Source organism: Dendrobates tinctorius, unplaced genomic scaffold, assembly GCF_039654945.1.
Source record: "Dendrobates tinctorius isolate UK_male_01 unplaced genomic scaffold, ASM3965494v1 ptg000064l, whole genome shotgun sequence".
In the NCBI taxonomy this organism is placed as follows: Eukaryota; Metazoa; Chordata; class Amphibia; order Anura; family Dendrobatidae; genus Dendrobates; species Dendrobates tinctorius.
This window is the reverse complement of record NW_027361732.1, coordinates 53,136,730-53,280,908: the sequence shown is the minus strand read 5'-3', so window position 1 is coordinate 53,280,908 and position 144,179 is coordinate 53,136,730. Positions and strand designations below refer to the sequence as shown.

Sequence of the window (144,179 nt, the reverse complement as noted above, 5' to 3'; positions counted from 1 at the left end):
GTTCTGGTTCTGCTGCTGCAGAACCTCTTGCTGCTCTGCAGCCTTGTGGCTCTGCTCGTGCTCCGCTCTCTTGCAACTCTGCCTGCTCTGTACTCCTTAGGCTCTGCCTTTGCTCCATACTCTTGCGGTTTTGCTTGGTTCTGGTTCTGCTGCTGCAGAACTTCTTGCTGCTCTGCTACTCTTTTTTGCAGTCATGCGGCTCTGCTCTTGCTCCACTCTCTTGTGACTCTGCCTGCTGTGTACTCTTTAGGCTCTGCTAGTGCTCTGTATTGTGGGTCTGCTTGGTTCTGGTTCTGTTGCTGCAGAACCTCTCGCTGCTCTACAACTCTTCTCCACAGCCTTGCAGTTCTCCTCCTTTGTGAACAGGTCTAAACCTGTTCCGTCATACTTCACTCAGTCCTATCAGTACCCGTACCTGCTCCTCCTGTGTGAACAGGTCCAAATCTGTTCCGTCATACTCCACTCTTTCCTGTCAGCACCTGTACCTGCTCATCCTGTGTGAATAGGTCCAAACCTGTTTTGTCATACTCCACTCTTTCCTGTTTGCACCAGCACTAGCACTTGTGGTGTGAACAGGTCTCTACCTGTTCCTTCTTACACACCTACCTGCCTTGTGCCTCAGCTGTGCCTGTTTGCCCTGTGTCTCAGCCATACTTGCTTGCCCTGTGTCTCAGCTGTGCCTACCTGTTCTGTGTCTCAGCCGTGCCTGCTTGCCCTGTGTCTCAGTCATGCCTGCCTTCCCTGTGTCTCAGCTGTGCCAGCCTGACCTGTGTCTCAGCCATGACAGCCTGAACTGTGTCTCAGCCGTGACAGCCTGCCCTGTGTCTCAGCTGTGCCAGCCTTCCCTGTGTCTCAGCTGTGCCAGCCTGCCCTGTGTCTCAGCCAAGCCAGCCTGCCCTGCGTCTCAGCCGTGCCTGCCCTGTGTCTCAGCTGTGCCCACCTGCCAGTGTCTCTGCCGTGCCACCATCTCCCCAAGTGGGACCAGCACCCACATCCAGACACCACCCTGGAGTGGCACCTGGCAGCTGTCAGCCGCACAAGCCTGACCTCACCATCAGAGGCTCCAGTGAAAACCAAGGCAGCTGTCCTAGTCACGCCCCTTCCAGGGTAGTCTGGTTTATGGAACCATGGGGCCACAACCCCCTGGCTCACGCCCTCCAGTCAGGGCGTGAGCACAACACTGTCCAACTTCAATTCAATTGTACACCTTTGAGATGAGCTACAGCAAAGATTGAAAGCCAAGCCTTCTTGTCCACCATCAGTGTCTGACCTCACAAATAACTTTCTAAATGAGTGGGCAAAATTCCCATAGATCCTCAGAAGAATGGAAGCTGTTATAGGTGTACAGCACCACTCGGGGATCTATTCTAACTGGCATTGTCCCTGTGAATGGTGCATCATTACAGGAAAAGTGTGAACATTGATGTATTCTTAAGGTACATATATTATTAATAGATTAATAAGTTGATTTTTTTTGTATCATTCAAGAAGTTACACGTACTTTCATTGCTTGATACTTTCCAATATTAAAAACTGAGTAAACACCTGATTCGTTCAAACAGGTAGTTCAAAAGCCACTATTAACTAGTGATGTAAAGATGAGCCCAAGTACAAAATTTGGACTGAGGCTCCCACCAGCATGTTGATTATATCTATGGGCCCTTTAAATAATGTCCTCTATCCTTGCCTCTATCCTGTATAAATGTCCCTAATCCTGTAATGTCCCCATACTATAACAATGTCGTCCATCCAGACATCTATTTTGTATTAATGTCCCCTGTACTGTAATAATGTCACTATTATGGCGCCTTCCTCTAGTAATATCCCATATCCTGCATTAATGTCCACCATCTTGGCTCCTATCTTGTATTATTGTCCCCCATCATGTAGTAACGTCCCTTGTCCTGTAATAATGGCTCCTATACTGCAATAATGTTACCTGTCCAGGACTTAATTTTTTAGTAATGTATCTGTCCTTTAATAATGGCTTCCATTCTGTCCCCTTCTTGTAGTGTGGTCCCTGTTCTGTATTAATTTCCTCCATGCTGGGCCCCATGCAGATATAATGTCCCCATTGCTGTAATAATGCCCCTAAACCTGGCCGCAATATTTCAGGGAATTTCTGTACTTGGCCTGAATATTACACGTGTGCACTATGCAATCTGGACACAGCTAAATACTTCTGGGACATAGTTCACCGGAGCATGCGCACCAATACTTTTCGACTTTGCCCGCAGTCGGGCAAAGCATACTGCATGTGCGCGAGTCCAGATTACAATGCACACGAGCGTAATATGGAGGCCAAGTACGGAAATTCCCTGAAATATTGCGGATGCGGCCAAGGAGGGTTGGAGGAAAGGACCCAAAGCACCGCCCATCAGACCGCACCCAAGTCATTTAAATGCCGCGTCAAAATGAGGTGACAGATTCCCTTTAATCATAAGAGAGGAGCCACTTATGCGAATATGTATAATTATTGAAACCCGATAAGCTCTTTCTGCCTTCAATATCCTGACCTAATTTTAGGGGACATAATTGACTACTAGTTTATAGTGACAATAGTCAAAATCCCTCCTGATTAGTTATACATCTCCAACATAGATTCACCTATTGGAATCAGTGGGTCACTTCACAAATCATTTGTGACCCAATATACATCCACAGTGGATGTATGTATTATTTTAGATATTGTAATTTTTAGATATTGGAATAAAGGTTAAATTTTAGTTACGCATTATCTTTTCTCTTTTTCTACTTTGTAATCTCTATGAGGTCACCCCTGGTTACTGACGCTGCGTTCCCTGCAGCTCATTCACCAGTGGTTCTCAGCCTGGATGGTCGCATCTTGGCACCGTTCAGGTTGAAAACTAAATATCCCCCAGACATGGATTACTGCGTGGGTGTCACGGCCACGTGCGGCTGGACACAGCGCCTCCAGCAGGGCGAATTTAGATGACACGCGTGACCATGGATGCACCGCCTCCAGTTGGGCGAATTAAAATAATAAAACATGCAGCTGGATACGCCGCTTCCAACAGGCGAATTTTGGAAATACACGTATGTCTGGAAACCTCGCCTCCAGTAAGGCGAATTTAAATTAAAGGGAAAACCTAGGTAACAATAACAATGGTGGCCCTGCGATAGGGAACGGGGAAGTGGAGATCTCCTGCACTCCCCTGAGTCAGTGTCTCTACACTCCTAACGTTCCCTAGGCCGGTTTCGCACCTGGCGCCGCTCAGGATACCTTTAAACCCTAGCTCGCCCTCCACCTACCCCTTTCTACTGTAATGGCCGGTGCGGAAGCTAATTCCACTACTGCACTAAAACACACATAAGGAAAAGAGACAAAACAGGGAAACACCACTTAGCTTTGCTCTGTTGCTTACGCTCCCAGCAACAGAGCCCACCACCTGCGTGAATCTTTTCCTCCGACCGGATCCAACACCATAGTGCAGCCTTGGAGCAAACAGAGTCCACCACCTGCATGCAGCTGTCCAGAAACAGAGTTCAGCATATGAGTCCAGCTTTCCAGCAAAAGAGTCCAGAATCTTGAGTCCAGCTTTCCAGCAATCGAGTCCAGCATCATGAGTGCAGCTCTACACCATAGCTGCCACTCCACCAAGTCATGCAAGAACTCCTTGCTGACACCATAGCTGCAACTCCACCAAGCCATGCCAGCCCTCCTCGCAGACACCATAGCTGCCACTCCAGGACTCTCACTGAGCTGCCCGGGACTCTCCTTCAGCTCCATCCTTCACCCAGGGTTGCTTGTAACTGAGGACTATCACCAAACGTGATTACCACACTTGACACTCTTTTATAGAGCAATCACACCTGTTTTATAATTACATGCACAAAGTAACCCAGTGCAATGATGCTCACCACCACCGGGGGGCAAATTTGAACAAAAGACACAACAGTGCAATAATCCTAAATTGCTACCGGGGGGAAACTAGAACTGAAACACACAGCCAAAGGAAAAAAAGGTTACTTGTGCATTTTCTCTGTCATATCCAACCTGGATCATGACAGTGGGACAGAATGAGACACGTATGGTATATTGTTGTTTTTTTATTTTCATTTTATTACAGGAGAACAAGGGCTTCAGTGGAATTAGGCGAGGTTGTAAGTGTGGTTTAATTAAGATTATTAAAGGAGTCTGTCAGTTTTTTAATTAAAGAAATTTATTGTTGGTGTGTGTTTTTATACAATGTAACTATGGGGTTAGTAATGGGGGCATATTATTTCGGGGCTTTATGTCACCAGATAATACAAAGGTGACATCAACCCCACAAATATGAACCCCACTTGCAACCACTACTGGGCAAGTGGAAAGAGCCAGGCAAAGCTCCAGAATTGACGCATCTTATAGATGTGCCATTTCTGGGCAGCTGCGGGCTGCTATTTTTAGGCTGGGGGGTCAATATCCATGGCCCCTTACCAGCCTGAGAATACCATCCCCCAGCTGTGAGCTTTAGCAAGGCTGATTGTCAAAATTGTGGGGGACCCCACGCATTTTTATTAAATTATTTATTTAGATAATTTAAAAAACACAGCGTGGGGACCCCTCTATTCTTGATAACCAACCTTGCTGAAACTGACAGCTGAGGATTGCAGCCCCCAGCTGTGAGTCTTGCCTGGCTGGTTAAAGAGAATACAGGGGAACCCATGCCATTTTTTTCATTTATTTATTTATAGAGCAGGTAGTGGCTGATGAATACTCTCATTCGCCGCTCTTGCTGTTTCTTATTGAAAAAAAATTTTGCATCACTTTATTCTGAGAGCTATAACTTTTTAATTTTTTGCTGATGGAGTTGTATGGTGGCTTGCTTTTGCAGGAAAAGATTAAGTTTTCAGCGGTACCATGTTTATTTATATCCATCTTTTTGATCGCATGTTATTCCACTTTTTGTTCGGCAGTATGATGATAAAGCATTGTTTTTTTCCTTTTTTATGGTGTTCACTAAAGGTGTTAACTAGTGGGACAGCTTTATAAGTCGGGTAGTTGCGGACGGGCCAATACCAAATATGTGTACTTTTATTGTTTAGATATTTTTTTCATTCAAATATTTATTTAGAGGTAGAATATATATTTTTTATTATTATTTTTCTTTTTTTTTTAAATATTTTTACAATTATTTAAAAAAATGTTTTTTACTATTTTCCAACTTTTCTTACTTTGTCCCACTATGGGACAATAACTTTTTGCAGGTTGATCACTTCTATAGTATGCAGATGATGCAGCATCTGCATGCCATAGAAGCATTCAGCGCTGCACTGACCGAGAGACTTGCTGATCATGCACAAGTTTCCTAGCTCTGGTGACTCGGATGTCATCATGATGACATGGGGTCACCATGGCAACGATCGGGACCCTGCATCACGCCGCAGGGTCTCTGATCCAAATCAGAGGGGCTGTCAGCCCTCTGCCGGCTTCCGGAATGCTGCAATCTTGTTTGATCTCAGTATTTCGGGGGTTAAAGTGTCGGATGTGGTCTGTGACCACTCCTGCACGTAGTGCCGGGTGTCAGCTGTTAGAATCAGCTGACACCTGGCGGCGATCGCCTCCGCACCCCCCGTGATTGCAGGAAATTGCGATGATGTAATGATCATTACGTCCGATGTCAGAAAGGGGTTAAGGTTACTGCAGTTCTCACAGTAAACTTTGTGTGAGCCGACCTGTGAACTGCGGTAACCTTACTGATGTCATCCCTGGTAAGGGATCATGGATATTGACCTGTCAGCCTAAGGCTATGTGCACACGCTGCGGTTTTTGCTGCGGATCCGCTGCGGTTTTGGCCACTGCGGATCTGCAGCAGTTCTGCAGACAGTGTACAGTAGCATGTTATCCTATGGGACTAACAATTTGCTGTGCACATGCTGCGGATTTTTAACTGCAGAAAAGCTGCGGTTTTGAATCCGCAGAAAGAAATGACATGTCACTTCTTTTCTGCGGATTCTGCTGTGGTTTACCATCTCCTCCATTGTAGAGGTGATAAACCGCAGGGGAAAACCGCAGGCCAATCCGCAGGTCATTTTACCTGCGGTTCCGCAGATACAAATCCGCAAACCAATCCGCAGCGTGTGCACATAGCCTAAGAATAGCAGCCAACGCAGCGCAGAAAATGCACATCTATTAGATGTGCCAATTCTAGCGCTTTGCCCAGCTCTTCCCACTTGCCCAGTAGTGGAGGCAAGTGGGGTTCTTATTTGTGGGGTTGTTGTCATCTTTGTATTGCCTGCTGAAATTTCTGACAGTGCAGAGGTCACTGCCATTCATTTGCCGTCTGGGGGGAACGCAGCCTCAGTGACCGGCAGTAACCTCAATTACATCATCGCTAGTCAGAGGCTACACTCACAACAGCTCATTCCCCAGTGTCAGCTGACATCAGTGACTGGAGGTAAACTTTATACCTCAGACTACAGCTGTACTGAGGGAACCGCAGCTGTCTGACCGGTTGTGATGATTTTACTGCCGATCAGAAGCGATGTTTGCTGTGCCGTCATTTACATGACAGCGTGGCAAACACAATGTTCGGGCCCCTTATTCAAGTGAATGGGGTCAGGGTTTGGGTACTGTTCTGGTACCCAAACCAGAACTTTTTGTAACTGTTCGGATGACCCCGCTGGACCTGAACATCCAGGTATCCGCCCATCTCTAGTCTCATCAAAAAATGAATATACAGATAGAGTAGATGTAAAATATTCTGCTATATAATACATGGTTCTAGTAGTACAGGGTGGACCATCTATATGGATCCACCTAAACAAAAATCGATATGGGGTGATAACAACTTTCTGTTTGTGGCACATTAGTATATGGGAGGAGGAAACTTTTCAAGGTGGGTGGTGACCATGGCGGCCATTTTGAAGTTGGCCATTTTGGATCCAACTTTATTTTTTCCAATGGGAAGAGGGTCATGTGACACATCAAACTTATTGAGAATTTCACAAGAAAAACAATGGTGTGCTTGGTTTTAACATAACTTTATTCTTTCATGAGTTATTTACAAGTTTATGACCACTTATAAAATGTGTTCAAAGTGCTGCCCATTTTGTTGGATTGTCAATGCAACCCTCTTCTCCCAGTCTTGACACACTGATAGCAACACCGCAGAAGAAATGCTAGCACGGGCTTCCAGTATATCCGTTGTTTCAGATGCTGCACATCTCATATCTTCACAGCATAGACAATTGCCTTCAGATGACCCCAAAGATAAAAGTCTAGGGAGTCAGATCGAGAGACCTTGGTGGCCATTCAACTGGCCCAAAATGACCAATCCACTTTATCACCAACCATTCCCATTTTATTTAGTTGTATCCATGTAGGTGAATCAATATAGATGTCCCACCCTGTATTATCTACTCAGTCAAGGTAAGTAAGTATATGCATATGTAACTGTTTATATCCTACATGAATATAGTCAGCACAGTAAATGTAACAAACATAAAGACAATATCCAAAACATAAACAATAGTTACCTGAATAATTAACTAAATGACCGTGCCCCAACTTACGTTTAGCAATTTGCTTTCTCAAGGGGCGCGTATATAATCTATACACACGTTTTCTTTCTTCAGTGCCCTATTATTTTATACATTTGAAAATATTTCCAATTTGGTGTTTAATATTTGGTTCAAATAATAAATGATTTCTAGGATAGGATTTAATTGAGGATTTAATATGTAATGCTTTACTTTAAGAAACATTTGATGTATTTAGCTTTTGTAGCCTTAGAATTATTGCGGTCATTGCAAGTAGAACAAAACTACTATTTGTAGCAATTTAATATTTTATGTTGCTGTAATGACAGGCTTAGCATTCATTAAAGCATCATCTGAAGAAAGAAAGAACTTTAGCAGGTGTGAATTTACATTTCGCTTTTCAGTTACATTATCTAGAAATGCCATTAGCTTTTCATATATATATATATCTATCAGTATATTGAGTTATGAGAGAGATATAGTAGAGCCAACCACAAATGCCAATGCATTGTAAAGACTTTCTTAGCTAACACTCTCCTTGATTTTACATGTATGTACTAATTTTTCCCTACAAAATGTGTACATTTACAGTGCAGAATGTTAGAGCCAACAGACCCCCACCAATCACGTACTTACAGAATTTCTAATTGACGTGTGTGATTTTATGTAAAACCTTAGTAAAGACCAAATTTATTTTTAGTTTTGACACTAATGATATTTCAGTGGCCTAGACTTTTTACGACACAGCTATTTAAGAGTGGATGACTCCCTCTGCGATGTCATTAGGGCCTATAGGGTTGTCTGTGTAGTGTGATAAAAAAGATAAGACACAACGATTTATTATTCTAACTAAAGTTTCAATAGGAAAAAATATTAATTGAAATCCGTGCAAGAACTTGAATTACAACATTTCTCCATTATTTGTTTTAAAATTTGTAGAAATTTGGGAACACTTGGCATTGATGCCAGAACACAAACATTAAAATGTATACACTTGATGCCCATCTGATAGCAGCTTTATACAATTTTTTTGCATAAAGGGATTCTGTTAGGCCAAACTGACAGTATAAACTAAGTACATAGCCACATAGCTTTGAAGTGGACATAGCCTTTATAGCACACTTAGTGCTTCAACTGCTTTCTCCCTTTTCACAGAAACTGAAGATTAACCTAATATGCTAATAAGGATGCTCAGTGTAACTTTGGTGTGGCCAAGAGGTTAAATGCTTGTTACACCCTCTGATTTTACATGTTGCCATCTCCCTCACTGATGTTTGGCAGTGCTGGTTTGCCTGAAGCATGTACTTGAGTGGTCAATCACCAGTGAGGAAGGCAAAGGTATGCAAAACCAATTGGTGCAATGGTGCACTGGGCATTTAGACCTTATCAAGGGTACGCCAAGTACTCAAATTAACATATTTGATTAAAGTTTAGTTTCTGCAAAATAGAGGCAACAATTAGAACAATAAGAGGTCAAAGTGTTTTTGCCAGAAACACCTTAATAAGTCACAATATTTTTGTGCAACTCGGAGGATGCACAAAAATATTGTGATTTCTGGCGTTTTCATAGCAGTTTTGGCTAGCTACTCCAATATGGATGGAGTATGGGTGGGATGAAGTATGACTACAGTCACCTGTCAACTGACAGTGGCGCATGCCAGTTAACAGATGTGCCCAATTCATTTAGTGGCATGCGCCTCTTAAAAATTAGACATACTCCAGAGAGCCCATTCATTAATACTGGTGTGCACAATGAATCGGCCCAGTAGATGCAATTTTTATGGGGGGCTATATCCCCTACAAGGCAATAAGCTTAGTTCATACTGTAGGTTTGGGCCAACAGACTCCATGTAAGGAACAAAATAAACATGTAACTCTAAATGTTGGAAAAGGTTAGTTTTACTTACTCTGTCATTGAGGGAAAATAATAAAAACGGGGTAATAAATTGAGACTATTGTCTGATAAACCAGAAATGGCAGAGCATTCTGAATAAGAATTGAGTAGATATGATGAGAAGTTTTAGGGAAAAAAATAAAAAACATATTATCAAATTAAATGTAACAGGACATTGCTCTGTGCAAATCTACAAAGCTTAAGTGCACTTTTCCACATCTAATGTTACTTAGCTGTTGGCCTAAGGCTAAAATCATTTAGCTCCGAACTTGTCATGTAACATAAAAAAGATAACTTGAATGATTGCATGAGCAGAGAGCAATTTGATGTATCTAACGTTAATTCTTTGGTGTGCTAAAATGTCTATTACATGATTGTTATTTCTGACGTGTAAGCTTGACTTGTCAAGATATTATTCCTCTGAATTAGTATCCCAGGCTGTTTCACTGAACCTGGATTAATTCTATTTTAAAGTTGTTGGAAAATATAAACATGTAAAACAAATCTGTAATTTTAAGAACTAAATTTTCTATTGTTCATGGCATATATTGAAAAAAAAAATTGTATGTGTGCCTCATACTAGGCCAGGACTGTATTTGTCATATGATAGCTTCCATTAAAGCTGTAGCCTATCCCACTTATCTTTCTCCCAGGTATTCATCAAACTGAAGAAAGCTCTATCTATCCCAAAATATATGTTATATACTGTATATATAGATAACATCTTCAATTACAGAAAAGTTTGAATGCTGGAGAAAAATATCTTATTCACCACAGAAAATAGAACATAGATCAGAAAGGGAAAGTTGGATATTTTTCCATTTCATTAGAAAAAAATTATCTCATTTACAAATTGATGGCAACAACACACTCCAAAACAGTTGGACAGGGCTATGTCTACCATTGTGAGGCATCCCTCAATCTTTTTTATCTGTAAACATCTGCCCATTCTCTGTCTGATGTAATATTCTAGCTGTCAAACAGGCCTGGGTCTTCTTTGCCAGATATTTTATTTTATAATGCAACATTTTTTTTTCTACAAGTATTAGTGCATAGTCAGGCAGTTTATCCCCCAAACTCTTCTTATGTGAAGCCAGGCTGTTGTGATGGGTGCAGTATGTGGTCTCTTATTATCTTGCCGAAATATGTAAAGTCTTCCCTAAAATTGACAATGTCAGGATGGGAGCAAATTTACTAGTCATTTAGAAATAACACAGGTCTGCAAAAAAAATTTTTTCAAGAGCTGTTTTGGTTATTCCACGTAATCTTTATGTTTTTGAGTGCGCTGAATCCGAAAATGACATCCGTTTTGTCATAGGACATCACGTTTTCTGACAATTTAAGTAACTATGTTAAATAAGACAATACCTCAAAATAAATGAAAATAGACTCATAAAATAATTTTTTATTACAAATGTTTCATGAAAATCATTTTTTTAACTGCAATGAGCTCACTAACACACACTAAAATCGATTCTTCTTCCCTGTGAGGCTTCTCTTGGTATATTTACGCTTGTGAGTAGCATCTGTAATGTCTCTAAGAAGCGTCCAACAGTAGTCTGCCATCATTGTAATGCTCCATCTTCCCTGGTATCTTCTTTCCATCTCTTTAATGTCCTGGTAGAATCGTTCACCTTGCTCTTCACTCACAGCTCCCAAATTTTCAGGAAAGTTGTCAAGGTGGGAATGGAGGAAATGCACTTTCAAACTCATCAGGCAACCTAAAGCTTGAAATGCTTTCAGCATTTGTCCGACGATTTTTTTGTAGTCAGGGTCTTTGTTATTGCCTAAAAATTTCTCTACGACCTCTTTAAATGCAATCCACCCTTCTTTTTGAGGATGCGTCATGGTATTGATAAACTCTTGATCAGCTGTAAGCCTTCTAATGTCTGGTCCGACGAACACACCTTCCTTCAATTTTGCCTCCGAGAGGCCTGGAAACTTGGTGACCAAGTATTTGAAGCATTCTCCATCTTTTGGAAGTGATTTTATGAATTGTTTCATCAATCCCAATTTGATGTGGCGAGGTGGTAGAAGAACTTTATGGGGAGGAACCAAAGTTTCTCAGAGGACATTTTTTCCACCAACTGTGAGCACCCTCGGCTGCCAATTCTTCTTGGTCCAGTGATTTTGTCGGTCTCGATTGTCCCATAGACAGAGAAAACAAGGGTATTTGGTATACCCAGCTTGTTGCCCGAGCAGCATGCACAAGACTTTCAAATCCCCACACACTTGCCAACCGTGGTCTTCATATTTAGGTTTACGAAGAACCAATTCCAAGTTCTCGTAGGTTTCCTTGAGGTGTACGGAATGACCTACAGGGATGGAAGCATAAATACCGCCGTTGTAGAGTAAAACTGCTTTGAGACTTCTTTTTGAAGAATCTATAAAAAGACGCCATTGCGCTGAATCATATTGGATTTTGAATTGACCCATGAAACCTTCGACATCGATGCAAGAAACCAACTTATCTTCCTGGGCAAAGTAAGGAACGAACTCATCTTCACGATGTCTGAACCATGAAAAAGACACTCCTGGCAACAATAAATTCTTGCTTTTGAGCCTTGATCCGAGTAACTCAGCTGCATCTTTGGGAAGATTCAAGTCTCTTACCAAATCATTCATCTCCTCCTGGGAAAACAATTTTGGTCTTGTATCATCTTCAAAGTCAGAACTTGATTCACACCTGGTTCAGGTATGACTCCACCTGCATCGGAGCTAGTTATCTCTTCCAAGGTAGCAGGGGCCTTGGGTACTGGTATATCTGTGCCATGGGGGATGGGACGAATTGCTGAGTGAAAATTGGGGTATGACATGGAATGCTTCCATTTTGAATTATACCCTTTCATATCGCATGAACAAAAGTAACAATTGTCACTATGGTTCTTTTCCTCTCGCCATACCATAGGAATCCCATAACGGAAAGCTTTTTTCTTACCCTTGAACCAATTTCGGAGGTCCTCAACACACCGTTTGCACACTTTATGAGGCGCCCAAGCTTTATCTTGATCTCCAAGCTTTATTCTGAAATATGTGAAGTATACTTTTTTCACAAAGTCTGTAATATTCAGCTGTTGCTTCAACACTGTATATTCACCACAAATGTAACAGAAACTGTCAGGTGAATTAATACACTTCGGCTGAGCCATAATGCTAATTTTGGGAAACATGGTTGAATATGACGAGCTAACACAAACTGAGATTAAGAAGTGTGAACAGGCGAGAACCAAGATAAAACAATTGAAACAAGCCCGGGCATGTCAGAGCCCGCTCGTTCAGCTTGCAACATGTTGATGCTGGTTTCATTAGCTCACTCTGCAAGTTCTTTTCTTTCAAAGTTATATTTTTTTGGCAATGTATATCTTCAATGCATTGATGTGCATTAATTAATAGTAATTTTGACTTTCAAAACCCTAAGATAAAAAAAAAACAAAAATTGAGAAAAATTTACTAAATTTGAAGAGAATTTTGCATTTTGTGGCAAATCCTGACGTCCAGGATTTTTTTCAATATTTTTTTTGTTTTCCACACACCAAAATACATGGAAATTAGATGAAAATAATCAAACAGCTTTTTAGTTGCAGACCTGTGTAATCTACTGCTGATAACTCAGTGATTTTATCAAAACTACAGCAAGCACCCAGTAAGTAAAGTAAATGTTAAAACTAGCCTCGCAATATGATTCTCCAGGTCAGTACAAGTATGCAGATATCAAGCATTTATACATTAGTTTTTGTTTTTTCTTCGTTAAAGAAGTTGTCCACTACTAACACAACCCCTTCTCATACTCCACGCTTGGCCCCAATAAAATGAAAATGCCTATACTTATCTCCCGTGCCGATGCCGTTCCCGTGGTGTCAGACTTGCTCTCCCCAGGGTTCCCGTGTGGTTGTTGTGACATGTGATGCCCAGCATCCAATCAGCGCTGACATCACTGTCTCTGCCTTGAGACAAATTGAACATGAAGCGGAAGCCCGGGCTGCAGCTCATCTCTGACTTCCTCTTCATGGTCAATTTGTTTGAAGGGGGGGACAGTGACTCCAGCGCTGATTGGTCATCAGATACCAAGTGTCATACAGCACCATATGAGCCCCGGGGAAAGCGAGTGCCAACAGTATAGGAACGGTGCCACCACAGGAGGTGAGCACAGGCATTTTTATTTTATCGGGGCCAAACGGGGGGGTATGAGAAGGTGTTGTCCTAGTAGTGGACAAGCCCTTTAAGTGGTGAAAAAAATGTAGCTGTTTCTCTTAACAAATCAGGCTCTACGTCTGGCAATATTTAATTTTGCTGCATACTCATCTCTGCTGCAGCGCTGAGTCAACTCTGCTATATCACTGTGCTAGCTCTGCAATATTGAAATCAGCTGCATACTTATCTTTGCTACACTGGTTAGTCAGCTCTGACATCGATGTGCCAGTTCTGCGATACATGACTTTGCTGCCTACTTAAATCTGCTATAATGCTGAGTCAACTCTGCTATATCGTTTTGCCAGCTCTGCAACATTGGTCTCAGCTAAATTCTCAGCTCTGCTACATCGATGAGTCAACTCTTCTAAATCATTATGCCAACTCTGCAATATTGGACATTATTATTATTATTTATTATTACAGCACTATTTGTTCCATGGCGCTTTACATGTGAGAAAGGGTAAACATAATAAAAATGAGTACAATAATCTTAAACAATAGAAGTCACGACTGGTACAGGAGGAGAGAGAACCCTGCCCACATTGCAACATACTCAGCTCTATTACATCAATAAGACAGCTTTGCAAAATCACTGGCCAGCTCTGCCTCTGAATCTCCTGTGCAATTCAGCTCTGCTAGTCCAGGAACGCAATGCTGAGTTAGCTCTGCTACTTTGTTAGACCTGGTTTGCTCCTGAACCTTCTGTTTTTCACTTAGAAGTATTACACTGGTTTCGTATTGCCGAGTCTACCCTGATCCCTTGTGGATTCTAACTCTTCTATATTACTGAGATAGCTATGCAAAATTTTACTGGACTACATACTCAGCCCTGCTACATCCCTTAGTCAACTCTGCTATATCACTTTGCGAGCTCTGCAATCAGTGGCGTAACTACAAAGTTATGGGCCCTGGTGCGAATTTTCAAATGGGGGCCCCACATGCCAAAATACACGCACATCTCCGCTCCGTCCACCTCGTACACACGTGGCTCAGCACACCTCGTACACACGCGGCTTGGCGCGGCTCGGCTCGGCACACCTCGTACACACGCGGCTCGGCTCGGCACACCTCGTACACACGCGGCTCGGCTTGGCACACCTCGTACACACGTGGCTCCACTCCGTACACCTCTTGCACACACGGCTCCACTCCATACACCTTTTGCACACACGGCTCCGCTCCGCACACCTCGTACACACACGGCTCAGCTCCGTACACCTCGTACACACATGACTCCGCTCCGTACACCTCTTGCACACACGGCTCCACTCCGCACACCTCATACACACACGACTCCGCTCCGCACACCTTGTACACACACGGCTCGGCTCCGTACACCTCGTTCACACACGGCTCCGCTCCGTACACCTCGTACACACACGGCTCCACTCCGTACACCTCATACACACACGGCTCCGCTCTGTCCAAAATTGTACACACACAGCTCTGCTACATCCACACTGTAAACCCCTCCTGACCCCACATATAAACTTACCCTGCCCTCATCCAGCACCATGACAACCATCACAGCAAAGTCATGCATACACCGAGGGCTGTGCGCACAGGACCTGTGATGAGGTCACAGCAGGGGAGGAGGCAGGAGTCACATGATTAGGGGCTTCGGACACAGGCCCATTCATGTGACCCCTTACTCCTCCCCTCCTGTGACCTCATCACAGGCCCTGTGCACACATTAACCCCTTACCTACAATTGACGTAATATTCCGTCCATGTGACCATGGACCTAATTACCATGGACGGAATATTACGTCATCGCGATGAGCGGCGCCCACGTGGTGAGCGCCGCTGATCGCGGCCGAGTGTCAGCTAATTATCATAGCTGACACCCGGCACAATGTGTCAGGGGCAGTCACGGACCGCCCCCGACACGTTAACCCCTTGCACACCGCGATCAAACGCGATCGCGGTGTACCGGGGGTTAAAGGGAAGCATCGGCAGGGAGGGGGCTCCCTCCGTGCTTCCCTGAGCCCCCCACGGCAGCGCAATGTGCAGCGCTGCTGCGGGGGGCTCTTTCCCTACAGGCCCCCGGATCCAAGATGGCGACGGGGGCCTGCAGGGAGCTGACTTCCTCACTGCCTGCAAAGCGCAGGCATGAGGAAGTCTGCAGCAGTGCCTGTGACAGATCGCTGATCTGTCACAGTGATCTGTGATGTGACAGATCAGCGATCTGTCACAGGACAGTGATGTCCCACCTGGGACAAGGTAATAAAGTAAAAAAAAAAAAAAAAAAAAAAGTGTTAAAAATAATTAAAAAAAAATCGCTAAATAAATCAGTAAAAAAAAAAAAAATATTCCCCAATAAATCCATTTTTTCAAAATAAAAAAACCAAAAACAATAAAAGTACACATATTTGGTATCGCCGCGTCCGTAATGACCTGCCCTATAAAACTGTCCCATTAGTTAACCCCTTTAGCGAACCCCTTAAAAAATAAAAATAAAAAACGAAGCAAAAAATAATGATTTATTATCATACCACCGAACAAAAAGTGCAATAACGCGCGATCAAAAAGACGCATATAAATATGCATGGTACCGCTGAAAACGTCATCTTGTCCCGCAAAAAACGATCCACCATACAGCATCATCCGCAAAAAAATAAAAAAGTTATAGCTCGCAGAATAAAGCGATACAAAAATAATTATTTTTTATATAAAATAGTTTTCATTGCAAAAAACCGACAAAACATAAAAAAACGACCTAAATGAGGTATCGCTGTAACCGTACTGACCCGAAGAATAAAAACGCGTTATCAATTTTACCGCACGCGGAACGGTGTAAACGCACCCCCCAAAAGAAATTCATGAAACGCTGGTTTTTGTTCATTCTGCGTCCCAAAAATCGGAATAAAAAGCGATCAAAAAATGTCACGTGCCCGAAAATGGTACCAATAAAAACGCCAACTCGTCCCGCAAAAAATAAGACCTCACATGACTCGGTGGGTCAAAATACGGAAAAATTATAGCTCACAATATGTGGTGATGCAAAAACTATTTTTACAATAAAAAGCGTCTTTTAGCGTGCGACAGCCGCCAAACATAAAAACCACCATAAATCGTAAATCAAACCCCCCGTTATCACCCCCTTAGTTAGGGAAAAATAATAAAACTAAAAGAAAATGTATTTATTTCCATTTTCCCGCTAGGGTTAGGGTTAGGGTTAGGGTAGGGTTAGGGCTAGGGTTAGGGTTAGGGCTAGGGCTAGGGTTAGGGTTAGGGCTAGGGCTAGGGTTAGGGCTAGGGCTAGGGCTCAGATTAGGGTTAGGGGTGTGTTGAGGTTCGGGTTGGAGTTATAATTGGGGGTTTCCACTGTTTGGGCACATCAGGTGCTCTCCAAAGGCAACATGGCGTCTGATCTCAATTCCAGCCAATTCTGCGTTGAAAAAGTCAAATGGTGCTCCTTCCCTTCCAAGCTCTGCCATGTGCCCAAACAGTGTTTTACCCCCACATGTAGGGTATCAGCCTACTCAGGACAAATTACAAAACAACTTTTGGGGTCCAATTTCTCCTGTTACCCTTAGGAAAATAAAAAATTGGGGGCAAAAATATAATTTTGCGGAAAAAAATGTTTTTTTTATTTTCACGCCCAGGCGTTATAAACTTCTGTGAAGCACTTGGGGGTTCAAAGTGCTCTCCACACATCTAGATAAGCTCGGTGGGGGGTCTAGTTTCCAAAATGGCGTCACTTGTGGGGAGTTTCAATAGTTTAGGTACATTAGGGGCTCTCCAAACGCATATGACACCCGCATACCAATCCATCAAAGTCTGCATTCCAAAACGTCACTACTTCCCTTCCGAGCCCCGACGTGTGCCCATACAGTAGTTTTCTCCCACATATGAGGTATCAGCGTACTCAGGACAAATTGGACAACAACTTTTGGGGTCCAATTTCTCCTGTTACCCTTGGGAAAATAAAAAAAATGGGGACTAAAAGATGATGTTTGTTGAAAAAATACGATATTTTTATTTTCACGCCCGGTCGTTATAAACTTCTGTGAAGCACTGGGGGGTTCAAAGTGCTCACCACACATCTAGATAAGTTCATTAGGGGGTCTAGTTTCCAAAATGGGGTCACTTGTGGGGGGTTTCCACTATTTAGGTACATCAGGGGCTCTCCAAACGCAACATGACACCCGCAGACCATTCCATCAAAGTCTGCATTCCAAAACGTCACTACTTCCCTTCCGAGCCCCGACGTGTGCCCATACAGTAGTTTTCTCCCACATATCCTGTTACCCTTGGGAAAATAAAAAAATGGGGACTAAAAGATCATGTTTGTGGAAAAAATACAATTTTTTTATTTTCACGCCCGGACGTTATAAACTTCAGTGAAGCACTGGGGGGTTCAAAGTGCTCACCACACATCTAGATAAGTTCCTTGGGGGGTCTAGTTTCCAAAATGGTGTCATTTGTGGGGGGTTTCTACTGTTTTGGTACATCAGGGGCTTTCCTAACGCGACATGGTGTCCGATCTCAATTCCAGCCAAAAACGTCAAATGGCGCTGCTTCCCTTCCGAGCTCTGCCATACGCCCAAATAGTGGTTTACCCCCACATGTGGGGTATCAGCGTACTCAGGATAAATTGCACAATATCTTTTAGGGTCCTGTTACTTTTGGAAAAATAAGAATTGAGGGTGAAAAGATCATTTTTGTGGAAAAAATATGATTTTTTAATTGTACTGCTGTACGTTATAAACTTCTGTGAAGCCCTTGGGGGTTCAAAGTTCTCACCACACATCTAGATAAGTTCCTTGGGGGGTCTAGATTCCAAAATGGTGTCATTTGTGGGGGGTTTCCACTGTTTTGGTACGTCAGGGGTTTTCCAATCGCGACATGGTGTCCGATCTCAATTCTAGCCAAAAACGTCAAATGGCGCTGCTTCCCTTCCGAGCTCTGCTATGCGCCCAAATAGTCATTTACACCCACATATGGGGTATCAGCGTACTCAGGACAAATTGCACAATAACTTTTAGGGTCCTGTTACCCTTGGAAAAATAAAAATTGGGGGTGAAAAGATCATTTTTGTGGAAAAAATATGATTTTTTAATTGTACCGCTGTACGTTATAAACTTCTGTGAAGCCCTTGTGGGTTCAAAGTTCTCACCACATATCTAGATAAGTTCCTTGGGGGGTCTAGTTTCCAAAATGGGGTCACTTGGGGGGGTTTCCACTGTTTAGGTACATCAGGGGCTCGCCAAACGTGACATGGCGTCCGATCTGAATTCCAGCCAATTTTGCATTGAAAAAGTCAAACGGCGCTCCTTCCATTCTGAGCTCTGCCATGCGCCAAAACAGTGGTTCCCCCCCACATATCAGGTATCAGCGTACTCAGGACAAATTGCACAATAAGTCTTGCAGTCCAATTTCTCCTGTTACCCTTGGTAAAATAAAGAAAATTGAACCTGAAGTATTTTTTTTGTGAAAAAAAGTTAAATGTTCATTTTTTTTTTAATATTCAAAAAATTCCTGTGACGCCCCTAAAGGGTTAATAAACTTCTTGAATGTGGTTTTAAGCACCTTAAGGGGTGCAGTTTTTAGAATGGTGTCACTTTTGGGTATTTTCTATCATATAGACCCCTCAAAGTGGCTTCAAATGTGAAGTGGTCCCTAAAAATAAAATGGTGTTGCAAAAATGAGAAATCGCTGGTCAATTTTTAACCCTTATAACTTCCTAACAAAAAAAAATTTTGGTTCCAAAACTGTGCTGATGTAAAGTAAACATGTGGGAAATGTTATGTATTAAGTTTTTTGTGTGCCGTATCGCTGTGATTTAAGGGCATAAAAATTCAAAGTTGGAAAATTGCGAAATTTTCACAATTTTCGCCAAATTTCCGTTTTTTTCACAAATAAACGCAAGTTATTTGAATGCAATTTTACCACTAACATGAAGTACAATATGTCACGAGAAAACAATGTCAGAATCACCGGGATCCATAGAAGCGTTCCAGAGTTATGACCTCATAAAGGTACAGTGGTCAGAATTGTAAAAATTGGCCCGGTAGTTAACGTGCAAACCACCCTTAGTAGTGAAGGGGTTAAAGAAAAGCATTGTGACGTCATTGCAGGCTGTGGGGGGCTGCGGTGGGTCTCTGCGGGAGGAAAAGGATGGGGTGCATGGGGGGGCATGGCGGCTCAGTGCAGTGCGGAGAAAAGACTCCCGGGTGGGATGCGGGGGTCAAAAACAGGACTGTCCCGTGAGAATTGGGATGGTTGGGACATATGGCTCTGACCTGCTGGGCCTCTGACTCCCCCTGGGCCCGGTCGCAGTAGCATCTGCTGCAACCGTGGTAGTTATGCCCCTGTCTGCAATAGTGAACTTCTGTAACATATTCAGTTCTGCTAAATCGCTGACCAGCTCTGCCTCTGAATATCCTTTGCAACTCAGCTCTGTAACCCCTGTAACTCAGAGAGAGAACTCTGCTACTTTGTTGGACCTACTTTGCTCCTAATGCCTGTTTTGTACTTAGCGCTATTGCACTGGTCTCTTATTGCTGAATCTACCCTGATCCCTTGTGGACTCTAAGTCTGCCATGCCAGTGGCTGCCCTGTCACGATTGGCCCACCTGGCTGCACCAACACCTTCTGTCTGAGATGCATAAGTGTAACGCCGCTGGGTTTGTACTTTGTTTCCCCGGCGTTACTCTGCATGTCTCTGCATTAACCCTTTGCTCCTCTCCCCCTAACTAGCCGGGATACTGTTGTCTGTTATCGTTATGGATGCTGCTCAGTTCCCTGCCCCTCTGCGTAGCCCTACATGCGTGTGTGGCTCCGCTGCTCTGCATGACCACCCGCTGGTGCGGTCCCTGGCTGATGCTGTGGAAAGCTATCCTTGGGTTTATAAGTCCTCTGCATTGTGTATGGCTTACCACGTGTGTTAAGGCTTGCAGCTCTCACCAGGTGTCCTTTGCAATGCTGATTAGTGTCTGGCTGTGCTTAGGGGCGCACAGCCACACCTCCCCTGCTTTTATGAGGAATGGGTGTGTGCTACAATTGCTGTTCCAGTCTATCGCTGTGAGGCAGATGCTATATAAAAGTTCCCTGCCTTGTGGGGCATTGCCAGAGCTTTGCATTGAGTTCCTGAACGTAGCCATGTGAGTTTGTGTGTTTAGCTCCTGCTCTGATTCTGATCAGTTCTGGGGGAGCTGTTGCTCTTTGTCCCTGTGTGAACTGTGTCTTGTATCTTCGCCTGCTCTGGGGGCAGAAATACCCAGATCGCCTTTCCTGGAGGCTGCATATCCAGGCCTGTCCATGTTGTGTCTTGTTTCCTGAATCCTTGATCCTGGATCTGTTCCTGCACCTTACCCTGTCTGAATTGTGTCTTGTTTCTCCGCCTGCTCTGGGGGGCAAAAATACCCAGATCGCCCTTCCTGGGGGCTGCATATCCAGGCCCGTCTATGTTGTGTCTTGTTTCCTGAATCCTGGACCTGCTCCTTTACCTGACCCTGTCTGAACTGTGTCCTCTGTGTGATGTTCCTGAGGTCTTTCCATGTCTTGAACCCTGTGCCCAGTGACTATGACTCTTTGCTACCTGACTTGCTGTGATTTAACCTGGGTTCATCTTGGAAGTAGGAGTCCGGGGTATCCGCTGAGTTTCTGCTACTCTGTAGTCAGCTGGTTATTCGGTGCGACTCCTTGCTGTTCCAATCCAACCCGGCAGGGTTTGCACCAGACCGCTTGGGTTCCTTTCTAGGTCACAGCCAGATGTCCAGAGCCTGATGACCGTGGCCTCTCGTCCGGAGTCTGATGGCCACGGCCTGATGTCCGGTGTCTGATGACCTCCTCCAGATGTGCTGTGCCTGATGTCCTCCGCCAGATGTCCAGATCCTATGCTTTCCTGCCCAATGTCAAGAGCCTGCGGATCGCTGCCAGTGGTCCGGAGCCTGATGACTGCGGCCTGATGTCCGGAGTCCGTGTTCCTGATGTCCAGTCCGTGTTCCTGATGTCCAGTCCGTGTTCCTGATGCCCTGCCTGTGTGCCGATGTTCCGCCAATGCCCTGAGGCACACCCAGTGATGATGTCCTTCTGGGATCGGTGTCTGATGTTCTCCTGCTGAGCCTGTGCTATGCCTGAGGCCTGAGAGAGAGGCCATACTAGTATGCCCGTGCCAGAGGTTCCTGGACTGCATCAACCCGAGATGACTCCTGCCATCATCTGACGTCTGTCCTGGGTGTATGTCTGATGTTCTCCTGCTGAGCCAGTGCTATGCCTGAGGCCTGAGAGATAGGCCATCCTGATATGCCCGTGCCAGATGACCCTGGACTGCATCAACCCGTGATGTCCTCTGCCATCGTCTGAAGTCTGTCTGAGGTTGGTGTCTGATGTTCTCCTGCTGAGCCTGTGCTACGCCTGAGGCCTGAGAGAGGCCGCCCTAGTATGCCCGTGCCAGACAACTGTGGACTGCATCAACCCGTGATGTCCTCCTGCCTTCGTCCGTTATCCTGAGACGTGTACCCTTCCCTGATGTGCGGAATCGGAAGCCTGGCATAATTAGGTTTCGTGTTTGTACTTTGTTCTTGTTCAAGTAAACTTTATGTCTATACCTGAAGTTGTGCATTGTCATGTCGTTCTGCTACCTCGTCCACATGCTCAGCTGCCACAGACCCCGGTCGCTACTCTTCCCTAGTCTGGGTAGGCCCGGGTCCCCCCTGTGGTCCAGTGGGACCACATTCCGTCCCCACCTGGGGCACTCGCCCCACGCCGGCGTGGTCGATCGACGTGGAGGCGCCGGCTGGGCCCCGTCCGTGGTCGCAGTCCGCGACAATAAGAGGCTGTTGCTCTCCTAAAGGGCTGGAGGATCCACCTCTCCAGATGAGACACATAACCTTGCGTCAACCTACTGAAAATGCATCTTATTTTTGGAAATTTGACATTATGATTGATCATTGATCACACTATATCATGTCTTTATAAAATGATACCTTAACTAAGGTAAGGCCTCATTACTATTCAAAGTGCATGTCTATATAGATCAAGTTTTCTGGCTGCACTGCTAATTGGGAATAAATACTCATCAGCCCATAAGAAATTGTGCTAGAAAATTACATCTTGTAATCTGTGTTCATTAAAGGACAAAATATCCTGGGTAACAATTCCACTCTTATTAAGGCATGCCCTTTAATTTAAGAACATTTCCTTGTTTTTTTGGACTTGGGGCTATAAAAATTCATCTGCTCAGTTACAGACCATTTAATTTTGGATGCATCATTGCCAGTTGGTTACTGTAATTAGCATTCCCTGTGTTGTGTCAGATTCCCTTAAGCTATGCTAACTAAGGCTGCTCTTCTTGTATGAAAACAGAGGCAGAATGTGCAAATGAGACAGGCCACCCATTTCACAGACATAAGTTGGACCTAAAGCTTTTTTGGCATGGAGCAGGTTGTAAACCCACCCGCAGACCTTATTTACTGTGTATTTATGACAAGAGCAGATAACATATGTGAGCAGCTCCGAAGCATCAGATTCCTCTTCACTCTCTTATAAACCGACAATTTTATCATCCCGTCCTCATTTCCATGCATGAATAATGTCATAAATTAAAGTTAGACCACATTTTACTTGTACATGTGTACATCTGCTAATTTCTTTGACAGTAAACCTACGGAAGACTGGTAATAAAATTAATTTAGCATGTGTCTGGACTTCTGCCTTCAGGTAAAAATTAAGAATGTAATTAAAACATGTTGGCATAGATTAATGAAAACCTTCTTCATGAGCTACCACTAAAATATAAAACACATCGGCATCCTCCATGATTTTCCTTCTGCACAGATTACTGGAGGAAAGGGCAATGCTATGACTACCAAGTAAAGACAGGGGTGGGATTATTGGCTGAAAGGGGAGAGAGTTAGGGTATGTTTCCACGGTCAGTAAACATTGCTGGTTGGACGCTGCGTACATCCACAGCGTCCAACCTGCGGCAGCCAGATGTTACAGCATAGTGGATGGGATTTCAAGAAATCCCATGCACACTATGCGTGCACCGACACCCGCAGATCACCCATGGAGACAGACATGTGGTGCGTCTTTCCAGACTGCAGCATGTCAATTTATCTTGCAGAGACGCGAGTCTCCGCAAGATAAATTTCACCTGTCCAAAGTATTGGACGTGATGATTCCGCACAGTTCAATGAAAACAAGCAGAATCACCTGCGTTCAAAAGCCTGCTGCATTTTGGATGCAGCAAACTGCCGATTACGGACCGTGGGGAAATAGCCATAGGCTACGTGCGCACATTGAGTATTTGCTTGCAGAAATTTCTGCAAGGTTTCTGCATTTCTTGGCAGGAAAAACGCTGCTGAAAAAAATGTGAGTTTTTGTATGGGTTTTTGCACAGCAGTAAATGCTTTTTTGAGCTAAATAAAGAGAATTTTAAAGTTTTGTGATGTAATTCTTGGTTCAACACCACCTTTTTCATGCTGATGCAGTTGCATCAGGGAAATGGAATTAGGGCTTGGTGTCAGCAGCTGTAATAGACACCTAGCTCTGGGCCGCTAAGTAAACACAAACACACACACACAAACACACACATTGTCACCAGCCTATGTAGGAGAATGTACGAATATACATAGACTCTCACCAGACAGCAACTGTTAATTTTAAAGAAAAAAAATGAAAAAAAAAAATTACTGTGGGCTCCCGTGTAATTTTAATAACATGCAAAGGGAAAGCCGACGGCAGAGGTTAATATTCTGGGAAGGAGCAAATAGCCTTAAAGGTTCCCAGGCTATTAGTGTCAGCTCACAGCTGTTTGCTTAGACTTTACTGGCTAGTTTACAGGGTAACCTGTTGTGAATTCGCTTTCTGGCCTACCTCTGGTTACTGCTGAAGGTGGTGGAGCTGGTCAGGTTGGCGGAGGGGTTGCGAGTTCTCTTTCTGGGCTCCCTCTGGTGGTTACTGGAGGTAATGGAGCTGATCTGATTAACAGAGGCTTGCCACCTGATAATGAGGACGACGATTGGAGATCTGGGTGTGACATCGGCGGCTATGCCCGCCGATGCCCCTTCTGTAGCAGCGCGCACCGCAGCATTTCCCTACCTGCGCGCTCCCGTCCGGGCTCGCGCCCGTCGTCCACTCTCCCTCACGGCGACTCCTGGCTCCCGCTCTCTGTCGCGCGCACGCCTCCTCCCGTCCTCTCTCTCCAGCGGTGGGCGGCGCTGAGGGGCTGGCCTGGGGCACGCACTTCCGGGGGTTGGTATATTTCAGGCGTCCTCGCTGTTAGGAGGACGCCTGATGATTGTGTAGCAATCTGGCCCCTACAGTTCTCCTGTAGCTAGTCCAATCTCTGCCTTATCCTTCCTGCCTTCCTCTGTGTCGTTCTCCTCGCTCTCCCCAGTCTGTCCAGGCTCTCCTTTCCTTTCTTTCCTTGTGGTCGTTCCCTGTCACCAGTTCGCCCTGATCCTTCCTCTGCCATTCCGTATTGTGTGCTTCCCTGAGCCACCTGTCCCTGCTAGTATATCTGTCCGCTGCCTCCCCAGGCCTTTTGTTCGTGGAGCCGTCCCTCTTGGTTCCGGCTGTCGCGCCTCCGTCCTCTGTGGTCCTGCCCCAAACGGTCCCTGTATAGGGGTCGGTCTTCACCTGGCGTGCTCGGCCCAGGGGCTCCGGATCCGCGATCCAGAGGGTCCACTCTCTGACATAGTTCTCGATAGCATTACAGTATCATCAGGCCATGGACCCCGCCGGTGCCGCGGCGGCCACTCAAAAGGAACTGCTTTTCCTAAGAGAAAATCAGACCCGTATCATGTCATTCATGAAGTCCATGGACACCCGGCTCTCCGCCTTGCAAACCGCTGATCCAGCGCATGCACCTCTCTTAGTCAGTCTCCAGCAGGAGCTTGCACAGCAGCGCGATGCGCAATCTCACATTTTGGGGTATATGGCGTCCGTGGATGATCGGCTGCTTTCTTTGCAGTCCTCTGCGGCCGTTTCTAACCAAGCCCGGGACGCTGTCTCTTTCCCTCCTCCCCGTCTTGGTAAGCCGCCTAGGTACTGTGGGGACCCAAAATTGTGTAGGGGATTTTTAAACCAGTGCAGATTGCACTTTGATCTTCTGCCCCAACAATACCCCACGGACCGTGCTAAGGTGGCCTTTATAATCTCCCATCTAGAGGGGGAGGCGCTGGCTTGGGTGAATCCGTTGTGGGAGAGGGATGACCCGGTGGTGACTAACATCCAGAGTTTTTTGGAAACATTCCGTAAGGTTTTTGATGAACCCGGACGCCTTGCTTCCTCTACAGAGGCCCTTTTTAACCTCTGCCAGGGGTCCCTTACTGTAGGGCAATACGCCATCCGTTTCCGGACCTTGTCCTCGGAGCTGGGGTGGAATAACGAAGCCCTGGTTGGTGCTTTTTGGAGAGGCCTGTCTAGTAAAATCAAAGACGAGTTGGCCGGGCGTGACCTTCCTACCACCCTGGAAGATCTCATCTCCCTGGCTACCCGTATTGACCTGCGTTTTCAGGAACGCGCTAGAGAGTCAGCCAGGGAGAAGAGGTCCTTTAGATTATACCAAGCTCCCATTCCGCGCACCGTTGCCCTTCCTAGTGACACTGTCCCCGAGCCTATGCAGGTGGATCGCATCAAGCTGTCCGAACAACGGCGTAAGGAGAGGATGACTAAGGGACTCTGTCTATATTGTGGAGGGGCCAATCACTTCGTACGCACTTGTCCTGAGAGACCGGGAAACGCATCCGCCTAGGCCAGGTAGGAGAGGGCCCCCTAGGTGATCTGCCCCCCTCTCTCCCACTTACTCTTTCAGCTCTGCTTATTACGGGTCGGGGGCGTGGCTCTGTGGAGGCGTATGTGGACTCGGGCGCAGCAGGCAACTTCATCCGCCAGGAGGAGGTTGACAAACTCCAGATTCCCGTGGTCGTCTTAAGTAACCCTCGAGCAATCACCTCCGTCGATGGCAAACCTCTTCCTGGGCTCATCACCACGGTTACCATTGAAGTAGAGCTACAAATTGGCGCACTTCATTCTGAGAAGATTGCCTTCTACGTCCTGCCTCAATTATCCCATGCCATTCTCTTAGGACTTCCTTGGCTTAGGCGGCATGAGCCAGTCATCGACTGGCGCTCCGGAGAGATCCTACGCTGGGGGCACACCTGCCATGCTAGCTGTTTACGTACCCTGGTTCGTTCCCATCCTCAGCTTAGGCCAACAGACCTCCCCGGCCTTCCTGCTCCATACCACGCCTACGCTGATGTTTTCTGCAAGAAGGAGGCGGATTCCCTGCCCCCGCACCGGTCCTATGACTGCCCCATCGACCTGATTCCTGGAGCGGTTCCTCCCAGAGGTAGAACTTACCCTCTTTCTCCTGCCGAAACCTCTGCCATGACGGAATATATCCAAGAAAATCTGTCCAAGGGGTTTATCCGGAAGTCCTCCTCTCCTGCTGGCGCGGGTTTCTTCTTCGTCCGGAAGAAAGACGGATCACTGCGGCCTTGCATTGATTACCGGGGTCTAAACAATATCACCGTTAAAAATCGTTACCCCCTTCCGTTGATTCCTGAGCTCTTTGACCGTCTGAGAGGAGCCCGGATCTTCACGAAGTTAGATCTGCGGGGAGCTTACAATTTGGTCCGGATCCGTGCAGGGGATGAGTGGAAAACGGCCTTCAATACCCGTGACGGGCATTATGAATACCTAGTTATGCCCTTCGGCCTCTGTAACGCTCCCGCTGTGTTTCAAGAATTCATCAACGAGGTATTCCGGGATCTACTCTATTCCTGTGTGGTCATCTATCTTGACGACATTCTCGTTTTCTCGCCCGACCTGTCCTCCCATCGCAAAAGCGTACGCTTGGTCTTGCACCGCCTTCGAGAGAACCAACTCTACGCCAAGATTGAGAAATGCCTTTTTGAGCAGTCGTCACTGCCCTTCTTGGGATATGTCGTCACCGATTCCGGCCTCAAGATGGATCCCGAAAAACTCAGTGCGGTACTCAAGTGGCCCCGTCCAGTGGGGATTAAGGCCATCCAGCGGTTTCTTGGGTTCGCAAATTATTACCGTCAGTTTGTGCCTCATTTTTCTACGGTTACCAAACCCATCACGGCCTTGACCCGCAAGGGAATGAAGCCCAACAGTTGGTCCCCTGAAGCTGAAAACGCTTTCCTAGCCCTGAAACGTTCCTTTGCGTCAGCACCCATTTTGCATCGGCCTGTGACCAGCAGGCCCTTCGTCCTGGAAGTGGATGCCTCCTCCACTGGAGCTGGAGCGGTCCTGTCCCAGCAGGCTTCATCCGGACGGTTGGTTCCTTGCGGCTTCTTTTCTAAAGTCTTCTCACCTGCGGAGTGCAACTACTCCATTGGAGACCGAGAATTACTGGCCATTAAGATGGCCTTGGCTGAATGGCGGTATTTACTCGAGGGGGCTGTACATCCCTTTACCATCCTCACTGACCACAAGAACCTGGCTTACCTGCAGTCTGCCCAAAGACTCAATGCCCGGCAAGCCAGGTGGGCCCTGTATTTCTCCCGCTATGACTTCCAACTTCACTTTCGACCTGGTAATAGGAACATCAAGGCCGATGCCCTTTCCAGGTCATTACAGTCATCGGAGAGGGATGAAGTCCCATCCCATATTATTGAGCCTACTAAAATGATCACCGTGGCCCCTGTGAATTTTGCTATTCCTCCACCCGGTAAGACTTTCGTCCCTCAAAACAGACGTACAGAGGTGTTGGGCTGGGGGCATTCCTCCAAAATTGCAGGACACGTTGGGACTAAAAAGACTCTCTTGCTGCTGTCTCGGTATTACTGGTGGCCCACGCTTCGCCAGGATGTGATGGACTATGTTGCCTCGTGCACAACCTGTGCCCAGAACAAGGTGGCTAGGACTTTGCCCGCCGGTCTTCTTCATCCATTGCCAGTTCCTGAGGTCCCCTGGCAGCAGATCGCCATGGATTATGTAACTGATTTACCCCGCTCAGCCGGATGTACCACCATCTTAGTCGTAGCAGATCGTTTTTCCAAAATGGCCCACTTCATTCCCTTACCGGGACTTCCATCCGCCCCGAAGTTGGCCGAGATCTTCATCCACCAGGTCTTCAGGCTGCATGGTCTTCCTCAGCGGATTCTGTCGGATCGGGGGGTCCAGTTCACCTCCCGCTTCTGGAGGGCTCTCTGCCGGCTTATGGGTACATCTCTCGACTTCTCCTCCGCATACCATCCTCAGACCAACGGGCAAGTGGAGCGAATTAATCAGGTGTTAACCACCTACCTACGTCATTTCGCCAACGCCCATCAGGACAATTGGGTCGCGCTCTTACCTTGGGCTGAATTCTCGCACAACAATCATCCTAGCGAATCTACCACCAAGTCACCTTTTTTTGTGGTAACCGGTCAAAACCCAGGTATTCCGTTACCTTTCTCCACGTCTACAGGAGTACCCGCAGCCGATTCTCTTGCTAAAGAATTCTTGCAGATTTGGAGAGAGACCAGGGACGCGCTCAAGGGTGCCAACAACCGAATCAAGAAGCATGCAGACAAAAGACGGAAGGACGTGCCTCCGTACCATCCAGGTGACAAAGTCTGGCTTTCAACTCGACATATCCGTCTGAGAGTTCCCTCTTATAAGCTGAGCCCTCGGTACATTGGGCCGTTTGAAGTGATTGGACGCATTAATGAAGTGGCTTACAAACTGAAGTTGCCTGCTTCGCTCCGGGTTCCCAACGCTTTCCATGTCTCGCTCTTGAAACACGTAGTTCTGAATCGGTTCCAACCAGTTTCCATCGTCCCTCCTTCACCTGTTATCTCGGACAACGTCTTCGAGGTCAAGGACATCTTGGCAATGAAAAGAGTCCGGGGTAAGACCCTTTTTCTTATCGATTGGGTGGGTTTTGGTCCCGAGGAACGGTCCTGGGAGCCCCGGGAGAATGTCAATGCTCCCCGGATTCTGAAAAAGTTTTTTGCCAATCTCAGTAAGGGAGGACGTAAGGAGAGGGGTACTGTGACATCGGCGGCTATGCCCGCCGATGCCCCTTCTGTAGCAGCGTGCACCGCAGCATTTCCCTACCTGCGCGCTCCCGTCCGGGCTCGCGCCCGTCGTCCACTCTCCCTCACGGCGACTCCTGGCTCCCGCTCTCTGTCGCGCGCACGCCTCCTCCCGTCCTCTCTCTCCAGCGGTGGGCGGTGCTGAGGGGCTGGCCTGGGGCACGCACTTCCGGGGGTTGGTATATTTCAGGCGTCCTCGCTGTTAGGAGGACGCCTGATGATTGTGTAGCAATCTGGCCCCTACAGTTCTCCTGTAGCTAGTCCAATCTCTGCCTTATCCTTCCTGCCTTCCTCTGTGTCGTTCTCCTCGCTCTCCCCAGTCTGTCCAGGCTCTCCTTTCCTTTCTTTCCTTGTGGTCGTTCCCTGTCTCCAGTTCGCCCTGATCCTTCCTCTGCCATTCCGTATTGTGTGCTTCCCTGAGCCACCTGTCCCTGCTAGTATATCTGTCCGCTGCCTCCCCAGGCCTTTTGTTCGTGGAGCCGTCCCTCTTGGTTCCGGCTGTCGCGCCTCCGTCCTCTGTGGTCCTGCCCCAAACGGTCCCTGTATAGGGGTCGGTCTTCACCTGGCATGCTCGGCCCAGGGGCTCCGGATCCGCGATCCAGAGGGTCCACTCTCTGACATAGTTCTCGATAGCATTACACTGGGGTTTCAGACTGGAATTAAGACAGCTGACTCCTTCTATCCCTGCTGGTGATTTTTTCCTGCCTCCTGAGGTCTTAGTTTCCAGCTCAGTCCCTGCATGCTCAGCTAAGTGTTCTTTTGCTATTCTGTTCATATTTCATCTGGCTTTGTCTATTTCAGTTTTTTGTGGGTCAGCCAGCTCCGGCTGGGGCTGTGCTGAATCACCATCCATATGTTACTGCTTGTGCCAGTTTGTTTTTGTCCCTTATTAGATTGGCCTCTTTTTGCTCTGCTTTCAGAATATACCAGAGTGCTGATATAGTGGGCAAAGTCGTGCGACTTCAGTATTTTTGCATCAGACGTGTTGGACCTTTTTGCAACGTTTTTTGCGTGATTGCAGACAGTGTCTTTCCTTTCCTGTCCTGTCTAGTCAGTGTGGGCCCCATTGTTTGCTCAGTCTATTTTCCTACCTGCGTTGGTGTTTTCATGTTGTCTCACCAACAATATGTTTGGGGGCTATCTATTCCTTTCGGGTCTGGGGCAGTTTAGATTTCCCCTTTCTTGCTTTAGGCTTAGTTAGCTCTCCAGCTGTGCCGAGGCATCTAGGATTATCGTAGTCACGCTCCACGGCTACTGCTAGTTGTGTGGATAGGATCAGGGGTCTGCAATCTGCTTAGTTACCAACCTCTCTGGTTTTCTGTGGCTTAGCTTGGGCTTGCTCTCCTCCTTGGTGACCCAATCATAAAGTAACCCCAAAAACAATTGACATAGGGTCCCCCGATAAAATCAAACCAGCAAAGGCTAGGCAGACAACTGCTGTCTGATATTATTAGCTTAGTAACAGGAGCATACGAAAGGGTTACAGTAGAGCCAGGGCTACTGCCCGTAGGGACTTGCTTTATCCGAGGCGTGATAATACTGGGAGATCTGCTAAGTCAGGTGGATCTGCCCCAATACGTTTCATCTCTACCTTCAATCATGAATGGGAACACATGAGGAGCATTTTGGCCAAACACTGGGCAATTCTTGGCTCGGAGCCATCTCTGGGCCAGGTTATCGGTGATCGTCCTCTGATGACTTCAAGAAGATGTAGAAACTTGAGGGATTTTTTGGTCAAGAGCCATTACATCGCGACGACAACGAACCCCTTTGGATCTACTGGTCCAACTCGGGGGTGTTTTCCCTGCGGCCACTGTGTTGCCTGCCCGAATGTCCTTCGCTGCTCCTCCTTTCAGTCCTCCGATGGTGAAAAAGATTTTCACATCAAACAACACATTTCCTGCAGTAGTACTAATGTCATATACTACGCGACATGTGGGTGCCCACTGATATATGTGGGCCTCACATCAAGAGAATTACGTGTGAGAGTTCGTGAGCATGTTAGGGACATTCGGGCGGCCAAGACAGTGGTCGATCCTACTACCCTTAAGACCATCCCACGTCACTTCAGATCCTCCCATGATTGTGACCCGGGGTCCTTCATGGTAAGAGGTATTGAATGTGTACACTTGGGAATCCGAGCTGGAAATTACAAAAAGGCGTTGGCCCAGAGAGAGGCTAAGTGGATCGTCGCTCTGGATACTATGACCCCCAAAGGACTTAACGAATCTCTGAGTTTCTCCTCATTTTTATAGCTTCTGCTGTCTCCGCTGCACTCACCATTGTTTTATTTTTTTAGGCCCTATCAACGTTCGGTTTGTATGATTTTAACTTTTTGTCTTTTTATATATTTTTTTTAGTTTCCCTGTGTTTTCTGTGTTGGCTACATGTGGACTCACTGGTACCATTGTGTGGTGTGGACCCCTCTATTCTGGATGTCCGTACCCACGCCTGCGTTTATTATCTGTTGGATCTGGAAAGAATATCTACCTTCATCATCGTTTCACGGCATATTGATATTATGGAGAATGCGGACACTCCATCGTGTTCGGGTCACTCGTCTATTACTATATAAAAAGAAGAGAAAAAAAGAGGGAAGAAAGGGAGAAGGAAAGGAAGGAAAAGGAAGGGGAAAAAAGGAAAAAAAGGAGAAAAAAGAGAAAAGGAAAAGGGAAAAAAAAGAAAAGAAAAAGGAAAGAGAAGGAAAAAAAAAAAAAAATTCTCTGGACTGTTGCATCAATCTTATTGTGTGCCTTTACAATCCTTACTGGTGCTCTGGATTTTTGGTAGCACACACTATCATATAATGTGTTTATATTGTTTGCCCCAATTATGATTGATGTCACTATCTTTACTGTATTTCCTCCATGGTCTGTTTTCGTGACCTTGGTTTATTATTTATTTTTTTTTTATTTTTTTTTTTTTTTAATTTTCCTCTCCTGATTCTTTATGCTGTGACCTTAGTGCGCATACCTGCGCTCACCCGTTGCTCCGATATGGGTTTGGGCGTCTGCCCGCCTCAGGTTATACACGGGGTTAAATTCCCTCTGTTTTCCCTGACGCGTGACGCCTGCCCCATTTCCTGGAGGACTGAGGTGTTGCACTGAGTATGCGCCGCTATTATGGTCTGATTACATCTTTATCATTCATTGAGCTCTGACACTTTTTGTCAACGCAATACACTGCGCAGGCGTCTAGGGTAACGATGCTATCTAGTTTTTATATGAGTGCGGTTTTGTCCCGCCATTTTTTTTTTTTTTGTGACCATACTATTGATCACTTCCTGGTTTGAGTGAGCTGCACTGCGCATGCTCTGTCCGCTGCCTTTGGTTGGTAGACCTGCCCCATGTGACCGCTTTCAAGTGGGAGGTCTTTCTGCATAAAAACATGGTGGTTCACCTCAGTCAACACTCCCTTGATAAAGCGCCTGTGGCGGGCGCGAAACGTACGTCGGGTGTCGTTGCATGGGCCTTCACCTCCTCTGCTCCCCGGTAAGCAGCCTGCCTTTACTTGTTTCCACACTTCGGTCATTTGGACCGCTGGGCGGGTCGTCTCCCGGGTTCTCTCTGGCACAATTGCGCAGTTTTGATATGCTGATACATATGTTATTTACTATTTAAGAATCCTTTCACATGTCATTGATTCATTTATGTTCAGTGTCCATTGGACTTGCACATTGACCCCTCTGGATGGTTTTTTTTTTTTTTTTGGCGCTCTAGACATGTACAACTATGTACAATACACATTTAATTGAGTATGCCATATTTGACTATCTTTTACCATTAGACATATGTCTGTTATGTGCAATGCCCATGGGCTGACTGAACGTTGTGCCATGTAGATTTTGAGCACTGGTATCATTTTATTTACCCTGTCCTTGTCTGTCCTGATTGTTGCATCATTGGGGCTTATCCCCCCTATTTTAGTCAACTTGTATACTTGTCAGCACTTGATGTGAGTACTAATAAAATTTATACTTTTGCATATATTTTGTATCCGTTACTCCGTTTTCTCCTTTTTAAGATTAGCATATGGAGTGGTAATCCATGCACAAGGCGTTTTTGGACCATGGTCACCGCCTTGTCTCGTTCTCTGATACTGGGCATTATCATATAAATATTCCACCTGTTCATCGAGAGGATAATCCATAATGTCCCACGATTATCCTAATTACTATGAGAGCAGTCACATCAGTGATGTGACTGCTCTCAAAGATAGCTGGCGATACACTGCAGCAGAGGTGTCATAAGGGAGATCACCGAAGCTGATGAACTTTGGTGAACTCTCACGGCAGCTCAGTAATACACTGCGGGAGCAATTACCTCCTGTCAGTGTACCGCTGGTTGCCGGATAGAGAGGTCACATCTCACGATGTGACTGTTCTACACGTGAGATTGCCATAGGGCACTCTGGATTACATGGACTACTGCGGATAGGTGAGTATACAGTAATTTGGTTTATTATTTTACATTATTTCTAGGTGTCGGGGATTTGGTGTTAGATGAGTATAATGAGTTTTTATTTTTATGTGAATATGCATGTGCTTATTTTACTTTTTTTATTCAACTGTGAACACAGGCGCCGGCAGATGAGATTACGTTTCCCATCAGTGGCCCCTGCTGTCACTGTTATCAGTGACAGCAGACGCAGCCCGATGGGAGCAGTAGTCTCATCAGCCCACGCTGCTGACCTGCGTTAAGCTTTTTAACGCCTGTCACCGCTGTGAGTCACAGTCACAGCTGCTGGATCAAGCTGACATCTGACAGCATGACCCACAGTGCTCTGACCGACAGTCTTACCGGCAGTTGCGTTACCGCCGATAAGAATCACCTCACCGGTGTTTCCCACACTGTCACACAGATGACAGTGTGGCATAGACCATAGGAAGCTGGTAAAACGCAAAACAAAAACTCAGCAAATCCGCAAACATTTTTATACCTGCGTTTTTGCTGCGGATTTGTTTGACTAAATTGAAGTCAATGGGTGAAAAACGCTGCAGAAATGCACAAAGAATTGACATGCTGCAGAAAAAAACACACTGCAAATACTTAAGGAAATTTAGTGATCATGTGCACAACACTTCAGGATTGTCATTGAATTAGCTTGCATAAGGATTCCATAGAGTTTTTGGCCCATTTCCGAGAGGGAAAAAAAAGCCGCAAAAGCGCACTGTGTGCACATAGCCTTACAGTATGAGTCTCTAAGTACCTGTACATCAGAGCTGTGGCTAGCAGTATGTTTCTCAACTCCCCTATACACGTGAGAATTCATGTGCTCTCTGTTTGGAGAGGGGTGAAAGACTCTGCAGAACTACAGAAGGTTGTCTCCCAGAGAACAAAATGTTGGATGTTCTACAACCCTTATCTCCCCACCATCATCAGTCACGCATAAGTCTGGAGAACCCCTATACACATCACATCTTTGGCCAGTCCCATTGAAATTGGCAGGCTCAGGTGACTTTAATTTAATGTGTAAAAGACCCTGTTGTGACTACTGGAGAGAAAGAGGTAAAAAAACAGTGAGTGGAATCCACAGGCCAATCAATATCCAACGTAAGAGAAATCAGAAAATGCTGCTTCCTTTCTCACTAATTAGACACTATTTTCTTTCCTCCTGTCTCACAGTGATGGGTTGTTTGCGACCAATCTAAGACAAAGAGCCGTCTCCCTGGTGGGAATGATGGGAGCTGGCACCCCTAGTGACAGCCAATAAATTCTCTGAATGGCTCTCTTTGGATGTAAAAAGAAAGCAGCCGAAACCCCGACTACCCAATCCAAACCCAGCCCATCAATTTAATTGGCTGGCTGCAAATAAAATATGTGGGGTTTTTGTCTTGGGTGGGCAGAGCTTGAACTGCATTAATTTTATCTTAAAGGTATGTTCACCTACGGTGAACACATATTTCACAGGGATCCAGTTAGGATCCCAAAGAGCCGGCTCTTTTTGGTGAGCAGAGAAAAGTGATCCAGATCACCAAAAAGAGCCTGACTGGACATCACTACAGTCTACTGGACTTATTATTTACTCTGAAGAAACAGCACAAACCAGCAGAGTGAGGTGTTAGGTTACACCTCCTATTATAGTCAATGGAGAGGGAAGGGGGAAGACAAGAGATTAAGAAAACAGGCAGAGGTATAAGCAGAAAGATGGTGCTGAGTTTTCAATCCAGTCTTTTACCTCACTACAGTGCTGGCTTCACATATACACAGTTCAGTACTGCTCAATAATCTGCTGTCCTCTTCTCTGTATGTTAAGGAATGAAGAGCAGGAATCCCTCTCCGTACGCAGTGCTGTGTATGGGAAACATTGTAGCAGATAGTCTCCTTGTCAGGAGCCCCGCACTGCACTTGCTCACTGAGCCAGTGCAGGTGTCCTGAGTACAAAAACAGTGCTCAAAGATACCTGTGGAGCAGAGCAGCAGCGGTGACTATGCATGCTTCAGAGTATCAGGACCTGAAGCACATGACTGCTGGGGGCGTGGCCTAAGCTCCACAGGGCTAGGAGCTGCAGGGAAACTCCTAGAAAGGTAACTACAGGACAATGTTACCAAGGGGCATACACAGAGACAGAAACCAGATGAAGCCAGGGTCAAAGCACAAGATAGCAACACAGTACCAAAGGGTTAGACAGAATGGATAGTCAGGACGTAGCAATAGATCAGAAAACCAGAATGGGCAATAGACGGTACAATAGGGACAAACTGTAACGGAGTAACGATAGCCAAGCCAGGAGGTCAGAACCGGAGAAGACAATAGTACCAAAGTGAGAGACGGAATACAGAGTGAGGGAACAGACCGGGTTATACACGGGAAGCAAACAAGCAATGCAGAAGACACGCACACCAGGGGTCAGACACACCAGAACAACAGTATAGCTGACAGAGAACCCTGGTAAAGAGTGAGTATAAATACCCCTCCCAGATCCAGAAAGAGGTCTCGAACACTTAACCCTGTGAGTGCGGGGCAAGAACCCTGTTCAAACCATGACAGTACCCCCCTCTTAACGGGGGGGCCACTGGACCCCCAGGCTTGTCTGGATATCTGGCATGGAAAGCCCGCACCAGATGATCGGCAAGGACCGAACTGACCGGAACCCATGACCGATCCTCCAGAGAGTACCCCTTCCAGTGTATCAGAGTCAACAATGCGCCCTACTTCATACTCCAGCTGCCCCTCTACCAGCACTGACACAGCATTTGATGAGGGATCCTCTCTCACCGTCCCCACAGGCTTTAACAGGGACCTGTGGAAGACAACAGAAATTTTAAAGGAGATGGGCAGCTGCAGTCGGTAGGCTACTGGGTTAACAACCTCCACAACTTTGTATGGGCCAATAAACTTGGGGCCCAGCTTTATAGATGGTATCTTAAGCTTGATATTGCAGGTGGATAGCCACACCTTCTCCCCTACTGCAAATGCTGAACCTGGCCCCCTCCTCCTGTCAGTAAACCGCTTATAGTTTTCCTGGGCCTTGGAAATATTCCTCTGAACCTCCATCCAAAGAATTCTAAGACGTTGTGTCGCACCCTCAGCTCCAGGACAACCTGAATCCATGCGGGAAAACTCTCCAAAATGTGGGTTAAACCCATAGTTGATCTGAAAGGGAGACGTCCCAGTAGATTGACTCACACGACCGTTGAATGCAAACTCTGCCATGGACAATACCTCACACCAATCCTCCTGCCTGGAAGAGGCCAAGCATCTCAGAATCTGCTCCAGCGATTGGTTCGTACACTCCATCTGTCCATTAGACTCTGGGTGGTAGGCAGAGGAGAAGGACAACGAAATCCCCAGCTTTTTGCAAAAACAGCCCCCCGAGGAAGCCCACGTGAAACGTGCGTCGGGGCTGCTCTCCTTAGTGCCGCGTTCACCTGCAGATACACATGGGTATGATTTTGACTCCTTTCATTATAGTGTTATTATTTTGGATAGATATTTATCTATCTACACTGAATCTTTCTATTTGGAGTGTGTTAGCTCTGTTTTCTCATAGTGAGGGCCTGTATACTATGTAATGAATGGCTCTCTTCGAGATTCTTTGCTTTACTTCATATCACCCATTCTGTTATATACAGGGTGTTAGTAGCGGTTACCATATATGAGCCCTGCATGAGCATTTTGTTTTTTGTCTGTATTTTGTACATTTTGTCTAAAGAGTCTGTTACAATAAAGTGACTTTTTTACCTTACTTGCGGGTTACATCTCCGTGTTCTTTGTAGGATTTATATTGTAGTGGAGGTTCCGTGGTTATTTATATATCCTCAATGAAGGTTTATTTGCCTATATGTGTAATGGGTGTGTATCAGTGGTTTATATTTTCATGGATAGTTAGGACATAGCAATAGATCAGAAAACCAGAACGGGCAATAGACGGTACAATAGGGACAAACTGTAACGGAGTAACGATAGCCAAGCCAGGAGGTCAGAACTGGAGAAGACAATAGTACCAAAGCGAGAGACGGAGTACAGAGTGAGGGAACAGACCGGGTCATACACGGGAAGCAAACAAGCAACACAGAGTACATGCACACCAGTGGTCAGACACACCAGAACAACAGTATAGCTGACAGAGAACCCTGGTAAAGAGTGAGTATAAATACCCCTCCCAGGTCAGAACTGGAGAAGACAATAGTACCAAAGCGAGAGACGGAGTACAGAGTGAGGGAACAGACCGGGTCATACACGGGAAGCAAACAAGCAACACAGAGTACATGCACACCAGTGGTCAGACACACCAGAACAACAGTATAGCTGACAGAGAACCCTGGTAAAGAGTGAGTATAAATACCCCTCCCAGGTCAGAACTGGAGAAGACAATAGTACCAAAGCGAGAGATGGAGTACAGAGTGAGGGAACAGACCGGGTCATACACGGGAAGCAAACAAGCAACACAGAGTACATGCACACCAGTGGTCAGACACACCAGAACAACAGTATAGCTGACAGAGAACCCTGGTAAAGAGTGAGTATAAATACCCCTCCCAGGTCAGAACTGGAGAAGACAATAGTACCAAAGCGAGAGACGGAGTACAGAGTGAGGGAACAGACCGGGTCATACACGGGAAGCAAACAAGCAACACAGAGTACATGCACACCAGTGGTCAGACACACCAGAACAACAGTATAGCTGACAGAGAACCCTGGTAAAGAGTGAGTATAAATACCCCTCCCAGATCCAGAAAGAGGCCACGAACACTTAACCCTGTGAGTGCAGGGCAAGAACCCTGTTCAATCCATGACACTCCTCTCACTAAGTGAGATACAAATGCAAATGAGAGAAAGAGCATTCAAAGAATAAGTGAGATATGTCGCATAATGGCCAAATATACACACAGGACAGCTTAATCTGAAAAGTTACTTGAAAATATGGTTTTAATTTACTGTGCATAAAAGTTACTTGCCTCTCCAGCCAAACGTGTATGACACAGGGAGATTCGGGCAACCAAACAACACTGAAAGATCCAGTTATGTATGGTTCTTCTGTTTTTGATGCTGTGATAATGTAGCAAGGGCACGGGGGGGGGGTAGTGGTGGCTGGGTCATTTAAAGATACAGTGCATAGGCACAGTCTACTGAGCACACTATCAGCGAGCACACCCGATCCCTTGCATATAATCAGACGGATCCAGCACAGTTCTTTCTCCACAGATTACCTTCTCTGTTCTGGTCACAGCAGTCCAGGCAAATAATACTCCAGAAAGGCAGCTGACCTCCAACAGGGAGAATAACTTTTACTAAACAGGGATGGAGTAGAATAATAGAAGAATACAGCACTAGATTCCTGACCTTTCCCTGACATGCTCAGCAGCGGCACCCACATCAGCTGTATCAGCCACAGATAGACAGTAGTCCACACGCCGGGATTACCCCTTGTGAGGCAGTGACCGGTGTCATATGTGAGGGTCGCTATGTGTCCCCCAGGATGTGCTCTGAAATGTATTAGATCCGCTGGAGTGCCTTGTGATCACAGCAATGGACCTGTGACTCGCAGGGCAGAATAAAAGTAAGTTTGAACCTGGTCAAGCTATTTGGACCAAGGAGTTTGTTTAGGAAAACCTGGTATGGGCTTTTATTTTTGAAACAGACTGCAGGAAGGTAGTGGTGTCCGGTCCGTTTCCTCCAGCCCAGGTCATATGAGTGGCCTATGGCCACAGGTTGGAAAAGGAAAAAAAAAAACCTGCTGGGAGTGTTGTTTTAGTCAGTGTTGCTCTGGTGAGAAAACAGAGCAGGTGATCTGCAGAGCGACGTGAGTTAACACAGGGCCAGTGGAGCCAAAGGTACTGGCAACCCTCACTGCATACCCGGCAATACGTTGCTCACGGCAACTGCCCTGGACTGGCGTTTTGTTTACCCGGCAGCGATCCGGAAGATACAGCGTGCTGTGCACTGAGTGAGTTTTTGTTGGACATTAAAAACCTTTTTGTTTTGGTCTTGCTTGGGTCACTGCCTCATAACTGCACAGCGTGGACACCGCTCTTTACAGCCTTCAGAAGCGGGACCCTTCCAGAGTCCTAGGGCCCGTGTTGTGATCTTCAGTCCTTTGATCCTTGGGACCCCAATTGAGTCCCTGGAGACAGGGGTAACAGACCACTCACGTCCGGGGGTCTGGCAGTGCCCCGTCTGATAAGCATGTCTTCCCTGGCCAGAGTTCCAGGCAGTTCTGAGGAAGCAGCAGCTTCCTCTCTCTTTGTGGCTGCAGGTCCAGCCCCCTTTAAACTATTGCTATCCCTGCCTCTACCAGGTGTATTACATACATGGCAGACACTGCACATTAGAAAGGAACACCATAACAACATATATACATTAGTACAAAACCATTGACATTGCTTAAAGTGCATGGGGGGTCATACGGAAGGAGGAGAGGGCACAACTGAGTGGACCTGCCACCTCCTTACAATAGTTCACTCAGTATTTTTTGTGAATGGGATTGTTATAAGTCCTTTTTACACAGCACATACCAAGCCATATATTTTCAGGATGGTACATTTATTTTAAGTCACATCCATATGAACAATCACTGATATCTGTAAGCTGTTTTTTTCTCCACCATAAAGTAACTTAGCTGGAAAAAACAATCCTAGTGTCATGACTATGTTGTCAGGTGACCCAAGACCAGGAGCTCCTTCTCTGTCCCTAACGCTAGGGGCACCCTAGCACGCCCTGTTCCCCGAGTTAGTTTGGAAAGTGAAGATGCCGGGGCCAAGTGTCTTGCCTTATCTCCTGAATCCGCCCTTCGTATGTACCCTCCCCCTACCCAGGGAAGAGGGTAGTAGCAGTGCACCATAGTACTCCAACCAGACAAACAAGGTAACACGAACAAGGGAAATGGAAAATACCAGTCAAACAAATATACACTCACATACAACAGTGGTATGCATTGGGGAGTGAAGGATGGAGTTAAACCAAAAAAGGAGAAGAAAGGGAATTATCACACTCACAAAAAATCAAGCAACTGTCACAGATAAATCCATCAATGTACTACTCAAATAACCACCAACACCTATCCTCCTAGCCATGCAGCATAAGCTAGTTCTGACGATGTGTGTCAGTCAGGACCCAGATTATACAGGGGATAGGAGTGGCTAACCGTGCTCAGCTGAGAGCCCTAGCTCCCAGAGCTCTCAACATGCCAGATTAACCTCTGCACTGCCAAAAGAAATTTACACTGTTTAATATGAAGCTGAAGTGCTTCTATTCAGCGCAGGAGTAGGAGCAATCAGATGCTGCAGTCTTCTGGCTCCTCTTTGTCGCGGTAAAGTCATGTCACCTAGGAACCTTTGCATAAAATGTCAAATATAAAGCCAATGCTAGGCTGTGTTCACATGATTCAATTGTGTTGCAGATTTTTGCCTTGATTCTCTAAAATCACAGTAAATACGTGTCTGTACATCCTATTTTAGCTGAAGCTCACGTACCATTTACTGTAAAGTTGGCAGAGAAATCCATCAGCTCCCCTATAGTTTCTCTGCAGAGCAGCGCTCCTAAAGCGGTTTATTTTCGCTGCATCAAATTCGCAGCGTCTAACAGTTCCAGAAAAGTGGATGTGATTTATAGAAATCTCCTGACCACTGTGCTTTTATTTAACTCCAAGTAAACTGACCAGCAGAGGGTGTTTCACATCTGCAACATACAAGTTCTGTTGTGGGTGCAGTGAGTATTGTCACGGACGTGGTTTGTGGAACCACTGTGCCACGGACCGTGGAGAGCCTGGTGGAGCGTACCTAAGCGAACACCACACTGTTCACTACTAGAGCCTCTGATGGTGAGGTTAGACTTGGCTCCCGATGAACGCCAGGTGCCACTCCAGGACAGACCAACGGTTGCGCAGCAGCTAGACCCAGAAGGACAGACTGGATGGAACAGCAGGTAGAGTTTGTATCAGAGTGCAGCTGATCAAGTTCATATCTGAGTGCAACAGACAGAGTTTGTGTCAGAGTGCAGAAGGCAGGATTTGCATTTGACTGCAGCAAGCAGGATTTGTACTCAGGCTAGGATCACATTGCGTTAGGGCATCCTTTTAACGGATCCGTTAAACGGATGCGCTAACACTGATGTAATTTTTGACATCTTTAGTGACCTAGCGCTAACAGTATGCGTTAATGCATGGTAGCGCTAAGGTACCATGCGTTAGCCCATACAGTTTTATGCACAGCGGACGGGTCCGTCCGCTGTGCGTTACTGCCAAAGCACCCAAAAACGCTGCATACAGCGTTCGAGGGTGCATCATGAATCAACGCATACTTGCTAACGCATGCCGATTTTGGCATGCGTTGGGATGCGCTACATTCATTGCAGGCAATGGCGGCGTTAATGGGTCCGTCACATAGCATTAGTGCCGCTATGTTATGGATCTGTCAGCGCATTGCTCCCTAACGCAATGTGAACCCAGCCTTAGCGTGCAGCTGGCAGGATTTGCATCTGAGTGCAGCATGCAGGATTTGCTTCTGAGTGCAGGAAGCAGGATTTGCACTGGTATGCGACCTTACGCAACAGACTGTAAGCAAGAAGGTTGCTCAGTGTTGAGGAAGCGATATATACATAATGTTCCACAGCCATTGGCTGGGGAGTAAGGAGCAAGTGCATGAGCTGGCCCTTTAAGAGGACGGGAGCGCACAAGCGCGCCCTAAGGACATGGCTAGAGGATCGGCCCAAAGCATGCAGAGTGTTACGGTGAAGAGGAAAAATAAAGATGCACCTGAAAGTGGACCCTCTGGGTCACGACTCCAGAGCCCCCGAAGGGAGTGTTAGGGACAGACCTCCAGGGGATAGAGCCGCAACTGCCGGAACCAAAGGGACGACTGAGGCAATAGACAGAAAGCACAGACGTGGACGATAAGCAGAGCACCGGGCAAGGCAGGGGCCCAGTGGCGTACAGGACCGGAGGACCAGGGGAGCTCAGGACTGGAGGCTGAAAAGGCAGAGAAGCACAACAATGAACAAGGAGTAAGACGGCAGACAACCGAGACGGAGAGGGGCGAGCAGGAAGCAGCACAAAGGGGGGAGACTGGGAGGGCAGAGTACAAGAGAGGCAGACTGAGAACAAGCAGGCAGCGGACTAGGGAGAACCAAGACACTAACACAGCACAGACAAAGAATGAGAGGGGGCCTGAGAATACAGTGAGCACTGCAGCAGACAGCGTCACCGCATGAGATAATCAGGCGTCTTACCAGAGCAGACGCCGGCCATATGTAGCGGTGGGAGCCACCATATTGGGGGCGGGGCTAGCGCATCACATTACCCAGGAGGGAGCCGGAGGCCGGGCGCAGGGGCGCGCTGAGAAGCAGGAGCGCGCCGGGCAGAGCACGCCGAGGGGTAAGCAGGAGCCAGTGCCGTGACAGTACCCCCCTCTTTGTGCCCCCTCCTCCTAATGTTGGAGAGGAACCGTCTCATGATGCAGGGAGCATCAATATTCTCCTGGGGTTCCCATGATCTCTCCTCGGGACCAAAGCCCTTCCAATCAACCAAAAACAGAGTTCTTCCTCTAACAGTCTTCCTAGCCAAAATATCCCGCACCTCAAAGGTGTTATCCGAGTTACATGGTTGGGAGGTTTGAGAAGGTGCAGAATGAAAGTGGTTAAACACGGCTGGTTTAAGGAGAGACACATGGAAGGTGTTGGGAATCTTTAGTGAGGCGGGTAATCTCAACTTGTAGGCCACATTGTTGATCTGGCTTAAGACCTCGAAGGGACCAATGTAACGTGGACCTAACTTGTAGAAGGGGATTTTCAACCTGATATATCGGGAGGCTAACCAAACCTTATCCCCAGGGCGATACGGGGAAACGTCTAGCCGTCTCTTGTCGGCATACAGTTTCATTCTGAGGCTGGCACTTTCAAGAGCCACTTTGGTCTCCCTCCAAATCTGAGAGAAGTCCACGGACAAGGAATCCGCTACCGGCACACCCGAGGTGGGGGACACAGGAAGAGGAATGCCGGGGTGTTGACCAAAAACCACAAAAAAGGGAGATTTGGAGGAGGCTTCACTTGGGTGATTGTTGTAGGCGAATTCCACCCAAGGAAGGAGAGAGACCCAGTCGTCTTGATGAGCATTGGAAAAATGCCGAAGGTATGACGTTAAGGCTTGGTTGACTCGTTCGACTTGACCATTCGACTGAGGGTGATAGGCTGAGGAGAAATCCAGTGTTATCTTCAGTAATCCGCAGAGAGCTTGCCAAAAACGGGCGGTAAACTGGACTCCTCGATCCGAGACAATATGTTGAGGAAAACCATGAAGACGAAAAATGTGAAGCAAAAAGATCTTCGCCAACTCGGGAGCGGTAGGTAACCCAGGCAGAGCAATGAAGTGCGCCATTTTGGAAAATCGATCCACGACCACCAATATCACAGTACATCGAGACGAAGGAGGCAAGTCAGTGACGAAATCCATGGCAATATGAGTCCATGGGTTTGCAGGTACTGGTAACGGCTGCAGGAGTCGCGCAGGAGCATGCCGGGGAACTTTGTTCCGGGCGCAAGAAGGACAGGAGACAGTGAAGTCTTGAACATCCTTGTGAAGCGAGGGCCATCAGTAATGGTGGGAGACAAGCGAGAGAGTCTTGTTAATTCCGGCATGTCCAGAGAATCTTGAAGAGTGACTCCAGCGTAGAACTTTTAGTCTATCTCCACTCCGAACAAAGGTCTTACCAGATGGTGGAGAGACCAGGCTTACTGGAGCCACGGTAAGGATCTTGGCAGGGTCAATGAGATGGTTTGGACCCTCCTCCTTTTCAACGGACAGGAAGGACTGTGAAAGAGCATCCGCCTTGATGTTCTTCTCCCTGGGTCGGAAGAGGAGTTCAAAGTCAAATCTTTCAAAAAACAGTGACCATCTGGCCTGTCGAGGGTTGAGCCTCTGGGCGGACTGAAGATAGGCCAAATTCTTATGATCCGTAAAAATGATGAATGGATGGAGAGCACCCTCGAGAAGATGGCGCCACTCCTCAAGGGCCAATTTTATGGCCAAGAGTTCTCTATCTCCAACGGCACAGTTACGTTCGGGAGCGGAGAAGGCCTTAGAAAAGATTTCTGCAGGTAAGAGTGCGGCCCGAGGAGGATTTTTGCAGGAGAACTGCTCCAGCTCCCACCGAGGATGCGTCCACCTCGAGGATAAATGGCCTGCTGGCATCCAGGCGATGAAGTACCGGAGACTTGGCGAATTCTTGCTTCAGGTCCGCGAAGGCAGCCTCTGCTTCAGAGGGCCAACGATTGGGATCGGCCCCTTTGCGGACAAGAGCTGAGATGGGTTTTGACAAAGAAGAGAAATGAGGGATAAATTGCCTATAATAATTGGCAAAACCCAAAAATCGCTGAATTGCCTTGACTCCAGAGGGACGTGGCCAATTGAGAACTGCCGAGACCTTCTCAAGATCCATTTCTAGTCCTGAGTTCGAAACGATGAAACCAAGAAAAGGCAATGAAGTTTGCTCAAAGAGGCATTTCTCCAACTTGGCAAAGAGATGGTTCTCTCTGAGACGTAGAAGGACTTGGCGGACGTCTCGGCGATGTGTGGCCAGATCAGGAGAGAAGACCAAGATGTCGTCGAGGTAGACTACGACACAGGAGTAGAGATCTCGAAAGACATCATTAACAAGTTCTTGGAATACTGCAGGTGCGTTGCAAAGCCCAAAGGGCATAACCAAATACTCATAGTGTCCATCACGCTTGTTAAACGCAGTCTTCCACTCGTCCCCGGAGCGTATGCGAACCAGATTATAGGCCCCTCGGAGATCAAGCTTGGTGAACACACGCGCCCCCTTCAAGCGATCAAAAAGTTCAGAGATGAGTAGTAGTGGATATTTATTCTTCACCGTGATACGATTCAAGCCACGATAATCGATGCACGGGCGCAGGGACCCATCCTTCTTTTTTACAAAAAAAAAGCCTGCCCCTGCAGGGGTCGAAGATTTCCGAATTAAGCCCCTGGCCAAGTTGTCCTGGATGTATTCAGACATGGCTTGGGTCTTTGCCGGAGAGAGAGGATAAATCCTACGACGAGGCGGAATGGAACCAGGAACGAGCTCGATGGGGCAGTCGTAGGGACGGTGCGGAGAAAGAGTCTCAGCCTCTTCCTTATCAAAAACATCCAAAAAATCATGGTACACCACTGGCAATCCATGGGGGACAAGGGTAGGACGGGGGACACCTACGGGACACACCGACAGCAGACACCGAGCCCGACAAGATTCCCCCCAGCGCAAAACGTTACCATTATGCCAATCTAAGGTGGGCTCGTGGAGCCGCAGCCTGGGAAGACCTAGCAGGGTAGGGTGAGAAATGCCTGCTAGGACATAAAACGTAATCCTCTCCTTGTGCAGCACCCCTACCTGTAACTCCACCTCATGAGTAACTAAAGTAACTGTCTCAAGCAGGGGTCAACCATCTACGGAGGCGAGAACTTGCGGTTTTTGCAAGGCCCACACGGGAACAGAAAACTTATTAACCTCCTCTAGTCTAATAAAATTCCCGGCAGCACCCGAGTCCACATAGGCCACCAGAGAAGCCCGCTTCCCACCAACATGCAAGAGGACAAAGTGAGTGGGAGAGAGGTATCATATACACCTAGGGAGGCCTCTCTTACCTGGCCTAGGCGGAGAAGTTTTCCGGACGTTCCGGACAAGCTCGAATAAGATGGGCACCGCTACCGCAGTAGAAACACTGACCATGGAGGCTCCTCTCCCTACGACGCTGGTCAGAGCTTTAGGCGATCCACCTGCATAGGTTCGGGTGTCGGAGGTGAAGGGAGACTCCTAGGTCGAGGACTGGGTGGCCTGCGGACAGAAGAAAATGGACGAGAGACCCTTCTCTCCCTAGCACGCTCTAGAAAGCGGAGGTCAATTCGTGTAGCTAACGAGATTAAATCCTTGAGAGCTGTTGGGGTGTCACGACCAGCGAGCTCATCCTTTATACGACTTGAGAGACCTCGCCAGAAGGCGCCCACCAGGGCCTCATTATTCAAACCTAAGTCTGAGGAAAGAGTCCTAAACTGAATAGCATACTGGCCCACAGTTAAAGAACCTTGACATAGGTTAAATAAAGTCTCAGTGGTGGAGGCTAAACGGCCCGGTTCGTCGAAAACTCGACGAAACGTGTCCAGAAAAATGGAAAGCTGAGTAACTACTGGGTCATCACGTTCCCAGAGCGGATTGACCCAAGCCAAAGTGTCCTCCTCAAGATGAGAAATGATGAAGGCCACTTTGGCTCAGTCAGTGGGGTACTGCTGGGGCAGCAATTCAAAATGGAGACGGCACTGATTTTAAAAAACCCCGGCACAACTTGGCGTCTCCGCTATATCGGGGTGGTTTGGCCAACCGCGGAGGAGGATGGGAACCAGCGGCTGGGGGAGTGGATGCGGCCGAGTGCAAGGCGAGCAAGCGACCGTCCACCGAAGCCATGTAGCTGAGAATATGCGACTGGGTGTCTCGCTGCTGCGCCAATTCCTGTTGCAAGCCCACCAACTGGGCGGCGTTTCCAGGGTCAGAGGACTGGAGGGCGGACAGACGTGAGTCCATGGTTTTCATGAATCAAGAAAAACACATCCAGCCCATAAACGGCAGCGCTTTCCAGGACTCACATCCAAAGATGATATTCCATATTTTTTTTATTTCATAGGTTAAAAAAGAGATACAACGCGTTTCGGATACAGTGTATATCCTTCATCAGGTAAAATAAAAACACAGTACAAATCCTAATAGTATAAAATTCAGTTACACTTATATATAGTAGCAACCTTTTATCCCAGTCTCAGAAACGTGATTTAGGGTGTGGACCAAGTTCAGAAACACAGTTCAGGAACACACCCACTGATTGATCCAACCTTGACAACATCAGTGGGTTGCTGAAATAAAAAAAATATGGAATATCATCTTTGGATGTGAGTCCTGGGAAGCGCTGCCGTTTATGGGCTGGATGTGTTTTTCTTGATTTACTCATCCTGTGTGAGCCTGAACCTGGCTCTTTCACTTGGATCCACCCGAGGCAAGCTGCAAGCCCTGTCTTCTGACAAGTATCCCAAAAGGAAGGATTTTTGAGGATACATAATCCAAAGCTATATTAGTCTTCTATCAGGTGAGTGCATAAAATTGTGCACCCTTTAAAGACTACAATATTGTGTTTACGCACTTAGGGCGCCGCGAATTGTCTGTTCTTCTCTCCCAAACAGGGATTTTTTTGCACATGGTTTTCATGAAGGACATCATGCGCGTCTGATTCTCCCGAAGGAAAACTAACTCCTTCTGAGCGGCCGTGGCTCCAGCGGGGGTCCATGGCCTGATTATGCTGTTACGGTGAAGAGGAAAAATAAAGATGCACCTGAAAGTGGACCCTCTGGGTCACGACTCCAGAGCCCCCGAAGGCGAGTGCCCAGGTGAGGACCACCCCCTATACAGGGAGTGTTAGGGACAGACCTCCAGGGGATAGAGCTGCAACTGCCGGAACCAAAGGGACGGCTGAGGCAATAGACAGAAAGCACAGACGCGGACGATAAGCGGAGCAGCGGGCAAGGCAGGGGCCCAGTGGGGTACAGGACCGGAGGACCAGGGGAGCACAGGACTGGAGGCTGAAAAGGCAGAGAAGCACAACAATGAACAAGGAGTAAGACGGCAGACAACCGAGACGGAGAGGGGCGAGCAGGAAGCAGCACAAAGGGGAAAAGCCCTAGGGAGACTGGGAGGGCAGAGTACAGGAGAGGCAGACTGAGAACAAGCAGGCAGCGGACTAGGGAGAACCAAGACACTAACACAGCACAGACAGAGAACGAGAGGGGGCCTGAGGATACAGTGAGCACCGCAGCAGACAGCGTCACTGCATGAGATAATCAGGCGTCTTACCAGAGCAGACGCCGGCCATATGTAGCGGTGGGCGCCGCCATATTGGGGGCGGGGCTAGCGCGTCACATTACCCAGGAGGCTGCACGCTGTGTGCTCACACACGACGTCGAGGGAGCCGGAGGGCGGGGGCGCGCTGAGAAGCAGGAGCACGCCGGGCAGAGCGTGCCGAGGGGTAAGCAGGAGCAGGAGCCAGTGCCGTGACACAGAGCATGGGTAAGGGAAGAACTGTGTGCAGCATAGGTGAGTGAAGAGACACGCCGGAGACCCTGCCTGTCAGAGCAGGACTTCGGCGTGGTGCTAACAAGTAGTATGTACACATTTTCCTGATAGACATGCATTAGATGCAGAAAATCGACAGGTAAAAAACACACACATTTTTAGTGCTTTTACACTGTGGAAACATATAAAAAATATGCAATACACACATGACTGTGGCAATAAAGTTTTCTTAAAGACAAATACCACAAAGTATCAAAAACAAAGCAGCTTTATAGAGAACCTGTCACCAGGTTTGACCGATATGAGACATACCATCACCTTTCTGGCCTGATTCACAGCATTCTATAATGCTATATATCTGCCCCCAACTCAACCTGAAATAAGAAAAATACCTTTAATTAAACTCACCTGTGGGGTGGTCTGGTCCGAGAGGTGTCGCTCTTCTTGGTCCGGCACCTCCCATCTTCTAATGATCGCCGTCCTCCTTCTTGCTTTATGTGGATGACTCGTCCCTACGTCATCCACACAAGCACCCCGGCATCACGGTCCTGGGCAGGCATACTTCTCTGCCCTGCTGAGGACAGAGCAAAGAACTGTAAGGAGGTGGCGGGGAACCTCATGTGCCTACTCTCCCCTGGACACTGTTCACACAATTACATGCGGCACCTCATTGTTAATGTGAAATGTAATGTTTATGTACTGTCATGTCATGTGTCTGTCAGGTACTGTGTATAGGCATAGGGTTAGGATAGGATCTTAGATAGTATAGGACCATTGGGGGTATTAGAATAGAGGGGGGGCACATTAGAGATAGAGAATAGAATAGATAGAAGTGTTAGTTAGCATAGGGGTTTAGCAGTTGAGAGGAGTTACAGGGCAGGGAGTGCAGAGCCAGGGATATAGTCAGGACATTTCCTGATCAGACAGCAGAGCCTGGGCAGGCTTGCCCAGGGCGAGGTGTAAGCAGCAGATGAAGCGAACAGCCGGCTGTGGGGATAAAGCTGTTATGGCAGTAAGGGGCCCCAGGTGGAGAATAGTGCAACTGGGCACCAGCTCAACAGGGTCATCCTCAAGAAGGATCCGGGGTCTATGACCGGTTTCTTGAACACTGGTCACTGTGACCAGTGTTCAAGAACTTTTTTGTTCGAAACGCTTATGGTTCATTCCATACATCACCCCCTATTTTATATTTGCAATGTTGTCTGAGACGTCCTAATTGATGTTGCATCATTTTAAAAAGAATTTTTCCAAATAAAGCTGAATGAAAGATTTTTATCAACACCCTGGTGTGTGAGCTGGATCCATTTTCATACTTTTCAAGTTGTTAAGTGGTGTGCAGCAGCAGGATTCCTGTGCTTTCATCCTGGACTAGAACTACGCCTCAGGGGTGAGCTGATTTTCCATTTATTTACTTTTGTGGTACCTCATATCTGCCAAATCCGGTGACAGGCAGATATGACAAACCAATAAGACACAATAACCTCAAAAATGCAGGTCGGCCATGTTCACACATTCAGTATTTGGTGATTTTTTTTTTACCTCAGTATTTGTAAGCCAAAACCAGGAGTGGGTGATAAATGCAGAAGTGGTGACGTGTTTCTATTATACTTTTCCTCCTATTATTGCACTCCTGGTTTTGGCTTACAGATACTGAGGTGAAAAAAACTCAGCAAATACTCATTGTGGCAAGTGGAAATGCATTTTAAAAAATGAATAAAAAAATGCAAGTACCGTAATCTAATTTACTTAATAGGGGCAGAAATTGTGCAGCATCAAAAATTCCCCAAAGCCTAATGGGGCCATGTTGCAGTTCCCTGCTCTGCGGGGGGATAAAAGGCAAAGGGGCCGATGCATCAAAGTGTTTATGACAGAAAACTTTGAATAGTCTCAAAATGTTTTCACGCCACTTTCAATCTGCTCCACCACAATAAGTGCAGCTGGGAAAGAGTCGGGGCAGAGCGAGTCATGGAAAACGGCGTTTCTTACATCGTAAGGCTATGTGCACACGCTGCGGCTTGATCTGCGGGTTTTTCCGCGCAGATTTGGTGAAATCTGCAGGACAAAATGCCTGTGGTTTATCTGCGGATTAGCCCTGCGGTTTCACACCTCATAAGGATAAGGTGTGAAACCGCTGCGGATTCAGCACAAACAACTGACATGCTGCGGATTATAATCCGCGGCAAAATCCGCAGCATCTGCACAGCGGTTTTTGTTTTGCATAGGCTAACATGGTACTGTACACCGCTGCGGAAACCGCTGCGGGTCCGCAGGGCCAAATCCGCTGCGGATCCGCAGCAGAATCCGCAACGTGTGCACATAGCCTTAATGTTACTTCAGCCCCCGACTGCACGGAGGTGCACGCCACAGATAAGATGCGCTAAATTCATTAAAGGGAACCTGTCACCAGGAAAAACACTATTAACCTGCAGATGCGGGGATAATAATTCCAGACTCCGTTATGGGGCGGTGAGGGTTCAGTCACTGCGCTGAGAATACAGAGCATCACCGCGGCAGCGTCGGCTACGTGCCGGCGCCGGACGGTTAGTAATGCCATTTATTTCAGGTAACAGTTCCTTCACGACCTTTGACGCCACACAGGCGTCATGAAAAGTCGTGCCAAAATGACCCATGACGCCTGTGTGGCGTCATGACTTTAAAGCCCCTCTACGGGTTGGGTGACTGGGGTCACTGAAAGGTCACCCAACCCGCAGATGCAGGGGGCTTTGTTATTCACCACAGGGGGCGTGGCTTCGCCCCCACGTGGCTACAATCGCTCTGATTGGCTAATAAAAGTGAAACAGCCAATCAGAGCGATAGTAATATTTCATCAATGAAAATTGATGAAATATTACAATCCAGCCATGGCCGATGCTGAAATAGCATCGGACATGGCTGGAGACACTAAGTTAGCCCCCCCCGCCGACTGACGGCGCCGATCGGGCGCCGCCACCGACTGACGGCGCCAATCGGCCACAGCTGTCACAATCTGCCCCCTTCACTCCGCTCCCCCCAACTTCCGATCCACCCCCGATACTCACTAACCCCCCCTGGCCGTCCCGGTGTCCCGCTGTCCGGCCGTTCCGGTCTATGGGCGCCGCCATCTTGGAAAATGGCGGGCGCATGCGCAGTGCGCCCGCCGGCATTTCCCGGAGGCAGATTCATTTTTTTTATTTTGATCACTGTGATAAACTCTCACAATGATCAAAATAAAAAAAAAGTAAATCACCGCCCCCCTTATCACCCCCCATAGGGACAAATAATAAAATATTTTTATTTTTCAATTAGGATTAGAAATAGGGTTAGGGTTAGGGCAAGGGCTACGGTTAGGGTTGGGATTAGGGTTAGGTTTGTGATTAGGGTTAGAGTTAGTATTAGGGTTAGGGGTGTGTTGGGGTTATGTTTAGGGTTGAGATTAGGGTTAGGGTTGTGTTGGGGTTAGGGTTGGAGATAGAATTGAGGGGTTTCCACTGTTTAGGCACATCAGGTGCTCTCCAAACACGACATGGCGCCACCATTTATTCCAGCCAATTTTGCGTTCAAAAAGTCGAACAGTGCTGCCTCCATTCCGAGCCCCGACGTGTGCCCAAACAGTGGTTTACCCCCACATATGGGGTATCAGCGTACTCAGGAAAAACTGCACAAGAACTTTGGGGGTCTAATTTCTCCTGTTACCCTTGGGAAAATTAAAAATTGGGGGCTAAAAAAATAATTTTTGTGGAGAAATTTTTTATTTTCACGGCTCTGCGTTATACACTTCTGTGAAGTACTTGGGGGTTCAACGTCCTCACCACACATCTAGATTAGTTCCTTGGGTGGTCTAGTTTCCAAAATGGGGTCACTTGTTGGGGGTTTCTACTGTTTAGGTACATCAGGGGCTCTGCAAACGTAACATGACGCCCGCAGACCATTCCATCAAGTCGACATTTCAAATCGTCACTATTTCCCTTCCGAGCCCCAACGTGTGCCCAAACAGTGGTCCCCCCCACATATGTGGTACCAGCGTACTCAGGACAAACTGGACAACAACTTTTGGGGTCCAATTTATCTTATTACACTTGTGAAAATAAAAAATAGTGGGCTAAAAATCATTTTTTGAGGGAAAAAAAATATTTTTTATTTTCACGGTTCTGCGTTATACACTTCTGTGAAGCAATTAGGGGTTCAACGTGCTCACCACACATCTAGATAAGCTCCTTAGGGGGTCTAGTTTCCAAAATGGTGTCATTTGTGGGGGAGCTCCAATGTTTAGGCACACAGAGGCTCTCCAAACGCGACATGGTGTCCGCTAACGATTGGAGCTAATTTTCCACTCAAAAAGTCAAATGGCGCTCCTTCCCTTCCGGGCCCTGCCGAGCGCCCAAACAGTGGTTTATGACCACATATGAGGTATCGGTGTACTCAGGAGAAATTATCCAACAAATTTTAGGATCCATTTTATCCTGTTGCCCATGTGAAAATGAAAATCTGAGGCTAAAAGAACATTTTTGTGACTAAAAGTACTTTTTTTTTTTTTTACGGATCAATTTGTGAAGCACCTGGGGGTTCAAATTGCTCATTATGCATCTAGATAAGTTCCTTGGAGGGTCTAGTTTCCAAAATGGGGTCACTTGTGGGGGAGTTCCAATGTTTAGGCACACAGTGGCTCTCCAAACGCAACATGGCAAACGCTAAATATTCCAGCATATTTTCCATTCAAAAAGTCAAATGGCGCTCCTTCCCTTCTGAGCCCTGCCGTGCGCCCAAACAGTGGTTTATGACCACATATGAGGTATCGGTGTACTCAGGAGAAATTGCCCAACAAATTTTATGATCCATTTTATCCTGTTGCCCATGTGAAAATGAAAAAAATGATGCTAAAAGAATATTTTTGCTGGAAAAAATAAAACGTCCATTTCCTGTGAAGCACCTGAAGGGTTAATAATCTTCTAGAATGTAGTTTTGAGTAGCTTGAGGGGTGCAGTTTTTAGAATGGTGTAACTTTTGGGTATTTTCTGCCATATAGACCTCTCAAAGTGACTTCAAATGTGAGGTGGTCCCTAAAAAAAATGGTTTTGTAAATTTTGTTGTAAAAATGAGAAATCGTTGGTCAACTTTTAACCCCCTTATAACTCCCTAACAAAAAAAAAGTTGTTTCCTAAATTGTGCTGATGTAAAGTAGATATGTGGGAAATGTTATTTAGTAACTATTTTGTGTCACATAACTGTCTGGCTTAACAGAATAAAAATTCAAAATTTGAAAATTGCGAAATTTTCAAAATTTTCGCCAAATTTCCGTTTTTTTCACAAATAAACGCAAAAAATTACCTAAATTTACCACTAACATGAAGCCCAATATGTCACGAAGAAACAATCTCAGAATCGCTAGGATGCGTTCCTGAGTTATTACCTCATAAAGGGACACTGGTCAGAATTGCAATAAATGGCCAGGTCATTAAGGTCAAAACAGGCATCTTATGCCTGAAGCCCCTCATTACGCTGGAGTGTGAAGTCTTCTCTAGCCAGAATGCCCCTTTTGTTTTGATACAAATAACAGTTACTAGTGTATATGTGCAAACTCTGGAATGTACCACAATGATGGGAGTAATAACAGACATGACAAAACAGAGGTGCAGGCAGAGAGCTGCCGGCTCCCACACAGAACAGCCGACGGTGCAGCCGGTGACACTGTACACAGCTCCTCACACCTCCCATCTGCAGGCAGCGAGGACGAAGCCCGCGGAGAAGGCAGCAGGGCGCCAAGCAGCGCGCGTTCTCCGGCCTGCATAATTGTGGCCTCCGCTGCCACCCGTAGCAGCGCTTTGTGTAGGGAAGAGAAAGTGACCTGGAGTGAGGAGGAGCGGGCACTGAGGAGGATGGCACACAACGTAACGCTGGCACTAACTCTGCCCATTACCTGTCACATCTGCCTGGGCAAGGTAAGGACACCGAGCCGTCACTGACTTCTGCCCCAATACAGAGCAGTGTCCATGTCTGTGCACAGTGACTGCAGAATGGAGTGCTGCTTCTGACAACCAGACGCCTGGCTCTGCTTATTCCCAGAGCTGTCAGGTTTTGCACGTAGCAGTGTGCAGTACTGTAGGGTGAGCGAGTGACCAGTTCCCCAGAGCCATGATGAGCCCTCAGTGTATGTGGTCGTCTGCTCCTGCTGCCGGTGTCACACTTCACATTCACAATTTTGTTCATGTGTATTTTTGAAATTTTGAAATTCCGCAGTGGATCTGACATGAGCGAGCACAAGCCCCCCCCCCCCCCCAAGAGCGTGCCCCCTCCTAAGGCCGGGTTCACACTTGCGTTTGGCTGGTCTGCGTAGGGCTGCGGACTTCTTCCTCTTAAGCTCCGCCTACTTCCGCATGCATCCTGCGTACCTATCTTTAACATTGGGTACACAGGGACATGCGTTGGATGCGTCCACATGCGTCGTTTTGATGTGCCCGCCGGACGCAACATGTTACATTTTTGTGCGGTCGGCAGGCACGTCAAAACGACGTATCCACACACGATGCATGTCCCTGCGTACCCAAGGTTAAAGATAGGTACGCAGGACGCATGTGGAAGAAGGCGGAGCTTAAGAGGAAGAAGTCCGCAGACCAGCCAAACGCAAGTGTGAACCCAGCCTAAGAGCGTGTGCAGGCCCCCCTAAGAATAGGCACTGGCATGATGGATGCCGAGCCCCTGTAAGAAAACCATGTGTTAGTGTTCTGGTTGCCCTCTGAGTAGGAAAACTCAGTCTACTGTTTGTCCCCACACAGTTAAACAGACGGAGGCCGAAAAACCTCGATTAGTCGCATATTGTGACATTACAGTTTATATCAAGACATACAGTCATGGCCAAAAGTTTAGAGAATGACACAAATATTATATTTTCACATGATCTGCTGGCCTCTGGTTTTTATGTGTGTTTGTCAGATTTTTTTATCACATACAGAAATATAATTGCAATCATATTATGAGGAACAAAAGGTTATATTGACAGAATGAGTTAATGCAGCAAGTCAATATTTGCAGTGTTGACCCTTCTTCTTCAGGACCTCAGCAATCCTCCCTGGCATGCTCTCAATCAACTTCTGGATCAAATCCTGACTGATAGCAGTCCATTCTTGCAAAATCAATGCTTTTATTTTGTCTGAATTTGAAGGTTTTTGTTTGTCCACCCGTCTCTTGGTGATTGACCACAAGTTCTCAATGGGATTAAGATCTGGGGAGTTTCCAGGCCATGGTCCCAAAATCTCTATGTTTTGTTCCCTGAGCCATTTAGTTATCACCTTTGCTTTATGGCAAGGTGCTCCATTATGTTGAAAAAGGCATTGTTGATCGCCAAACTGCTCTTGGACGATTGGGAGAAGTTGCTCTTGGAGGACATTCTGGTACCATTCTTTATTCATGGCTGTGTTTTTAGGCAAGACTGAGAGAGAGCCCATTCCCTTGGCTGAGAAGCCACCCCACACATGAATGGTTTCAGGATGCTTGACAGTTGGCATGAGACAAGACTGGTTGTAGCGCTCACCTGGTCTTCTCCGAATAAGCCGTTTTCCAGATGTCCCAAACAATCGAAAAGGGGATTCATCAGAGAAAATCACTTTACCCCAGTCCTCAGCAGTCCACTCCCTGTACCTCTTGCAGAATATCAGTCTGTCCATGATGTTTTTTCTGGAGAGAAGTGGCTTCTTTGCTGCCCTCCTTGAGACCAGGCCTTGCTCCAAGAGTCTCCGCCTCACAGTGCGTGCAGATGCACTCACACCTGCGTGCTGCCATTCCTGAGCAAGCTCTGCACTGCTGGTAGCCCGATCCCGCAGCTGAAACACTTTTAAGAGACGGTCCTGGCGCTTGCTGGTCTTTCTTGGGCGCCCTGGAGCCTTTTTGGCAACAAGGGAACCTCTCCCCTTGAAGTTCTTGATGATGCGATAGATTGTTGACTGAGGTGCAATCTTTCTAGCTGCGATACTCTTCCCTGTTAGGCCATTTTTGTGCAGTGCAATGATGACTGCACGTGTTTCTTTAGAGATAACCATGGTTAACAGAAGAGAAACAATGATGCCAAGCACCAGCCTCCTTTTAAAGTGTCCAGTGGTGTCAATCTTACTTAATCATGACAGATTGATCTCCAGCCCTGTCCTCATCAACACCCACACCTGTGTTAATGGAGCAATCACTGAAACGATGTTAGCTGGTCCTTTTAAGGCAGGGCTGCAATGATGTTGAAATGTGTTTTGGGGGATAAAGTTAATTATCGGTCGTCCATGACAGCACCACCTGAGAGAGGGGATCCGCCCTTCAGGAACAGGAAACCTACAGATACAAAAGGGCGGCACCTCTCCCATGCATCAGTTGGTTTCCTGTTCCTAGAGGAAGGGACTTCCTTCAGATCATCCATCATGGAGTCGCCGAGGGATTCCCAGGCCGGCTGACCGACCCAGGTAGCGAGGGGGTATCCTACCTCGGTCAAGCTCGGGTCCCTGGAAGCACCACGGTGGGGCCGGGCAGGTCGCCACGACAGTGGTAAGAGCAGGTGGAGCAAGGTTCCGGTGGACAGCCGCCTCCATAATGCCGGCACCAGGAGGTATGTATGTCCCGGGCCCCTCCTGGTGCGCTCTCCCTGTGGTCCGGTCTCTCAGGCTTCTTCTCCGGGCCGGCGGTGGCGCCCGGTCGGCGGGCGCGGGCTGGCACGCGTGGGGGCTGTGGCCATGCCTGAGCCGGTGGCGCCGTGCCTGCTCCCTCTGCGCGCTCCCCGCAGGCCTTAGACGGGCGGCGGAAGTGACGCGGCGGAGGGGGCAGGGGCCGGGGACGCCGAAACCGGAAGTTGGGTGACGGCTGGCTTCCTGCGTGCGCCGCGTGTGCGCGACGGTACTGGGCGGTGCCCGGGGCGGGGGATGGCCGGAGCATGCGGGGGGGAGGTCGCGGGGGGGTCCCGGGTGGGAGGTGCCGCGCCAGAACCCTGCTGACCCGGACAATGAGGCCTTAAAAGGCAGGAGGTGACGCTGCTGGGGTGGTTCTGAAGGCCCAGCGATGGATACGACAGAAGCCCCCATAGAGCAGCTGGACGAGGTGCAGGAGCACCCACAGAAACAGGCCACAGTGAAACCGCATGCGAGTGGCCAGCAGAAGAAGTTCCTCCAGGCTAAAGGACCCTCCTGCCTCCCTCCGTGATCCGGTACCTGCCTCATCTGCATGGGTAAGAGATCTCCGTGAATGTACCCTGATGTAGTATTCCCTTATGTTTCTTTCACAGGGGAAGAAAGCTACGGGAAAACAGAAGCACAGGGAATGTGCTCTCTGTAGTTGCCCCTTGGCGGACGACCACCCTAAAAAGTTGTGTCAGCCATGCGTGAGACAAACGGTAGGGGTGGAAGGGGACGTTGGCCCAGGGGTAGATTGACAGGCCCTTACACTCTCCCCCGTCCATACAGGTAGCGGAAGAAACGCCGGACTTCACCACAAGCCTGAGGGACATAATCAGGACAGAGATAAAGGCCCTATCTAAAAAGGATTCTTCTAGGGGAAGAGAATTTAGTTTCTCAGGTTCGGAGTCCTCGACCGCCCTAAAGATCGATGACTCTTCAGATTCCCCGGCCTCCACTTTGTCTTCTTCGGAGGAAGACTCGAGTCGATTCTGCTTCCCCTTAGACCAGATGGATAAGCTAGTTAAAGCAATAAGGTCCACCATGGGGGTAGCAGAGACAAAACCGGAACTTGCAGCTCAGGACGTGATGTTCGGAGGTCTAGATCCCAGGAAGCGGAAGGCCTTCCCATTAAATGATAAGGTCCAGAGCCTAATAGATAGGGAATGGAAGAGACCTGAAAAAAGGGGCTCCTTACCTCCTGCCTTCAAGCGGAGGTACCCGTTTGACGACCCAGTGGTAAACAGATGGGATAAGGCCCCTAAGCTGGACGCGGCAGTAGCCAAAGCCTCCAAAAAATCCTCCATACTCTTCGACGACATGGCCTCCTTAAAAGACCCGCTAGATAAGAAAGCGGACTCTTTTTTTGAAGGGAACATGGGAGATGTCAGCAGGTGCTCTAAGACCAGCGATAGCTGCCACATGCACGGCCAGATCCATGATGGTCTGGCTAGACCAATTGGATTCCCAACTAAAGGACTGAGTCTTAAGAGCATCTATCCGGAAAACGCTGCCAATCATCCAAAGTGCGGCAGCTTTTTTGGCTGATGCTTCAGCGGACTCTGCGAGGATGGCAGCTAGAACTGCGAGTTTATCTAACGCAGCTCGAAGGGCCCTTTGGTTAAAATGCTGGCCGGGGGATATCCAGGCCAGATCACGACTCTGCTCCATTCCATGTGAGGGTGAATATCTGTTTGGCCCAGTCTTGGATGAACTCTTAGAGAAAGCCGGGGATGATAAAAAGAAGTTCCCCAGTCTACCGAATCCTTCTTACAGACGTCCCTTTACCAGGAAAGACTATTTCCGTAGAAGGCCGTCCAGAGATCAGGGCAGATGGGATGACAAAAGAAGGAGAGGTACAGGTTTCATGTTCAGAGGAGGGGGGCGTCAAGAAGGTCCAGCACGTGACACTAAAAAACCGCCCCAATGACTAGTTGCTCCGGTAGGGGGGAGACTAGCTGCCTTCTACCCAGCCTGGTCCATGATTTCCAATAACAAATGGATACTGGGGGTGATAGCTGCGGGTCTACACCTAGAATTCGCCCGGGTTCCCCAAAATCGATTTAAGGTCACCCCGCTCTGGTCTTCCACACCAGAACAAGCTTCCCTGGAGTCCGAGGTGCATGATCTCTGCCGCAAGAGGGTCCTAACGGTGGTCCCAGAGGGAGAAACGGGGAAAGGGTTTTACTCCCCCCTGTTCCTGGTCCGTAAACCAGGCGGATCCTTTAGGACTATAATAAATCTTAAATCCCTCAACGAATTCCTGGTCATACGCCCGTTTAAGATGGAGACAATTAAATCAACAATAAAATTGCTGTTTCAAAACTGTTTTATGGTGGTGTTAGATTTAAAGGACGCTTACTACCATATTCCCATTCATGCAGCTCATCAGCGGTTTCTCAGAGTGGCGGTTCAGCTGGATGGGTCAGTCCAACATTTCCAATATGCGGCCCTCCCCTTTGGGGTGGCAGTCGCTCCCCGTGTGTTTACCAAAGTAGTAGCGGAAGTTATGGCCCATCTACGTGAATCAGACATTCTTGTGATCCCCTACTTAGATGACTTCCTGATCGTAGGGAAAACAGCAAAACATTGTTTGGAACAGCTACAAAGGGCAATGTCTGCCCTAGAGGGGTTAGGATGGCTGCTTAACATTAAAAAAAAGTCTCAGTTACAGCCGGTGAGAGTCCAACAATTCTTGGGCCTGATCCTAGATTCTGAGAAACAGGAATGCCGTCTGCCCCCGGAGAAGCTTGTTCGCCTACACTATCAGGTCCTGAACGCTTGCAATAACCCCACCATGTCCCTTAGGAAAGCCATGTCCCTTCTGGGTTCCCTCTCGTCCTGTATCCCGGCAGTCCAGTGGGCACAGTTTCATACAAGAAAACTGCAGGGCGAGGTCTTAAGGCATCAAAGAATCCTCGAGGGTTACTTAGAGGGCCAGCTAACCTTGTTCCGAAACACAAGGGAGTCCCTAGAGTGGTGGCTAGACAAGGATAATTTATCCAAAGGGGTCCCCTGGGAGTATGACATATCCTGCATAATCACCACGGATGCTAGCCCTACCGGTTGGGGGGCTCATATGGGGGAGATCCTAGTCCAGGGCCCATGGGAGCATCATCAGATAGAAATGTCATCTAACCTGAAAGAGTTGACAGCAGTAGAGCAGGCAGCTAAGGAGCTACTTGTGTATCTACAGGGCCATCATGTGCGAGTGTTCTCCTACAATCAGGTCACCGTGGCTTATATCAACCACAAACCCCTGATGAATGTGGCAGAACGATTGTTCCGGCTAGCTGAGCAGCATTTTCAATCTTTTTAACAGCTCTACATATAAAAGAGAAGGAAAATATCACAGCAGATTTCCTAAGCCGCAATCCACTAAAACAAGGAGAATGGTCCCTAAACACCTCCATCTTCGACCTGATTATACAAAAGTGGGGACAACCAGAGGTAGACCTCTTCGCTACCAGGGAAAACAGAAAATTAAAACAATTTTGCTCCCTAAATCCCAGAGAGAACCCCTTGGCGGTAGATGCCTTTCTGATAAAGTGGGACTTCGGGCTATCGTACACCTTCCCTCCCCTATCGCTACTCCCCCTGGTGATGAAGAAAATCAGGAGAGACAGAGCAAGGGTGATAGTTATCGCTCCATTTTGGCCCAGGAGGGCTTGATTTTCTTGCCTCAGGACCATGTCAGTGTCCTTGGATCTTCTATCCCAGGGCCCAGTGTTCCATCCTCAGGTGGCTGGCCTACATCTGACGGTGTGGAGTTTGAACGGACACTGCTGAGAGAAAAAGGCTTCTCCCCAGACCTAATTAACACCCTACTTAAAAGTAGAAAAGTCATCACTACCAAAATCTATGTCAGAATTTGGAAAAAATTCCTGCAGAACTCTGGAGTGGTCGCTGGCGGTTTGGCATCTGTAAACCAAATCTTAGAGTTTCTTCAGAAAGGTCTGGATATGGGGCTCTCCACTAGTACCCTTAAAGTACAAGTATCAGCCTTGGGGGCCCTCTTTAGCTGCAACATCGCGGGTAATTACTGGATCAGGAGATTCATTAAGGCAGCAGGTAGATCCAGGCCAATAGCGAAAGATAGATTCATGCCGTGGGACTTGAACCTAGTCCTCACGGCTATGACAGAAGCCCCATTCGAACCTATCTCATCAGCTTCCATAAAGAACCTGTCCCTCAAAGTAGCCTTCCTGGTAGCTCTAATCTCAGCTCGTAGGGTAAGCGACATCCAGGCATTATCTAGACGTCCTCCTTATTTACAGTTCAAGGACGATAGGGTAATACTCAGACCTGATCCGGCATATTTACCTAAGGTAGTTTCCAGCTTTCATAGGACACAGGAGATAGTCCTTCCATCTTTTCTCCCTAATCCAGCTAATGAGAAGGAAAAGAAGCTTCACACCTTGGATGTTAGGAAATGCCTCATAGAATATCTGGCAGTTACCGATCCCTGGAAAAAAGATAATGCCCTGTTTGTCTCCCATCAAGGCCCTAGGAAAGGTTGTAGAGCGTCAAAAAATACACTAGCCAGGTGGATTAGAGAAGCGATCTCAATAGCATACACCTCAAAGGGCAGGTCGCCACCCCGGAAGCTGAGGGCGCATTCCACCAGAGCCATGGCGACCTCGTGGGCCGAGAGATCAGAAGTTTCCATTGACCAGATATGTAAGGCGGCTACTTGGTCCTCTCCGAGCACCTTTTTTAGTCATTATAGGCTAGACTTGGGTGCTTCCACAGACCTCTCCTTTGGTATAAGGGTGCTGCAGGCTGTAGTCCCTCCCTAAATAGGTTTACTCTCTGTAATTCTCTCAGGTGGTGCTGTCATGGACGACCGATAAAGTCTTAGTTACTCACCGGTTAACGGTGTTTTTCGGAGTCCATGACAGCACCCGTATATTCCCTCCCTTTAGTTTAATTTGGGTGTGCACTTCTTCCTCTTGTATGTACACTGGTAAGGAATAGTTGTGTAAAAGTATTGTATATAAATTATGCTATTAACCATTGTGGTCCTCTTGTGCTCTGTAATCCAACTGATGCGTGGGAGAGGTGCCGCCCTTTTGTATCTGTAGGTTTCCTGTTCCTGAAGGGCGGATCCCCTCTCTCAGGTGGTGCTGTCATGGACTCCGAAAAACACTGTTAACCGGTGAGTAACTAAGACTTTTTCTAGGCAAATATTGACTTTGCAAGTAATTGCTGTTAAACTGATCACTCTTTATAACATTCTGGAGTATATGCAAATTGCCATTAGAAAAAATGAAGCAGTAGACTTTGTAAAAATTAATATTTGTGTCATTGTCTAAACTTTTGGCCATGACTGTACTGTGGGAAAAGTGCCCCGATGCAGTGTGGACCTAGCCCAGCACATCTAATGAGGAAGATGCTGCTGTATAACAACACACACCAGCACAACACTCTTTTTGGCCTAGGCCAGGTTAAAGTGGTTGTCTTTCAGGCAGGTGCAGACTGTATTCTCTCCTCCAAGAGCATCTGGTCAATCATGCAAATCAAACTATAATCGGAGTGAGTTTTGCATGATTGATCTGATTCAGATGATGGAGAAAACAATTTCTCCATTTTGTCAGTCCATGGAAATCAGATTGCACTTGGACTGCTCTCGGATAACATCTAACAGTTTCCACAGACTCATTACTTTGCGTGGACAAGTAAGGTCCGAATATCTGATTAGACTTGGGCATACTGCAATTTCCCCCCCTCCCCGGATCGCCTCTGAGGAAAAAATTGGACATGTGCACAGACCCATAGGATACCATTGGTCCTAAAATACGGCTATGTTCACGGGCGCTTAGGTTTGGTGATAACTTTTTGGTGGTGGTCCGACTTATGGGACGTGTACCAATCGTCAGAACAGTACTTTTATCTCCGTTAGAATGGAGCAGTGAACATGTTCAACTGCTGCTACATTCATTTTCTATGAGGCTGCACTCAGCTTTTTCTGGCGGCCCCATATACTGTAGAGTGAATGACGCTGAGTTTGGGAGTACGACTCGCTGATCCTTTTTGTAATTGGTATAAAAGACCCCCAATCAGATGAAAAGTGTAGGACCTAGTGGTCAGACCCCCCCCCTCTTACCCCTCCACGATCCTGCAGATTGATGGTAACAACCCCTTTAATGAGCTCAGCGGAGACTACTAATGTGATGTGAGCAGGTAATTGTGCAGTGTTCTAATGCATTGTAAATAATGGCAATGTTACTGCTGTAAGGGTATGTTTCCACGGTCAGTAAACGCTGCGGATTGGACACGGAGTACAGCCGTAGCGTCCAACCTGCAGCAGCCAGATGTTACAGTTACAGCTACAGCATAGTGAATGGGTTTTTATGAAATCCCATCTCCATTATGCTTGCAGGGACACCTCCGGCTTCCCTGCGTATACACACATTTATCTTGCGGAGACTCTCAACCCAGGAAGTTGACACTTCTCTAGTCAAATGGGCTCTTAAACCTTCAGGGAGGCTGATGCCTTCTGACTCTTAAGGTACTGTCACACTTAGCGATGCGCCAGCGATCCCGACCAGCGATATGACGCTGTCAGGATCGCTGGTGCATCGCTAAGTGGTCGCTAGTGAGCTGCCACACAGGCAGATCTCACCAGCGACATAGCAGGGGACGGGGGTCGCTACTTACCTGTCACACTAGGCGATCCTGCATCCTCCCGCCCGCGTCCACGCTCGTTTCTCCACAGGAAGCTGACGACGAGAAACAGTCCTGGCCGTTCTCGCGCGATCAGCGATAACCAGCGGGGGAGCGGGTCGTAGATAAGTATCACACACAGCGATATCGCTATAACGTCACAAGTTATAGCGATATTGCTAGAGATATCGCTTAGTGTGACAGGCCCTTTAGGCTAAAGAAATTACCAAAGTAATCCATCTTGCGATGGTGGCTTTAGAGGCTTTCTTTCCTTTATTTCTATCCCCAAAAAGGATGAACAAGTTTTCATCCTGCCTCCAACTACGAGTGGCCCCTAGGTATTCAAAACTGCCTGACTGACGTCTAACGCGTGAAGGGCCCGCTCCTTTTCATTTGAAGGATTCTTGCAAAAGGAAGGCATAACGATTTTTTGGTTTCAATTCTGACATGATGCTACCTTTGGTACAAAAGGCGGGGTCTAATTTTAGGATTATACGATCCTCCCAAATTCGAAGATATGGGTCCCGAGTAGACGGGGCCTTAATCTCCCCTACTCGTTTTGCCGTAGTGATGGCCACTAAAAAACACAGTTTTTTTGGTCCAGACAGAGATGGGCATCTCTTCCCCTGGAACATAAGGCTCATCTGATGGCCATCTGCCCTGAAAAATCCTTCCCTCCAGGTTTGCTCCCCATCCCCACTTGATGATGTCCCTGGTGATCACGACATATGGAGAGTCGATCCGAGGGATTCCCACCTTCAGGTTTTTCTGGCTGAGTCCATCAAAGTAGTGATCTTCTTTCCACCGGGGATAAGGACATTGTTCCATCGAGTGAGGACTGACGCCGATCCCAGACTGACAGGACAGAGCTCTTGAGTGGAACTGTGCCCACCGGACACAGGAGATGCAAGCCGTCATGAAGCCAAAAACTTTCATTACAGACCCGATGGAGACACAACTTCTCAGGAGCTCTCTGACCCTGCTCTTCACTGATTCCTGTTTCTCTACTGGTAAGAAGGATGTTCTGCAACCGGAATCCAGCAACACACCCAGGAAAATCTTCCTTCTCTCTGGTATCAAATCTGACTTCAGTCTGTTTATAATCCAACAGAAGAATTCCATCATGGCTATGGTCTCTTCTCTGTGCCGACGAAATTCTTCCGCCGAACTTGCCACCAGGAAGAAGTCGTCCAAGTACCGTACTATGAAAATCCCCTGGTTCCTTATTTAGGCCACCACTTCTGATGCCAACTTGGTAAAAACTCGCGGAGCTGAAGCCAGGCCAAATGGAAGGCGCCAAAACTGGAAGTGGCAGGTTCGATCCGGTAACTTCACCGCAACCCTCAAGTATTTTTGGGACGCTGGGTAAACAGGAACCTGGTAGTAAGCAGTTTTCAGGTTGAGGGTGCACATTAAGGCATCTCTGTCTATAAGGTGAACTGTAGATTTTACCAACTCCATCTTGAATCCCTTGTATTTGACTCGAAGGTTTAAGGGCTTTAGGTTTATTATAGTACGAGACTCTCCTGATGGTTTTATGATGGAGAACAGAGAGGAGTGGTGACCCTCACCCGCCTCTGCCTGGGGAACTGGGACTATGACAGCTGAGTTGATGAGCTCTTTTAAGTCTGCCAACATAGGGAAATCTGCCGCCATGGTAAGGGGTGCGATAAACCTTTTGGGGGGGGAGGAGCAGCAAACTCTATTGCATATCCCTCTGTTATGGTCCTGAGAACCCATCGATCCTGGGTAATTTGGTACCAATTTGCTGCAAAGCATTTGAGTCACCCCCCGATCAAAATGGTGTCATTGCCTCCTAGGTCTTGAGCTTGACCCAAATAGGTAAACCTTACTCTTTCCCCCTCTGCTGTAGGAACTGTTGTAGGATTCCCTACTGGATTTCCCTTGACTCTTGTACTTGGATTGTTTCCGAGAGGGGCCTGCCTTCCAAAAGGACTGGTTCCTTCTAGACCTGTCTTCCTGGAACACCTTCTTTTCATCGAAAGCCTTCTCTAAAATGTCATCCAATGCCGACCCGAATACCCTCAACCCGGAGAACGGAATGTGGAGCATAGCTTGTTTTTAGAGGCAATATCCTCCGACCAGGTTTTCAACCATATAGCTCTATGGGCCGCATTGGACAATGAGCTATTTCTAGCAGAGAATCTCACCAATTCGTCAGATGTATTTGCCAAAAAAGCAGTAGTCGATTTAATCAGGGGGAGGGAGGCTATGATATCCTCTCTCGGGGTCTTGTTGGTTAAATGTTCCTCCAGTTGCCCAATCCATAAAAGCATAGACCTGGCAATTGAAGTACTGGCTATGTTTGTTTTGATCAAAGCCGCAGATGATTCTCCAGCCCGTTTCAGGTGATTATCTGCCTTTCTGTCCATAGGGTCCTTTAAACTTGAAGAGTCCTCAAATGGGATGAATTTCTTACTGGCGACCTTAGCAACTGGCACATCAACCTTGGGGATCTCCTCCCAGATCATAATGTCTTCAGGATCAAAGGGTAGATGGCTCTTAGTCCCGAGACAACACCAAGCGCCTCTCAGCATCCTCCCACTCCTCGAACACCATAGCACGAATGTGATCGTTTATCGGGAACACACTCTGCTCCTGCACTCTGAGGCCCCCGAACATCATGTCCTGTCTGGACTGTGGCTTTAGGACCTCTTCCACCTGCATTGTATCTCCGACAACCTGGACTAGCTCATCCATATCCTCAGAAGAATACAGGTAACTTCTGCCCTGTTCCTGACTCTGTTAATACTTCGCCCTCTTCCTCCAGGTCTGACCCAAGGGGTTGGGATTCCTCATCTGAGTTCAGCTCCATCTCCCACCTAGACCTCTTAGCACAAGGACCTGGACTGGGAGGTTGCGGACGAGAAAGGTTGGATATAGAAGCCTGGACCTCTTCCCGAATCGAGGACCTCATCTCAGACAGAAAGAATGGCTGTTCATCCCTTACAACTCTGGTGGTACAAGTTTCACAGCGTGTTCTGCCATAAGTGTCAAGGAGTTTTATGGGGCATCACCCAGTCTTTACAAAGGCTTAGCCAAATTGTTTGGGCATAGGCAGGGGCGTAGCTGGGGTTCCATTATTCTGCACAGCGCAAAGAGAGGAAACAGTTAGGGTCTGTGTGATGTGGACGGGACTGCACACAGGGTACTTACCCCGCCGTCCTGGTCCATCTTGCCTGGATCCTCCATCGCGCTGCTACATGCCCTGTTCCCCACGAGATCCAGGTTACCAGCCTGTTGCCTACCTCGCTGAACCTCCGCATCCCACCGTGGAACACATGCCGACCTTTTGTCCCTGCTTTCGCGTCACCGGAAGTGCAACGGCCTCCTCCACCGTGCGACTTCCGGAAGTAGCGGTGGCCTGCTGACCGGTGTCTGAGCCGAGAGCCTCCCATCGGGAGGAAGCGGCTCTATCCAGGAGCCCGACCGCTCACTGGTCTCTTTGGCTGAGGGACTCCCCACCGGGAAGTTTCAAAGTTTCAGTCCTGGGTTGCTTGACAGCCGAAGGATTGGACGCGCTGCATGATCCCCCTGGGCCCATCCTTTGATAAGCTGCGCTTCTCCTCTCGTGCGTCCCTCCATGCATGGACAGGAAAAACAGTGAAGGGGTGGGGGGGCCTTTTAATCTCTTGTGTGCTTTCCTGTCCCTCTAAGGAGGAGGAGGATGACCTCCATGGTGCTGTCAGGAGGGATGTCCTCTGCACCGTGTAAACTTGGATCCAAAACTCTGAACAACAGTCCATGTGTTTACGTGCAAAAAAAAAATCACAGATGTCTGAATAAGGCTGTGATTACAGATTTGGGTATGTTGAGTGGTGTCACTCTCCGGTCTTCTCTCCTTGTACTCCTCGCAACCCAAGACCAGTTATGCCAGAAGTGGACAGTACTGCCTTTGATGTGTCTACAATGTTTGAGAAAAGGTCAGCGTTCGACCACTATCTTCAATTCCCAGGGGCTGCCGTGTCTGCAGAGTGTAAGTGTCCTCCAGCGACGCTTACACACCCACCCCAGTGGCTGCTTTAAAAAAAAAAACACATACAATTCAAGAAAACATTGATTAAAACAACTTGTTATCCAACCTTTTTTTCTAAAAATTTAAATAGTCTAAAAAACGTGGCAGCTTTCCTTTCTTTGCTTTCCTATATTTATACAATTTGCTTTTCTCCTTTCATATGTATTTCTGCTGGTTACCTTTGGGTACATTGACACAGTTTATTTGTTGATTTTTTTTAAAAACATTTTTTAAACATGAAAAATAAAAAAAAGTTTTGTACAGTTTTCAATTTTGTTTGTGTACAGCGTTGTTTCGTTTTTCTGCCTATAGATTCAGTGGCCAAACTTGAGGCGTGTTTTTTTTTTTTTTTTTTTTTTAGGCAAAAACGCCTCAAAAATTGACATGTTGGATCTTTTTCTGGGGTGTGTATGTGTGTAATATAGTATTTGAAGCTGTTTTCCATGTCTACGGCAAGCTCGCATAAAATACTCCATTCGGACACGCCCTTAGGGAATGTCCAGACCCAAAAGAAAAATTCCTATATGGAATTTCTTGTGGATTTGCTAATGGGCATTGCAAAGGGTAAGATCTGCACTGAGAGTCCACAGAAATATTTTTTTGTAGATATCCGTGTGAATATTTTCCCACAGTGGGTAGGAAACTAATTACACTGTCATCCACTTTGCTACTACTCTAATATGCTATTTATCTACGAGATATAAATCACCCGTACACAAAGACACCAAAAAATAGGTCACAATTATTCAGAATTCCGTCACAAGAGGGGAACAGGTGCAGAAAAACACATGCAGCAGTACATTACAACCAGGCAATAAAGTGACAGTGCTTCAATTTAGAATCAAAATACACATGACCCTTAGTGTGTGGCCATAGAAGAAAAAGTGCCTAGTCCAGCTTAGTAGCACACATGTAAATAGAAACAAACGACCACGACACAAGTCATGATAATAAAGTAATCTAACCCATGGTTGCCATGTACGCCGCACGTGTAGCCCCTACGCGCGTTTCGCGTAGGCTTCGTCAGGGGGCTGTGAAACGCGCATAGGGGCTACACATGCGGCATACACGGCAACCATGGGTTAGATTACTTTATTATCATGACTTGTGTTGTGGTCGTTTGTTTCTATTTACATGTGTGCTACTAAGCTGGACTAGACACTTTTTCTTATATGGCCACACACTAAGGGTCATGTGTATTTTGATTTTAAATTGAAAAACTGACACTTTATTGCATGGTTGTAATGTACTGCTGCATGTGTTTTTCTGCACCTGTTCACCTCTTGTGACGGAATTCGGAATAAGTGTGACCTTTTTTTTGTGTCTGTGTGTACGGGTGATTTATATCTCGTAGATAAATAAAAAATACTCTATTTTTACTATTTAATTTGTGGATTTTTTTACTCTATTTTTCTTTTTGTATACAAAGCATCTTTTGAGTAATTCCATTGCTAGTGCATACAAGGATGTGGTCTTTTTATGCCAGGGCCATTTCTTCTAACGGTGCATATTGTCTGCAGTTGTTTGTTTGCTACTCTAATATGCTGCAGATTTTCTACTAGCAATTGTGGAGGGAAAATCCACGGGTTATACTCTATATGTGAAAAGGCCCTAAAAATGATCTTTTTCTATTTGGCTAAGTTCACACTAGGTGTTTTTGCAGCATTCTTTTGATGCCTTGATTTTCAGCTCGATTTTACAGTACTAGGCAAAGCCTATGAGATTTCAGAAATCTCATGCACACACCTTGTTTTTTTGTCATCAGGATTTTGTGCTTTGCATGAATCTTTGCACAGTGGAGCAGGTCACTTCGTTCAGCGTTTCACCCATTGAAATGAATAGGCGGTGAAAAAATGCAGGTATCGGGTTTTTCTGCATTTTTTTTTTTGTGCCAAAACCTGATTCTGTAGAATGACTTTTTTTTTTTTTTCCCAACACTAAACTTTATCAGCATGCACCGGAGACAAATCTAGCATGCCAAAACTGGCTCGAAAAACCAAGGAAAACATGTTTCTTTTCTGACACGTGATCAGGTTTTTCTGCAGAAAAAAAAAACCGCTGAAAAAAATGCCTGGCGTGAACATACCCTTTGTTTTACCATTTTACCAGGGTTTTTATTTATTTTTTTATTATAGAGTTCCCAAATTTGTACCCAAAAGTTCAGTTATATTAATTAGTGAACTTGTGTTAAGAAATGGATATATTGGCAGATAGGCATATTCCCTGTGTACTGTTATAGTAACCAATCCTCTTATCTGATAATAAAGCACATAGTACCAACATTTCCCGGTTGTCGGCACTGACTTTTTTGGAAGCCTGTGCCTGCTTCTATATATGGGCTGATAGGGCCACGGGGCATGTCATACCTTACATGTCATATCTGACATGAGCCCCTTGTGCGCTCCGCTCATATACACTATATGTACTTTTTACAGTGTATTTAGTATATACACAAATGTAAACTGCTTATCCTCCACCTGGGACACTGATCTTGATATCTCCCTGTTTCTTGATTGCAGGTACGAGAGCCCGTCATTTGTGCCAACTATCATGTCTTCTGTTCCATCTGCATTGAACTATGGTTAAAAAATAACAGCCAGTGCCCTGCTTGTAGGGTGCCCATAACTCGGGAAAACCCCTGCAAGAACATCATAGGTAAGCTGATCTCTGCTCATGTCTTTCAATGTTCATGCCAGACCACTGCCAAGAATATTTGTTTTTGCGGGGTATTCATGCTATCAAGTCGCCCATCAGCAGTTGCTTTTTCTAGTTGCTCACCCATGATAGTTGTCATGGGCAATAGCACACAAAGATTGGGTACAAGGGGGTCTCCCCTAATGAACTCGACAGACTCCTATGAGTCTGAGTCCACCGTTTTCTGTGTTTTGTTTTTTTTTTGTTTTTTTTTTTTTACTGTGCTATTATCCGAATATCCAACAATCTACGGTAGTTGTTTTTTAAATTTTTTCTGGGACCTGCACCCGTAATATGTACACCTTTCCCTGTCCTATACTACGGTACACACACACCTGTCCTTATCATATCTTGTAATAACGTCACATACAGTTGTGTGAAAAAGTGTTTGCCCCTTCCTGATTTCCTATTCTTTTGCATGTTTGTCACACTTAAATGTTCCAGATCACCAAACAAATTTAAATATTAGACAAAAACAACACAAGTAAATACAAAATGCCGTTTTTAAATTAAGATCTTTATTATTAAGGGAAAAAGAAATCAAACCCAAAGGGCCCTGTGTGAAAAAGTGATTGCCCCCTAAACCTAATAACTGGTTGGACCACCCTTAGCATCAACAACTGCAATAAAGCGTTTGCGATACCTGGCAATGAGTTTTACAACGCTCTGGAGGAATTTTGACCCACTGATCTTGGCAGAAGTTTTAAATTCAGCCACATTGGAGGGTTTCTGAGCATAAACCGCCTTTTTAATGTCATGCCACAGCATCTCTATCGGATTAAGGTCAGGACTTTGACTAGGCCACTCCAAAGTCTTAATTTTGTTTTTTCTAAGTGGAGGTGGACTTGTTGGTGTGTTTTGGATCATTGTCCTTCTGTATAAGCCAAGTGTGCTTTAGCTTGAGGTCACGAACAGATGGTCGGACATTGAACTTCAGAATTTTTTTGGTACACAACAGAATTCATGGTTCCATTTACCACAGCAAGTCTTCTAGGTCCTGAAACAGCAAAACAGTCCCAGACCATCACAATACCACCACCATAATATACTGTTGGTATGATGTTCCTTTTCTTAAATACTGTGTTAATTCTATGACAGATGTAATGGGACATACAACTTCCAAAAAGTTACACTTTTGTCTTGTCAGTCCACAGAGTATTTTCCCAAAAGTCTTGGGTATCATCAAGATATTTCCTCACAAAACTGAGATGATTTTTTATGTTCTTATTGCTCAGCAGTGGTTTTCGTCTTGGAACTCTGCCATGCACTTCATTTTTGCCTAGTCTCTTATGGTGGAGTCATGAACTCTGACCTTAACTGAGGCAAGTGAGGCCTGCAGTTCTTTGGATGTTGTTGTGGGGTCTTTTGTGACCTCTTTGATGAGTTGTCGCTGTGCTCTTAGGATACCTTTGGTCAGCTGGCCACTCCTGGAAAAGGTTCATCACTGTTGGTTTTGCCGTTTGTGGATAATGGTTTCCACTGTGGTTCGCTGGGGTCCCAAAGTGTGAGAAAAGGCCATTTAAATTTTTCCAAACTGATAGGTCTCAATTAATTTGTTTGTTACTTGTTCCAGATTTTTTTTTTTTTTTATCGCGGCTCGATGTTTACCTTTTGAGGATCTTTTAGTCTACTTCACTTTGTCAGACAGGGCCTATTTAAATGATTTCTTGATTGAGAACAGTTTTGGCATAATTCAGGCCTGCAAATGGCTAGGGAATTTGAACTCTGCTTCCCAAAGATGTGCTAAACCACAGTTAATTTATGTTTTAAGGTGGTTGGGGCAATCACTTTTTCACACAGGACCCTGTAGGTTTGGATTTCTTTTTGCGTTAATAATAACGACGTTCACTTAACGCCTTTCTGCCATTGGACGTACTATCCCGTCCATGTGCCCTGGGACTTAATGCCCATGGACGGGATAGTACGATCAGCGGCGCTCACACAGGGAGTGCCGCTGATCGCGGCCAGATGTCAGCTGACACCCGGCACTATGTGTCAGGGGCGGTCACGGACCGCCCCCGGCACATTAACCCCTGGCACACTGCAATCAAACATGATCGCAGTGTACCGGGGGTTTAGAGAAGCATAGGCAGGAAGGGGGCTCCCTCCGTGCTTACCTGCAACCCCCAGCGCAGCGCGATGTGCTGCGCTACTCTGGGGGCCTCCTTCCCTGCAGGTCCCCGGATCCAATGTGGCTGCGGGGGCCTTCGGGAGCCTGCAGGGAGGCGGCTTCCTCACTGCCTGCAGAGAGGCATGAGGAAGCCTTGTGCAGCGCCTGTCAAATCGCTGATCTGACACAGCGCTGTGTGACGTGTCAGATCAGCGATCTGACACATGACCATCACTTGATGACCCCCCTGGGACAATATAATAAAGTAAAAAAAAAAAAAAAAAGTGTAAGAATAATTTATTTAAAAAAAATCGCTAAATAAAAAAAAATTCCCCAATTCATTTTTTGGAAATAAAAAAAAGCAAAAACAGAAGTACACATATTTAGTATTACAGCGTCCGTAGCGACCCGCCCTATAAAACTGTCCCATTAGTTAACCACTTTAGCGAACCCCTTAAAAAATAGAAATAAAAAACAAGCAAAAAACAATGCTTTATTATTATACTGCCGAACAAAAAGTGTAATAACGCGCAATCAAGAAGACATATAAATAACCATGGTACCGCTGAAAACGTCCTCTTGTCCCGCAAAAAAAACGAGCCGCCACGCAGCATCATCAGCGAAAAAATTAAAAAGTTATAGCTCGCAGAATAAAGCGATTCAAAAATAATTATTTTTAATATAAAATTGTTTTCATTGCATAAAAGTGCCAAAACATAAAAGACATAAATGGGGTACCGCTGTAATCGTACTGACCTAAAGAATAAATCCGCTTTATCAATTTTACCACGCGAGGAAAGGTGTAAGCGCACTCCCCAAAAGAAATTCATGACATGCTGTTTTTTGTTCATTCTGCGTCCCAAAAATCGGAATAAAAGCGATCAAAAAATGTCACGTGTCCGAAAATGGTACCAATAAAAATGTCAACTCATCCCACAAAAAAATAAGACACATGACTCGGTGGGTCAAAATATGGGAAAATTAGCTCTCATAATGTGGTGATGTAAAAACTATTTTTACAATAAAAAGCATCTTTTAGCGTGTGACAGCTGCCAAACATAAAAACCCACCATAAATAGTAAATCAAACCCCCCCTTTATCACCCTCTTAGTTAGGGAAAAATAATAAAATTAAAAAAAATGTATTTATTTCCATTTTCCCATTAGGGCTAGGGTTAGGTGTGTGTTGGGGTTAGGGTTGGAGTTAGAATTGGGGGGTTTCCACTGTTTGGGCACATCAGGTGCTCTCCAAACACAACATGGCGTCTGAGCTCAATTCCTGCCAATTCTGCTTTCAAAAAGTCAAACGGTGCTCGTTCCCTTCCAAGCTGTGCCATGCGCCCAAACAGTGTTTAAACCCCACATATAGGTATCAGCCTACTCAGGACAAATTGCAAAACAACTTCTGGGGTCCAATTTCTCCTGATACTCTTAGGAAAATTGGGGGCAAAAATATCATTTTTGTGGGAGAAAAAAAAAAAGATTTTTTTTATTTTCACGCCCGGGCGCTATAAACTTCTGTGAAGCACTTGGGGGTTCAGAGTGCTCACCTCACATCTAGTTAAGTTCCTTGGGGTTTTAGTTTCCAAAATGGTGTAATTTGTGGGGGGTTTACACTGTTTTGGCACATCGGGGGCTTTCCAAATGCGACATGGCGTCCGATCTCAATTCCAGTCAAAAAAGTCAAATGGCGCTGCTTCCCTTCCTAGCTCTGCCATGCGCTCAAATAGTGGTTTACCCCCACATATGGGGTATCAGCGTACTCAGGACAAATTGCACAATATCTTTTGGAGTCATGTTACCCTTGGAAGAATAAAAATTGAGGGTGAAAAGATCATTTTTGTGGAAAAAATATGATTTTTTTATTGTACGGCTGTACGTTATAAATTTCTGTGCAGCCCTTGGGGGTTCAAAGTTCTCACCACATATCTAGATAAGTTCCTTGGGATGTCTAGTTTCCAAAATGGGGTCACTTGTGGGGGGTTTCCACCGTTTAGGCATATCAGAGGCTCTCCAAACGTGACATGGCGTCCGATTTCAGTTCCAGCCAATTTTGCAGTGAAAAAGTCAAACGGTGCTCCTTCCCTTCTGAGCTCTGCCATGCGCCGAAACAGTGGTTCCCCCCACATATCAGGTATCAGCGTACTCAGGAGAAATTGCACAATAACTTTTGCAGTCCAATTTCTCCTGTTACCCTTGGTAAAATTAAAAAAATTGGACCTGAAATAATTTTTTTGTGAAAAAAAGTTAAATGTTAATTTTTTTTTTAAAACTTCAAAAAATTCCTGTGAAGCATCTGAAGGGTTAATAAACTTCTTGTATTTGGTTTTGAGCACCTTGAGGGGTGCAGTTTTTAGAATGGTGTCACTTTTGGGTTTTTCTATCATATAGACCCCTCAAAGTGACTTCAAATGTGATGTGGTCAATAAAATTAAAATGGTGTTGCAAAAATGAGAAATCGCTGGTCAACTTTTAACCCTTATAACTTCCTAACAAAAGAAAATATTGTTTCCAAAATTGTGCTGATGTAAAGTAAACATATGGCAAATGTTATTTATTAAGTTTTTTGTGTGCCATATCTCTGTGATTTAAGGGCATAAAAATTCAAAGTTGGAAAATTGCGAAATTTTCGCCAAGTTTCCGTTTTTTCACAAATAAATGCAAGTTTATATTAATGAAATTTTAACACTAACATGAAGTACAATATGTCACGAGAAAACAATGTCAGAATCACTTGGATCCATGGAAGCGTTGCAGAGTTATTACCTCTTAAATGGACAGTGGTCAGAATTGTAAAAATTGGCCCGGTCATGAACGTGCAAACCATCCTTGGGGGTAAAGGGGTTAAAAACTGCATTTTGTGTTACCTTTGTCTAATATTTAAATTTGTTTGGTGATCTGAAACATTCAAGTGTGACAAACATACAAAATAATAGGAATTCAGGAAGGGGACAAACACCTTTTCACACAACTGTAATAGGCCCACCCCTCCTTATACTGTAATAACATCCCATAATAGGCACACCTGTCCTTATACTTTAATGCCATCTCGTAATAGACACAGCTATCCTTATTATATCCTGTAATTACGTCCTATAATAGGAACATCTGTCCTCATTTTATCCTGTAATAATATCACATAATATGGCCACCTGTTACACTGTAATAACATCCCATAATAGGCACACCTGTCCTTTTACCATAATACCATCCCGCAATAGGGACACATGTCCTTATAGCCTGTAATAACGTCCCATAATAGGCAAACCTGACCTTATGCTGTAATAGACACACCTGTCATTATGCTGTAATAATGTCCTGTAATACACACCTGTCCTTTCCATACATATGCTGTAATATTACCACCTATCTTATGCTATAATAGCATCCGGTAATGTGCATCCCATCACTTGGTTGATCTTAATGAACATTTGTCTTTTTTAAATCATATTAACTATGTAACTATATGTTTTGATAACAGAACACGTCTATCTCAACAGCATCCTGCAACGGAGCACACATGTCCCGAAAGCGTCCCTTAGGGGCACATACCGGATGCAACAACATCCCGTAATGCCGCATATCTATTAGACAGCGTCTCCTAATACCACTTGCCTGTCCCAATAGCGTCCTGTAACAACGCACACCTGACGCAACAGCGACCTGTAATGGCATCCCATAATTGATCACGCCTCTCCCCACACCATCCCGCGATGCCGCACGCCTCTCCCCACACCATCCCGCGATGCCGCACGCCTCTCCCCACACCATCCCGCGATGCCGCACGCCTCTCCCCACACCATCCCGCGATGCCGCACGCCTCTCCCCACACCATCCCGCGATGCCGCACGCCTCTCCCCACACCATCCCGCGATGCCGCACGCCTCTCCCCACACCATCCCGCGATGCCGCACGCCTCTCCCCACACCATCCCGCGATGCCGCACGCCTCTCCCCACACCATCCCGCGATGCCGCACGCCTCTCCCCACACCATCCCGCGATGCCGCACGCCTCTCCCCACAGCGTGCCGCGATGCCACACGCCTGTCCTAACAATTTGCAGCAGGTTTCCTTGCCCCTTGCCTTTAGAAAAGCCGCTGTCACACAGTCCTCTCTATCCCTGTGTATCATCGTTGTCGTAAGTATATTACATTTCTTAACTTTGTGGAAAACCCTTTGTACTTTATGTTCCACAGGATATTATTGTGTGGAACGAAAATTTGTCTTGTGCTTAGTGCATTGTTACCTGTTTAAAGCATGCACTCTTTTAATTACATATTTGTATTTACAGCAAGATGTGTCTATCCTTAAAATCAAAAAGTATTTTCTTTTGTCAGGTGGGATAAGTGAAGATGAAGGCAAGCTGACTCACTCAGGCCGAAAGCATCTTCGTAAAACTAGACTTGAGCTTCTTCAGAAAGAATATGAGGTAAGATATTCAACTTTACATGGAGAACAAGCAGTGCGCTAGAAAACTTGGAGTGTATCCTAAAGGGAAGAGGAGTATAAAGGGAAGCCCATTCACTGAACTCGGTTCCTTGTTGGATGAACCCTGGGAGCAGAATGGCTTTTAACCCCTTCTTACCTGCCCCCTGCAGTGTTCCATCATCGAGATCTCACACTGACAGCTCTATCCTGTACTTAGCCAGTGAACTGAAATAACCCACTACTGTCAGTAACGGCCTTCAACACTAGAGATGAGCGGATCAGGCAAGATTGAAATTCACCTGTTCATGTGGATTTTTCCAGAAAGTTTGATTTTCAAAGAAGTTATGCTTCATGAATTTAAAGTCCCTTAAAGGGAACCTGTCAGCAGGATTGTGCACAGTAACCTACACACAGTGTCAGGTCGGTGCCTTTATACTGGTTATAATGATACCTTGGTTGATGAAATGTTATGGTTGTTCTTTAATCTTTATTTTTAGTTTTATGTTAATGAGACTCTCGTTCGCTAAGTCTGGGTTGGTGTATGTGGTGCTCTGATTAGATATTCATAATGCAGACTGCTGACAGGTCAATGATCCCTCACCGACCTGCCCACTAGTTTACATAATGATTATCTGTACATACGTAAAAAAAAAAAATACACCTGCAGGCAGATGCCGGTCGTGGCACCTGCTCTGCAGCATAACCGCGTGTTTTATGTGCCAATAATACGTTTTATTCACGTTATTCAGCTAGAGGAAAGAAAAAAAAATTATTTTGAAAATGGCGCCTGCGCTGTAGCTATCATCTGTGTCTAGCTGCGATCCGATAGCTGCTGCTGCGTATGCTCTGGCGCTATTTTACTGGAGAAGAATAAAAAATTCCTCCTCCACGATGGCACCTGCGCAATAGCAGCTCTCGGCTATCTCTGAGAGCTGCTACTGCGCATGCGGCGGCGGTGCCATCTTACTGGAGAAGAAAAAAAATTCTTCCTCCAAGTAGTAGCAGTTCTCAGAGATATCCATAAACTGCTGCGGGCCCAATAAGATGGCTCCACCGGCGCATGCACTATAGCAGCTATCGGATCACAGCTACACCGATAGCAGCTACTGAGCAGGCACGGCGGGCACCATTTTCAAATTGAGGGTTTTTTTTTCCTTTCCTGCAGCCGATTAACTTGAATAAATCGTATTATTGGCACATAAAACATGCGATTTTGCTACAGAGCCGGCACCTGCCAGCAAAAGGTTGTGTTTTTTTTGTTTTTTTTTTAACGTATGTACAAATATTCATTATGCAAACTAGCGGACAGGTCAGTGAGGGATCGGTGACCTGTCAGCAGTCTACATTATGAACATTCCCGCCTTAGGGCACGAGAATCTCATTAACACAAAACTGAAAATAAAGATTAAAGAACAACCATAAGACGGATTTCATCAACCAAGGTATCATTGTAATCAGTATAACGGCGCCAACCTGACAGTGTGTGTAGGTTACTGTGCACAATCCTGCTGACAGGTTCCCTTTTAAGCTCTTGGGTCTTTCCAGCCCTCAGAGTATAATTAACTTAAGATTTAAAAAAAATCCTTTTACTAACATTATCGTGCACATCTCCAGCCCCTCCGCTCCTCACCATCACCCTTTTGGTTCTTGCCGCATCTTAAGATCACTGTTGCTCACACTGAAATGTCCAGGCTTCTCATGCTGGGCAAGGACTCCGGATTCAATGAGGGTTCTGTGCATGTGCGCACCGGATCGCAGCACACGAGGTCACATGATGCTATGACCTTTTGCGCAGAATCCTCCATGCTGGGCCAGAACTTAAAACTTTGAGCTCCAGTGGCAATCTGAAAATGCGGCCAGGACCAGATGGGTGACACAGAGAAGGTGATTGGTAAGATGATTATAAGGATTTCTTATTTCTTTACTTTTTTTGCATGTTTGCCTTTTAAGAGTTCTGAAAAGATAGGAGGTTTTCTAGGCAAGCCGCGCAGCACTTATAAGCTATTTGCTAGAGAGCTTGCAGGCGCTGCTCTGAAGCTTGTTGGATCTGTCCAGGTTCAGTATCTCTGCACTCCCGTGATTCTGCAGAGGCAAATCTGCCCCTGCTTGCAGCATCGGAGATCACATTGCAGACCAGAGGTGCAGCCATGCTGCCATGAACTGTCAATCTTCAGGACTACCCCATGCCCGGCAATCAGGAACCTAAGAGACTGATGTGTGGTGCACTCCTGAAGATAAATACAGAAGCTGTTGCTTTTACATGTCTGACTGCTATTGAACTCTGTGACACCATTAATAATCTCACAGAGATTCTCTGCACATTGGGGGCTGGGACATGCAGAAAAGTCACTTCTGGATATTCTCTACAGGGCTCTTTTACAGATCAGTATTATATGTGATCTGTATATGAGGAAAGCAGACAGTAAAAAAAAAAAAAAAGATTACTTTTTCCTGCAAGCCTGAAATATAAACATTAAAAAAGAAATGTTGTAAACTTGTAGATGTTAAAAATAAATGCATATAAACAAGAAAAACAATGAAAAAGAGAGTATTGTGTGGAGCAGCTATAGTGCACAGAACATTATGTACTAATATGTCACAGCCATGTACAGGAGAATGTATTATGGGAGTAAAGGTTATAAATTGCTCAAATGACCTTAAACATAATGTGTAAATTTTTCTTTATCAGATTAGATAAAAACATTCCAAATAGTAAAATCTGTACCAAGTATAGATTCGCTATCTAGTTCCGGTGGCAAGGTCGAGTGTGGCTGTGGCTTAGTGAAAAGTGCCATCAGGGCCGGCTCCAGGTTTTTGAGGGCCCCCCCTTTAACACATACCACGATTCATGCTGTGTGGCATCCATTGTGCTGGCCAAAAAACGGACTTGTCTCTGTGTGGATCACACGGACACGCATGTTATCCACACAGACACACGCTCTGTGGCAAAACACATTCATGTGAAGGAGGCTATTGATTAGTAGTGAACGTATGATGCAAAGATGAGAAAGAAAGGAAGAACAGAGAGAGAGAACAGAGAGAGAGAAAGAAAGAACAGAGAAAGAAAGGGGAAAGAAAGAACAGAGAAAGAAAGGGGAAAGAAAGAACAGAGAAAGAAAGGAAGAACAGAGAGAGAAAAAAAGAACAGAGAAATAAAGGAAGATTAGAGAGAGAAAGAGAGTGGACAGAAAAAAAGAACAGAGAGAAAGAAAGAAAGAACAGAGAGAAAGAAAGGGGAAAGAGAGCGGAGAGAGAAAGAGGAAAGAAACAACAGAGAGAGAAAAAGAACAGAGAAAGAAATAGGGGAAAGAAAAAAGAACGGAGAGAGAAAAAGGGGAAAGAAAGAAAAGAGAGCGAAAAAGAACAGAGAAAAAGAAAGGGGGAGGGGAACAGAGAGGGAGAGAGAAAGAGAGGAAAGAAAGAGAACAGAGAGAACGGAGAAAGAGAGAAAGAAAGAGGGGAAAGAAAGAGAGCAGAGAGAGAAAGGAAAAAAAGATTAGAGAGAAAGAACAGAGAGAGAGAAAGAAACAGAGAGATTCTATAGAGACATCATAGAGATACCATAGCAGCCCGGCTCCCATTGTAGTGCCCACCTGAGCCTCCCGATGCAGGACATATCATGATCCGCTCACATGGCCGACATCCCCGAGTCCAAGGCGATCCCGCTGTTCACACTGTCGGAGGACACGATGATGGATCTGAAGAATTCCCTGAAGTGCCTCCATGGTTCCGTCACAATCTTCTCCCAAAATTACCTAATTTCCGGTCAGTTTCCAGCACGACACTTCCGGTAGAAAGTCCCGTACGAGTTTTAAAGTGCTCCGCCGTGTACTCCTGTGTCCGTGGGAAAAGTAAACTCCCGGCTGGGGTAGTCTCTCTCTCAAAATCGGGACTGTCCGGCTGGACCTGGGACAGATGAGAGGTATGAATGCTCCCCACCATACACCTTGTACACGCATGGCTCCGCTCAGTACACTTCCGGCTCTGCTCCCCACACCTTTTACACACGCGGCTCCGCTCCCCACACACGCGGCTCCGCTCCGTACACCTCGTACACACGTGGCTCCGCTCCGTACACCACGTACACACGTGGCTCCGCTCCCCACACCTCGTACACACGCGGCTCCGCTCCCCACACCTCGTACACACGCTGCTCCGCTCCCCACACCTCGTACACACGCTGCTCCGCTCCCCACACCTCGTACACACGCTGCTCCGCTCCCCACACCTCGTACACACGCTGCTCCGCTCCCCACACCTCGTACACACGCGGCTCCGCTCCCCACACCTCGTACACACGCGGCTCCGCTCCCCACACCTCGTACACACGCGGCTCCGCTCCCCACACCTCGTACACACGCGGCTCCGCTCCCCACACCTCGTACACACGCGGCTCCGCTCCCCACACCTCGTACACACGCGGCTCCGCTCCCCACACCTCGTACACACGCTGCTCCGCTCCCCACACCTCGTACACACGCTGCTCCGCTCCCCACACCTCGTACACACGCTGCTCCGCTCCCCACACCTCGTACACACGCGGCTCCGCTCCCCACACCTCGTACACACGCGGCTCCGCTCCCCACACCTCGTACACACGCGGCTCCGCTCCCCACACCTCGTACACACGCGGCTCTGCTACCCACACCTCCGCTCCCCATACCTCGTATACACACACAGCTCTGCTACATCCCCCCTATAAACCCCTCCTGACCCCACACCTAATAAACGTCACCTCATCCAGCAGCATGACAACCAGCACAGCCGAGTCCTGCATACACTGAGGGCCCTGATCATGTGACCCAACTCCTCCCCTCTTGTGACCTCATCGCAGGTCCTGTGCGTGCAGAGAAGTTCAGCAGGAGCGTTGTCATTGCTGGGATTTATCAGGGCTGCGGTGGCCGGCAGGGTCTCTGGCAGCGTGAGGATTGGGTCGGTACATGGGGGCGTGGCGGCGGCCACGGGTATCGATTCCCAGACAGCGTGAGTGGGCCCCCTCGTCTCGCCAGGGCCCCGGCATTTGCCCAGGTGCGCCGGGTGCTGACGCCGACCCTGAGTGCCATATAAAGATGTGTCCGTATCACAATTATTACCCTTCAGCATGTGTCTTGTGTATTTTAGGATGAAATAGATTCCCTAGTGAAAGAGATAGAAGAGCTAAAAAGGCATAATCTTCATCTAGAAGAGCGCCACAGTGATGCACCCCATCCTGCTGCCATTTCTATATCCTGCAACTGTGCTATCAAAGAGACTGAGGATGGAAGAGGTAATATTTGTGACAGTCTGCTGGAAGAATGGAACAGAAAGTTGGAAATGGTGAATGCTGCCTATAAACAAGTTCAGGAGGACATTGAAACGTTAAAAGAGGTGATTTTCCTTTTTTTTTTTTTTTTTTTTCTTCTATCTACCGACTAGCACAGTACAAAAATATCTCTTAGTGTGTGTAATAATGTTACTATGTATTTTCAGTAATATGCTTGTTCTTTTAATATTACACAGTAAAAGAACCTATACAGTTCATAGACAAACCAAACACATAAAAAAGTCACATATAAGCATCACTCACTCTAGTGATGCAGTGTATAAGAAAATGGGTAGGGAGATAGGATAATCACCCCTTCAACCTAAAACCCTGGTAAACAACCAGTAAGCATGATACCTTAAAAGTGATGTAGCACAAGAATATCAATGCCCTGGTGAGTATTAACATATAATAGAAATAGAAAGAGGAATAATCTCACCCAGCGTTGCTCCTTCCTTCACCAAACCATAATCTTGATTGTGTTGTGCACCATGGACAAAGGAACACCAATATCTCTGGAGATGGACTTGAGAACCAAAATTGTTGAAAAATATCAACAATCTCAAGGTTACAAGTCCTCAGACAGTGCTTTTCTCTCTGTTCTCCCTGCTTAGTGTGGCACACACAGTTTAAATATTGAGTCATGGTTTCGGGTATGATTTTCATACCGCCCACAAATGTTACTTGCGAAAGGTGAGTTTAAACGAGCCTAAAACGCACAAAGTTGTTTACCCCCAATTTTGGAAAGGTGCCAACAATTGTTCAGCCACTTTTGGGGGTTTTGTAAGAAATTATGTCCAATTTGCCTATTTTTATTTGATTTTGTGTGATGTATCAATACACACAAAGGAAATAAACATGTTTATAACAAAAGGTGTAATTGCAATAAGTTTCTGAGAGAAATTCTTCATTCTCTGGAACAATTTGAAGGGTGCCAACACTTTCGACCAGGACTGTATGTGAAATCAAAATTTAAAAGGGTTGCCGCCTTTCATAAAATCTTGGTCCCTGGTGTGCTACTTGTTATAAAAACACAAACTGCAATTTACTTAATGTCCACTGCTGAGTCTCCACCACGGACCTGATGTCACTTCCGCAGCATGGCAGTTAATCAGTGAGCGCAACGGCTCTGAGCCAGGGTGTTCGCTCAACGCAGGTAGATCCTTTGAGCTCAGTGATTGGCTGCTGTGCTGCACACTGTGATGGTGAGTGAAGCGTCGTTTACTATTAGAAGAAGCTGTACGAAGAACCTGGATTTTCTGAAAGGTCACAATGCCTTAAGTGCAAATTTCTGCACACTACCATCAAGAACAAATGATATAATATAGATTTACATATACATCCATGGTTTCAGACATGCTGTATAGCAGATATACACTGACAACTTGAAAAGGAGAGGGGGAGTGAAAGTATAATATGCAAAAGATTTGAGGGGAAAAAAAAACCTTCAGAACATTGTATGCTTTGTGACATGCAGATAAAAAGGTGAAAGATTTTGATGCGTGTTGTCACAAAAATAGGTATTTTGTTGTTTCCTGACACATCGGGTAGAAATCATCTCAAAAGGTAGAACCAGAATACAATAGCCATTTAATTGACTGGGCCTTAAAAAGGAAGTTATTTTAATTTTTATTTTATAAATCAATAGTACACATAACTCACAAAGTTACTTATTTTATCTTATCATATAATCTACTTCTTTTTCCTCTTGGAATGATTTTTCATTAGGGCAACACCCCAAAACACACTGGCTGCAAATTGAGATTCTTGTTTGGCTTTTATCCTAAGTCATATGGCAAGGCTCATTATAAAAGGTCAATATTGACTTTTAGGATTGTTACTTCCAATAGGTGGCACTAAAGTTTTAGTCCTCTTCCTCTTTGAAGAGGCAATTTGCATATTTGATTCCCAGAGGAGCATGCAAGGTGTATAAGTCTCCTCACTGGGACATGCCAGGCCTGGCTTGTCGCTCTCCACAAGGAGAAACATTATCCCTTACATTCTATTCACAGGGATAATCTATATTTGGTGAAGACAGACTTTCTTATTACTGAGATAGGAGACAACAGTTGGTTCTTTTAAAATTTTATGGAGGGGGAGGTGCTAGAGGCCGAAACAGACATTCTGCTGCAAGTTCTCCTGAAACGACAGTTATGCTTCTCTAGAGAACTTTATGAGCACCATCTCCTATCTAAGTAATCAGAAAATCAGTGTTCACAGAAGACAGATTTTACCTGTTAATTGAGAATTTTGAGAATTAAAAATTAGTCTAAGCTATATTACAAAGTTTCTTTTTTTTCACATGTACTATTGATTTATGGGGAAAAAAATTCATTTAACTTTTTAAAGGGGATTTCTACCTGCCTGTTGCACTCAGTGCCATTCTCCAATGGCATAGAGCAGTTACAGGGTTCTGCTGATGTCAAGTTTTTACTTTTGACAGGGCGGGACTACTGGTGTGATGCTAAATTGACATCTGGCTGTCCACTGCCTAAGGCTGGGTTCATACTTGCGTTTGGGTAGAGTGCGTAGGGCTACGTATTTCCTCCCTTAAGCTCCGCCTACTTACACACTTCCCTTAAGCTCCACCTGCTTCCGCATGCATTTTGCGTACCTATCTTTAACATTGGGTACGCAGGGGAATGCGTTGTATGCAGATGCGTCCTCGTGCATCGTGTTGACGTGCTCACCGACCGCACAGAAATGCAACATGTTGCTTTCGGCGGGCACATCACAACGGCGGACACATTAGCATATAATGCATGTTCCTGCGTACCCAATGTTAAAGATAGGTACGCAAGACGCATGCATAAGTAGGCGGGCTTAAGGGAGGAAGTACGCAGCCCTACGCACTCTACCCAAATGCAGTGTGAACTTAGCCTAATTGCGGTTGGTCTGCTGTCAATCAGTATGACACCAGTAGTCCTACCTTATCAATAGAAAGAAAAACTGCTGCTCTGTTGACAGGGAACAGTTGAATCTCCGGCAAGAGTGGTCAATGACGGCGTCGGGTACAACAGGCAGGTAGTTGCGTCTGTTAACAACTACATGCCTTTTAGTGCTAAGGCATTTGCAATTTTTTTTTAAGTCCCGGATATCCCTTTTAAATATATATAAATTTTTCATTTTGTTTCCACCTCTAAGGTCCACAATAGATATTTAGTCAGTCAACATCTCCAGTATCTGCGTTCTCAGCAGACAGTCTAAGGCTGGTTCATACTGTGTTATGGCAGTCCATTAACGCTGTCATTAACCCCTATTATCGGGCGCATCGCTAACGCATGCCATAATCGGCATGCGCTAGCGATGTGCCGTCATTCTGTGACTGAGACTCGGATGCAGGCTGCAGCGTCTGAGGCTCTGTCACCTCTAGCGCAGATGAAGCATCTGATATAGCGTTAACGCAGCCCGTCAACGCTATGCGTTGAATGGGCTGCCTTAAAGGGAATCTGTCACCTCAATTTGGTGGGCTATTTAAATGCCTTGTGTCCGTTCCGATGGGCGGGGTTTTGTCTCCTTTCCTCCACCCCTTCCTTGGCCGCTGTCCGCAATATTTTGGGGAATTTGAGTAGTTGTCCTCCATAGTCGGCACGTGCGCAGTGCAATCTTGCCTCGTGCATGCGCAGTATGCTTTGCCCAACTGCGGGCAAAGCTTGAAAGCATTACTGCGTATGCATCAGTGAAGTATGTCCCGGAAGTATTTCGCTGTGTTCCGGGACATAGTTCACCGAAAATATTGCGGACGGCAGCCAAGGATGGGGTGGAGGAAAGGAGACGAAACATTGCCCATCGGACCGGACACAAGGCATTTAAACAGCCCGCCAAATTGAGGTGACAGATTCCCTTTAACGCAGTATGAACCTGGCCTAAAGTGTATTCTTCCCTGACAGATGATGATTGGGGGAGATAAGGGCCTGGCATGGCAGAGGAGCCTGGCAATAACTCTCTTAGAGAACACAGCCATCTATTCTGTATGGGTCTCCGTTAGTGTTCCATGATGCAGTTTTTGTATACTATTGGTAATATTTAAAGTATGGAACAGATATCAGATCTTTTTCAATATTTTGCTATGCAATTCCTATTTGTTGTATGTGGAAGATTATTCTTGCGTCTCCTTTGGCCAGTCATCAAGCTTCGTAGATAGTAAAGAGAACCTGTCACCAGGTTTTTCCTATATAAAGTAGGACCAGAACCTGTAAGCTCTCTGTTACAGCATACTAGAATACTGTATACATGTCCTCAATGCGCTCTGCATAACACAAAAAATAGCTTTTATCATACTTGCCTAAGGGGCGGTCCAGTCAATAAAATTAAGACTTTGGAGTGGCCTAGTCCAAATTCCTGACTTTAATCCAATTGAGGTGCTGTGACATGACCTTAAAAAAGCGGTTCATGCTCGGAAACCCTCCAATGTGGCTGATATCAAGAATCCTGCTGCAGACTTACAGCAGTAGTCTGTGCACATGTTACAGAAGGACAGTGTGTGAGGAGCGCTGCGGTGAGCTTACCTGCTGGAGTGCAGGACCTGAGACATGTGACCAGCGGGGGAGTGGTGGAAGGCAGAGCCAGTCGCCGAGTAGCGGCAATGACAGGCAAAGCCAGAGAGTAGTCTGAACATGCCGAAGTCAATCCAGGAGGTCGATAAAGTGCCAAAGGGTGAGACGCTAAGAGTGGTCAGGACGTAGCAAAAAGGTCGAGAAGCCGGAGATAGCGGTGCAGTACAAACGAGGAAGACAGGTGGGAAGTTAGAGTACCTAGCCGAGGGTCAGAGCCAGAAACGGACAGTAAGCACAGAGTCACAAGGCAATGCACAGAACGAGAAAACAGACCAGGTCATACACAAGAAGGCAATCGAACTAAACATGAAAGCACACCAGGGAATCCGACACCCAGCCAAGACAGATGTATCACTGACAAGGATCCCCAGACAAAGGCGAGTAAATATAGCCCTCCCCAAACCAAAAGGAAGTCATACTAAATTATCCCTGAGAGTACAGGGAAGGAACCATGTCCACAACCATGACACCTGAATTACAACAATTAAGATGAGTGGGCCAAAATGTCTCCAGAGTGCTGTAAAAGACTCACTGACTGTTATCGCAAACGCTTGTTTGCAGTTTTTGCTGCTAAGGGTGGCCCAACCAGTTATTAGATTTAGGGGGCAATCACTATTTCACACTGGGCCCTGGAGGTTTGGATATCTTCATCCCTTAATAATTAAGACCTTCTTTTTAAAACTGCGTTTACTTGTGTTATCTTTGCTTAATGTTTAAATTTGTTTGCGAATCTGAAACATTTAAGTGTGAAAAACATGCAAAACAATAGAAAATCAGGAAGGGGGCACCCACTTTTTCACACAACAGTATATTTCCAGCGTGTGAGTCATAGAGGAAAAGGGGGCATCTCTGACTCCTAAGATTTCGGTTAATAAGTCGGGTGTGACGGATAATGGTCCTGTGCCAAACCTGAGTAGTGATTTTTTTTTTTATCTACCGACACAAGCGACAGGGAAAGCAGCATAGAAGGGGGCGAAGGAAGCCTAAGACCCCGTACTGTGACGAGCGTCCGCTTACGCTGAGTCGTTCTTCTTTGAAAGAGTGGACCCTCTGGGTCGTGGCACCCACCCACCTAGGGCGAGCTGACCTAGTGAGAAACCACCCCCTCTACAGGGAGTGTCAGGGACAAGACCAAGGGAGTGAGCTACCATGGCTGCTGGACCAGAGGGCCGGCTCAGGGAGCAAGACAAGACGAGACAAGGCATTAGTTCAAGGAAACTTCATTTAAGGAAGGCTTCAGGGATAACATCAGGTACAAACATAACCAGAACAGGGACAACATAGCAAGGTGCGTGCAAGGGCACGCCAACGTCCAAGCATGGTACGTGCAGATGGTAGGCGGGGGCATGATGACATCAGACTCCGGACAGCAAGCGAAGATCAACCGAGACATCAGGTTCTGAAGCTCTGTAGGCAATCATCAGGATCTGGACATCCGAAAGTCAGCCAGGGTTCCATGCAAGGAAAAAAGACAGGGTTAACAACACGCCAGGTTCGGGTTCACAGGACGAAGGCCTGCGCATGCCAAGGACGAGTACAAGAACGGAGACCTGCGCGTGCGAGGGCACGCCAGGGACGGGTTCAATGGCATCGGAATCCGGGGTGCTGGCATCGACCGACAGGGTCCAGGAATCAGGCTCCGGACATCAGGCCGCAGTCATCTAGGTCCGGACCTCTGGCAGTGGTCGGCAGGTTACGGAATCCAGCAGACAAACTAGGGTTCAGAGCAGAGCAAAGAGAGCAAAAGACTTTGTGCAAGAGTAGCACGAAAAGGCACAGTGCGAGAACCAGCGTGCGTACAAGGGAGCACGGAGACCACAGCTGAGGGCACCGGCAGGTGGTACCGACGATGGCATAAGCAAGCGGGCACGACTAGAGGCGGCACTGCTGCGGCCACGCAGCCGGTAACCACTATAGCACTGGACGGGGGCACGGCTGAGGCACACAGGCGAGCACGGTTAGAGGCGGCACGGTTGAGGCACAACAGACAGGCGACAAGACACGTGCACGGAGGCACGGAGCCACAAGGCAGGGCTAGGCAAAGATACAGGACAGACGCGTGCAGAGAGCACGGCAATGCCTAGTACGAAAAGTGCAAGAGCACACGAAACATCAGAGGCAAGGCATAGAGTAGTAGACAGGACCCTGCTCATGCAAAGGACATTCCAGGGGCAAAGTACAAGGCGAGGCCTGCACGTACCGAAGGGCATGCCAGGGACAGGGCACAGAATGGAGGCCTGCACGTGTAAACAGACACGTCAGGGACAGAGTCTAGCAGCGGAGCGTAGGCCGAAGCCCAGAGTCGGGCCAAGGGAGAACCTTGGGACTAGACAGGGTACAGAGCAGAGGCCTGCACGTGCAGAGAGGCATGTGAGGGACAGAGTCTAGCAGCGGAGCGTAGGCTGAAGCCCAGAGCCGGGCCAAGGGAGAACCTTGGGACTAGACAGGGTACAGAGCGGAGGCCTGCACGTGTAGGGAGACACGTCAGGGACAGGGTACAGAGACGAGGCCTGCACGTGTAGGGAGACACGTCAGGGACAGGGTACAGAGACGAGGCCTGTACGTGTAGGGAGACACGTCAGGGACAGGGTACAGAGACGAGGCCTGCACGTGTAGGGAGACACGTCAGGGACAGGGTACAGAGACGAGACCTGCACGTGTAGGGAGACACGTCAGGGACAGGGTACAGAGAGGGGTACCTGAAGGTACAAAGCAAAGCGAGACAGGAAACATGGAAAGAAACACGGAACAGAATCAGAGCAAACAAGGACTACAAGGCAAAGCAGGGCAAAGACAAAACATAACACGAAGGACAAATACTAGACAAGGCAAGAGACAGAATACGAGCACGGAGCGTGTGCAGAGACGCACTACAGAGCAGAGTGCAAGGGCATAGAATAGAGGGAGCAACCCCACAGACCAAGCGGCTATGCAGAGAAGCAACACAATACTCAGGCCCTGAGCAAAGGAAGGGGCGGTCTGATATAGGGCATAGCACCACCACTTCCGGGTCAGGACCAGAATAGAGCTTCCAGTTCAGATCCTCTAGGATCACAGAGCGCAGTCACATGATCAGGATTCCAGACTTGCAGGGATGATTGCAGAACCGGACAGTGCAGGATCCTAGGAAAGGTCACATGATCAGGGTTTCAGACATGCAGAGACGATTGCAGAACTAGACAGTGCAGGATCTTAGGAAAGGTCACATGATCAGGGTTTCAGACATGCAGAAGCAATTGCAGAACCGGACAGTGCAGGATGCTAGGAAAGGTCACATGATCAGGGTTTCTAGACATGCAGAAACGATTGCAGAACCAGACAGTGCAGGATCCTAGGAAAGGTCACATGATCAGGGTTTCAGACATGTCGAGACAAATGCAGAACCAGCCTATGATGGAACATAGGAAGGACACATGATCAGGGATTCTAGACATGACGAGATGATCACCGAAGGCAGAGCAGAAACGCAGGCATCCTGCAGCTCAACAGACATGAGGTGAGTGTGCACACTGCTCTAGGGAACATGCAGGATAGCAGACACGAGATGCGCGTGCAAACCGCTCCAGGGGTCATGAGGCAAAACAGACATGGCGGACATGACAGACATGGTGAGCATGACACGTACAAAAAGAAACAGGAATTTTCGAGCCTGGTCACCGAGCTCAAAAAGGGAAGCGAGGTTCAACAACCGGAGGCGTTACTAGATCCAAGCCCCCTGAATGACCATGACCCTGATGTGGGAGGGCTACGTATCATTAATCTTTCGACATATGAATTATCTGAAATTGAGACTAATTTACTCACTAAGGGGCTTTCTTTTTCACCTATGAATTGTTTGGACAAATTTGAGTTAACTAAGGACCTATATTTTTGTAGACAATTAACATTCAAAATGCTTTATCACCAGCCATCCCTTATTGATGAACTTCCAGATCAAGATAGACAAGTGTTCCGGGATCTTTTAGATTTACTAACTGAAAATGAGAGTGAGCAAACTATAGACGTAGGTTTAATGGTAGATTACCTTCACAGGCTACCCCTAAATTTTCTATGTTCCCAGCAATTCAAATTTTCTTTGAGAAAACCTGTAGGGATATTAGGGTATTAAAAGTGGACAAACATCGCTATAACAACTTGAGTGGGGTTGAGAGATTGGCTCTTAATGGCCTAAAAAACTATACTTTTGAAATTAAAGAAGCAGATAATGGCAGTAATATCGTCCTATGGCCTAAAACTTTGTACTGCCAAGAGGTTGGGCGACAAATTGATAATGTTCAACACTATCAATTACTTCCATCCGACCCTACTATTATCTTTAAAGGACAACTTGATAGACTACTAATGAGGGCACATTCTTGTGGTATTATCAACAAAAAAGAATTGGACTTTTGGACAACCAGTCATCATGTGGTGCCTACGATGTATATGTTGCCCAAGGTGCATAAGTCTCTGACCCAAACCCCAGCCGATGGTACAGACCCTGGAATCCTTTGTCCATGATTCAACACATCTGTACACCAACATCAAACACAAATTAGCTCAGTTGATTTTTGGGATTTAAGATTGCGGATTTGTCAGAACTGCATAGTCACCACCCTATTCCGGAAGAAAACGGCCACAAAAAATGTACTACATTTTGACAGCTTCCATCCAGCACATTTACAGAAAGGAATACCGAAAGGACAATTCCTAAGCCTTAGGAGAAATTGCAGCCATACTGAAGATTTCATCAAGGAATCCCAACAACTTACTAATAGGTTTCGTGAGAGGGGGTACCCGAAGAGGATCATATCAGGGGCCTTTGAATACTCAATGAATAAATCCAGGGAAGATGCCCTCAAACCACGGCTACAGTCGAAGGCATACTTCAATTGCCGCTCTCGTAATCTGGTTTACACACTGGTCTGTGGATGTAAGAAAATATGTTGGGTAGACAACGCAGGAAATACGGCGCAGAACGCAACAGCATCTGTTGAACATATCAACTGCCTTATCTGATAAGTGTAAAGGCCTCCACGATCAAATACAACAGAGAACTATTGTTCTGATTGGCTCGGCTTAACCAGGATGAAGAACTATGTCTACAATTCACCAGTTTCATGTTGTGTGTTGATGTTTATATCTACATTTATTGCCTAACCGGCTGGACTAAGTGCTTTTTGGGTACTTCCTTTGATATATGATTACTTCTTTTGTAATACGGCGTTGGTCTTCTGTCTGCACCCCTTTTGGGGTTGGGGTTATTATTCTCTAGGGTTATAGGTGTGCAAGTATGCTGTTGGTATACGGCTCTGGCATTGCCACATTTTGATGCTTTTTTATATCCAAAGAAAGAGAAAATGTGAAGACTCCTTCTTGATTTGATCCAACCTACCTTTGTGTTCTAATGGTGGATGTTCTTGCTATATGGCCACCCTTTATATCATCTATTTGAATCGTGGGGTCGGTCTTCTTAGTTTCTGACATAGTTTAATCTGACTATGCTTAAACACTAAGTGTAATTATACACATGGGGTGGCAATAACAGTATATACCCTCTCTATTACGGTTTCAATTTTTTGGTGATATTGGTCCTCAGGTGTTTTTATAGACCTGGACTGACAAACCTTTATTTGGTGATATCTATTCTTATTGGGCTCATGGATACTGTGCATCTATCTATTTGCTCAGAACCACTTTAGAGGTTATTTCGAGAGACCTATATTACTTTTACCATCTGAGGATGGCCTGTGGTGTAACAACTGCTATACTTTAATGTGCCTTGTATCAAGGAGAAATATAGATTGGGTATGTACGTGGTATATACCGTACAAATGAACTACTTTTTTTTACTTCATAAACAAACAAAAAACCCTTTTGATATGAGGTCTGGTACAGGAACCGATCCGCTCGTGTATTTCATTGGTTTGACATCTTGACCTCTTTACCTGTAAATATGCATATCAGCATAAAACTCGTAGTGCTTTTAGACCTCTGTTAGTTAACTAATGCTTATTGTATGTTCGTGAGTGACCATGATGTACTGCATTTTTCTCAAGCCATGAACACGCCTACCATCTTTAGTGCAACTCTGTGTCTTTTATTCATTAATGTCTATTCATGTGTTTGGGCATGCGCAATTGTCTATATGGGCATTATCTACTCTTATAGCCTTTGATCGTTAATTGTTGCATAACAGTTTCGTATTTTTGTGAATAAAACAATGCACATGTGTTCGATACTTATGTGCAATCACTACACTTTATATTGCGTCCTATTGATAAATATTTATCAATATCGGTGTTTGTGTGTATGATTCTCCTATACAATAATACTGGCTCTTATCCACGGGCATATGCACTTGCTTATTTTTGGCAATAATATTCTCAGCCTCTTAGGCTATTTTTCGCGCAAGCGTCATGTATTTATGTGAGATCTCATATATAATTATATTGGCTTATGTCCGTGGGCATGCGCATTTGTCTGCAATGTTGGCGATAATGCTCTGAGCCCTTGTTGGCTATCTTCTGCGCAAGCGTCATGCACTTATGTAAGACCTTTTGTGAGACACTTTGATTGTGGAGGCGCATTGTATATTTTGTCACGCAAGCGCCTTACACATTTATTCAATCATCATGACACACTGGCTGCGCAGGCGCTCTGGATACTTTGACCCTGACAGGTGAGCACTTCCGGGTAGCTCACCGCGCGCCATCATGCCGCCTCACGCCACTCTCCTGCCGTCAACCACCAGCTGGTAAAGATTTATTCTTAATGATTTCTGTTTAAATAGTTGGGTTTAACAGAACCGGTTACACTCACCTTGAAAAAGACACCTTGAGTGTCGGAACGCGTGGGTCCTCCTACGCCACTCTGCCTGCCTGACTGCTGCACATGGGTGACGGGGCGACTATGACTCCTTATTTACTGGACTGGTCTGTGGTGATGTATCATTCTGCTTGACTGCTTGCAGACTCAGGAATTTTTTTTGTATTGTGTTATTTTTTCTTCCAGCGCTCAGGGGTTCATTACACACTAGGCCCTGATTTGTGGGCTGGTTATTACTTTTTCTACCCCATCAAGAAATATGTATCTACCTCTGATATTAGGGGGCCTATATTAGCAGCATACTTGCATTATTATGTATTTACTTGTGTGATACTAAATTATCAAGCGGCTAGTGGCTATATCATTATTATGACCATCTTATATTGTGGGGACTACATTTGTTTCAGTCCCTTGAATTTTTTAAGTGTTTTTAAATTGTGTGTTGTGTTCTTGGCTCTGTAAACAATAAACTATATTTTGTTATATATATTGGTATTTTGTGTGGTGATCCTAAAAAACTTTTTGCATTGTTCTTTTTACTGTGTTCCTTACTAATTGATTGTGCGCAGACCTCCGTTCCCACACTTCATTTTCAATCTAAGAGCTACAATCTCCCAAGGAAGCGATTTCTGATTGCATTTTGAGGAACATTTGCTGAAGGTCTTTTTGAGAGAACACTTTAAAGTTCAGGCAGTAGAATGCATCTTGTTGCTTCAGTAATAGGAGTCTGAGGTTGAGAGACCATTTTTATTGGTCCGTTAGTCTCTGTTAGGGGTGGTGCATTGCTGTGTTTCCCACAAGCGTCGGGTTGGGGGCTGAGAGAGTAGTGTACCATTTGTATACTGCTATAAAGAAACATGGGCGAGCTCTCTGCGGAGATATACAATTTGAGATTAAGTAGAGAACCTGGCAGTGATGCTGAAGCTGTACTTCTAGATGAGCATATGGGCATCAGGGGAGGGGATTGAGAAGGTGACAAGATTCACTCACCTCCGAGGTTCCCAAAGTCCTGAGGAGAGTAATGAAGAAGGAAATGCGTGTTCTTGGTTTTTTTTTTCCTATAAATAGAGCACGGCACTCAGGAATAGCTTGGTTGTTGGTGCTCAAGTCGGGTATCCATCCATCAATCAAAAAATGACAAAAATCTTGGCACTCAATATGTGAAATATTCAGACACTTTTATTTTGTGCATCCAGACAGAAAGGTTTAAACGTTTTCGGTCCAGCATAGGACCTTCATCAGAAAAATCTCGTTTGCTGAAATATACATACAAAAAAAGAACAAAAACAAGGCATTAATTGCTGTCCGCATCATTACAGAAATACATACTAACAAAAGACATGACAAAAATATATGTTCCAACTTCATCAAAAATTCAAAGGAGAGAGAGATGGCTAGTAGAGGTACTATCCAAGGGTGCTTTGCTGAGTCAGGCGATGGAAACTCCAAAAGTGCTGTGCTGGTCGTTAAGGAAGAGGGAGCCTATAAGTGAGTATTGTTGAGCATAGAAGGAACTACAACAGATAATAACTTGTAATAGTATGGTGCGCCCTTGTGCTTTGAAGGATACAGGTATAGCGATATCTCATACATGTGCAATCTAGTGCTTCCAAGATGGCTAAGAATAGAAGTCACACCAATGCCTGAAATAAATAAATCCTTGCAATGGTAGCCAAAAGAAGGACAAAGTAGAGAGTCTGGAAGCAAAATGGAGGTTCTAATTAAATGCAATAGATGTGACACAATGTATATGGCAGTCATATAGCAGCACTGAACCAACTATGGCTGGTCATATAGACTGAAAAAAGGGTCTAAGATGGAATACCTGGATGGCCAGTGGAAATGTTAAATGTCTTGCGTCTGGAAAGCGTATGTGGACTGAGCCGTCCAAAATTAGAACAGGCAGCTGCAAAATAAATGGCCTGTCAACCAGTGAAATACAAGAGGGAGGCAAGGAATAGGTTGAAGGAAGATAAATGTACCTGTACAGCGTAGGGCTTCAGAAAAGGGACCTCCAGGGTCACTAAAATAAGGAGAGAAGACAGCGCTGATAGCAGTGGGTATACAACCTCTAGAATTGAATTGCACTGTAAAAAGAAAGAAAATTGTGAAGAGTTAAGTGACAGGAGTCCGGCATGCACCTCATCTCCTGCTCTATTTACCTGGTGAAGCCCTGGTCTGTGGTCTGGCTGCCTGTGTGGAAGACGCTGTGAGGAGTGAGCACTTCCGGGTTTAAATGCAGACCTGGACTGCATCACAGCGGTCACATGACCGGAGAGAAGTGAGCTTGCACAGTATGGCAGGGGAGAGAAATTAACACCAGCTGTGCTGCCATATACACTGTGTCACATCTATTGCATTTAATTAGAACCTCCATTTTGCTTCCAGACTCTCTACTTTGTCCTTCTTTTGGCTACCATTGCAAGGATTTATTTATTTCAGGCATTGGTGTGACTTCTATTCTTAGCCATCTTGGAAGCACTAGATTGCACATGTATGAGATATCGCTATACCTGTATCCTTCAAAGCACAAGGGCGCACCATACTATTACAAGTTATTATCTGTTGTAGTTCCTTCTATGCTCAACAATACTCACTTATAGGCTCCTTCTTCCTTAACGACCAGCACAGCACTTTTGGAGTTACCATCGCCTGACTCAGCAAAGCACCCTTGGATAGTACCTCTACTAGCCATCTCTCTCTCCTTTGAATTTTTGATGAAGTTGGAACATATATTTTTGTCATGTCTTTTGTTAGTATGTATTTCTGTAATGATGCGGACAGCAATTAATGCCTTGTTTTTGTTCTTTTTTTGTATGTATATTTCAGTAAACGAGATTTTTCTGATGAAGGTCCTATGCTGGACCGAAAACGTTTAAACCTTTCTGTCTGGATGCACAAAATAAGTGTCTGAATATTTCACATATTGAGTGCCAAGATTTTTGTCATTTCTTGTTTTTTTTTGTTTTTTTGTTAATTTTCACTGAAATATTTTTTAATAGAGGGTTTACATTTTAGCACTTTTAAAGGGTATTCCCATGTCAGTAAGTGGCCTATTTTATTAGATGTCATTTTTATGGATATTGGGCGTCCTTGAGATCAGACCCTGAGCAATCATTAACCGATCACTTAATCTTGCAATAATCTATTAGAGTTTTGGGAAAGACCTCTTTAAAGCAGATCTGTCACCAGATTTTAGAATGCAAACTGTATGCATTAGAGTTCTTGAACCAGCTGAGGCAGGTGACATACTGTACATTGAATATCTATGTCCTAATAGCTGCATAATCCTCTGTGGAAGTTAAACTCTATATGCTCCGGTATAGTGTGAATGACGGCTCATCACTGTCCCTCCTCCCTGCAGCTGTTGAGACTTCACTCTGCTCAGTACTAGCTGTACTTGAAAGTCACACTCGGTGAGAGGAGATTGAATTGGACTCATGAGCTCACTCCATTTTTTTTTTTTTTTTTTTTTTCTGGATTCATAAAATTCTAATTTTAATATCAGGATTATACTGCTATTCTGACATGGATTTTCATAGTAAATCATAAGTGGCTCCATAGACTTAGACTGTAAAAGCAACGTCTGGCTCACACATGGATCGAAATATGAGCAGGCTGTAAGATAATAAATAATAAATATTGTCAGCTCTAGTGATTTTGATGTCATGATTCACAAAACATAGGAGATCCTCCTGTTTGTTTTTGAGTTTTTTTTTTTACTTTAGACTTTTCCAATGACAAGTGTCAAGACCCCCATAAACATTAGGCTAACATGGGCCATTGGCATTCTCGGCCAAAAGTCTAATATGTATAGAGGCCTCCCGACTCTCCTCCGACAGATTATGTAATGAGAGATTAGGACCCGCCATGGCCGATTGCATATTGAAGATCCTTTTGTTCTCTGTAGAGCTTTTGTAGAGACTATAGGAGCAATCGGCAGGCCATGTGCCTCTGTATATGGAAGAGTCGGGAGAGGCAGCTGCCTGCTGAACCATCATTAGCACAAGCTGCATCCAAATGCAAAGAGGGGTTAATATTGTTCTTCATTCACAATCAAGGGACACTAGTTTTGAAAATAAACACTGCTGCCTTCTACCTTCCAGACCATGGCTCGTGCTTTTTTTTTTTTTTTCTAGAAGAACATTAAAGCGGTGTTCCACTACAATGTATGGTATATTGTGCACATCAGTTTAAACCTTTGAAATAAGTCTTTTTGCAAATACATTTTTATAGTGCCATTTATTCCATGGCGCTTTACTTGTGAAGGGGGTACATATAGACAATAAAGATGAGCAAAACTGGCACACACAAGTACAGAAGGAGAGAGGACCCTGCCCGTGAGGGCTTACAGTCTATATTGACAAATTTACCTCTGAGTGGCGCTATTGCTGCTCACTCAGTCTTGATCACGTGACTCCCAGCCGCAGCCGCCACTGACATCCAGTCATGTTACATCAGCTTCCGGAAGTCTGGATACTGGGCTGTGACGTGCCTTGAAACACTGCCCACAGCTCTGTCAATCAGGGGGAGTGCGTGAGATTGGGTCACGCTTCAGTGATGCAAGGTTAACTTCCAGAGTCCGGAAGTTGAAATGACCTCGCTGGCCTTGGCTGCAGCCCGGGGGTCATGTGATCAGGACTGAGCGAGTAGCGGCAGCGCCCCTCAGAGGCAACTATGACAACATAAGGTATTTGCACAATAGACATTGTAGTGGACCACCTCTTTAATTCTACGTCAGACATGTGCTGCAATGGCTGAGCTGATCCGGCCACCAAGACTTCTTTGGCAGAGTCCCTAAAGAGCCAAATATTCATTGCTGTGGATTTACTTAAAACGCAGACCTTCTTATTTCACATTTAATATGCCTTGTTTTATTTAGTCAAGTGAAGAGAATTATCATCTATTTTGCTGATACCTGCACATTGTAATTTCACTTGGCCACAAAATATCTAGCCATGTGAAAAAAACACGGAAAAGCAATTAGTACATTCCCTTAATGACTTTCTGAACTAACTGCAAAGCTTTGTTTGCCTCCCCAGATAGGGGACGTGTATTGTGTTCAGGGAATATGAATACAAAGTGCCATTTCTGTCCCGGTGTTAATTAAAGACAGTGTTCCTGCATTAGGCAGACGTAGCTGCTCTCCTTTTCTACAGTTTAATGCCAGTATGCTACCTGTTGTACTCACGTTGTCCTATTTTCTTATGTTAAAGGAAAACCAGAAGCTGAGAAATGAGAATATTGAATGTGGAAGAGAAAATTTGAGATTAAAAAACGAAGTAGACCTCCGCTCGCCGCAAAAGTAAGTGCATTCTCTGTATGCAGAGACCTGACGATCCTTGCTGTGTATGCAAGTGGCATGCATGTAAAGTGCAATTGTTTCAGCAATGAGATTTGGGGATTTTCCATACCGGAGTGTTGTTTTTTTTTTTTCTGAAACAAATGTCATAAATTGCAGAGCAAAAGAATTAAATATATAAAGAGTAACCGCCTTTTTAATTTGTATTTCCTAAATCAATAGGATACAGGAAAATAAGAAACATTGTAATATATGTTAGCATAGAAATCTACTACTTTTTCCCCAGGCATTATTCATTTTCAAAATTCTCAACTCCCAGGTAAAATCTCTATTCAGTGAAGACAGATTTTATACATTATTGAGATGGGTGTTACACTAAGGCAGTGGGAGGAGTTGGAGGCAAAGCTCCTCCCCTTTTCCAGTGTACATGGGGGATGACAATTGGTGCTGATAAGATTCTATCTCAGTTATGGGGAAAGTCTGTGTTCACGAAATACAGATTTTACCCCATAATTGAGAATTTTGATAACAAATAAACAGTCCTGGTGGATAGCGAAGCAGATTTCTCTGATAAGGTATATTACAAAGTTTATTTTCCTGTGTACTATTGATCTTTTAAATAAAAATGTAAATTATAGTTACTCTTTACCCACGAGGGTGGTTTGCACACTAATGACCAGGCCAATTTTTACAATTTTGACCACTGTCCCTTTTGAGTTAATAACTCTGGAACGCTTTAATCGATCCTGGTGATTCTGAGAATGTTTTCTCATGACATTGTTCTTCATGACAGTGGCAACATTTCTTTAATCTGACTTGCGTTTATTTGTGAGGGGAAAAAAACGGAAATTTGGCGAAAATTTTGAAGGTTTCGCAATTTTCCAACTTTGAATTATCATCCCCTTAAATTACAGAGATACAGTGGGGAAAAAAAGTATTTAGTCAGTCAGCAATAGTGCAAGTTCCACCATTTAAAAATATGAGAGGCGTCTGTAATTTACATCATAGGTATACCTCAACTATGGGAGACAAACTGAGAAAAAAAAATCCAGAAAATCACATTGTCTGTTTTTTTTTTCATTTTATTTGCATATTATGGTGGAAAATAAGTATTTGGTCAGAAACAAAATTTCATCTCAATACTTTGTGATATATCCTTTGTTGGCAATGACAGAGGTCAAACGTTTTCTGTAAGTCTTCACAAGGTTGCCACACACTGTTGTTGGTATGTTGGCCCATTCCTCCATGCAGATCTCCTCTAGAGCAGTGATGTTTTTGGCTTTTCGCTTGGCAACACGGACTTTCAACTCCCTCCAAAGGTTTTCTATAGGGTTGAGATCTGGAGACTGGCTAGGCCACTCCAGGACCTTGAAATGCTTCTTACGAAGCCACTCCTTCGTTGCCCTGGCGGTGTGCTTTGGATCATTGTCATGTTGAAAGACCCAGCCACGTTTCATCTTCAATGCCCTTGCTGATGGAAGGAGGTTTGCACTCAAAATCTCACGATACATGGCCCCATTCATTCTTTCATGTACCCGGATCAGTCGTCCTGGCCCCTTTGCAGAGAAACAGCCCCAAAGCATGATGTTTCCACCACCATGCTTTACAGTAGGTATGGTGTTTGATGGATGCAACTCAGTATTCTTTTTCCTCCAAACACGACAAGTTGTGTTTCTACCAAACAGTTCCAGTTTGGTTTCATCAGACCATAGGACATTCTCCCAAAACTCCTCTGGATCATCCAAATGCTCTCTAGCAAACTTCAGACGGGCCCGGACATGTACAGGCTTAAGCAGTGGGACACGTCTGGCACTGCAGGATCTGAGTCCATGGTGGCGTAGTGTGTTACTTATGGTAGGCCTTGTTACATTGGTCCCAGCTCTCTGCAGTTCATTCACTAGGTCCCCCCGCGTGGTTCTGGGATTTTTGCTCACCGTTCTTGTGATCATTCTGACCCCACGGGGTGGGATTTTGCGTGGAGCACCAGATCGAGGGAGATTATCAGTGGTCTTGTATGTCTTCCATTTTCTAATTATTGCTCCCACAGTTGATTTCTTCACTCCAAGCTGGTTGGCTATTGCAAATTCAGTCTTCCCAGCCTGGTGCAGGGCTACAATTTTGTTTCTGGTGTCCTTTGACAGCTCTTTGGTCTTCACCATAGTGGAGTTTGGAGTCAGACTGTTTGAGGGTGTGCACAGGTGTCTTTTTATACTGATAACAAGTTTAAACAGGTGCCATTACTACAGGTAATGAGTGGAGGAAAGAGGAGACTCTTAAAGAAGAAGTTACAGGTCTGTGAGAGCCAGAAATCTTGATTGCTTGTTTCTGACCAAATACTTATTTTCCACCATAATATGCAAATAAAATGAAAAAAAAACAGACAATGTGATTTTCTGGATTTTTTTTTCTCAGTTTGTCTCCCATAGTTGAGGTCTACCTATGATGTAAATTACAGACGCCTCTCATCTTTTTAAGTGGTGGAACTTGCACTATTGCTGACTGACTAAATACTTTTTTTCCCCACTGTATGTCCCTACAAAATACTTAATAAATAACATTTCCCACATGTCTACGTTACATCACAATTTTGGACCATTTTTTTTTTTTTGGTTAGGAAGTTATAAGGGTTAAATGTTGACCAGCGATTTCTCATTTTTACAACACCCTTCATTTTATTTTTAGGGACCGCATTACATTTGAAGTCACTTTGAGGGGTCTATATGAAAGAAGATACCCAAAATTGACACCATTCTAAAAACTGCACCCCTGACGGTGCTCAAAACCTCATAAAAGAAGTTTATTAACCCTTAAGGTGCTTCACATGAATTTTTTTTTATTTAATTTCTTTAAAAAAAATGAACATTTAAACTTTTTTTTTTTTTCACAAAAATTTTACTTCAGATCCAAATTTTTTAATTTTCCCAAGGGTAACAGGAGAAATTGGACCCAAAAGTTGTTGTGCAATTTGTCCTGAGTACGCTGATACCCCATATGTGGAGGTAAACCACTGTTTGAACGCATAGCAGAGCTCGGAAGGGAAGGGGCGCCGTTTGACTTTTTCAACATAAAATTGGCTGGAATTGAGATCGAACGCCATGTCGCGAATGGAGAGCCCCGATGTGCCTAAACAGTGGAAACTCCCCACAAGTGACCCACTTTGGAAACTAGACCCCCCCCCAGGAACTTATTTAGATGTGTGGTGAGCACCTTAAATCCCCAAGTACTTCACAGAAGTGTATAACGTAGAGTCGTGAAAATAATAAAATTTTCATTTTCCTCACAAAAACAGTATTTTTGGTTGCTTACCGTAAAATCTGTTTCTCGGAGCCTTCATTGGGGAACACATGAAACCATGGGCGTATGCTGCTGCCAGTAGAAGGATGACGCTGCACAAAAAAGTTAGCTCCTCCTCCGCAGTGTACACTCCACCAACCGACACTAGTATAATCAGTTAGTGAGAAAGCAGTAGGAGAAGAAACACGTAAAAGAGAATAGAAAAACACACAAACTCAAACTGTAACAATATAACACAGTAAAAAGAGCTGTTAAACTTGGGAGGATGCTGTGTCCCCCAATGAAAGCTCCGAGAAACAGATTTTAAGGTAAGCAAACAAAAATCCTGTTTTCTCTATCGCTTCATTGGGGGGACAAAGGAAACCATGGGACATCCCAAAGCAGTACCCAAGGGGAGGGAACAGCAGAAACTCTATTCAGGTCAGAGAACCCACGACTGTCGCCTGCAAGATCCTTTTACCTGAACTGGCAACTGCCGAAGCATAGGTATGGACCCTGTAAAATTTGTTGAACATGTGGATGGAGGACCAGGTGACCGCACAGCAGAGAAACCGGGCGGAGGTCCTATGGAGTACTGCTAGGAGGCCCCACTACCCAGGTAGAGTGCCTTAAACCCAGGAAAAGGCGCTCTGCTCTGACCTGGTATGCCTCCAAATTGCCATCCAGATCCAGCGAGCCTCCCAGGAGGCCAGAAGGCATCAGTGTGCAACCCTTAGTAAAAATACGGAAAGAGTCCTTCAGATAAACGCACATCGCCCTGACCAGGTCCAACCTAATGAGAGAACACTACGGAGGATGAGTCGGGACCGGACGAAAGGGCTTCTTTTGGAAGCATCTGATCAGGTTGTTCCGTTCCCTGGAAAGTAAGTCCTCAAATTCTCTATGAGGGGCAAAGTCCTTAAGAGCTGATCTCGACCATCTAAACGAAACCGCCTGTTCTGCGGGTTCCATAGCGGTATCCTTGATGTTAAAGGTCTGGTTGACTGCCACAATGTGGCTCTGGACCATGTCTCTCCTGTTAGAGGTCGGGTGAGAATCCGGGTCTAAGTAATCCTCAGACAGTACATCCGAAACCACCATGACTGACTCTGGGGAAGAGGACCGGGAAAAAGATATCCGCTGGCAGAGGCCAGGGACAGAAAGCGAGCGGGAGAAAAAACAACGGCGCTCCTGCCTAGATCTACTGTATTACGGCCCTTGCTGGTAGGCATAGCCGCAGAGTCCTGCGATCCGCTAGGAACAGCGGAGGTAGGAAGGAACAATCTGTCAAGATCAGACACCAGGGTCTGGGACACTCTGGAGAGGTCCATGACAGATTGCAACAGAGAGGTAGCCCACACTGGGATAGGGGAACAACTCTTTCATGGGGCAGTAGGGGACTCCTGGGTAGCAGGCATGGGGAGGGGCTGCTGCAGTCCTGACATGTGAGAGAACTGACCTGAAAGGAGTTTACATTTACATGAAGAGCAGACAAAATGCCTGACGAGCAGAAGAGGAAGCCAGAGGGCGAGAGCACTCTCCTTTAGAGTTGGGCATGATAAGAAGCAGACCCACAAACTGATGGTGCCAGAAGGTTAGGAAACAGAGAGTTGAGGAGAGTGTCAGTCTGCAGAGCAGAGATACTCACAGGAAAAGGCAGATCCTGAAGAACTGCTCCCCAAGCTGTTGTCCAGGAGAACAAGCGAGGCTGCAGGACTATTGCAGGATGCAGATCCTACAGAGATGAGCTACCTTCCGGGCTCCAGCTGCCAGAAAATGGGCGTGCAGATGCTGAGCTGCAGAGAGAGAGAGAAGGGTGGGCATGGGCTAAAAAGGCCGCTCACTGTGGACGGAACAAAGGGGCAAAGCTAACCGCCAGAGCAAGAGGCAGAAGAGAGAAAAAAAACCTCTCTATGGAGCAGGAAGGAGTGGGCAGAGCTAGCTACTGGGGCCAGGAAGAGCAGGTGTGTCATGAATAGGCGGGAGACAAGCCCGCCAGAAAATACTAAGAAGGGGGTGGGTCCAAACGCTGGGACTAGGCCGCGCTGATTCCAGGGCCTAAATTAGTGGCAGAGGCCCCAGGAAAGGGGAGGGCGGCGCAGAGGGCCGGATATTGCCTGACAGGTAACCCTGCACCACCAATAGCCAGAATAAAGGCGGAAAACCGGCCCCATAGACTAAAAACCCCATATAACTACGAGCCCTGAATAAAATGTTAGGGGCAATAAGACTCATCCATCCTCTTCTGTCCTCTTCCTCCATATTCCTCTGTCTTCTTGTCTTCATCTTTCTTTATCCTCTTCTTCTTTCTTCATTACCTGAATCTTCTCCTCCAACACCTCTGGACTGGAACCTGATGAAAGAGAAAGAAAGGGAGATGCACCTTTCTATCCTGAAGATGTCTGAAAATTTGAGTCTGAGGGACTTCCATGCTTCCTTAAACCTACAGGCTCTGGTGGGCGGGTGGGAAGGAGTTGGGGAGGGGAGTCAGAACCAAAAATGCAACACATAAACACCCTTCTGTGTTAGGGGTTGGGGTCCTGCCTTCTAGGCATATGAGGATACGGGGTGGCAGTACACGCCGTACTCATAGTGTCTACGTGGGAGTACAGATGTGACTGTTCACACTGTATCCCTCCAGAGGTAGGGGAGAAGATCCATCTGAAAAAGAAGAGACATTACTGGAAAACGCCAAAAACCGAGGTAGATATGGGTCAAATGAAAGACCCATGTCCACTGACACTAAGCTAAACTGATTATCCTAGTGCCGGTCGGTAGGGTGTATGCTGCGGAGGAGGAGCTAACTTTTTTTGTGCTTAGTGTCAGCCTCCTAGTGGGAGCAGCATATATCCATGGTTTCCTGTGTCCCCAATGAAGCGATAGAGAAATGTTATTTTAGCCCCAAATTTTGGATTTTCATAAGTGTAACAAGAGAAATTGCACCATACAATTTGTTGTGCAATTTAGTACGTCGATACCCCATATGTAGAGGAATGCTACTTTTGAGGCACAATTCTAGCTCAGAAGGGAAGAAGCACCATATTGGAGTTCAGATTTTGCTGGAATGGTTTGAGTCTACCATGTCACATTGGCAGAGCCCCTGAGGGGCCAGAACAACAGATGCCCCCTATATGTGAACTCATTTTACAAACTAATCACTAGTAGCAGTCTGGGGTTACATAAAATATAAATCTTTTTATTATGTTCCTCTAAAAACTTCCAATATATGAGAAATATTAGTGCACCCGTGCAACAACTAAAACAAAAATAGTGCAAATATGGACCAAAAAGCGGTATACCGCCATATATTTTTACATACGGTATTTACAACCATATTCCGTCCCTTATACATGATTTATCAAAAAATACAATCTTGTTGACATGTATGGGATTGTACTGGATCTTATGTGTATCCCATGGACGTCCACGGTCGCCTATATCTCGTGGTTCATGGGCTCCTACACATAATATTCACAGACACAGAAATTTTTTTTTTAGATCACTTGTATTACCAGGTCAAAGGACCGCCATGTTTATCAAGAAAGCGCATACATGTCGCATGAATTAGATGGTTTGTATTTCACTCAATACTTCAATTATACAAAGTGATTAGTGTATCTGTACCAAGAACACATATTCCACATGCAGTAGATAGGTTATACTCCTCTGTGAGAGGGTGATGGATACCCTGTATTATCCTCTTAGAGTTCACCACTAACCTCTATCCAAACTGCTGTAAGTGGGAACAATGGTGGTATTTCCGCTGCTACAAGTAAAAATAACAACAAAGGCTTTAAAGGATAAGGACCTGATCTTCATATCATTCTTATTCAAATAAATTCTGCAACAGATATAATCCTACTTGGGAATATAGAATTCATGTATGCCTACTAGTCACCTTCATAAATTCCTAAAGACCTCTATGGCATATGTTTCAAAGGATCCCATACTCAGCCAAGAGACCGGAGCCATCCTGCCGATTCCTGCTGCCGAGTTCAAATGTCCAGCCTCAGTGGAGTAGCATATTCAGTATACCACGGGTCGTTCTCTCTCAAGAATAGTGGCTCCCAACAGGTTTCATCTATTCCGAATCATCAGGGGAGTATGAGACATCTATCCTGTATCCAGTGTGAGCTGTTCTGCCTATGAATCTTCTATTTGCCTTTTTAAATGATCACGAGCTGTACAATGCAGCATATTTCCGGTCACCGGACCGCATCAGCTGCACTTCCGTCTTGTGGAACGCAGGAAGTGCGGCGTTGAACGCAGACATCACATCCGGCATCAGCTGTGGAATAGAAAAGGACAGGTTAAAAATAAAGCCAAAAATTAGACATACGCTCTGGTGGCAACGACCGGTCTCAGGAACGCCAACTCGCGATAACGATATTTTCTTCTAGTCCTTGCCGCTGAACCACTGCGAACCTGTCCCTCAGCACGAACATCAGTGTTGAAGCGGTCCTTCATCGAGCGCCAACGTGTGCGGACTTTGTTCACTGTTGGAAAAATAAAGATAAAACATGCAATGCACTGATGCCAACATCATTATCAGCGCACAAACCTAAGTGAACTTTACAAACAGTCAATGCGGCATCACAAAATAATTCTATACAAAAAGCAATCACTGTTGATCATGAGGGGACTGATGTGTTTGATGCAAGAATATATCTTGCAACAAACACACCAGTACCTTCAAGACCAAGAGTCAATGCAGCATCACAGAGCAGCTTTATACTTACGAAACTCCTTTTTTGAAGTAGGAGAGGCGCTGTCCCAGCCGTCCACATCATTCCAGAGCCGCCGGGTCACCACTGTGTCCTTGTACTGCTGGTCATGGCTGTCCCACAACGGGATACGCTCCTCAACAAGGCGTCGTTATCAATGTACACGTCTTCTTCATCCAATTGTTGAACCTAGAACAAACAAAAAAAAATTAAAATCTTGGAAATTTTGGAGAATGAAAAAGATAGAAAAATAGAAATAAAAGAAGGAAGATAGAAGATGAAAATCAGGACCAAAAAAAAACCAACAAAGGAACATTGAAATACTATAAACGTACATTAAGTCTCCTCGCTGCGACTTGGCTACGCTGCTCCCGCTCAGGCTGCTCTTCGGCCTCACTTGCCGCGCCCGATGTCTGTAAAGAAAAAAAAATTATTACACATTTCTAGATGCAGCAGCTATACTTACCCAAAGGCAGCAAGATCCTCACCTCATGATCTGCTTGGGCCAGTTCTTGCCGGGTTGGCGAATTGGCCGATCCAGAAGAAGACATGCTGAACAAAAAAAACATTAGTACATAATAAATTGTACAGGACACACAGACATTATGTTGAAGAATACTCACATTTTGGCTGCTGAAGCTTGAATCCAAGGCTCTTGTCTGGTCTTCTATTCAAGGCTGTCTGTAGCTGCTCTTCTATTGCTGTCTGTAGCTGCTCTTATCTTCAAGGCTGTAGTGGTGTGGCCCTGAAGACACCTTGTTTTATCTACACTCCTCCCAAACAATGTTGCTTGCTAGGGGGATTTTTTAACGATGTTGGGCGGAACAAAAAATGCAACATGTAGCGTATGGCGCGTCTGGACGCACACCTAGAAAGTGCGCAGCGCACGCAAACGCTGATGAGTGCGTGCAATTGCTAAGCACTGCACACGCCATGTTAAAGATAGGGGAACATTGCGCGTGCGCCCGATAGCGCGCAATGCGCTGTGCGATAAAACGCTAGTGTGAAACCAGCCTTAGATCTCCTCGATGAACTGAATTGACATGATTTGCTATTGGTGTGTCCCTTTTATTGATGGAGTCTCTGTGGTGCTCGCCTACCCTTTTCCTGGATTCTCTTTGTGTTGCATACATATCCCAATCCACATTGACATGTAGCCTTGTATACCACTCCCTTTGTACGACAGTTGATATAGTGACGGATAGGGTATGTGGTACCAGTCACATTACTCTGGAATTCCTTTGGAACATGTCTTTACAGTATTTAGATCCCTGCCCCTATAACACCCCTACGTTTGAGATCCTAACCAGGATGGACTCATAGAGGAGGTGAAAATGGCTAGCCTATCTCTGTGAGCGACCCCTCATACGTAATTTGGGGAACTGTAGGAAAACACTATCAGCTATGTCATTGTCCATTAACAAAACTGGCCAATGGCGTTGCATTATGTTCCTTGCATTATGTTCCTCACCTCATTAGCTCCAATTCGTTTCTATCCCTTTCTAGTGAGGCTCATTATGCCTCCTTCAGCATCTTTTTGGGATAACCGCGTTCAAGAAACCATGTCCTCAGGTCGTCTGCATGTTTTTTGAAAATAGATGGATCAGAGCAGTTTCTCCGAATTCGGAGATACTGACCTTTTAGGGATACCATTTTTAAGGGGGACCGGGTGATTTGATTCCCATCTCAGGAGTGAATTAGTAGCGGTTGGTTTTCTGTAGGTACTTGTCACTATCTCCCCCCCCCCCCCCCCATTTCCGCTTTAAATCAGTATGTCCAGAAATGTAAAATGGAGCCCCAGATTATTTCTGTTTAGGCCTGCCACAAAATCGCCAAATTTGCATTCATCTCTCCTCCAAATCAGAAACACGTCATGTATGTAGTCGTTTTACAAACTACATTCCCCAATGAATTTAATCTATGGGTGCAGTGATCATATTAAAACCACATGTGCCTCACAGAATTTTATACCACTGAGCGGTGAAGAAAGAATAAATTTACATTTTTACGGCTAAAATTTTTTAGCCTCAAGCTTTTAATTTTTCTAAAGGCTAATAGGAATTTAACAGAGGTCCATTTTTTTCTTGAGTGCGCCAATACCTTACATGTAATCAGGAATTATTTTTCATGCACAGTGCAAAGCTCAGAAGGCAAGAAGCGCCAGATTTTACGGTTAAGGTTTGCAGGTGTCATGACCCACTGGGAGAGCCCATGTGGTGCCTGAACAGCAGAACCCCCCCCCCTCCATAAGTAACCCCATATTACGAATTGCACCTCTCAATAAATTCATCTAGGGGTGCAGTGATCATATTGACACCATGGGTGTGTCACATAATTTTATACCATTGGGCAGTGATGACAAAATAACTACAATTTTATCACCAAAATTAACAGTTCGTGGACTCCATATACAGAGCCCCTAATTGCTAGAAGAACAGAATCCCCCTTCAAGTGACCTCATTTGGGAAACTAATATATAACCTTTGGGGAATTTATCTACAGGTTTAGTGACGAATTTGACTCCATGGGTATTTTTCAGAAACAAGCAGCAATGAATGTTGCCGAGTGAAAATTGCAAATTGCTGTTGTAGTGAGCAGTGCGCTCTAGTGACCAGTGCGTTGAAGTCACCAGTACGTTATGCCCAATTCGTGCTTCTAGAGGCCAAACGTGGCGAAACGAGGCCAAAAGTGGATGCAATATGTGGTTTAGGTATATTGTGGGTCTCAGAAGGGGGAGATGCATTTGGATTTGGTAGTGGATAATTTGCTGAATTTCTTTTGGCGGGTGAGGAGCCATTTCACTTTTCCAGAGCCTTTGTGGTACCAGTAATGTGGAAGCCCCCTAAATTTCCATTAACAGATGGCAGATTGGAGTGAGGGCTTGCTTTTTTTTGTGGGTTGAGTTGAAACTTTTATTGGGAACATTTTTATATAATATTTTGGATCACATTTATTCAGCACTGTATGCTGAGCACTTACTTTGTTTCAATCTAAATTTAAAGTGATGTGATTCAGATGAAATCCCTGAAGGATCCATTCACTATAGTGAGGCAGCAGAGTTGCTATGGACTCCGTCTGGCCTCTGTTCAGGGGTGTCCTTTCAGAAGTCCACAAAACTGTGGCTGACGACACTTTTATGCAATCCTAAAAAGACGGACACCGCCGGATCACAGGTCAGTTGGCATCCACAGTGCTTTCATCTGCCTCACTATAGGGAATTTTCTGCCCGGGGTTCACTGAAACCCTAGTGCAAGTGCTCAGCGCAGGATAAATGTACACCGAGCCTTACTTCAATCTTTGGGAGGCAGAATGAAAAAATCAACAGCATGTGAAGAATTGGTTTAATTTATTTTTTACGCTGCTCCTCACGCAGTATAAGTGATTAGGTAAATTTGTACTTTGGGTCAGTGCGATTACAGAGATACCAGATTTAGGCCTCTTTCACACATCTGTGTGTCTGGTACATGTGGTGACAGTTTTCACATGTACACACAAGTGAATAGGTCTGTGCACATGTCAGTGTGTTTCTACGGACCGTGTGTCCATGGGCAAAACACGCTGACATGTCAGTTTTTTTAATGTCAGCATGGGCCACAAAACGTGTGACGCGCATCGTCACTGAGGAAGTAGCATTAAAGTAAGCACAGTTCCCTGTCGCCAGGTGCTGAACACAGCTTTCTTCATTCTCCCGGGCTCTGCTGGCGATCGGTGCAAGCAGGAGAGAATGATGAGTTATATTTTCAGTGATAAAAGAGACAGCAGGCGGCAGCGGTTGATGGGACTGTTGCTCCCATCAGCCTACCCCTGCTGCCGCTAATAACGGTGATAGCTGGAGCGGCTGATGGGGGTATTCATCAGCCACTGCCTGCGCTATATATATATATATATATATATATATATATATATATATATATATATACACACACTCACTGGCCACTTTATTAGGTACACCTGTCCAACTGTGTGTTAAGACTTAATTTCTAATCAGCCAATCACATGGCGGCAACTCAGTGCATGTAGACATGGTCAAGACAATCTCCTGCAGTTCAAACCGAGCATCAGTATGGGGAAGAAAGGTGATTTGAGTGCCTTTGAACGTGGCATGATTGTTGGTGCCAGAAGGGCTGGTCTGAGTATTTCAGAAACTGCTGATCTACTGGGATTTTCACGCACAACCATCTCTAGGGTTTACAGAGAATGGTCCGAAAAAGAAAAAAAATCCAGTGAGCGGCAGTTCTGTGGCCGGAAATGCCATGTTGATGCCAGAGGTCAGAGGAGAATGGGCAGACTGGTTCGAGCTGATAGAAAGGCAACAGTGACTCAAATTGCCACCCGTTACAACCAAGGTAGGCAGAAGAGCATCTCTGAACGCACAGTGCGTCGAACTTTGAGGCAGATGGGCTACAGCAGCAGAAGACCACACTGGGTACCACTCCTCTCAGCTAAGAACAGGAAACTGAGGCTACAATTTCCACAAGCTCATCGAAATTGGACAGTAGAAGATTGGAAAAACGTTGCCTGGTCTGATGAGTCTCGATTTCTGCTGCGACATTCGGATGGTAGGGTCAGAATTTGGCGTAAACAACATGAAAGCATGGATCCATCCTGCCTTGTATCAACGGTTCAGGCTGGTGGTGGTGGTGTCATGGTGTGTGGGCACTCTTTGGGCCCCTTGGTACCAATTGAGCATCGTTGCAACGCCACAGCCTACCTGAGTATTGTTGCTGACCATGTCCATCCCTTTATGACCACAATGTACCCAACATCTGATGGCTACTTTCAGCAGGATAATGCGCCATGTCATAAAGCTCGAATCATCTCAGATTGGTTTCTTGAACATGACAATGAGTTTACTGTACTCAAATGGCCTCCTCAGTCACCAGATCTCAATCCAATAGAGCATCTTTGGGATGTGGTGGAACGGGAGATTCGCATCAGGGATGTGCAGCCGACAAATCTGCGCCAACTGTGTGATGCCATCATGTCAATATGGTCCAAAATCTCTGAGGAATGCTTCCAGCACCTTGTTGAATCTCTGCCACGAAGAATTGAGGCAGTTCTGAAGGCAAAAGGGGGTCCAACCCGTTACTAGCATGGTGTACCTAATAAAGTGGCCAGTGAGTGTATATATGTATGTATGTGTGTGTGTATATATATATATATATATATATATATATATATATATATATATATATATATATCTATCTGAATGTGTGTGTTACCCCAACCAATCACGAAGCATCTTTCATTTCAACAGAGCTGTTCAAAAGAAGCTGAGCTGTGATTGGTTGCTATGAGCAACAGTTTTCCTTGCAACCAATCACTATGCATCTCTCATTTCACCAGAGCTGGTTAAAAGAAGCTGAGCTGTGATTGGTGGCTGTGAGCAAGTTTTCCCACTTGACAACACCTCAGCAGACACTGACATGGTGGGAGAAATCTAGCATCCCAGGGAGCATAAGCTCCCAGCCATTGTCTGCCCCCCAAAAAGGAGCAGAGAGCACATGACAGAAATGAATTCCCCCTCCGTGCCCATATACACATCATACATCCTCCATCCTATAGGCTCATCTTCACTCTTAAAGGGATCATTGGTATGGAAGTCAGAGCAAATCCATCCAGCGCTTTGGTTTTGACCCCAGGCATCTCTTAAAGGGATCTCCGGTATGGAAGTTAGGAACGTTCCACTCAGCTTTGTGGTTCTGACCCCAGGGTCTCTTAAAGGGATCATTGGTATGGAAGTTAGGGCAAATCCACTCTGCGCTTTGGTACTGACCCCAGGCTCTCTTAAAGGGATCCCCGGTATGGAAGTCAGGGCAATTGCCTTCAAATGCTCTGGTACTGACCCCAGGCTCTCTTAAAGGGATCTCCTGCATGGAAGTTAGGGCAAATCCACTCAGCGCTCTGGTTCTGACACCAGGCTGCTGGGATGAGGTGGGATATTAGGGGTAGTAGTCCGGTGGCTCTGGCTTACAGGATGATGTGGGATATTATGGGGAGTAGTCCAGTGGCTCTTGCTGACGGGATGATGTTGGATATTAGGGATAGTAGTCCGGTGGCTCTGGCTGACGGGATGAAGTGGGATATTAGGGGTAGTAGTTCGTTAGCTCTGACTGATGGGATGATGTGGGATATTATAGTGAATGTGGCTATGTGGAGTGGGCAGGGCTCTACACTCAGAGAGATATATATATATATATATATATGTGTAAAATCATTAGAATTTGTTATAACTAACCGTAGTTAATTACCATGCCCGGGCACTGCCGTGCTCTTCAGCTATTAAGTAAATAAATGAAAAAAGGGTTAGGTTCCCCTGTATTATTTTTTTTTTTTTTTTTTTTTTTTTTTTATAAACAGTCAGGTAAAACTCACAGTTGGGGGCTGCAACCCTCAGCTTCAGCAAGGCTGATTTATCAAGAATAGAGGGGTCCCCACGCAGTTGTGTATTTCTCCTTCGCCTCATTGGGGGACACAGATACTGTGGGGACACAGATACTGTGGGTGTATGCTTCTGCCGCTAGGAGGCAGACACTAAGTGAAAAAAAGAGGTTAGCTTCTCCGTCGTATACACCCTCGCCACTATTGCGGGCAGAACTCAGTTTTTTGCTTACTGTCCCTGGAGTCACACACGTCTGGTTTTGCTTCAGACTTTTTTTTTTTTTCCCATGAAGACGAGACAGACCCTATTGAAAGGTCCGATCTCCCCAAACCATCAACGGGCGAGCCCGTGTTGAGTATCGTCTCCACGTATCCTCTCCCGCACCGTGGGACATATCTGGGCCGTTTTCCCCAGACCTTTTTTCTATTTTATTTTTACCGTCTATGAAGATGAGACAGGGGCAACGGATCCTATTGAAAGGATCCGATTTCCCAAACCATCAACGGGCGCGCACGTGCGAGTGTCGCTCCACATATCGTCTCCCGCGACGAGGGACACAATGCCTGACTTAGCCCTGACCACCCCTAGGTATTGAAACCATGGGGTGTACAGAGGCACAAGACTAGTCCGTGCGGCCCCCACTGCTCCACCAATGCTTAGACTGCGGTGCTGCAAGGTGGCGGACGGTCCCTCTCCTCACCCCCTGAAGGGGTTAGATGGAGCTAGGGTGCCTGCACCGTCCTATTTTGTCAAGGCCCCCTCACATACATGAGCTGGGAAGCTGAAGAGGATCGTCAGTGAGGAGAGGTCCTTGGAGGGCTCCTGCGGCGAAGATCCGGGGCTGGAGCCCTTAGCTGTCAGATGCCACCGGCCAGTGGCTGCAGAGCGGTGCAGAGAAGTCCGCGCCAGTAAGTAGCACCATTTTACTTTGGCGCCACGGAGTTGTCCCCCCCGTCGCGGGCAGGGGGTAAATTGAGGCCGCGGCTTTAGCCGAAGCTAGGCCGCGACCGGAAGTTCCGCCTCCGGGCTGTGCGTCACTTCCGGCGGCCCGCCCCCCAGGCCTGGGCGGCGGGGGATAAATTTAGTCCCCGGCTTCGGAGCGCGGCTATCCCGCAGACCCAGAAATACCGCCCCTGGACCGGTTTATATGCTGACGGTCCACCCCACGGCTGGTGGCGCGCGATTTTTGTGCGGAGGCATCCAGGAACAGGCGGGTACAGGACTGGGGTAAGTGCTGCCCAGGAGACCACAGGGAAAACGAGGTGCTACCTCCTTCCCCCTATCCCCAGCAGCGGACAGATACATCATGTCCGAAGAAGCAGCATGCATCTCTTGTCGGGCTGCGTTTCCACGGGCGCAGAGCAAGCGATTATGCAAAGCTGGCGATTTCCAAACGCGCTCAGGAGCCCTCCCCTGCGACCGAACCCACAATACTGGTGTGGGCAGACCGCAGAGGACAAGGCTCAGGATTCCCGCTGTACAGCGCCCGCAACCCAATGCCTAACAGAACCTCAGTGTCCGTCCTCCCCTGCGACCGCGACCAGTGTGCCAAGCCCCCCAGAATGGGTCCTATCACTGTCACAGTTCATGCAATTGAGTGCCTTCAGGCCTCAGATATGGGCAGCGACAGTGGCTCGCCGGCCTTAGAGGGGACCTCCACCTCACAAGAGCCCCTCGCCTGCAGGGTCCGCTCTCACTCCAGGCAGACCCGAGGGAAACGAATCCACACTGTGTCGCCCTGTCCATCCGGTGCCTTGGCATCCGTAAGTTCTGCTTCTCGCTCCCCTTCACCAGTGGTTGATTGCGAGCAGACCTCAGAATGCGACTCAAACGAGCCCCTTGACCTGGATACTCCAGCGTCACGCAGCGGCTACGGGGCATGAAGTGGCATTTAAGCAAGTGAAGCGCCCGCACAGAATTTTTTCCTCTCACCCGGAGTTTGAGGACATAGTGCAGCGGCACAGAGAACGTCCAGACAGGCGTTTCTCGGGTCAAAAGGCACTCGAAACAAGGTATCCGTTTGCTCCGGACCGCCGTAAAAAAATGGATGGAATCCCCGTTGGGGATCCTCCGGTTTCGCGCCTAGCCACTAAGACCCTGCTATCCGTCCCTAGTGTTTCCTCAATTAAGGATCCCACGGATCACCTTATAAAGAGCTTAGCTCACTCAGTATATGAGGCGTCAGGGTCAGCGCTCGCTCCCTCATTCGCAGCAACTTGGGTAGCCAAGGCTATGATATCATGGTCAGAAACATTAAACAAGGTCGCAGAGGAGCAGGATCTACCTGTAGAGATTTCGGAGGTCGCAGGTCAGATGGCGATGGCCGTAGACTATGTAATCAATGCGTTTTTGGATGCGGACAATTGCTTGGCACTTGCTGCCGCTAATGCAATTTCTATCAGAAGAGCCCTATGGTTAAGGACATGGCGAGCCGATTCTACTTCTAAGAAGTCCTTGACTTCCCTGCCTTATCAGTGCAACCACCTACACTGTGTTCCAAATTATTATGCAAAAAATATTTCCTCATATTTTCTCTAAATTACCTATATGAATTGCAGTCATTGTTATTTTCCAGTCATCTACTATTCTAGTATAATTGCAATGGGAAGGGAAGCAAAAGACCAGAAAAAGCCATACACCTGACAAATGCTATTGAGAACTCTGCTTCTAGAAGTGGAAAGGAAGAACAAAGACAAAAGAATCTAGTTAATAAAAATATTGGAGAAAGAGAAACCAATCACAAACTAAATTGTTTCTATACTAATGCACAAAGCATGGGCAACAAACAAGGAGAATTGGAACTACTAACACAGGAAAAGAAATATGATGTCATTGGAATCACTGAAACTTGGTGGGACAATACACATGATTGGAATACAAGACTAGAAGGATACAACTTATTTGCAAGAAACAGACTTGATAAACGAGGAGGAGGTGTCACATTGTATGTTAGAAACGCGTATATCTGCACAGAGATTGAAGCTTCAGAGACTGGGAGTTCTGTGGAAACTGTTTGGGTAAGAATACAAGGACAGAACAATGGAAAGGACACCATTGTAGGCATTTACTACAGGCCGCCTGTGCAAACTGAGGATATGGATGAACTCTTTATGCATCAAATGGCCAAGTTCTCCAAAAAATATGACATAGTTGTCATGGGAGATTTCAACTATCCAGACATTTTTCGGGAATCTCTCTCAGGCAAAACTAACAGGTCAAGGAAATTCTTATCCTCTCTTGCTGACAACTTTATCTTCCAAAAGGTAGGGGAGAGAACAAGGGGAACTGCTACTTTGGATCTAATCCTTATAAACAGGGAGGAAAGGGTTGAGGAGGTAAAAGTGGCTGGGACCCTAGGAGGTAGCGACCATGCTATTTTAGAATTTTGTATAACTAGAGGAGGAAGACCTGTGAAGACTCAGACGTCAAGGTTAGATTTCAGAAAGGCAGATTTTAAGGGATTAAGAAAGAGAATTGGAGGGATCCAATGGCTGGATATCCTTAAAGACAAAAATGTCCAGGAAGGATGGGAAATCTTGAAAAATGAAATTCTCAAAGCACAATTGTTAACAATTCCAAAAAGAGGGAAGAATAGGAAGCATTTAAGGAAGCCAGGATGGATGAACACAGAACTTAAGCACATGCTAAAAAGGAAGAAAAAAATGTTTATAAAATGGAAAGAGGGAGGCATATCTAAAGAAGAATATATTGCTGTCTGCAGAACCTGCAGGACACAAATCAGATTATTTAAAGCTGACAATGAATTGAAGCTTGCAAGAGATGTCAAAAGCAATAATAAAGGATTTTGGGGATATGTCAAAAGTAAAAGAAAAGTCAAAGATGCTATAGGATTTTTACAGGATGAAAATGATGAAATGGTAAGACAGGATGTTGAGAAGGCCGAACTTTTAAATTTCTATTTTGCATCTGTTTTCTCTCAGAAAGGAAATGTAACACCAACTGTTCTTCACTGTCCTATTAAGGGAATAGAAGAATCCAGGATATCTATAAACAGAAAGATAGTGAGGAAACACTTAGCTAACCTAAATGAATTCAAGTCTCCAGGTCCAGATGAATTACACCCCAGAGTACTGAAGGAGATAGCAGAAGAAATTTTTGAACCCCTCTCCATAATCTTTGAAAATTCTTGGAGAACAGGAGAAGTCCCAGAAGACTGGAGAAGAGCAAATGTTGTTCCTATCTTCAAAAAGGGGAAGAAGGTGGACCCAGGCAACTATACGCCGGTGAGTCTGACTTCTATACCAGGAAAGATCTTTGAACAAATTATTAAACAACATGTATGTCAGTACATGGATAAGAATGAAGTGATTAAACAGAGTCAGCATGGGTTTGCAACTAATAAGTCATGTCAGACTAACTTAATTTCCTTCTATGACAGAATCACTGATTGGGTGGATCAAGGAAATGCTGTAGATATAGTATATCTTGACTTCAGCAAAGCATTTGACAAAGTATCTCATACAATCCTTATTGAAAAAATGACTAAGTATGGAATGGACAAGGCAACTGTTAGGTGGATTCATAACTGGCTTAGTGATCGGACCCAGAGAGTGGTCGTAAATGGCTGCACATCCGGTTGGAAGAATGTCTCAAGTGGGGTACCACAGGGCTCTGTCCTGGGCCCTGTATTGTTCAACATCTTTATCAACGATTTAGATGAAGGAATTGAGGGTAAACTGATTAAATTTGCTGATGACACAAAGCTAGGAGGGATAGCTAATACTAGAGAAGAGAGAGAGAGAGGATTCAAAAAGATATAAATAAACTGGAGAAGTGGGCAGCAACTAACAGAATGGGTTTTTAACAGGGAAAAGTGCAAAGTACTACATCTGGGCAATAAAAATGAAAAAAGCATATACAGAATGGGAGGCATAGGCCTAAGCAACAGCACATGTGAAAAAGACTTGGGTATACGAATAGATCACAGACTGAATATGAGTCAACAGTGTGATGCAGCAGCAAAAAAGGCAAATGCAATTCTAGGATGTATTAACAGAAGCATACAGTCTAGATCACGTGAAGTCATTATTTCCCTCTACTCCTCTTTGGTCAGACCTCATCTGGAATATTGTGTCCAGTTTTGGGCACCACATTTTAAAAAAGACATCAACAAACTGGAGCAAGTTCAGAAAAGAGCAACCAGAATGGTGACGGGTCTGCAAACCCTGTCTTATGAGGAAAGGTATGCAGAAGTATGCCCCATCATGATCCCCTTCTTGTAGAAATTGCCCATTCCAACACCTCCATTTCCTCCTCCCCATCATTACCCTCTCCATCACCGCCATCACTGGCCCTCTCCCCATCACTACCATCATTCCCCTCTCCCCATCACTGCCATCATTGTCCCTCTCCCCATCACTGCCATCATTGTCCCTCTCCCCATTTCCGCCATCACTGGCCCACTCCACACACAGGGCCACACTCACGACACACACCAGCGGCCGGACACACACACACACACACACACACACACACACACACACACCAGCGGCCGGCCACATACACACACCAGTGGCCACACTCGCCTCTCCGCGCGCCGGCAGCGTCTTTCCTGTCACTTCCTCTCACACATTGAGAGATGCGGCCGCAGCTGGATGACATCATTCAGCTCCGTGGTCACGCCACTCAATGTGTGTGAGGAAGCTGCAGCTCTGAACAGTGAAGCGAGGCCTTGGCCGCGTGCCAGCTGAGAGGGCTCTGCGTTCCCTGCCTGGCACGCGTGCCATAGGTTCGCCATCACTGTATCACTCTGTTCGCCTTTTCCCATCTCTCCCATCATTGTCCTTCTCCCCATCACTCCCATCATTGTCCCTCTCCCCATCTCTGCCATCATCATCATCTTCTTTGTTGATTTTTTTTTTTTTTTAATAGCAGTGACAGGGAGAGACTTCTCTTGCACAACAGCAGTGCATGAAGCCCACCAAGCGCTGGTGTTGTACAAGACATTAGGTGCTTCTTCCTACTGCTTAATCAAAAGCCTGGGATCTAAAGAGAAAGTATATAATATGACAATTTTATGTCATCTTGCTCTGTTGCTCATAATGTATTAAAGGGACTCATTAAAACCTCTACCACACAAACACACACCCTGAAATGTCTTCCTGGGATATTTAGTACACCTCTACAAGGTATTCTAAGTCTACAAATGTGGAGCTGATAAAAAAAAAATAAGCGAGATAATCTTGGCAGGTTGTTCAGAATGTTCATGAAACAGTCTGGCAGAAATCCTGCAGAAAGCACATTGTACGTTAATTATATTTATCTGTTCCATTTTTCTGGTTTGTGGATAGAGTGGGGCTTACCCAAAGGGCGGTCTTGTAAATTATTGTGTCTCAATACATAGAGAGCAAAGGGTAGAGGCAGCTTTCTGTGTTTTGGTCAGGACTCCCATGGCTAAACCATGCATCACGAGTCGTTCTTGGACTGTGACACACGAATGTGTGAATCCTGCCTTTCAGGTAGAGTTGGGTCCAGAAATATTTGGGCAGTGACTGAATTTTTGTGATTTGGGCTCTACATGACCCAATCTTTTATTTAAAATGAAACAACTGCGATTCAATTAAATTTTAGACTTCCATGTTTAATTAAAGGGGTTGAACAAAAATATTCTGTGAAACATTTATGAATTGCAACAAATATTCATTGTCCCTCTCCCCATCTCCGCCATCACTGGCCCTCTCCACACACACAGGGCCACACTCACGACACACACACCAGCGGCCGGCCACACACACACACCAGCGGCCACATACACACACACACACACACACACCAGTGGCCACACTCACCTCTCTGCGGTCTCCACGCGCCGTCACTTCCTCACACATTGAGAGGCGCGGCCGCGGCTGGATGACATCATCATTCAGCTCTGTGGCCGCGCCGCTCAATATGTGTGAGGAAGCTGCAGCTCTGAACAGTGAGGCGAGGCCTTGGCCGTGTGCCAGCTGAGAGGGCTCTGCGTGCCCTGCCTGGCACGCATGCCATAGGTTCGCCATCACTGTACTCGGGTAAAATAGGGATGTAATAAATCTATTGCTATACATACAACACATAAAAATACATGCAACACATAAAAACACACACAGCTCTGCTTTATGTGTGAATATTTATATGTACGTACATACACAAACACACACACAGATCTGCTACATGCTCACATAGACATACACAGTTCTGCTACATGCACACACACTACCAGCTACCAGGAGAATGAAGTTATATTTTCTCTGCAACTTTCAATGGTCTTAAAGGGGATGTTCTCCAGCATCAAAGGACGGTAATTAAAAATTTTATCATAAAGGATACAAAAAAATTGCAGACTGTGCAATATTCAAAAAAATCCATGCTTTCGCTTTTCTGGTTGAAAAACCCTTAAAATGGGTATTTCTATCTCCAAAATCCTATCCCAATATGTAGTAGGTGTAGGTGTAAGGGCATTGCAGTAGCTTAGGTATCCATGGTTGCAACCACTAATAACTAGCTGTCACTATGAGTGGTCTTAACCATGGATACTGAAGCTACTGCAATGCCCTGCATATGGGGTAAGGCTGGTTTCACACTGGCGTTCGGCAGAGCTGCGGATGGCTGTGTACTTCCTCCGTGAAGCTCCGCCCACTGCCACACCTCCTCCAGTCAGCTCCGCCTACGTCTGTATGCGGCCTGCGTACCTATCTTTAACATTGGATACGCAGGCCATGCGGATGCGTCCGCATGTGTCGTTTTGACGATGTGGCAACCGTAACATGGTGCGTTTGACGCAGGTCGCCACAGCGTCAAAACGACGCATCCGCATGGCCTGCGTACCCAATGTTAAAGATAGGTACGTAGGCCGCATGCAGACGTAGGCGGAGCTGACCGGAGGAGGTGCGGCAATGGGCGGAGCATCACAGAGGAATTACGCAGCCCTCCGCAGCTCTACCGAATGCTAGTGTGAAGCCGGCCTAAGCGACATAGCGAATCAAAAGATATGTACTACATTTCTAATTGGGAGATGTTTACTAATATTATTATTACAGCTACTACATATTGGATACTGGAGATGGGAATAGTATTTTAATCAATGTAACTTTTTTATTCTATGTGACTAAAGGTTACATTTTAACTTCCTCCCTTTGGTGCTGGGGAACATCCTCTTTTTGACCATTGAAAACTATTTGACCTGGCAGATAAACCAGTGCATACTCCGTACGCTACACCCAGAATACAGACTGTCTATCCTGCAGCTGAATTGAAATTTTTTTCAATTTTTTTTTTTTTTTTTTTTTTGTTTCTCTGCAACTTCTCTCTTCCACTCATCAAGAGGTGCTCTCTTTAACAAGTCATTGTCATTTACACTATACAGTGAACGGTGTAAAAATCATGGTGGAATTGCACATCCTTGTAGAATTTTTTTTTTTTTTTTTTTTTTTTTTTAGTAAATTCATAATAAAATAAATTTATGCCATTAAAAAATATAACGCATTCCACAAAAATCATACGCCTTCATGGCCTTGTTTTTGAAGAAGCAAGAGTAAGAAGTTATGGATCTTGGAATGCAAGATTTAAAAATGAATGACTAAAATACTAAGAGGAGGAATTCGTGCATTGCCACTGTACCGTGACACAAGACAAATCTTTAGTGCCCTCACCATTGCATATTACATTAATTTTGTAATTCTAAAGCATTCATGGTTGCAGTTCTTCAAAATAGAAATGCTGGTTCTTTAAGATCATTTCACCAACATTAATTAAGAATGTTTTCACATTCTGATTTAATTAAAGATATTAATGACTAAGCTGTAATTAGCCTACAGATATAAATTATGCAGATTTTACTATGATTTATACACAGGGGCTTTAGAAAAAAAGGACAAAGGGAAAACTGCTGGTACTTCTCGCTTATTATTTCATTGATGTTTTCCTTCAGCAGTGATTTTCTGTTCTGCACACTAGTGTGTGGCTCAGTGCCATGCCATACCTACAACATCTTGATAGCCTTATTTTTGATAAAGTTATTTTGCTACCTCTTTTCCAAAAATGTTACATTTTATTGTTCCTGTAGTTATAAATTGTGATATGTAGAATAATATTTATTGAAGCTTTTAACAGACCCTTGTTTTATTGTGGTCAATTTATGTTCGTGTCAAATTGGTAAACTTTAGGGAAATCAGAGTAATTTTTTATTTCAGTTTTATTTGAGGCTGTGCTGCCATTATTTACATCATATTGGTCAATGTTTTGCACAAAATTTAATACATGTGATACCTCTTTAGGTGTAGTTTTTCTGTCTAAAATAGCTAGTGTCATAGAGGAAAATTAAAAATCCATAAAGACATCTCCAGATATCACCCTCACATTGAATATGCGAGTAATTATAGTCGAGAGAAACTAATTAAAACGGGAAGTTAGAGAGAGCTGATACTTCCATCTCCATTGAATTAGGGGCCTCCTGAAGTGACCAGGTAATTACAGCAGGGAGATTTGCTGGGAAGAAGACACCAAGGCTGATATTCGTTTATGCAGAGGCTGAGAATAAAGCTTCCAAACCAAATAGTTTCCTCTGATAAAAAAATCTTTCTGAGATCAAAGGCAGTGGTCAGTGATGAATATTTGTGTCTGCATTGATCCGATTTTTAAGGGAGATATATTTTCCACGTCTTCGCAAAGGGTAAACATAACACATTTACTCAGATCACCATAAGGCAATTCTAACCCATCCAACGTAATAACCTCCTATGAATGATGCTATCCAGGCTATGTTTGATCTCAATATAAAGGTAAAATCGCGATAAGAAACATCACAACAATATCTATCACTTGGGACCTCCAGGTGCGATGATATTTTGTAAGTTGGGGATCTCATAAAAGTCTGAAAGACCCAGCATCAGGACTGTGGAATATGCCAATTTTGGTGTTTTTTGGCAAATGCCAATCGCCCTGCATGGTGTTGGGCTGTAATCACAACACCCATTTCTGGATGTCCTAGCACCCTCATGGATTCTGTTTCTGACAGTTTTAGCAGACACTTGGATGTTTAGTGGCGTGCTGGAGGTCATTTTTCAGGGCTCTGGCACTTATCCACCTGTTCCTCATTGCACAGAGTAGGTAGTTGTCCTGCTGTTGGGTTGATGCCCTTCCACGGCCCCCTCCACGTCTCCTGGTGTACTGGCCTGTCTCCTGGTTTCTGCTCCATGCTGTGGACACTGTGCTGACAGACCTAGCTACCCTTCAACTCGTATTGATGTGCCATTCTGGATGAGCTGCACTACCTGAGCAACTTCTGTGGGTTGTAGACAATGCCTCCTGCTACTGTACAGTACCTCTAGGGGTGAGAGCAATGACAAAATGCAAAAGTTACCAAAACCACCCAAAACGATGAGAACAGAGACATGGTCTGTGGTCACCCCCTGCAGAACCACTCCTTTTATAAGGGTTGCCTTGCTAATTGCCTACCATTTCTACCTGTTGTCTGTTCCATTTGCACAACAGCAGGAGAAATTGATTCACAATCAGTGTTACTTCATAACTGGACAGGTCGATTTCACAGAAGCATGTTAAAAAAAAAAAAGTGGGAAACTACCAAGTGAGTACAGGAGAGCAGTACTTGTATGGCTAGGCTATAGACTCCAGGAGGGGTACTTATAATGTGTAATTTGGTGCTACCAGCCTGCAGCTGCACACCTTGTATGTAAGATGTGACATGTGTAGGGTTTCGCTCTCAGGTGGGCATTAGGTAGCGTTCAGACAGGCTCTGGATTCTTTTGTCAAAAAAATGCAACGTTTATTTCCACAGGTTGCACTGCAACAAAACAAAATCATAAACAAAAATCTGAAGCCTTGTCCAGGAGCTAACTAAGCAACAAAGACCCTGGCTGCCCAGCTGAGCTAGCCCCAATCCAGTCAAACACAACACCTATCGTCCTTAGTAACAACTGATACTTGCAGTTTGGTGCATATGGCCTGTGCAGGTTTTTCTCATCTAGAGATTCTGGCTTGTCCTTCTCGTTAGCCCCAACACAAATCCACTCTGGTCAACTTCTTCCCAGCTGACTGACTTAGATGAACAACTATCCTTTTTTATATACAGAGCTAGCTAATTGCCCCTAATAAGAGCCTGCAGAGCTAGAGTTTAACCCTAGCCTACCTGACATGGCTTTCTCCCTGCTTACACAGTACTCACACCAAATAGGTACACACCATCCGTTTTGGTAAAGGGGCATACCATGCAATGCAAATAAGAAGCTAGCCATGCTGCCTAATCTTGACTGTAGGAAAGGAGGCAATATCAGAGTGCTGGGTTAAGTAGGATTGAGAAGCAAGCCATGACTCAGGATCTGTGACTTTTTAGGAATGGAGAGTGAGCAGCAATCTGGATATGAGCCTTTATCAGTATTTATGTTGAGTCGATGTGAATCCTTTTTCATCACCTGGAGTATCCCTTTAAAATAACAAAGTTCAATGAAAACCTGTCACAAAAACCTTAATTGAGCAGCACGGTGGCTCAGTGGATAGCACTGCAGCCTTGCAGCGCTGGAATCCTGGGTTCAAATCCCACCAAGGACAACATCTGCAAGGAGTTTTTATGTTCTCCCTGTGTTTGCGTGGGTTTCCTCTGGGTACTCTGGTTTCCTCCCACATTCCAAAGACATCCTGATATGGAATTTTAGATTGTGAGCCCCATCGGAGACAGTGATGATAATGTGTGAAAACTGTAAAGCGCTGCGGAATATGTTAGCGCTATATAAAAAAATAAAGATAAAGAATAAATTCAGCTCTTTTCTGTTTCTCTTCTTTGTTGATTTTTTTTTTATAGCAGTGACAGGGAGAGACTTCTCTTGCACATCAGCAGTGCATGAAGCCCACCAAGCGCTGGTGTTGTACAAGACATTAGGTGCTTCTTCCTACTGCTTAATCAAAAGCCTGGGATCTAAAGAGAAAGTATATAATATGACAATTTTATGTCATCTTGCTCTGTTGCTCATGATGTATTAAATGGACTAATTGAAACCTCTACCACACAAACACACACCCTGAAATGTCTTCTTGGGATATTTAGTACACCTCTACAAGGTATTCTAAGTCTACAAATGTGGAGCTGATAAAAAATAAGCGAGATAATCTTGGCAGGTTGTTCAGAATGTTCATGAAACAGTCTGGCAGAAATCCTGCAGAAAGCACATTGTACGTTAATTATATTTATCTGTTCCATTTTTCTGGTTTGTGGATAGAGTGGGGCTTACCCAAAGGGCGGTCTTGTAAATTATTGTGTCTCAATACATAGAGAGCAAAGGGTAGAGGCAGCTTTCTGTGTTTTGATCAGGACTCCCATGGCTAAACCATGCATCACGAGTCGTTCTTGGACTGTGACACACGAATGTTTGAATCCTGCCTTACAGGTAGAGTTGGGTCCAGAAATATTTGGGCAGTGACTGAATCTTTGTGATTTGGGCTCTACATGACCCAATTTTTTATTTAAAATGAAACAACTGAGCTTCAATTAAATTTTAGACTTCCAGGTTTAATTAAACAGGGTGGAAAAAAAATATTCTGTGAAACATTTAGGAATTGCAACCAATATTCTACAAAGCTTCCTCATGTCAGTGTGTCAATAATAATAGGACAAAATAACTTTACCATAAATAAAACTTTCATTTTTAATACCGTATATACTCGTATTTAAGCTGACCCCCCCTAATTTTGCCACAAAAACCTGGGAAAACTTATTGACTCGCGTATAAGCCTAGGGTGGAAAATGCAGCAGCTACTGGTAAATTTCAAAATTAAAAATAGGTACCAATAAAAGTAACATTAATTGAGACAACAGTAGGTTAAATGTTTTTAATATCCATATTGAATCAGGAGCCCCATATAATGCTTCATACAGTTCAAAATGGCCCCATAAGATGCTCCATACAAAATGCACCCCATATAATGCTGCACAAAGGTTAATAATGGCCCCATAAGATGCTCCATAGAATAATATGCCCCATATGCTGCTCCATAAAGGTTATGGCCCCATAAGATGTTCCATAGATTATGCCCCATAAAATGCGCCATAGACTATGCCCCATATGATGCTCCATAGATTGTTCTATGTGATGCTCCATAGATTATGCCCCATATGCTGCCCCATAAGATGCTCCACAGAATAGGCCCCATATGCTGCTGCAAATAAAAAAAAAAAAAAAAGACATACTCGCCTCTTGTCGCTGGGGGCCAGGTGCCAGTGTCCTGAGCAGGTGGGGACACTGGGGTCACGTGGTGCCGCTCATTAAAGTCATGAATATGCGCGGTATCATGTGACCGCTGAATGAAGGAGCCTGAGACCATGGGAGAACCAGGGGGCTGCAGAGATGCACCTGATGGGTAAGTATGGACTGACTCCCCCCATCCCCCGCCAACCCCCTGGCTTATATGACTCACGTATAAGCCGAGAGGGGGACTTTCAGCATTAAAAAAATGGACTGAAAATCTTGTCTTATACGCAAGTATAAACGGTACTTTGTAGAGAATCCTTTGCATGCAATGACTACCGGAAGTCATGGACATCACCAAATACTGGATTTTCTCCTTTGTGTTGCTGTGCCAGGCCTTTTCTGTAGCTGTCTTCAGTTATTGCTTGTTTGTGGGTCTTTCTGCCTTGTATTTTGTCCTAAGCATGTAAAATGCATGCTCTATGGAATTGAGATCTGGTGATTGACTCGGCCATTGCAGAATATTACAGTTCTTTTCCTTAGCTCCTTTCCGACATCGGGTGTAATAGTACGCCAATGTCGGACTCCCTCCCTTTGATGTGGGCTCTGACAGTGAGCCCACATCTTTCCCGGAACATGTCAGCTGTTTTGAACAGCTGACATGTGCCCGCAATAGCCATGGGTGGAATCGCGATCCACCCGCGGCTATTAACCAGTTAAATGCCGCTGTCAAACTCTGACAGCAGCATTTAACAAGAGCTTATAGCAATCGCGCCGGAAATACGCACACGGTGACCCCCGTCATGTGATGTTGGGTCACCGGTGTGTTGGCATGACAACCGGAGGTCTCCTGGAGACCTCTATGGTTGTCACTGCCGTTTTGCTGTGAGCGCCACTCAGTGGTCGGTGCTCATAGCAAGTGAGTAAATCTGCTATATACAGGCGATCTCATCATCGCCTCTATGTTGCAGAGCCAATCGGGTTGTGGCAGCTTCTAGTCTTCCATGGAGACTATTGAAGCATGCCAAAAGTTAAAGAAAAATGTTTTTAAAAATATAAAAAATTCAAATCGCCCCATTCAAAACAAAAATAAAATCAAACCTACACATATTTGGTATCGCCGCGTTCAGAATCGCCCGATCTATCAATAGGTGGTGAACCTATTTATTTACTCTCATGAAGTCATCTCTTCATAGTAGACTTAGTTACTGAAACCTCTACTTCCTGCAAAGTGATCTTCACTTGGGTGGATGATGTGAAGGGGGTTTTTTTTCCACCATAGAAAGGATTCTTTGATCATTTACCACTGGTTACTTCTATAAACGTCCAGCCTTTTTGAGTTCCCAAGCTCACCAGTGTGTTCTTTTTTTTGTTTTGTTTTGTTATAACATTTCTTCTATCTCTTATGAATTTCTTTTTTATTCAGTGTAATGATGGTCTTTTTCTCTCCAGTTGAGAGCCACTTTGACCGCCTGTTGTGAGTTCAAAGCAAAAGCTTCCAAATGCAAATGCCACACCTGGAATCAGCTACAGACCTTTTACCTGCTTAAATTTTGATGGGTTAACGAGGGAATAACCCCTGCAGCCCATTACGAAGCTTTTGCGATTAAATGTCCTATAACTTTTGTTCCTTTTAAAAAGAGGCAGCTACATATTAACCCCTTCACGACCCATGATGCCTACGTAGGCGTCATGAAAAGTCGTGCCCAAATGACCCATGACGCCCCCGTAGTCGTCATGCTATAAATAGCGGTCCTGCGGGTCGGGTGACCGGGGTCATTGAAATGTCACCCGACCCGCAGATACAGGACAACATGTAGTTAAGCCCAGGGGGGGTGGCTTTGCACCCATGTGGATTTCTGTGATTGGCTGTTAAAAGTGAAACAGCCAATCAGAGCGATAGTAATATTTCATCGATGAAAATTGATGAAATATTACAATCCAGCCATGGCCGATGCTGCAGTAGCATCGGCCATGGCTGGAGACACCGATTCGACCCCCCACCGGTGATCGCCCCCCTGCCACTGAATGACAGCAGCGATCTGCCGCCGCTGTCATCATCTGCCCCCCTCCCATTCCCTCCGCTCCCCGCCAGCTTCCGATCCCCCCTCACCCCCCCGGTACCTTCTGAGTCCCCCTGTCGCTCCCGGTGCCCCTCGGGTCTGGCTCATGGGCGCCGCCATCTTGGAAAATGGCGGGCGCATGCGCAGTGCGCCCGCCCGAATCTGCCGGCTGCAGATTCCATTCTTTCATTTTGATCACTCTCACAGTGATCAAAATGAAATAAAAAGTAAATAAACCTCCCAATTATCACCCCCATAGGTAGGCACAACTAATAAAATAAAGAAAATATTTTTATTTTTCCATTAGGGTTAGGGTTGGAAAGAGGGTTAGGGTGGAATTAGGGTTAGGGTTGGAATTAGGGTTAGAATTAGGGTTAGGGTTGGAATTAGGGTTAGGGTTGGAATTAGGGTTAGGGTTGTGGTTAGGGTTATGGTTAGGGTTGGGATTAGGGTTAGGGTTGTGGTTAGGGATGTGTTGGGGTTAGGGGTGTGTTGGGGTTAGGGCTTTGGTTAGGGGTGTGTTGGGGTTAGGGCTGTGGTTAGGGGTGTGTTGGGGTTAGGGTTGAAGTTAGAATTGATGGGTTTCCACTGTTTAGGCACATCAGGGGGTCTCCAAACGCGACATGGTGCAACCATTGATTCCAGCCAATTTTGCGTTCAAAAAGTCAAACGGTGCTCCCTCCCTTCCAAGCCCCCACGTGTGCCCAGACAGTGGTTTACCCCAACATATGGGGTATCAGCGTACTCAGGAAAAATTGCACAACAACTTTTGGGGACTAATTTCTCCTGTTACCCTTGGGAAAATAAAAAATTGGGGGCTAAAAAATTATTTTTGTGGAAAAAAATTGATTTTTTTCATTTTCACGGCTCTGCGTTATAAACTTCTGTGAAGCACTTGGGGATTCAAGATGCTTACCATTCATCTAGATAAGTTCCTTGGGGGGGTCTAGTTTCCAAAATGAGGTCACATGTGGGGGGTTTCTACTGTTTAGGCACACAGGGGCTCTGCAAATGTAACATGACGCCCGCAGACCATGCCATCAAAGTCAGCATTTCAAAATGTCACTACTTCCCTTCCGAGCCCCGACGTGTGCCTAAACAGTGGTTCCCCCCCCACATATGGGGTACCAGCGTACTCAGGACAAACTGTACAACAACTTTTGGGGTCCAATTTCTCCTGTTACCCTTGTTAAAATAAAAAATTGCAGACTAAAAAATAATTTTTTTAGGAAAAAAAAATTTTTTATTTTCACGGCTCTGCATTATAAACTTCTGTGAAGCACCTGGGGGTGCAAAGTGCTCACTATGCATCTAGATAAGTTCCTTAGGGGGTCTAGTTTCCAAAATGGGGTCATTTGTGGGGGAGCTCCAAAGTTTAGGCACACAGGGGATCTCCAAACACGACATGGTGTCCTCTAACGATTGGAGCTAATTTTAATTTCAAAATGTCAAATGGCGTTCTTTCCCTTCTGAGCCCTGCCGTGCGCCCAAACAGTGGTTCCCCCCACATATGGGGTGCCAGCATACTCAGGACAAACTGGACAACTTTTGTGGTCCAATTTCTCCTGTTACCCTTGTGAAAATAAAAAATAGCGTGCTAAAAAATCATTTTTGAGGAAAAAAATGATTTTTTATTTTCACTGCTCTACGTTATAAACTTTTGTGAAGCACTTGGGGGTTCAAAGTGCTCACTACACATCTAGATAAGTTCCTTATGGGGTGTAGTTTCCAAAATGGTGTCACTTGTGGGGGAGCTCCAATGTTTAGGTACACAGGGGCTCTCCAAACGAGACATGGTGTCCAATAACGATTGGAGCTAATTTTCCATTCCAAAAGTCAAATGGTGCTCCTTCCCTTTCGGACCCTGCCGTGCGCAGAAACAGTGGTTTATGACCACATATGAGGTATCGGTGTACTCAGGAGAAATTGCCCAACAAATTTTAGGATCCATTTTTCCTGTTGCCCATGTAAAAATGAAAGAACTGAGGCTAAAAATAATTTTTGTGAAAAAAACGTCCTTTTTTTTTTTACGGATCAGTTTGTGAAGCACCTGGGGGTTCAAAGTGATCACTATGCATGTAGATAAGTTCCTTGGGGGGTCTAGTTTCCAAAATGGGGTCACTTGTTGGGAAGCTCCATTGTTTAGGTACACAGGGGCTCTCCAAACGTGACATGGCAAGCGCTAAATATTCCAGCATATTTTCCATTCAAAAAGTCAAATGTGCTCCTTCCCTTCTGAGCCCTGCCGTGCGCCAAAACAGTGGTTTATGACCACATATGAGGTATCGGTGTACTCAGGAGAAATTTCCCAACAAATTTTAGGATACATTTTATCCTGTTGCCCATGTGAAAATGAAAAAAATGATGCTAAAAGAAAATTTGTGTTGGAAAAATTAAAATGTCCATTTTTTCCTTCCACGTTGCTTTAGTTCCTGTGAAGCACCTGAAGGGTTAATAATCTTCTAGAATGTAGTTTTGAGTAGCTTGAGGGGTGCAGTTTTTAGAATGGTGTCACTTTTGGGTATTTTCTGCCATATAGACCCCTCAAAGTGACTTCAAATGTGAGGTGGTCCCTAAAAAAAATGGTTTTGTAAATTTTGTTGTAAAAATGAGAAATCGCTGGTCAACTTTTAACCCTTATTACTTCCTAACAAAAAAAATTGTTTCCAAAATTGTGCTGATGTAAAGTAGACATGTGGGAAATGTTATTTAGTAACTATTTTGTGTCACATAACTCTCTAGTTTAACAAAATAAAAATTCAAAATTTGAAAATTGCGACATTTTCAACATTTTCGCCAAATTTCTGATTTTTTCACAAATAAATGCAAAAATTATGAACCTAAATTTACCACTAATATGAAGCCCAATGTGTCACGAAAAAACAATCTCAGAATCGCTAGGATGCGTTGAAGCGTTCCAGAGTTATTACCTCATAAAGGGACACTGATCAGAATTGCAAAAAATGGCCAGGTCATTAAGGTCAACATAGGCTGGGTCATGAAGGGGTTAAAGAGCTGCAATTCCTGATGTCTTACTTGAATTAGGATGTGAATACCCTCAAATTGAAGCAAAGAGTCTGCACTTTAAGCCCATATTGATTATATAACTGTATTGAGAAATATCCAAATTTGTGTTACTGTCCAAATTTTTCTGGACCTAACTGTAGATACAGAAGAGCAGGAAGAGAATGGGGAAATAAGAGGAGGTGTGAATGGCTGAGTTTCTGTGAAAAGGAATTGCTGAGATTTTTTTCTTTTTTGATATTCTTTATTTTGTGCTTCTGCACGGTATAAGCTTTAGAACAGTGGTTGAGGGAAATAGTATATTTAATATATTGATAAAACCCAGTTGTCCATTTCTTCATAAATTTCTAGAGAAATACTAGGGATATAGTACATTAAATTGCGATTCTGGAGCATATAATTCTGCAAAGGGAATCTGTCACCCCCCTTCTTCCCGGAACATATATGACCTATTAATATGGGCATACAGGTAATAGAAATGTTACACTAGTCCTACCTCTATGCCTCATTAGTAGTCTTGTTGTTGTGAAATGTTATATTCTGTCTTTATGCTAATGTTTTCTGCCAGTCTCCGGGGCATGCCATGTGCCTGAAAGAAATCCCTGCCTTCTCTCATCATTGCAATACTACCCCCCTCCCATGCATGTCAGTTCTGGTGCTGGAATCCCATGCCTGCACTCTGCACTCCCTCAAAAATCTCTTCCTCTCTTCTATGAGTACTGCATTCAGGGATCCTCTGCGCCGACGATTCACTGTGAACTCCCGCATGCGCGCCAATGAGGTGCTCTAACCACTTCCTCCCTGCATATTCATCGCTACGAACCATGTGCACATAGCGATGACTGTGCATAGGGGAAGTGAGGAGAGCACCTTATTAGTGCGCACGCCGGATCTCAGTGAATCACCTGCACAGAAGATACCTGAATGCAGTGTCCTTAGAAGGAAAGTAAATGTATAGATTTTTGAGGGAGTACAGGGCGTAGGATTCCAGGGACATAACTGATAGGCATGGGAGGGGGTTAGTTCTGTAATGAGGACAGGAGGCAGGGATTTCTTACAGGCACTGCATGCCCCGGAGCCTGGAAGAAGTCATTAGTTTAAGAAATAAAATATGATTTCTCAGCAACAAGACCTCTAATATGAGGCATACAGGTAGGACTAGTTTTAACATTTCTACTACCTGTATGCCCATATTAATAGGCTATATACTTCCTGGGGGGCTGACAGATTCCCTTTAATGAGTAATGCAAGTACTTACTAAAACCGTGCTTTCCAGAAATCCAGCCACCTTCAGAGCAGCGCTTACAAGCTCTGTAGCTTTATAGCTGTGCTGTGCCCCTTTCCTAGGAGATAGGCCACTACTGCTGAACTGCAGTAGTGGCTGGTACCCAGGGCAACAAATAATCAAATTACCAATTTACTTGTTATTAAAACTCTGAATTTTAAGTTCCTTGTTTTATAGGCACCTTGCAATTTTAACCATTTAATATGAGAATAGCCCTTTAAAGATAAACAAATTTAGATTGTGAGCCCCATCGGGGACAGCAATGATAATGTGTGCAAACTGTAAAGCGCTGCGGAAAATGTTAGCGCTATATAAAAATAAAAATGATTATTATTACAGTGAAGGAATTAAGTATTTGATCTCTTGCTGATTTTGTAAGTTTGCACACTGACAAAGACATGAACAGTCTATAATTTTAAGGGTAGGTTAATTTTAACATTGAGAAATAGAATATCAAAAATAAAATCCACAAAATCACATTGTATAATTTTATTTGCATTTTGCTGTTTTTATAAATTAAGTATTTGATCCCCTACCATCATTAAGAGTTCTGGCTCCTACAGACTAGTTAGATGCTCCTAATCAACTCGCTACCTGCATTAAAGACAGCTGTCTTACATAGTCACCTTTGTAAAAGACTCCTGTCCACAGACTCAATCAGTCAGACTCTAACCACTACAACATGGGAAAGACAAAAGAGCTTTATAAGGATGTCTGGGACAAGATCATAGACCTGCACAAAGCTGGAATGGGCTACAAAACCATAAGTATTATGCTGGGTGAGGAGACAACTGTTGGTGCAATAATAAGAAAATGGAAGAAATACAAAATGACTGTCATTTGACATTGATCTGGGGTACTATGCAAAATCTCGCCTCGTGGGATATCCTTGATCATGTGGAAGGTGAGAGATCAGCCTAAAACTACGTGGGGGAACTTGTTAATGATCTCAAGGCAGCTGGGACAACAGTCACCAAGTAAACCATTGGTAACACTACGTCGTAAAGGTTTAAAATCCTGCAGTGCCCGCAAGGTCCCCCTGCTCAAGATGGCACGTGTGCAGGCCTTCTGAAGTTTGCCAGTGAACACCTGGATGATTCTGTGAGTGATTGGTAGAAGGTGCTGTGGTCAGATGAGACAAAAATTGAGCTCTTTGGCGTTAACTCAACTCGCCATGTTTGGAGGAAGAGAAATGCTGCCTATGACCCAAAGAACACCATCCCCACTGTCAAGCATGGAGGTGGAAACATGTTTTGTGGGTGTTTCTCTGCTAAGAGCACAGGACTACTTCACCGCATCAATAGGAGAATGGATTGAGTCATGTACTATAAAATCCTGAGTGACAGCCTCCTTTCCTCTGCCAGTACTTTAAAACCTGGGTGATGGCTGGGTCTTCCAGCAAGACAATGACCCAAAACATACAGCCAAGGCCACAAACGAGTGGCTCAAAAAGAAGCACATTAAGGTCATGGAGTTAGTCTCCAGACCTTAATCATCCCATAGAAAACTTATGGAAGGAGTTAAAGCTCTGAGTTGCCAAGGGACAGCCTCAAAATCTTAATGATTTAGAGATAATCTGCGAAGAGGAGTGGACCAAAATTCCTCTTGACATGTGCACAAACCTCATCATCAACTACAAAAAAGTCTGACTGCTGTGTTTGCCAACAAGGGTTTTGCCACCAAGTATTTAGTCTTGTTTGCCAGAGGGATCAAATACTTATTTCATTTCTCACTGCAAAATGCAAATAAATTTATATAATTGTACAATGTAATTTTCTGGATTTTAATTTTGATATTCTATTTCTCAATGTTAAAGACATGAACAGTCTATAATTTTAAGGATAGGTTAATTTTGTCAGTGGGAAAACTTACAAAATCAGCAAGGAATCAAATAATTATTTCCTTAACTGTATATATTACTTTTTTTATTTTCCTTAATGGCAACTTGGACAAAATGACTACCTCATAATAATAGAAATAAAATAGAATATAATTTACAAACAAAAAAAATGTTTCTCTATCTTGTTTTAGTACCAAAATGTGATATCTCTCTGATCTCATTTTTATTACCTGCAATAAAGAGCATATTCATTGATACAGCATTAAAGTATGTAGCTGTTTCACTTGGTAACATTTTCTACTAAACTATGATTCCATAAACTTTCTTCCTCTATTTCTTGTAGGTTTGGGAGGTTTACAGTGGCTGCACTGCAAGCAAAAGTAGATCAGTATGAGCGAGAGATGAGCAGGCTTAAAAAAGCTCTGGAGAGGAGCGATCAATACATAGAAGAACTAGAAGCTCAGGTTGAGCATCTAAAAAAATCACCAGAGGATACACAAAAAGAAAAATCTCAGTGTGGAAATGCTGCCCAAGTACATGATGCTACAACCACACGTACCTGTGAAGAACTGAATGCAACACAGCAATTTTTGAACCAAACCCATAAAACAAGGGTCAGTTCAGAAGACTCCATTAGTAACTCCTCTGCATCAAATGGACACTCATCTGGCTCACCTGAGCTAAAAAGTACATTTACCAAATACTCACCTACTTTAATAAATGGCAATGAGCAGATTAGTATACTTAAAAATAGTCAGAGTGGGTTTGCAGAATTTGCTGAAAGCTATGGAAGTCCTACTTCATCATTGCCTTTCAGCTCACTTCTTTTGAGCACACCAGATAACAAACCAAATTCAGCTTCCAACCATGGCCATCTAAAGAAACCTCTAACTTATCTTAGGAAGCTGGTTTTTGCTGATTTGCCCAACAGAAAAGGTGTTTCTAACGCTTCTAATAGTGAAAATAATTTGAATACTGGCGAGGACCACACATCGTTTAGAGAGTCCAAGCCAAGTTTCTTAAATTTTTGTCAAATTAATTGTGAATCAGAAGATATTAAATTACCATTGCAGAGAGAGATTGGTTTACAAAAGGATAATGGACCAGATCAACAAAAATATACTGAAGGCCTTAAGCAAAGTAGAGTCTTAGTTGAAAACTCTGTGGAACTCTCTGATTATAACGTCAATGAGCCTGATATTATTTGTAGTGGAAGACGTCAAAGTTCATACCTGGACAATGCCTCATCTAAGTTGGCATCAAAAGTGAAATTTCAGGTTGAATCTACAGGCAAGGTTGGCAAAGATTCTGGAGATAATGCATTGTCTCAGCAGGGTGGAGAACCTATTGCTTCATGTTCTTCTGCAGTTCGGTATGGTGAATACTCTCAGTACTACATGAAACCGCCACGTGGTGCGGTCCAGGATAAAAACTTTCAGAGCCATCTGTCTATTACAAATACTCTAGACTGTAACGATAGTTCACACGATAAAGAGCAACTAATGCTTCATTCTGCTTCTGGAGTGGCAAATTCCATGGGATCCACATCACATTCATCCCGGCTGCCCCACTGTGTACCCGAATTGTACAGCAATAGTCCTCCAGCAAAACGTAAAATGATAAGCCAGTTTAGTGACAGCCCTTGTAAATAATCAAAGCCAGAAGCCTGGATTGTGTTGTATCATCATGGCTAATGATCATAAGAATCTACCCTCTAATTTCTTAAGGGTACTGTTAGGCTGTGTGCCCACGATGCGTTTTGTTAAGCGTTTCCGCAGCGTTTGTGCCGGATCAGACGCTGCAGAAATGCTTAAAAGATGCATCAAATTAATTAGCATGCGTTTTTGGCTTTTTGTGCCAATGCATGCGTTTTTAACCGCTCAGGAATCGCTTAGCGGCTAAAAGCGCAGCATGCTCATTAATTCCCGCATTGCTCAGCGTTTTTAGCCATCCCCAATGTTCCCAGAAATCGCGTGTCAAAAAACGCGTCAAAAAACGCGCAAGAAGCGCGCGGAAAAAGACGCGCGTTTTCTGGGAAAGGGGATCCTTTTCCTGAGCGTTTAAAAACGCTAGCGTGGGCACATAGCCTTAAGAAGTTCTGTCACCTGATTTCACAATGTAAATTGCATATATTATAGATCTGTAAAATCCAATGAGGTTGGTATATGTACTTTGAAAATCCATGTGTGTTTTGCCTTTTTTGAAAATTTTCACTTCTAAATGTATAAATGAGCATGTATTGTGACCGAATAGACCTGTACTCATAAAATGTGTATCTGAAAACGTCCAAAAAGGATTACACCGCATTCCTAACATTAGGTCTGTTCATTAAGATATGTAATTTATATTGTGAAATCTTGTGACAGATCTGCTTTCATGTTGTCATCTTAAAAACAGTAAAAATATCATTGTTTTGGGGGTTTATTTGTTTTTAGTTTGATATTCATTATGACTTTTGTAGTAAATTCGCTCTAGTTTTCTAGATTGAAGAATAAAACAACTTTCTATTTTTGCTTCAAATTTCTATCGTTTCATTAGCAGTAGCACTAACATTGCTTTTGTTAGATGCAGGATTAAGGGAAGCTCACTCTAGTATTTCAACAGCATAGGCTGATAATCCGGCACTTGTTTCCCAGAAAGATTTGCAATGTAATGTGCAATTGCACGAAAATGAAAATTGGAAAACTGGACAAAGTATTGCTCTGAATGAAATCATTCAAAATTATGTGAAAAAGTCTGCATTTTTGTGTTTGTTTGTTTTTTACCTCTGCTTTGTAGGAGCAATCCTATCCTGGGTTTTAAAATATGAAATTCCTTCACCCTTAGGCTAGTTTCACACTTGCTTTTTTTTGCAGCGCGTTTTTCCCGCAAAAAAACGCATTGAAAAAACGCATACAAAAGCATACAACTGCTGCGTTTTTTTCAAGCATTTTTATGAGCATGCATGAAAAAAACGCAGCGTTTTTAAGCGTTTGTATGCGTTTTTAGTGCGTTTTTACCGCGTTTGCGTTTTTTTCCAACATTGGATGTCCCCTCACACTAACCCAAACCATGACTTTACTAACCCTGACCCTAACCCTAACCCTGACCCTAACCCTTAACCAAATCATACTTAACCCTAACCCAAACCCTAAACCCTAACTAACCCTAACCCTGACCCTAACCCTTAACCAAACCATACTTAACCCTGACCCTAACCCTGACCCTAACCCTTAACCAAACCATACTTAACCCTAATCCTTACCCTAACCCTGACCCTAACCCTTAACAAAACCATACTTAACCCTGACCCTAACCCTGACCCTAACCCTTAACCAAACCATACTTAACCCTGACCCTAACCCTTAACAAAACCATACTTAACCCTAACCCTAACCCTTAACCAAACCATACTTAACCCTAATCCTGACCCTAACCCTTAACAAAACCATACTTAACCCTAATCCTGACCCTAACCCTTAACCAAACCATACTTAACCCTAACCCTGACCCAAACCCCAACCCTAACCCTAAACCCCCTTAACTAACCCTAACTCTAACCCAAACCCCTAAATTCCATGGTTAAAAAAAAAAACCGCATATGCAAAAAAACGCATACATGAGCATGCCAGTGCGCACATATGCGCATCCATAGGCTATAATGGCCATTTTTAGCGCAAAACGTGCGCATATGTGCGCATGCGCTTTTTTGCAGGGCCAAAAAATGCAACATGCTGCGTCTGGAAAATACCAACGCACACCCCAAAAAAACGCAGCGCATGAAAATCGCATACATGCGCTTACAAGCGCGCAGGTATGCGCACCCATGTTAAATATAGGGGAAAAAACGCATGCGCACATATGCGTTTTTTTCCAGCGCTAAAAAACGCAAATGTGAAACCAGCCTTAGTCTTTTATATTCAAACTCCTCATTGTACGGATTACTTTGCAGTGTGAAATAGATTCAGTTTTTGCTGTGGTTTAGCATTACTTGTATCGAAAGATATATTTTTCTCTAACACATTGTGGTAAAGGTACTGCACTTTATGAAATCCCTTTTAGTAATGTTCGATGACAAGAGTTAAGGCCCCTTTACATTTAGCGATGCACCAGCGATCCCGACCACGATACGACCCGGTCAGGATTACTGGTGCATCGCTAAATGTTCGCTAGTGAGCTGCCACACAGGCAGATCTCACAGCGACGTAGCGACGCAGGATCTGTCTTTACTTACCTTTCAGACGCGGCGATCCTGACGTCCTCCTGCCCGCGTCCACGCGTCGCTCATCAGAGCCAGCATGAAGCGCCCGACGAGAAATGGAGCTGCATGATCTTGCGCGATCAGCGACAGACAGTGGGGGAGCCGGTCGGAGGTAAGTATCACACATAGCGATATCGCTACCAATATCTGCTGCGTCACAAAAATCGGTGACACTTTAGCGATTTTGCTAGCGATATCGCTATGTGTAAAGCCCCCACCCCCAAATTACTGTTTAACCTTGGCCCCTTCTAACAACCATACTTTTGTGCAAAAATAATTTTGTTTGAAATGCAGATTTAGGTGCCCTGTATACCCTTGGTGTGGCTAAGAGATTTCTCAGTCTTTAATGACAGCACCCACTTGGCCAGAGCAAGTTCTGCCTGAAAACAATCCTCTGGCATGTAACAGCAGGAGCCAGCGCGCTCTCGCCTCCCTCCTCTCTACTATGTCAGTGCGATATTCGCCCCTATCCGTCTCTCTAAAGCCGCTCACTCACTACACTTCTGGGTGTATCGGTGAAGTGAGCAACCACAGCAGAGAGGAGTAAAGTTCATGTGTGTACGGGAAGAGAAACCTATCAATCACCTAGGGTGGGAAGAAGCCATTGAGGGGCCGCACCAGACCAGTCAGATCTCTGCCTATGGTCCCTAGCTGGCTTTTCAATATATCTGAAACACAGCATCAGTTTTTTGGGGGGTTTTTTTGTTTTGTTTTTTTTTTTTTTTAGCGTAAACCATACCTGGTTGTTAAAGCAGCAGGCTTAAAGTAAGCAGGCTGGATCCTGTTACACAAAGTCAAATAGTGTGAACCCGTCCTTACCTCTATTTTAAAAAGTTTATTTGCATAGTGATTTAAGTTGTAGTGTAGAACAAATGAAAAGAGGCTGCTTTAATAAGTCTGAGTTGTAATATCAAGAAAATTGCTTGGCCATTCATTTCTGTAATGAAAACCCTTTTTCACCAGCTTTTTCCCGTCTACTTTCCAGTGAATCCCTATACACATCTTAGTGAAGTAAGAAATAAAGGCCCATTTACACTGACTATTATTTGGCTGAAAAAGTGTTCATGAGCATTCTTTCATGGATGGATGCAATTGCTTATGCGGGCCCTAAAGTCATCATTGTTCAGTACATCTCTCCATGTACACAGGTAAAGGGCATGGCTTAAAATATGAGATCATGTTTAGCATGAAGTAATAAGTGGTATAAAGTTAGACAAAAATGTACCATGAACAATTGTAATAAATTTGTAGTATCTCAAATAGTATACTGAATTAGTAAATCTGCCCCTATCACTTTTTATAGGGAATCTTTTGGGGGACTAGCTGCAAAATTCTATGAACGCCATTCCAATTCCAATTTTATTTACAAGGACAGAGTAGCATGGGAAACCTTTTATCAGCACATGGGAAAGTTGAGCATTGTTGGCAAGGTGTACAATCTAAATAGGATCAAAATCTGATTTGTGATATTTGCTAAGTATAGAGTAGATTGGATCTGGGGTAAAGAAAGATGTCGTATTCCTGCTTCTGGGGGCATGGGTGTTGCTCATTTTTACGTCTCACCTGTTGAGGAAAATAGGATTATATTATGTTGGGGGGGGCAGGATGTTAATAGAATTTCTCCTCATAGTGTACACAAGCAAGTAAATGTCTGGAGGTGTGTTTGGGGTCATTGTCCTGTTGAAAAATAAATGATGGTCCAACTAAACGCAAACCGGATGGAATAGCATGCCGCTGCAAGATGCTGTGGTAGCCATGCTGGTTCAGTATGCCTTCAATTTTGAATAAATCCCCAACAGTGTCACCAGCAAAGCAACATCACACCTCCTCCTCCATGCTTCACGGTGGGAACCAGGCATGTAGAGTCCATCCATTCACCTTTTCTGCGTCGCACAAAGACACGGTGGTTGGAACCAAAGATCTCAAATTTGGACTCATCAGACCAAAGCACAGATTTCCACTGGTCTAATGTCCATTCCTTGTGTTCTTTAGCCCAATCAAGTCTCTTCTGCTTGTTGCCTGTCCTTAGCAGTTGTTTCCTAGCAGCTATTTTACCATGAAGGCCTGCTACACAGTCTCCTCTTAACAGTTGTTGTAGAGATGTGTCTGCTGCTAGAACTCTGTGTGGCATTGACCTGGTCTCTAATCTGAGCTGCTGTTAACCTGCGATTTCTGAGACTGGTGACTCGGATGAACTTATCCTCTGCAGCAGAAGTGACTCTTCGTCTTCCTTTCCTGGGGCGGTCCTCATGTGAGCCAGTTTCTTTGTAGCGCTTGATGGTTTTTGCCACTGCACTTGGGGACACTTTCAAAGTTTTCCCAATTTTTTGGACTGACTGACCTTCATTTCTTAAAGTAATAATGGCCACTCGTTTTTCTTTACTTAGCTGCTTTTTTCTTGCCATAATACAAATTCTAGCAGTTTATTCAGTAGGACTATCAGCTGTGTATCCACCAGACTTCTGCACAACACAACTGATGGTCCCAACCCCATTTATAAGGCAAGAAATCCCACTTACTAAACCTGACAGGGCACACCTGTGAAGTGAAAACCATTTCCGGTGACTACCTCTTGAAGCTCATCAAGAAAATGCCAAGAGTGTGCAAAGCAGTAATCAAAGCAAAAGGTGGCTACTTTGAAGAACCTAGAATATGACATACAGTATTTTCAGTTGTTTCACACTTTTTTGTTAATTATATAATTCCACATATGTTAGGCTGGTTTCACATTTGCGTTTTTTTTCGCGGTAATTTAGCGCTAAATAGCGCATGCGTTTTTTTTTCCTATACTTTGCATGGGATGCGCTTATGTGCGCATACACATGCGTTTGTACGCGTTTTACCGCGCATGCGTTTTTTTGCGGTATGCGCTCGGGCGCACAAAATGCAACTTGTTGCATTTTTTGTGCGTCCGATTTGCCTCAAAAAAACGCATGCGCCCGCAATGCGTTTTTTTACAGCAAGACACCCAATATAAGTCTATGGGTGCGCATATGTGCGCATTGGCATGCTTATGTATGCGTTTTTTTGCACATGCGTTTTTTTTTGTTAACCATGGAATTTAGGGGTTTGGGTTAGAGTTAGGGTTAGTTAAGGGGGTTTAGGGTTATTGTTAGGGTCAGGGTTAGGGTTAAGTATGGTTTGGTTAAGGGTCAGGGTTAGGGTTAAGTATGGTTTGGTTCAGGGTCAGGGTTAGGGTTAAGTATGGTTTGGTTAAGGGTCAGGGTCAGGGTTAGGGTTAAGGTTAGTTAGGGTTTGGGTTAGGGTTAAGTATGGTTTGGTTAACCCCTTCACTACCAAGGGTGGTTTGCACGTTAACTACCGGGCCAATTTTTACAATTCTGACCACTGTACCTTTATGAGGTCATAACTCTGGAACGCTTCTATGGATCCCGGTGATTCTGACATTGTTTTCTCGTGACATATTGTACTTCATGTTAGTGGTAAAATTGCATTCAAATAACTTGCGTTTATTTGTGAAAAAAACGGAAATTTGGCGAAAATTTTGAAAATTTCGCAATTTTCCAACTTTGAATTTTTATGCCCTTAAATCACAGCAATACGGCACACAAAAAACTTAATACATAACATTTCCCACATGTTTACTTTACATCAGCACAGTTTTGGAACCAAAATTTTTTTTTGTTTGGAAGTTATAAGGGTTAAAAATTGACCAGCGATTTCTCATTTTTGCAACACCATTTTATTTTTAGGGACCACTTCACATTTGAAGCCACTTTGAGGGGTCTATATGATAGAAAATACCCAAAAGTGACACCATTCTAAAAACTGCACCCCTTAAGGTGCTTAAAACCACATTCAAGAAGTTTATTAACCCTTTAGGTGCGTCACAGGAATTTTTTGAATATTAAAAAAAAAATGAACATTTAACTTTTTTTCACAAAAAAAATACTTCAGGTTCAATTTTCTTTATTTTACCAAGGGTAACAGGAGAAATTGGACTGCAAGACTTATTGTGCAATTTGTCCTGAGTACGCTGATACCTGATATGTGGGGGGGAACCACTGTTTTGGCGCATGGCAGAGCTCAGAATGGAAGGAGCGCCGTTTGACTTTTTCAATGCAAAATTGGCTGGAATTCAGATCGGACGCCATGTCACGTTTGGCGAGCCCCTGATGTACCTAAACAGTGGAAACCCCCCCAAGTGACCCCATTTTGGAAACTAGACCCCCCCAAGGAACTTATCTAGATATGTGGTGAGAACTTTGAACCCACAAGGGCTTCACAGAAGTTTATAACGTACAGCGGTACAATTAAAAAATCATATTTTTTCCACAAAAATGATCTTTTCACCCCCAATTTTTATTTTTCCAAGGGTAACAGGACCCTAAAAGTTATTGTGCAATTTGTCCTGAGTACGCTGATACCCCATATGTGGGTGTAAATGACTATTTGGGCGCATAGCAGAGCTCGGAAGGGAAGCAGCGCCATTTGACGTTTTTGGCTAGAATTGAGATCGGACACCATGTCGCGATTGGAAAACCCCTGATGTACCAAAACAG

General features: G+C 45.2%; 1 protein-coding gene and 2 long non-coding RNA genes across 3 annotated transcripts; 1 reads left to right on the top strand and 2 right to left on the bottom strand.

Annotated features, from left to right (window-relative positions):
- Positions 1-54,663: 54,663 nt before the first annotated feature.
- OBI1 (ORC ubiquitin ligase 1) lies at positions 54,664-137,936 on the top strand. Its single transcript, XM_073580433.1, has 6 exons — positions 54,664-55,032; positions 70,954-71,089; positions 77,575-77,666; positions 82,787-83,032; positions 99,547-99,635; positions 135,760-137,936. The coding sequence occupies exons 1-6, from the start codon at positions 54,679-54,681 to the stop codon at positions 137,066-137,068; spliced, it is 2,226 nt and encodes a 741-aa protein (XP_073436534.1). The 5' UTR covers positions 54,664-54,678; the 3' UTR covers positions 137,069-137,936.
- LOC141094548 (uncharacterized) lies at positions 88,676-96,137 on the bottom strand. Its single transcript, XR_012233099.1, has 3 exons — positions 95,321-96,137; positions 92,275-92,427; positions 88,676-90,646 (listed from the first exon to the last, which is right to left on the bottom strand). It is a non-coding gene; the product is annotated as an uncharacterized lncRNA (long non-coding RNA).
- LOC141094549 (uncharacterized) lies at positions 96,154-96,567 on the bottom strand. The gene is made up of 3 exons (XR_012233100.1): positions 96,493-96,567; positions 96,313-96,417; positions 96,154-96,236 (listed from the first exon to the last, which is right to left on the bottom strand). It is a non-coding gene; the product is annotated as an uncharacterized lncRNA (long non-coding RNA).
- Positions 137,937-144,179: the final 6,243 nt, after the last annotated feature.

What these genes read in the sequence shown, in the direction of transcription:
- OBI1 (XM_073580433.1), top strand. Translation starts at nt 54,679, where the DNA reads ATGTACCACAATGATGGGAGTAATAACAGACATGACAAAACAGAGGTG. An exon ending in CCCCTGCAAGAACATCATAG is followed by an intron (nt 71,090 to 77,574) that starts GTAAGCTGATCT and finishes TTCTTTTGTCAG; the next exon opens with GTGGGATAAGTGAAGATGAA. An exon ending in TTCTTCAGAAAGAATATGAG is followed by an intron (nt 77,667 to 82,786) that starts GTAAGATATTCA and finishes TGTGTATTTTAG; the next exon opens with GATGAAATAGATTCCCTAGT.